The following is a 144,179-nucleotide window of genomic DNA, read 5'->3' as shown; positions in this document are numbered from 1 at the left end:
GCAGACAACCTAGTAAAGCATTGTATTGTTTATCTGATGTATAATCCAGGAAAGGGAACCCCCACTCCAGCAGGTCACTTTGCTCCTCCGACATACCCATTTGAAGTGTTGCAAATCGATTACATTCACATGGATCGATGCAACAACCTCAAATATGTTCTGGTGGTAGTATGTGCCTTTTCAAGATGGATAGAAGCATACCCTTTGAAAGACAACACAGCTTTATCCACAGCCAAAATCCTTCTGAAAGAGTTCATTCCCAGGTTTGGATTGCCGCGCATTGTCTGGAGTGACAATGGGAGAGAATTTGTTGGCCAAGTCATGCAGAAAGTTTGTGCAGGTCTTGGAATCAAGCAAAAGTTCCATGCGGCAAATCATCCCCAATCAGCGGGTTTAGTAGAATGCTACAATGGGACCTTGAAGTTAAAATTAGCGAAGATTCAAGCAAGTACGGGACTTAATTGGCCTGATGCTTTGCCGTTAGCTCTGCTATCCACCAGAACTGCAGTGCACTCTCGTTTGGGACTTAGCCCTTACGAAGTGGTGTTTGGCCGTCCGGCCAACGTATGGGGAATACCTCGTCCTAAAAAGTTCTCAGATTTGCCCTACCCAATGTTAATTGACTATTTGCATGACCTTACAACTAAATTGCATGTCCTTCATCGACAGGTTCAGAGTGCTTTGCCGGAGGCTTCCACAGATCCAGGTCACTCCATCCGACCAGGTGACTGGGTCTGCACCCGAAAATTTCAGAAGAAAAAGAATTTGGAGCCCAGATGGCGGGAGCCCCGAATGGTCCTACTAACGACGAGGACAGCAGTTAAAGTTGAAGGAAAGAAAAATTGGATTCACTGTGTGCATTGCAAGAAAGTACCTTTGCCCTTGCCTTTTGATCAGTGGGTTCGTAGAGGGGTTGGTGACTGTGAAGGCGAAACAGTTCCACGATTTGTACCCTTTAGCGATGCACACTTGAATGGGACATTGTCTGAAAAAGTGGATGACGACATTTTACAGGGAGCAATTCCATTGCATCGTCGCTTGAATACGACTGAACCAAGAACATTGTTTCAAGATCAGAGTGTTCTAGGGAAGGAGCGCTACCACCTCAGGCCCAGACCAAAGAACAATTGAACTTTCTTTTTCTCCCTTGTGTAGTATTCTGTTTAGGTTTCAGGGTCACGGTAGGAGTCTAGGTCACGACCTGAATAGAGACAATAGGTCTGCAGGATCTTCAGTGTCGTAGGACGGTTGAGCATCGTGACTTCAGTGATTGAGGAAGATTGCCATGAGCATCCACTAGTGAAAATGGAAACTACACCAAGTAATAAAGAGAGAAGAAATGAAATGAAGAAAGTATCTTGTAAAATAATGTACAGTCGTTGCAGTGTAACTCTATGTATTTTGATATCATTATGTATTGCTTTGGCGATTATTGGTTGGATAGTTTATGTTTTACAGCCAAGAAACACCTCCCCTCCATGGACTCTGCTGTGCGATATGAGAGGAACCTGCTCCCCCCCCTGGCGCGCCTGAGGCGGGATGTGGAGGGCTGGCGGAGGCTGCCGCTCTCCCTCGTTGGGCGCGCGGCCCTGTTCAAAATGATGTCTCTTCCCCGGTTCCTCTACACACTGCAGAATACTTTGGATTGGGTACCGGCCAACTACTTTCGGGAGGTCGAAGGCCTCCAACGAACGTTGCTGTGGGATGGGCGGCCGCGAATAGCTATTGCAAAGTTGACGCTTCCATGGTACGATGGGGGTATTGCGCTTCCAGACATCCGACGGTACTATTGGGCCACCCAGCTGAGTGCGATTAATCATGGGCTTTATGGCCCTGCCCTCAGCCCTGGGTATGCCATGGACAGGTGGTTGCTGCGTGGTGGTAACTATTACAGGGCATTGTACTCGCGGTCCCTGGACTCGTCCCTCACGGGGCCCACTGGAGTGGCGGTGCGTGTGAGGAAGATGGCAACTGACTCGCTGGGCTGGAAGGATAGGCTCACCCTCGCTACCCCGCTGTTTGAATCTGAGAGACTGGGTAGGCTTTGGCACACAAAAGGCTTTGACAAATGGGACTTGATCGGCATCTCCATAGTCGGAGATGTGCTGATTAAGGGGAGAGTGAAGTCCTTTGATGAGTTGCAGAAGGAGTATGAGCTGGGGCCATCCGAGTTTTTCCGCTATATTCAGGTGCGTCACGCCCTCCGATCAGTCCTCATAGAGGGTGAGAAGGTGCCTGAGTCCTCTCCTTTGGAGGACCGGGTCCTTGATGGCCATATGCCCGAGAGCACGATCTCACTCATCTATAAGAAACTGATCAACGTCCGGGCGGATATGCTTCTGGGGCTGAGGGACCAGTGGACTAGGGATGGCCTCGAGTTGGATGACGAGGATTGGCAGTCTGCTGTTTCCTCTCCTAAAGAGTTTGCGATCCCGTCGCGTCTGAGGCTGGTGCAGCTTAAAATACTGCATCGAGTGTATGTGACGGGCCAAGGCTGGTCCACATGGGATTCTCGGAGGACGGCCTATGCAGGAGGGGATGTGGTATGGTGGGTACTTTCCTGCATATCATTTGGGAATGTGGTGTCATTACGGAATTCTGGAGGAGAGTCCATGCAGTGATGGGGGAGGTGACGGGCATTGCTATGCAGCCGGAAGCGCGGTGTTGCCTCCTGAATGTCTGGGGGCCCACTGACCACGATGAGGCACAGACCCAATGGGTGACTCTGGGTAACATGGTCGCTAAGAGAGATATCGCGCGATTGTGGGGCTCCGCGGGGCCCCCCACATTGACCGCGTGGAAAGAAAATATGGACTGGAGTATGCTAAGGGAGAAGACGGTATATTGCGCTAGAGGCCGCCCTCGGAAGTGGCACGCCATCTGGGGGCGGTGGAATCAATACAGGGGGGGAATATGTCTTGCCCCTGATTTGGATCCCCCCGAGGAACAGCTTTCCTCCTAACCTTCTTTCCAGCTCAGTATGGTTAATGGACTTCTTTGGTCTCTGCTGTCCCCCTTCTTCCTCTTTTCATAGTACTGTAACTGGTAGATGATTGGGGTCCTGCCTCCCCTGGGGGGCTTTCACCATGGGCATTCAGTGTTCTTGCCTTGCTGGGGGTTGTTGTGTGTTTTGTGTTTATTTAAAAATGGAATCTTTGCACTCCTCCTTCACTGTACACTGGACACGTTTCTGTTCCTCTTTATCGAAGCTGCCGAACCTCCGGGTTGTCGGCTGAATAGCTGTGTCCAGACTTTTGAAAATAAAGGTTTTTAAAAAAAAAAAAAAAAAGAAACACCTCCCCTTCCGCCTCTTTGCCTTCTTCTACTATCTCTCCACACCTCTTTCATACCTTTCCTTCACATGAACTTGTCAGAAGAACCGAGTATTACAAAATTCTTTTGTCCAACTATTACACCAGCATCAATTAGTGGTTAACACAACTGATTGTTGGGTGTGTGGTCTTATGCCACATACCACAGAGAAAGGAATACCATATCTAGTCCTTCCTTTTTCTTATGAAGGTTCTGCTTGGGCTTACTTCGTCATTTTCTCCAATGCTTATCAAAGTAAATTCAGACGATCTGTTAGTACACAAATTAGTTATCCAGATGTTAGTCATAGTTCTTTGATTAAGGGTATGGTAGTTATGGCTAAAATCATGGAGAATAGCAAGATTTCTATCGATGAAAGAAAAGCATACACCAATTGGAACGTTACCCAATACATGTCGAGTCTTAATAATAAAATGGGAAAGGAGAAATCCTCACCAATCTGGACTGTACCGCATCAAGGTAACTTCTGTTTAAAAATAAACGATCGCTCTTCTGACACTGCACCAAAGAGTAACTGTTCCTACATATACATTTATTCCTCTCTGAACTCACCTCCTCTAGTACTGTCTCAAGGCACCTATTTCATTTGTCATGATAGAGCTTATACCTGGTTGCCAACTCGTTTCTCTGGTACCTGCTACATAGCTTTCCTTCTTCCTCCTACTTACACTGCTTCTGCCAATTATCACCAAACCCGTCTCAGTCGAGGAATTATTGACTCAAAAGACACCACGGGACAAGAAGGAGGAGATTTCCTTAAAGGTTTTCTTCCCTTCTGGGGTCCAATGGCCAATAGCAGAAATATAAGGCAACTGGTCCGTGTTGTAGAAACTACAATAGACATCACTGTAGGAGCCTTGAGTAATATCACGGCGGAACTATAGGCGGATCGTCTTATGACCTTGCAAAACCGAGTTGCCTTAGACTTTATTCTAGCCGATCGTGGTGGAGTATGTAAATTGATCGGGTCAAGCTGTTGTATTTTCATTCCTAATGACGCTCCGACAGTATACCAAGCTATTTCCAAGTTGCATATAATCTCTGAGTCTATTCATCAGGACGAAGGAGATTGGTCCTTAACGGAATGGTTTTGGGGACTACTGTCCAAATGGGGCTGGAAAGCATTGACATTTCTTGGAATAATCTTGACCATCATATTTTCCTGTTGCCTTTGTATGCACTGTGGTCCCGCTATTTGTGATCTTTGTGCTACCATGTGCATTTCAAGACCCAAACCTCAAGTAACAGAAAACATAAGGATGATGTTACAACAACAGCTTGATGATCTCATGGCTATTGATGTGGACTCAGATTTGTGAGTCTATCTTGCCTGAGTTCTGGCAAAAGGAGGGTCTGAGGAACTTCGATTTTCGATCACGATCGAATCGACCCACCATTTTGTAACCCGCCGTCCTTTTGTGTTGCCATCACTCAGGCAGCACGGCGAACAAAGTCTATTCTGCCTTTCCTGTAGCTTGGTGTCGAAATCCGTCCTCGGCCTTGTTTGTGAAGCTGATGTTTGGACTAGCCGAATACACTAATCCGTGTCTGGTTTTCCTAATCCCTGTTTCAACAATCTGTAGGCTCACACCATTCTTTCCCGTTCATATCTTATCGACTGGCCTTCACTGTCTCCTGCTAGCATTCTCTTGTGTCATGCCTGTCCTCCAATACACACAAACGTATCTCACCACCTGCAAGTCAGTTGTAATCTGTTAATAAATTAGTTCGGGGGTGGGGATGACAAACACAGTTGGAGGAGAGGTCTCTTTGAGTCATCTGATCTTTCTGCTTTCGAACCCTTCTTACTGGTTCCGCTTTGTTTTCCACTTACCCTATTGGCTCTTTTCTTCTTTGCTTGGGGCGTGTGTTTTGTTAATATTTCTGTATTGTATGATATTTAATCTGATGCGCCACAGAGTGAAGTGGCAGTCTCCTGAGAACCTACTTTATGTACTTCTAGGATAACTGTACTAGCTGCAGCTAAATAAATCTGAACTTCTACCGCCGACAGAGTGTCCCGTGTCTCTGTGTAGCGTAGCAGGTGAACTCCGAAGACAGAGGGCGTACCCTGCGCCACCAGGTCCAAAAGGTTCTGGTTCTTCACCAGGCCCCCTGTCCCAAAGCCCAGTAGGATGGAGCACCCCCCCAACCATGTGTCAGCCATTGCATTGCTCACCTTCACCTAACAGGTAGGTAGCCATCTTATGCTCTCTTGTCCCACCCCTGAGCAGGATGGAATACTCCCCCATCCAAGAGCCATGTGTAGCATATTCCCTTCCTCTGCTCAACTTTACAGGGAGGCACACATCCTAACAAGAAGGGGTGTCTGTGGTTGGGAAGCCAGCACTACAACCCCACCAGGCCCTCTTGTCCCACAGCTCAGCAGGATGGGACACTCCCCCATCCAAGAGCCATGTGTAGCATATTCTTTCCTCTCTTCCACTTCACAGGGAGGCAGCCATCTTAACATGGAGGGGTGTTTGTGGGTGGGAAGCCTGCACTACAACTCACACCAGGCCCCCTGTCCCAAAGCCCAGTAGGATGGAGCACTCCCCACACCCACAACCATGTGGCAGCAATTCACCTCAACTGTGTCCCAGAACAGTAGGCACCCTGCCATTCCTCTAAAAAAGCATGGATCCATATGACCACACCAGCCCTCACATGGCATCCAACTTGGTATAGATCCAATACCTACTTCCAGTGGGCAGAGAGCTAAGTGTATGTAACTGTCACATAAATTAAAGTTTGAACCACAATGTCCCATGTTGAAGAAATTCAGGGCACAATCATGCACAGCACTGAATGCCATGTGTAAGTGCCAAGAAGCAGAGCATCAAGGCCCATATGAACACAAATTATGCATGGTCAGTTTGTAAAAGAAAGTAAAGTACATGATATGACAAAGGTATGCATAATATTACAATGGCTAGTCCTTGCTCAGATGTAATGTCTTCCATGCAGAGTAAACAAAAAAAGACACCTCACACAAAGTTGTCATGCTGCTAGTTGTGAGATGACGACATGTCCTTGTAATCACACAATCTGTACGTGGAGCATAGTATCTAGTGACATGTCACACCATGGACAATTAATGTATGTACCTCCACATCATGACATGATGCTCAGTACCGTGCAGCCAAACAAAGTGACATCAATGTAAACTGTGTGGTGTATCACATGTAACATTCAAACATCTAACACCAAGCTTGTGGGGTGAACTTCAATGACCATTTCACCTCTGTCCAACAGGAGATCAACAATTGACTACACTGTCCCACAAACACCAGCCATCAGCACAGAGCCAACAACAGGCAGCAGTCAGAAAGCTCCACTAGGCCTTTGCACAACCATCAAAGATAGCAGACAAATGTCACTGTTGTACAATGTCACTCACACTCAAGGGAAGTAGCGGTTGATGAGCTGTTGACGCAGGTTGACACCTTCCTCCTCTCCACTATCCTCGTCACTGGACATGTGTGGGTTTGCAGGCGGGGGCATCTGCTGCTCATCATCGTCCAGGAGCAGGGGGATCTCTTTGCGCAAGGTCAGGTTGTGGAGCATGCAGCATGCAACTGCGATCTGACACACCTTCTGGGGAGAGTAGAGTGCTGCACCTCCGCGCTTGTCCAGACACCGGAATCTAGACTTCAGAAGACCGAATGAACGCACCACCACACGACTTGTCCTCCCATGGGCCTCATTGTAGCAGACTTCACCTGGGGTCCTGGGATTCCTCATTGGGCCCAAGCAACCAAGGCTGGTTGGGATATGCACCTATATGTGAGATACACAGACCAATTTTGTAATATTACTGTGGCAGAGGACAGCATGTCACACATACAGCACGCTACTTGACTCTGCGTACTCACCCACAATCCACGCTCGCTCTGGATGCAGATTTGCCATCAGCTGTAGCACGATGCTGTTACGCAGTATGTAGGAGTCATGTGCTGATCCTGGACATTTGGCACGGACCTGGGAGATTAACATATCCACTTGGCATACCACTTGCACATTGATGGAATGGAAATGCTTCCTGTTCCTGTAGATGTGCTCACATGCCTGTGGTGGAAACAGGCCAACATGTGTGCAGTCAATGGCACCAGCAACATTGGGGATGTGGGCAAGGTCATAAAATTAACCCTTCACAGCTGCCAATTCATGGCTCCTCGGAAAATGGATGTAGCTTTCCTTGTAGGTCATCATAGCTGACAGGATATCACATAGCACCATGCTGAACATTGGTTGAGACATCCAAACTGCGTTGGACACCGTGTAATAGAACGAACCAGTTGCAGAGAAATGCAGGGCTGCCATCACATTACATGTTGGTGTCAAAGCAGTTGGATATGTTCTACAAGGCCTCAGATGGGGCTCCAACTGAGCACATAGGTATTGAAGGGTAGGTCAGTCCAAACTGAATTTACGTATGATGTCCTCATCCTTCATGTCCCCAAGCAATGTGAATGGACGATGCACATTTTGGCGCATCCTAGGTAAGATGAAAGGGAAAACATGTCAATTCAATCGCCCTATGAGATGTGTTACATATCTTCCGTTTTGTCTGACACTGCGCCAACAATGACTGGCCAGAAACAATAGCTTACAGCCCAAGTCACAAGTAGAGACACCTTGATCCAAAGTAGTTGTTCACGTGTCCAGTATGTACATAGTGAGTACCCCCAAAACAGATTCAGAATATGTGAATGCCAAATGGTACATTCCAACATCCTGTGTCACTAGCCCTGAGAGTAGTTGACACAGCACATGCGTGAAACAGCAACACTGTTGGCTTCTACGTAGCTGCTGTACCTGCAACACCTTGCGTGAGTCGGACAGGGCACCCATTACCAACACAATGAGCACAGTGTGTGCATAAATATCAAGTATGGACAAGTATGGACAAGTTCAGCAATCTGCACAGTGAAATAGGCACATTATGGAGTAGGTCCATCATTACTGTGGGTTGCTTAGCCTTCTCACACATTGACATGTGTACATATTTGAAAGTCACTCACACAACAGATCTCTGTACATGCTCAACAACATCACATGTGAGGGAGTACATGGCAATGCATTTAATCCTGTGCACTGACATGGCATGGCATCAGTGAGTTAAATGTCACACTAGCAATTAATTACACGATCTGGTGTCATAATTCATAGTAAGTGTCTATTGTGCAATGCTGAGAACTGGCCATTGCCACAGCATGATGTGTCCATAGGTGCCGTAAGCGTGCACCGCCACCACAATCATGGCCATTGGCACCAATTCAAAGATGCCAAATCATGATAGCGACCGCCTGGCCCTGCGGTGTGGCGTTGCCAATGCCCATGCCCTTCCAGCCAATGGGAACCACAATCGCAGTAGTGGAATGCTCTTTTGAAACCCGCGGTAGGCGTGCACCGCCACGGCAATCACAGCCATTGGCGCCAATTCAAAGATGCCAAATTGTGGTAGCGACTGCCTGGTCCCTGTGGTGTGGCACCGCCAATGCCAATGCCCTTTCAGCCAATGGGAACCGCAATCGCGGTAGTGAAATGCACTTTTGAAAATCGCGGTAGGAGTGCTCCACTACCGCGGGGCCGGTCATTGGTCACAATTGAAAAAAGCTGATCTGGAACACCAGTTGCAGCAGCTGAGTACCACTGAAACGACCCCAGGGGCTATATATATCTGGGAGAGAGCCACACATTTCACTGCATCCAGACACTGCTGCCTGACACTCTGCACCACCAACTGCTGCTGTTTCTTTCTCCTGGACCCAGTTATGGCGAGAACTGAGAACATCAGGGCCTGTCCCTTCACCACAGAGGAGCTGGAGGTCCTGGTGGACGAGGTGCTTTCACAGTATGGGAGGCTATTTGGTGCGCCTGATGTCAAGGTAAGTGTTTCAGAATAACCGTAGTAGAGTGCAAAGAGTGCCCACATGAAGTTCATCTGCGGTAGTATGTGCCTGTGAGTGCATGTTTGTGTGATACACTGCCTAGCATGCTGACTTAAGGGAAATGGGGTTTGTGGCCTAATTTCCACAGATCCCTGGCTGCATTTCAGGATGGGAGGGACATGCAGTGTTTTTGTTTCCATACAGTAACACTGCTGGTTTGGAAAGTGGAAGTCAGAACAAACATTGCCTGTGCTGATGGATGTCAGAGTCCATGAGGTTTTCACATGCTCATTTGTGACATTACAAAAGATTTCCGTCCAGAGAGAAGTGAAGGAAGTGTGTTTAACTTTCATATTGCCACCATGGATATGTAAGCATTATGCACAAGAGTGAAATGCCTGAGGGTGACACTCTTGGTGGGAAGTCACCTATGACACAGCAGATTGTTCTACTTCTGAAACATCCAACTTCCATTCTTTTCATTATGTGTAGGCACTGTTTGCCATATCATGCATGTGACTGTTTAGATGGCCCACGTTTATCCTCAGTGTGAGACCCCTGGCCTGCCCAGTTAGTGCCCAATTTTACAGGGACCCTTCAATACATGAACAGAGTGAGACATATGTGTTGTCTGCCACCCTATTCATCAATGAGCTATCTTAGGCCTCTGGATTGCACAGGACAGACCTTGTGAGAAGAGTGTGAGAATGTAGGATCATGTCCCTGAATGTGACCTCCATGGCACAGTGAGCCATTCACATGCCAAGGACATTCAGGGGTGTGTAGTGTTGGTCACAGTGAGTCTGCCCCAACACATCATTTCAAATGTAATGTATGTCTTGCTCCCTCACATACTGCATCGCAGATGAGGGCCTTCTTCACATTGCTTTCTGTGCTGGCATTCTGCATGTTTATGAGATGGCCAAGTACTGAGTCCATCCTCATACCTGCATGCATTTCTACACGTTTATCTGATGCTAATGTACTATGTGTTATGCTGTATGGCCTCTGCTCTGCTCTGTATAGCTGTGCTAAGTTTGCGCATGCTCCTGCAATGAGACACAGTGGTACGTAACCCAGGGTCACTGAAACTTCCTCTTCTTGTCTCCCATGCCTGCAGCTGGAAGTCTGCTAGAGTAGGGCCTTATGGAGGGCCATTACAGGCAAGGTGCGGGCTCTGGGTGTCTCCAACCGATGGCACACACACTGTCACAAGAGGTGGGATGACATCTGCCGGCTGAGAAAAAACATGGCAGAGATGATGCTGGGGCTGCTCCCTCAGAATGGCAGGTTGGCGCGCAGGTGCATGACACCACTAATGGTCCGCATCTTGGCAGTGACACAGCCAGAGCTGGATGCACGTTTGAGGGCCCATCAGCAGCAAGTTGGGGGTGAGTATTCTGCAAGGAGTGACTTTGGGTGTGAGTGACAGCATGTATCCCAACCCTGAGCCAGTGCGGAGCTCTGTGGTGTTTCTTGTGTGATGCAATGGCTTATGAGTGCCCTCTGTGCTGCGTGCAACTGCCATGCATTTACGTTACATGAACTTTCTCATGTGTTTAATCTAATTGCCCTTGACATTGCAAAATGAGATGTGGCCTTATGACATCGCCTGCAATATGGGTGTCATGGACGTCACCGGGCAGTGAACAGCAGTGTGCCTCATCTTAGTGTGCTTTCATTGATGTGTGCAGTGCGTGACTTGGCAATTTTGAGAACTACACATCTGACACCAATGTGCTACGGTCGTTGTGCTTCAAAGCACAACATGGTGGACATCAGTTGCTCATGGCCATAGTATAAAGACATTCTGGAGTCAGTATCTGTGTTGTCCCCTTAAAGTGACTCCGTATGTGACTGTGACAACATGGTGAGATGTACATCTATCTCGCCTACAGGCACGTAGGTATGCTTACAGAAATCAGTATGTCAGGTTACATGGAGGCACGGGCCAGCTATTTGGCTGTGTGAACGTCACATGGGTCATTAATGCCAACTATGCATGTTTCCATGCATCTTCTGAGTTTTGCATTAAGGTTGCACATGCAGACTGCACAGGGTGGTGTGCAACATGGGGGTATCATAATCTAGTTTTGTGCTTTGCTTGCATATGATGTTTGTGAGTATGGCACTATACTGAACCTACGTCTCTGTCTATTGCAGCATCTACCGAGGGCACGGAAGCATAGGGGACGGACACCAGTGGGGAGGCATCTGGCACGACTGCTACACATGAGCTCGCTGACACTGATGTGACCAGCGCCTCGGAGGGGGACAGGAGTGTCCTTGAAGAATCACATCCAGAAACACCAACCTCAACCTCATCTGACTCCAGCGGTGACTCCTCTATGTTGGCGGGCACAGGGAGTGGGAAATGTGCCTCTTCTTCTAGCACACATCGTCCAGTGCCCACTTTCCCGGCTACCACCACTAGTGCTGACTGTGCCTGCATCAGTAAGAAGAGTTTCCTTCCCCTCAGGCACCACTTCCCCTGTCCCTGTCTCCCCTGTTGCCCTCAGTGTTGAGGCGGTGGACCTTTTGAGCCAGCTGTGTGTGCGTCAGACTACTCTCATGAATGCATTCCAGGATCATGACAAGAAGTTGGCACAGGTAGTTGCCTTCATGGAGGGCATTCATTCTGACACAGAACTGTCCAGTCTTTGTCCTCCCAAGTGACGGCAGCCATTCAGCTGGTACAGGTTCAGAGTCCAGCTCCAGTCCCTTCAGCTACCACCCTGTCAGTGGCAACATCTGACGAGAGTGACCACACACCACAGCCCTCAGGCTTCAAGTACTCAACACGCAGCACACAACAGCAACACACCAAGCGGCCCAGAGCGCAGACACCATCCTCAGAACAAAAAACAGACACACTGGATCGCAAAGGCAAAAGCCCTACAGGTGACACTCAGGGGCATGAGGCCAAGAAGCAGGCCTCAGGCTCACATGCATCCAGATCAGCCCAATCCAAGGACACTCCCGTCACCAAACCTGCGCCCAAAGACAAACAGTTGCCCTGCCTGCTGTGAAGCTAGTGTCTGCAAAGAGTCCACAGAAACAGCTCTCTAAGGCATATTCACCCACAACCTCAACTCCCACCCACACCTCTGTGAAGCTGGGACAGGAGAGCATTGTGGGGGGTTCACCTGGGCAACAGGGGATGAGGGGAAAAGGCAAGGCCAAGCCAAGCGTACCACCAGATCCAGCAAATCCCCACAGCGAGGGCAACCACCTGCACCTGATACACCTTTGGTGGAGATTGAGGCTGTTGTGCCCGCCCCACTTCCCACTCCTACTAAGACCATTCTTGGCTATCGAATTCCCAAGAAGGCAGCCCTCCACATTCACCCTCACACACTGTGCCTCACAGCAGCATGTCTCCGGCTCCCCGTGCCACCATGCCAACTGGTCCAAGCAGCCCTCCAGCTCACAAAGCCAATGATGACTCTACCTCAGCTGGTCCTCTCTCTCCCAGGTTCAGTTCACAAACTGGCCCCGACAATCATCCACCTCCCAGTTCAACTGACAGCCAAGTCTGAGGCAAAGTCCCCCTCCCAACCCCATCCCTCCCACAGCAGTGCCTGGACTGCCCATTTGTATCCCCAGATCTGTGGTGATTCCCATGGCAGTGTACGCAGTTACCCATTCCCTGTGCGGTTTCTCATGCACACATGTACATACTTTGAACTATGGACTGGCCAATGGCCTTGCTGGTTGTCACTTTGGATGCCCATTCCCAGTGCAGGTTCTCATGCACACGTCTACATACTTTGAACTATGGACTGGCCAATGGCCTTGCTGTTTGTCACTTTGGATGCCCATTCCCTGTGCAGGTTCTCATGCACACATGTACATACTTTGAACTATGGACTGGCCAATGGCCTTGCTGTTTGTCACTTTGGATGCCCATTCCCTGTGCAGGTTCTCATGCACACATGTACACACTTTGTACTATGGACTGGCCAATGGCCTTGCTGTTTGTCACTTTGGATGCCCATTCCCTGTGCAGGTTCTCATGCACACATGTACATACTTTGAACTATGGACTGGCCAATGGCCTTGCTGTTTTCTACTTTTGATGCCTATCTGGGTGATATGTCATAAATACAGTTACTCCTGTTGTCTGCTTTGTCAGTGTCCTTTCTAAATAAAATGTTTTCTGTATGGGTATTGTTGCATGTGACAAATGCTCTGTATGCCACTTTAACATTGCCAACTGCTTGTTTTACTTTTTCAGAGTTTGCCAGAGGTGACAGGCACTTCAGTTCTTGTGGACTCCGAGGCTTGAGGGTGCAATGATGGTTGTTTGTGATGATCTACTGTTATCCTGATCATTCTATGGTCATGTTTGCTAAATTGAACATGTCATGTTATGATGCAATACCACGACAGGGGTGACTTCTATCCACAGGATTACTTGCATGGTGTCCAGGGTCCATCATATCTGTGTGATCTTTCTTGATGTGCGGTCATCTTGTGTAGGCCTGTCTTCCTAGTCACATGGGTACATTAGGCTATGTGAGCTTGAGTGGTCATACAGTGTGAATGGGCTGTCATTGTCAGTAGTGTTGATGTGTGTTTACCCCTGCAATGCTAACTGCACAGATGTAATCCAGTTGATGAGTGCCTGTTTGTTTGAATTGTCTGCAACGTGCTTCAGATTATGGGCACATGTAGGAGTTGGTAGGTTGGGCACTGTGCAGTGTGTTGGTGTGTCCTTGCACTCCTGGGGGACACCTACTTGTTGTTGCTGTCAGTTGTGAGTATGCAGTGTGTGACTGCCAAGTCTGTGTTGTGTTTTGTTGGTCAGCCATGTGTCTTGTTTCTGTTCGTGCTCACTTTGCAGACCTGCTCAGCCACACTGACATTAGTTGTGAGTTTTGTCATGCATTGCTGTCACTTGACCCATTTTTGGCTTCAGTATAGTATGTGGTATGTGGAGTCATGCCATCCCCTATAGGTGCTTCTGATGCCTAAACATTGTGAGTGACTCCTGTTAGAAATGGGGGTCTCTAGTTGGCAGAGGTAGGTACCTATGACCAAGTAGGGGCCCTTGCTTCTAGTCAGGGAAAGGGGGGTACACTCCTGGATAACCCCTGCTCACCCCTTTGGTAGCTTGGCATGAGCAGACAAGCTTATCTCAGAGGAAGTGTGTAAAGCATTTGTGAACACATACAGTAATACAGTGAAAACACTACAAATGGACACAATGCCAGTTTAGAAAAATAGGTAATCTTTACTGAACTTAACACAAGACCAAATGACAAAAATCCACAATACTGTAATCAAAAATAAGACTTTAAAATGGTAGAAATAGCTTAGTTCAATGTAGATGGTAAATGCGACACATTACTCTCAAAGTACCTGCGATGCGTCAAGCAATACAAACAAAAGGGTCGCAGGGAAGTTGGTGCACCGTTCCTTACACTCAGGGGAGTGGATGTGTCGGTTCCTTACTGCAGCGCAGGGGAGGTGATGCGTCGCTTCCTTACTGTGTGGGGAATTGATGCGTCATTTCTTACTGCGGCCCGGTGACGGTGCAATAAGATGGCGCCTCAATGTGATGTGAGGATCCGGTGCGATGCGACAAAATGACATCTTTGATGCGATGCGACAACGTGGATGGGATGTGTGCACTCCCGACGGCTGTGCAGTGACTCAGTGAACTCTTGAGCTGCGACAGGCCCTGCAACATGCTTCTCCGGTGATGCGATGGTGACCTCTGCGGCGGCAACACGCTTCTCTGGTGATGCGACGCGCTTCGCCGGTGATGCAACGGCGAACAGCTGCGGTGGCGGCCCGCTTCTTCAGCGATGCAGCGGCAACTGCTGCGGAGGCGACACGCTTCTCTTCATTGCGTCGCGCTTCCAGCACCCAGCGACACACAGTCTTCTCAGAGGGCCCAAACAACAGTCGGCACCTCTCTGCAGGTAGAATTCCCAGCAAGGGAATTCAGGGGAGCTGCTGGTGAAGTCTTGTATCCCTGAGACATCAGACAGGAGGCAAGCACACTTCAAGCCCTTGGAGATTCTTCTTCAAGATTATGAAAATTTCACAAAGTCCTCTTCCCCTTTCCTTGGTAGATAAAGTAAGCACTGTAGGTCAACCCCAGAAATAGCACATCACAGGGGCAGTCTCCTCCTTCAGCTTCTTTGGTTCTTCTCCTTGGCAAAGGTTTGTCTTATATCCCAGAAGTGATCTAAAGTTCTGGGATCTGGGCCCCAATATTTATACCAGTAAATCCTTTCTCCTCTGAAGGCAGAGGGTGCCTGTGCCCAGCCAAAACCAGTTCTGTGCAGCTTCTTGGTAGGAGGTGGAGACAGCATTGTTGAAGGCAGACCTGGCCCAGGTAGCTAAAGGAAATCTCCTCCCCCTACTCTCTATTCTATAAAGGCTCAGGTCAGTGAAAGGAAATCTCCGCCCCCCACTCTCTATTCAATGCAGGCCCTATTCGACCCAGCCCTGACCCATCAGACTGCTGGAGCCAAAGCCCTCTTCAGCCCCCTGTCACTCACAAACCAGACATGGAATACACAAACCTAGCAGAGGCATGCTGGATGGTTAGGCAAGAAAATACCTACTTTCCAAAAGTGATATTTTCAAACACAGAATGTAAAAATCACCCACACTAAAAGATGTGTTTTAGCATTCTGAGTTCAGGCATACTAAACTTTATTTTCCCATCTTGTTCCTAGGGTCAGTTATGATTATAAGATGTTATAATCAAACTGCCCATTCTGGCCTATGTGAACAGATAGCCTTGCAATGCTGAAACACAAAATTGGCTGTAATTCACTATTAGGACATGCCACACACACCAGGGCATGTCCTACCTTTTACATACAATGCACCCTGCCCTTGTACCTACCTTAGGGGTGACTAACATGTAGAAAAAGGAAGGTTTAGGGACGTGTAAGTGTGTACATTTGCCAAGTTGACATGGCAGCCCCAGGCTGCACACAGCTTCTGCAATGGCAGGCCTGAGCCATACTTTACAATCTGCTTCTGTGGGTGGCACAATCAGTGCTGCAACCCCACCAGCAGTATTTGATTTTTCAGGCCCTGGGCACACTTGGTGCACTGTACTAGGGTCTGACAAGTGAGTCAGTAATACAATACATCAATTTACAATAGGGAGTACTTGCACCTTGACACTGAATAGCAGTGGCAAAGTGCCCAAAGCATCTAGACCAGCAGCAACATAGCAAGACATCGGAGGCAACAGTGGTGCAGGTCTAACAACTCCTCTATGTGTTTGTGTACTGTACACTCCTCCCCTGTCCAATACTGACAAACACACCACTTCAATCTCATTTATTTATTTCTTATAACATATTGTATTGGCATTTCAAGGTTTCGTTGACAGGATACATTTGCAAATATATGCATTGAGCAACATCACATAACACTCAGTAACAATCCGATCAGGAGCCTCACTTCATGCAAAAATTTTTTTTAAAAAAATAGCCCTCACATATAATAATCCTTGTGTACACGCATCCATGGTTACCCCATGGAGCGCAGGCGGTACTACCCACACGCACCACAAGTCCTCGCAGTGTACCACCCACCAGCTCCACCCACCTGCTTCCACATCAAAGTAACAGACGGCACCCTGACTAACAGTACAGACATGCAGAAGCTCCATCACGTAATCAGGAACAAGAACAGCAAACCTAACATCTCTACCATACTAACCCCCCTCCTCCCTCCCTCCACCCCCGCCCCCACAACTTCCCCGGCATGCACACCACTTCAATCTCATGTCTTCCACCCCATGGCTTACCAGTGTGTGAGCCTCCCCACCACTTCATAGTGTGACACTATGCTTTGTGAGGCTGATCTGTGTACCGGACCAATGTGCCACTCAGGAAATTTGCCCAATTTGTTATGTGTTATTTTCTTCTATTGTTTTGCTGTCATGGTTGCTCATGTGCAGTGCATATGTTTGGGCGGCACAGTCCTCTAGTCTGGCTGTTTGCCCCTCGGTTTCCCTTAGTTGTGCCTCTATGGGTGATGGTTCAGCTGTATGTGTGTTTGCTGAGGTACTGCTACCCTTCCTGAGTGTCATTTCTCTGTGTACTGTGATGATTTGTGTTATGGGTGTTCATGGTGTGGCACTCAGATGTGTGTGCTACTGATTTGGTTGGTGTGCACACACTGCTTGGTATGCATGCAGTGCTGTCAGTGTATGTTGCCTTGTACTTGCCTGGTGTGCATCCCCCTGATGTCCAGCTGAGTTTGTAATGTGATGGATTGGCATGTGCATCTGTTGTGTTTTTGTTGTGGAAGTATGCAGTGTTTTACCTGTGTTGGCTCTTTCTATTGACAGATGCTTTGTGTGTGCGATGTTCTATTTGCATGATATTGCGTGTGAGTAGTTGTTGCTGTGTGATACATTTAGATGTGTGTTGCAGGTGTAGTGTGCATTACTTGTGGGTCTGTCACAAGCAGCAAGGTGGATTCTTGTTACTGAGCTTGTTTTGAGTGCACATTGGTGGTTTGTTCTCCTATTTTTGACCTGTCACATGACAGGATTGTGCATGTGCATGCTTGTGGTACACTATGCCTCCTTGTTCACTTGATGAGTGGTGCGGTGTATCTGTCTGTGTTATCTGATTGTCCCATTGATCCCAGTTAGTGTTCATGAATTATTTTTGATGATGCACTTCTTGTTTGTGTTCGGGTAAAGTGTATGTGCATTGGCCCTGAGTGACAATGTTGTGTACTCCTGTTCTGTCTAGGGCCACATTGCCTTTCCACAATTGGGCTGCACATGTGTGGGCTTCTTGGACTTCTGTGTATGTTGTTTGTGAGCTTTGTATTTGGCTATGGTTTCTGTGTCAGCACTGGTTCCGGCATCCCCGAGTGTGAGTGTGATGTTTGTGGATGCACCACAGGGAGAGTGATTGGTTGTCATTGAACTCACAGGACATCATTTTGGCCATTATGTGTGTTTCTCACAGGTATTGAGTGTTGCAGGTGTGAAGTGGGTAGAGGAGGGATATGTGTGAAGGTCCTACTTGTGTTTGACAGTCAAGGAGTGTGACAATGGGCCATGTGTGTTGTACTGATGACATACACATGTCAAGTACGTTGACACAGATGTGTGGCTGGTCACTGTATGACTTCAGACACTTGCTATCATTCCTGTGCCTATGAATGACTTGCCTTGATGTCTCCCTGAGTAGTTGTACAGAGGTCACTTTGGTTTAATTTCACTCACTGTGCCACCCATGTCTGATTTGATGGACTAGGGGTGGGGTGATATGTCCCTTCTCTTGCATGTGATGTACGGATGCTATGTGGCTTGCTCCATGGTTTTCCAGCACTGTCCACTTCACTTATAGAGGGCCCTTTCATTGTCCTCCATTGCTGCTGAACCTATGATATGAGTATGTGGCATTGTGTCAATGATGGGTGTTTGTGAGTGACTTGACAAGCAGTGTGAACAGTTCAGCGGATGTTCATATGCAGTGTGAGTCATCATTTTGGTGTTCATACTCAGTTTGCTTCACATGAGTGGAAGGTAGGTGTGTGGAGGAGGGTTTCCAGCCCTGAGCTTCTGTCCAGGGTGTTCCTCTTCACCCCCACCTTCCCAGTCAATCTCCCTTGTCCTTTGATGTGTGAGGTGCAAGGTCTGGCTACACCTGGTAGATTTGTTGTGCAGGGGGGCACAGGAGGAGCAGACAGCATGTTCCCAAATGAGTGTAGGAAGCGTGGTGCAGTAAGGGTGAAGGTGGAGCCCTGTGAATCTTGGCGGACTGCCCATGCCTGGCACATGCCCTGCCTACTACATTGTGCGCAGGTTTTCCCGCGTCTTCACCGCTGCAGTGACATGACCGGGTGATTTTGCGGTTGATAGGTGACCCAGATGCAGAGGGGTGAGTTTCTGACAGGTAGGACCTTTGTGGGTCCACTGGTGGATATGTTCCTGTCCCCACTACAGTGTCTGATGTGGACAGGAACCGTGTGTCAGCACAGGAGTTGTGTGTTGTGGTTGTGTGCGAAGTTGTGTATTAGCGTACCTGCGGTGTTGTCCGTGACGGTGCATTATTTACTGGTAGTGGATGAGGTACAGTAGCGGAAAGGCTTGAAGAGCTGGATCCATTGTGGTCAGGATTGGGTGGAGGGGGCCGGGAGTCTGGTTTCGCTCTCTGCAGTCGTGGGAGGTTTCTCCGCTGCAGTGTTATGGGTTCTTTGCGACATCGTGATTTGTATGGCGGGCAGGATGTCATTCCGCACGTGGTGTGTCTCTACTGGCTCCCTCTGCCGCGGTGGCAGGCGCAAAAATCTGGGGGTTCGAGTGACTCTGCAGTGGACGGAAAATGGGCTATGCTTGCCCATCATAATATGGCGGACGCGAGGACCACTGCTGGAGTGTGGAAAAGGTCGTTTTCCTCCAGCACCGCAGTTGTGCCTCCGCCCGCCATCCTAATGAGCCCCTTAATTAGAATAAATGAATCATTATTTTTTTATTTAATAATATTTATCTAATTGATATTTAATTGTGTTAATTGTGCTTTTATTTTTTGGGGGGTAAATTGTATGTGTGGTTTGTGGGGTTTTTAGGGGTAAAGGATGTGAAGTAATATATTTTAAATTAATTTATAATTAGTTGATAATTCATTCATGCATTAATTGATAAATAATTATGTTAATGTTTTATTTACATTTTTTTAGGCGCACGGTTTGTGTTTATAGGGGGAAAGGGTGGGGAGTAACATATTTTTAATTACTATATAATCAGTTGTTAAATACTATTAGTTATTTATTTATAAATGAATGTAGATTTTTTTATTCATTTTTTTAAATTTAATTACAGGTGCGGTTTGTGGGGATTATAGGGGTAAAGAGTGGAAGATTAATTAAGTTTAATGATTAGAATTGGGTTTGTAATTAATAATAGTTGTTTAATTGATAATTATGTATGCTAATTGTGCAAATACATTTTTTATTTTAGATGTGGGTTGTGGGTTTTGTAGGGGTATAGGGTTGGAATTAATTTAATTTAAGCAATGAATATTTATTTTGTATTAATAATAATTATTAATGTAATAATTAATTATGTTAATAGTGTAAATACTTTTTTGTTAGATTTTATGTGTGCTGTCTGCTTTGTAGGGATTTATTGTGGGAAGTACATTCATTATAATTAATTAATAAAATAGTGCAAAGAATTTTTTAGGTGCAGAGTGTGAGTTTTGTGGTGTTATAAGGTCAGAAGTAACTAAACTAAATGTATATATTAATTAATGTTTTTGTTAAGAAATCATTTCTAAGTAAACATATTTATTTGTATGACAATTAATTGTGATATGTATCTGAGATTGTGATTTGTTTTAATTTTTTTAATTTTTAATATTAAATATATTTTTATTTTTTATTTTTTAACATATTTATAGACTTTTATATTAACTTTCTTTTTTTTTAAAGTATTTTATTTTGTTGAAGATATATATATATTTTTTTTAATGTTGAACAGACAGGAATGGGAATAGTAAATGTTACCACTCCACTATCCAATACTTTCCCAATTGTTGCACTTATTGGAATAAGAATAGTACATTTTACCCCTCCTCAATCCAACACTTTCTCTACTGTTGTACTGACTGGAGTGGGAATAGTAAATCTTACCCCTCCACTATCCAACACTTTCCTTACTGTTGTACTGACTGGAGGGGGAGTAGTAAATGTTACCCCTCCGCTATCCAACACTTTCCTTACTGTTACATTCATTGAGGTGTAAATAGTAAATTGTACTCCTCCGCAATCTTGCACTTTTACTACTGTTGTAGTGATTGGAGCAGGAATAGTAATTTTACCATTTCGCACTCCAACAGTTTTGCTACTGTTGTACTGGCTGAAATGGGTACAGTAAATATTAATTATCGGCAATCCAACGCTTTTACTACTGTTGCATTTATTGGAGGGAGATTTGTAAATTTTAACCAGTTTTCTTTTTTGCTTGTGTGACGTGGGAGTAGTACATTATTTATATATTAATTTTAATAGTTTGTGTAATTTGGTATAAATTGTAGTAGGATCAGTATATGTATTACATTTTATAATTTATGTTATGCTGTTATAATTTATATTATTACGTTTTTATGTATTAAAAATTATAATAGTTTTAATTAATAATATTTTTAATGAGTGAAATATTTCTTGCTGCATTTAAAGAATTTTAAGGTGTTTAATTTTGTATTTAATTATAACACTTTATTTTTTTTAAGATGTTATGTTAATGGTCTATGTTCCAGTAGAATGCTGGGAGCCAAAACGTGTAGACCATCCTCTACCAGTTTGTAAATTGCACAATGGTTGAATAAAATTGCACGTACTTGAAAACCTTCTGAATGTGGTGCTATGATCCTTCATCGACTCCAAATGGGATAGAGGAACTGAGGAATTCAGAATATAAATAAATATATATATATATATATATATATATATATATATGTTCGCTCACTCCTTTATCTCCATCCGGATTAAGGAAAGCACTCGCAGGGGTTGTTTTACGTCTTCTTTATTTGGACCGCTTTAAAACATGACGCGTTTCGGCTTGCGCCTTAATCTGATGTTTTTAGATTTCGCGCCGTGAAACGGCCAACATTTTTAACAAGGTGTCAGAGGTCACATGATACATCGATGTATAGAGAGCAAAAAAGGACCACCATATATTCATAGGCAGGCGCCATATTGGAGTGGATATACTCCCATTGAGACATCATAAGCGACAGTTCTGCTGAATAATTTAACAGCATACGGTACATATATATGTTTACCCCACACGCGTGGGCCGTATTATGTATAAAATAACACCAACTGCAACTTATTGTTAATTGACACAATCATGCCGTGTATCGGCATAAATCCTCGGTGGTATATTATTGCGCCGTGTATCGGCATTTATCCTGTTCTCTCACATATAGTTCTGGACCAACCAACGTTTAAAAAAGGGGAAGGGAAGTTTACATAAAGGAGTACACAAATCTGAATTCAACATCATCATATAGAAACACAGTAGTACTTAAACAACTTCAAGAGTGCGAAAGAATTAATCACCTAGATGCACTGCTAGTTCTTCCCCTACATTCATCCCTTGGGGTATCTTTGTTCCTAGGTCTATAATGTATCTCGATTCTAATCTACGAAGCTGTTTAATCCTGTCCCCTCCCCTGATGTTCAAGGGGATTTGATCTAGCCCATAGAAACGCAGCAGTTCCCTGTTACTTTCATGTTTTTCAGAGAAGTGTCTTGCCACAGAATAGGTGGCATCATTTTTTGCTATTGCTCTCATGTGCTCCAGGATTCTTACTTTGACTGGGTGGATAGTGCTGCCAATATAACGCAGACCACATGGGCATTCTAAGCAGTACACTACGTAGGAGCTGCTGCATGTCAAAAACTTGGTTATGGTTTTAGGCTTCTTGCAGCAGCTCCTACGTAGTGTACTGCTTAGAATGCCCATGTGGTCTGCGTTATATTGGCAGCACTATCCACCCAGTCAAAGTAAGAATCCTGGAGCACATGAGAGCAATAGCAAAAAATGATGCCACCTATTCTGTGGCAAGACACTTCTCTGAAAAACATGAAAGTAACAGGGAACTGCTGCGTTTCTATGGGCTAGATCAAATCCCCTTGAACATCAGGGGAGGGGACAGGATTAAACAGCTTCGTAGATTAGAATCGAGATACATTATAGACCTAGGAACAAAGATACCCCAAGGGATGAATGTAGGGGAAGAACTAGCAGTGCATCTAGGTGATTAATTCTTTCGCACTCTTGAAGTTGTTTAAGTACTACTGTGTTTCTATATGATGATGTTGAATTCAGATTTGTGTACTCCTTTATGTAAACTTCCCTTCCCCTTTTTTAAACGTTGGTTGGTCCAGAACTATATGTGAGAGAACAGGATAAATGCCGATACACGGCGCAATAATATACCACCGAGGATTTATGCCGATACACGGCATGATTGTGTCAATTAACAATAAGTTGCAGTTGGTGTTATTTTATACATAATACGGCCCACGCGTGTGGGGTAAACATATATATGTACCGTATGCTGTTAAATTATTCAGCAGAACTGTCGCTTATGATGTCTCAATGGGAGTATATCCACTCCAATATGGCGCCTGCCTATGAATATATGGTGGTCCTTTTTTGCTCTCTATACATCGATGTATCATGTGACCTCTGACACCTTGTTAAAAATGTTGGCCGTTTCACGGCGCGAAATCTAAAAACATCAGATTAAGGCGCAAGCCGAAACGCGTCATGTTTTAAAGCGGTCCAAATAAAGAAGACGTAAAACAACCCCTGCGAGTTCTTTCCTTAATCCGGATGGAGATAAAAGAGTGAGCGAACATTTTAGCGCGGTTGCACCTCGGCGCGATAAAGCACCCGTCCGCGAGTGCGCTGGTCTCAGGTGCAGTGGGAGCCATTATATATATATATATATATATATATATATATATATATATATATATAGGGGGAGGAGCCAAGATGGCGACCGGAGCAGACGCTTGAGCGCCCGGCTCCGTCGGCCCGTGGCCTCGGACTACTATCCTGATGCCCATCCTCGACGATTTTCGAGGTGCAACGTGTGCGAAGACGCGCTGACCGCGCTGCCGAATTCCCGGAGTCTCAGCCCGCCCGGATGCCCGAGTTCTGGGTGCTTTTGTCCTCTGCACTGAACCCCTGCGCCATTATGGCCTTTGCCGGCCCTCTGGAAGCTCCGCAGTTACCGGACTAGCTAGCGCTAACCTGAGCCCCGCGGTCCCGATCTCACCTCGCATCGCGGATCGTTGCCGGATGAGTCCGGGGAGAGACGGCCGGACACCTCCTGCACCCTGTGCCTGACGGGCTGGAGCTGTGGAGTGGGCCCCGGTACGGCGGGTCTCCTGCCCCGCTCTGGGGACCGCGCTGTGGGAGGCGGCTGACCCCCTTCACCTATTGCCTAGCCGGCGGCAATGAGAACCTGCGAGTAGAGAAGCGACTGTCGGCCCTCCTTGTTGCGGTGTAGACCTGAGGGGAATTGACTCCTTGCCACGACCCCCCCCCCCCTGGCCATTGCAACGTACAGCGGCGAAACATGGCGTTGAGTGTCTGCTCGCGGCTGGGGGGTGATACTCCGGTCTTGCCCGCTGCCCACTTCGACCTCCCTCTTCCGGACACCAGCTCCACGGTGCCGTCCCGGATTGCTGCCGATGTGGGGGCCCAGATTCCGCTGACGTGCGGCTCCGTTCTGGCTGTCCTGCGGGACTTTCAACTACAGATGTGCGCTGGCCTGCAGGCGCTGAGTGAGCGGTTCGACCCCATACTGTCGGCTGCAGGTCGTGAGCGTTCTGTTTGTCATCCACGGGACGTGGGTCTCCCGGTGCTTTTATCCTCGTGCGGGGACGCAACGGCGGTGTATGATTGTGCTACACTGGTGCCTTCATCCGGCGTTCCCGGCACCCGGGGTCCACTGCTCTCCACCTCAACTGCGGATACTTTGTCCCCCTGGTCATGGCCGCCTGCTTCATTGTTGCCTGCCTCACCGCGTCCGCAAGAGTATCCTGCTGAGCGACCCCTAACGGCTCCGAGGAACCGTCCGCGGTGGCCTACTGCTTCGTTTTTGTGGAACTCCTGTACTTTACTTGCCAGGTTTGGATTTTATGTGGCGCATAGAGGGACCTCACTAGCTGGTCGGCGGCCATTTCGTGATCCTACTTCACCATCTTCTCACAAGCGGCCATTTTGTTTTTGTCTGCTCGGGACACGGGGCCTTCATGTAGGGGCTGGTTTAATCTCAAGCCCGCGATCGGGCCAGGGCTAGCCTGACTTCTATCGCCATGGTTCATGGACGGGCTGGCCTGGGACTGGAACTGTATGTATGTTTTGTGCGCACTCGTCGCTACTTGTATTCCTTCGCTTAACTTGTGGTGACAGGGTATCTTCGCATGCAGTCTTTTTGGCGTAGTGGGCTCTGAGTGTGTGGAGGCCATAACTGGCTGATGGTTCGGGGCGCTCTGGTGTCCCGTGGGCTCCTCCTCACCTTCTTTTCTGCTTTCTTCATTTCTTTACTCTATTCCTACTTTCTCTCTTGTCTATATTTCGGGTTCATTGGGCGACAGGCACTATGCTGGGGGGGGGGCAGGCCGTAGCCTCCGCATTGGTGTTGGGTGGGGGGATTATACTCTGTTCTTAATTAGTTCTATGGGCCTTTTTTCTTTTATGTCTCTGCGCTCTACTTGCTTCTATTCGGGGTCCGGGTGTGGGGTGGATCGAGTGGGGGCGGCTCAGGAGGGGTGCGTACTTGCTCATGTGACTATCCTGTTATATCTCTACACCTCCTCACTGCTTGAGATTTACTTCCATTGTTGTTTTTATTGATGTTGCTGCTCTCCCGTGTGGTGAAGCTATCTTGCGGACTCGAATCTCCTTTGTTCTTATCCTTCACTTACCTTTTTTCCTTGATAAAATTACCTTAAAAACCTAAAATTAACCTTCACTCCTCCTTCCCCGGGTGTCAAAGCTATTTCCAGTATGTAACCATAACTTGGTGTTCATCTTGTCCGTTGACGCACGGGGGCTGTAATGTGGGGATCAGTGCTTCACTGTATCGTGGCCGGCCTGACGGTTGTAGGCCCGTATTTGTTCTTTTAAGATGCACGAATAAAGGTTTTTAAAAAAAAAAAAAAAAAAAAAAAAAAAATATATATATATATATATATATATATATATGTATATATGTATATATATATATATATATATATATATATATATATATATATATATATATATATATATATATTACCTACTGGCGGTAGCCAGTAGGTAGTTATAGTTAGGACCACGTTTCCATAGGAAAACCTCAACATTCTATTTTGAATAACTTTGGCGCCGGTCGACGAATCCTCGCGAATTTCTCAAAATAGGTGGGGCGCTACGCTCCGCTCCTACCCTGAAAGTCTCGGGGGGATCCGTCAAGCGGGGGCTGAGATAAAAGGGGGGTCCCAAAACGCGTTTTTCCCATGCATTTTTCCATAGGACCTTTAGAACGAGCTACAGCCCGAACGGCTGAACAGAATTACTCAAAATTTGGCAGAGAGGTAGTCCCTAGGTCAAGGAAGTGCCTTTTGTAGGTTTGGTGTAAATCTGTTCAGTAGATTCTGAGAAAATAGCCTTTAAATCAATATATATATCTGAGCCAGCTTACGGTACGCTTACCGTACGCTTACGGTAAGCGTACGGTGGCGTGCGCGAGCGCGATTCTGATTGGCTCTTAGATCTTAGTAAACATTCGAATCGGCCGAAACCAGGAAGCGGCGGCCGCCATTTTGTCTCTCGCACTGAGTGTTGTTTATCAAACAGGATGGCCAAAAACATGTTACGGGGCTGTTTTGACAACTCCCTCCCACATAGTCATGTTGAGGGAGTCCCCAAACATCCCCCAAGTGCAAAAACGGTTTTATTTTTTTTTCGGCAATTTCGCGGGGTACGCTTACCGTACGCTTACCGTAAGCGTACGGTAAAAAAATTAAAATAAAAAAAACACTATCCACACTTACCCCACCCCCTGTGCTTTTGGTGGCCAAAGGCCACCAAATGTACAGGGCTTATGTTAAGGGCAAAAAACACTATCCACACTTACCCCACCCCCTGTGCTTTTGGTGGCCGAATGCCACCAAATGTGCTGGGCTTATTACAATGGAAAAAAACACTATCCACACTTACCCCACCCCCTGTGCTTTTGGTGGCCGTAGGCCACCAAATGTACAGGGCTTATTATAAGGGAAAAAAACTTAGCATTTAAAAAACCGTACTAATTCACTGAAAAAACCATAGGTTTCACACACGTTATAGTTAGGAATTAGCATTTAAAAAACCTTGCAAATTCACTGAAAAAACCATAGGTTTCACACATGTTATAGTTAGCGGAAATTTTACTGATAAAAAACCAGTGAAATTCCCCCGTTATAGTTAGCGCAGGCAACTATAACTCACGCGACCGCAATCTTCTGCTGATGACATATGTGTCTTTATGAAAAAAAAATATTTGTAATATATGTATAGCTAAAAATGTATGGAAGAAGACATGGGCAAATAAGTGTCTAAATACAGTATTAGCATCAGCAGAGGATTGCGGTCGCGTGAGTTATAGTTGCCTGCGCTAACTATAACGGGGGAATTTCACTGGTTTTTTATCAGTAAAATTTCCGCTAACTATAACATGTGTGAAACCTATGGTTTTTTCAGTGAATATATATATATATACAACCAAAAGAAAAAAGAGAAACGCAAGGAGAAGAGCCAGGCGCAAAAAACAAAAACAAAAACAAACAACCAAACAAAAAGCAACATGGGTTCAAGAAACAGCGCTGAATGATCAAACCATCATTAACCTATCGGACATTACTCTGAATGAAGCGGAGAAACAACTTTTAACATTAGGACCTAATTATTGTCCTGAAAGTACATTCAATTATGCTAATACACGTATTGACATATTTTGCTTCATAAGAAAACTTAAGTTAAAAAAATTCTTTACTATTAAAGCTGGAGTACAGGCCACAACAACAACTGTAAATTCCAGCAAAGATAATGTGCAACCACTATTGGCGTCAGATGCGTCTACTCTTCTCACTCTTCAAGACCTTAGCACTGATAGAGATCCTATTCAGCGACCAAATGAGACAATTGATATAAACACTCAATCAAGATTACAGGCAATTGATATCACACAAAAAGGTGCAGGAGAAAGCCCATTCAAATTAAAGAGTACTTTTATACCTATGATGCCAAAAGACGCAATAGATATTTTCCATGAATGTGTGGTAGAGGACTTGAAGCGATTGTGTCATGCAACAAAATAGAAAAATCACTTCAAAAACAACCACAGAGCAATACAGTATGCCAGATTAATGAAAAAGTTGGGGGACAACCAAGAAATAATCATAAACAAGTCAGATAAAGGTGGAAATATCGTCTTATGGCCCAAAAAAGAGTACATCACGGAAGCAATGAGACAATTGAATGATGAAAAATGTTACATGCGGACCAACATAAAAGAATACAACAAGGCTAAAGAGGAACTCAAAAAGCAATTACTACAGTACAAACGTGAAGGTTTGGTGTCATCAACCAAATTCAATTTCCTGCATGTTGAAAGTCCGGTTATTCCCGTGATGTATCTAATCCCCAAAGTGCACAAAATGGGTTCGCCGACACCAGGTAGACCAATCATTTCTGCCATAAACAGTGTCAGTGAGCATATCTCACAATTTGTAGACTTTTATCTACAGGATTTTGTAAAGCATTTACCAAGTTATGTCAAGGACACGGGAGATTTTCTGAACAAGATCAGTGGCACAAAATGGGAAGAAGGTCTGATTTTAATAACTTTGGACATTGAGTCATTATATACAAGTATCAACCATGTGAACGGACTCAATGCTGTCAAATCTTTTCTTGATAAAAGACCCATTGAATATTATGGACATAACAAAATGATATTAGACTTGATTTCATGGTGTTTAAATAACAATTATTTCTTGTTTGGAAAAGAAACCCTAAAACAGGTCAGAGGTGTAGCGATGGGTTCCTGTTTCTCCCCCAGCTATGCCTGTCTACATGTAGGCTGGTGGGAGGAACAGGTCCTACAAAAGGTCCATAATGTGCATCATGTGCGACAGTGGTTACGGTTTATAGATGATGTTTTTATTGTTTGGGATGGTGATGAAAAAGAAGCCCAAGAGTTTATAACAGCCCTAAATGCTAACTCTAGTAACCTCATCTTCACCTCCAAAATAAGCAATACAACGATTGAGTTTTTAGATGTGCAACTCATGGTTATCAACAATAAGTTAGAGACATCACTTTTCAGGAAATCAACAGCGGGTAACAGCACATTACATGCAAGTAGTGGACACCCAAAACACCTGATTGATAGCATACCCTACGTGAGCTACTAAGACTAAAACGCATTTGTAGCACACCCTATGAGCTGGAAAAATGCACACAGGATGCACTGAATAGAATGCGTATTAGAGGCTACAGTGAAAAAGTACTAACCAATGCACTAAGAAAAGCACAAGAAAGACCAAGGGAAACATTGCTTTCATCCAAAGACACATCAAATGATGCAAACAAAGAGGATGAAAATCCCCGCCTAATAATGACATATAACAAACAAGAAAGAAAGATCAAGTCTATTATTAAGAAAAACTGGCCTATTATTTGCACCGATGGAGTAGTAGGAAACAGGCTACCTGAAGTACCCGTAATAACTTATAGAAAGTCAAAATCTATGAGAAGTGCATTAGTTAAAATGAGCCCAGAACTAGGCACATCAGGTACATGGCTTAAACCAAGGCAGGGTTTCCATAAATGCTCCTCATGTCGTGCGTGCAAATTTGGCATCAATACGACACATTATGCAGTCCCTTTTTCTGAGACCAAAGTAGCCATCAATGGCAGCTTTGGCTGTAGAACAGAATATGCGGTGTATGTTTTACGTGCACCTGTGGCTTACGTTATGTGGGAAGCACTAAGCTACAGGTGCACGTCAGGATTCTACAGCATCTCAGGGCAATTGTTAATAATGACAGCACATATCCAGTTGCCAGACATTTCAAGGCCATACATAACAATGATTTAAACTGCCTTACATACTACGTAATCAATGCCATTGCACCACTAAGAAGAGGGGGCAATAGGGAAAAATTACTAAGAAGACTAGAAACACGTGTAATTCTAGATTTAGACAGTAAGGCACCCCATGGTCTGAATACTACAGAAGATATGCATAATTTTTTATAAATAAGAATCAGTTTTTTCTTAAATTTTACAGTTATATGTCAAAGGTATTGTGTAATGCCTGTTTTGTAGTATATCATGTCAAAACAAAATGAAGTAACCACCATATATGTTTATTTATATATTTATATATTTGTATATGTTTTTATATATTTATACATATACACTTTTTTATCGGATATTTTTTATCAGATTTTATCTGATGTTTTATATCTGATATTTATTGAGAGATGACTCATTAGGAGGACTAATTCTAGTTAAAAAACTTTCATGCAATGATGTGTATCCTTTTTATACACATAAATTTATAATTAAAGCACTTTTTTTAGGGTGTTTTCAACATTAGATTATTTCTTGTTTATCGCTACTTTTAAGAGGCCAATTGTATGAGGCTTCTTCATTTCCATAGGTCACAGGATATACTTAGGATATTCTTGGTAAATACACACTAAAAAAATCTCTTTTTGTAAGCACTAATGCACTTTATAGATATTGTATACTCTACACAAGTTGGGATTAACAGAATAGAGAAAAAAACAATATTTAGATTACAACCTGGGGTATATCAGGACATTATAAAAACAATTAGGACATTTGTATTGTGGTTCAAATATAGACGGACATTTAGAGACATAGTGACAACAGCAAATTGCATTGATGCAGTTAAATTAATTTTGCTATTGCTAAAACAAAATGACATTTTTTAAGATAAAGGTGATCATCAAAAAAATATTTTCCTTTTTTTGCATATTTGCACAGGAAGTGATTGTTTTTTGCACAACTATTTTAAGGTCATGTTTATGGATTTTATATATATTTTTATCATAAATGTTTTAGCTGATCATTTTGAAAAAAATATTATATACATATTTATATGGGTATTTTTCCTTTAAATGTCTCTATTCTATGTTCTAAGCATTATGCAGCTCAAAAAACGATTTGTATTTACACATGATTCATGAGAAAAGCAATACATATTTACAATGTCTAAAACAAACGAGAACAAAATACCGGTTGTTGTTTACAATGTTTTTTCCATGTCTATGAAATTGTAACTGACCAATGGGTGGACACGCAGCATTTGAAAAAGCTGGCAGACATTTGCTTTCTTGTGTGATCAAGGGCACAGGGTGCTCGAAACGCGTCGCAGAGGGAGTCAATAAATTACATCTACTGCCTTACCTGTTTGGGTCCGTCCTTCTCTGTTCGCCGTGAAAAGGAAGTACGAGGAGTTTTGGAGCATATATATATATATATATATATCAAAAAGACTACTCCCATCAGCCTTGAAAATCCTTCAACTGCCAAAGAAGTAAGTACACGAGCCTGAGGATAGTGCAGGTTCCATTTATTGCCCAGAGCGACGGCCATAACGTTTCGGCTCCGTGGAGCCTTGATCACATGACAGCCTATATATATTCACTAAAAAAAACATAGGTTTCACACATGTTATAGTTAGCTGGACATTTCACTCGTAAAAACCATTGAAATTCCCCCGTTATAGTTAGTTCAGCTAAATATATCTCGCGCGACCGCAATCCACTGCTGATGACGTCACATATTACTTCACTAAGATACTGTTAATAAGTCAGTTATACAATTAATTTTACAAAAATAAACATCCATTTAGAGACTTATTTACCCATTTATTCTTCCATTAACCTTTAGATATACATATATAAAAAATATTTATTTTTCAGAAAGACACATATTCACTGGATGATTTCATCAGTGATGTAATCAGTGATGTCATTTGAGATGTCATCAGTGATGTCATGAGTGATGTCACTAACCATGTCATGAGTGATGTAATATGTGACGTCATCAGCAGTGGATTGTAGTCGTGCGAGTTATATTTAGCTGAACTAACTATAACGGGGGAATTTCAATGTTTTTTTTACGAGTGAAATGCCCAGCTAACTATAACATGTGTGAAACCTATGTTTTTTTTTGTGAATTTGCAAGGTTTTTTAAATGCTAATTCCTAACTATAACGTGTGTGAAACCTATGGTTTTTTAGTGAATTTGTAAGGTTTTTTAAATGCTAATTTATGTATGTATTATTATATTTTTTATAGATTTATTTTACAATAAACTACCTATGTATATAGTTATAGATTGACTGTATCCTGTAATATGGAATGGCTTGTTTAAAATGTTTTTTTTTAAGGGTTTTTCACGGTGCGCGCACGGTGCGTGCACGGTGCGCGCACCCCGCGATTTTTTTTTTTTTTTTTTAAATGTTTTTTTCACCCTTCGGGTCCTTCAGGGACCCCGTGACAAAGGCTAGGGGGTCAGGAACTCTCTACCCTGCCCCCTTTTCACGTTCTCCACCTTTCTTTTTCACTGCCACACACAAAATGGCATCCGATACTTCCTGATTTCGACCGATTCGAATGTTGACTGACATCTAACCACCAATCAGAATTACGCACGTGCACGGTGCGCGCAAATAGATATTTATGTACTTTTAACTGCAATTTTCTCAGGAACTACTGAACAGATTGACACCATATATGCAAAAGGCACATCCCTGACCTGAGGAATACCTCTTTGCCAAATTTCAAGTAATTCTGTTCAGCCGTTCGGGCTGTACCTTCGACTAAGGGTCCTATGGGAAAATGCATGGGGAAAAGGCGTTTTGGGACCCCCCTTTTTTCCGCTTGACGAATCACCCCAAGACTTTCAGGGTAGGAGCTGAGCGGAGCGCCCCATTAGTTTTGAAAATTTCGCGAGGATTTGTCAACTGGCGCCAAAGTTATTCAAAATAGAATTTTCAGATTTCCTATGGGAACTCGGTCCTAACTATAACTATCTACTGGCGACCGCCAGTAGATAATATATACACACACACACACACACACATATATTTCTTTGTTTTTATATTATTTTAAAATTATAATATATACATTGAAATTATTAGTTTAATAACTTTTTTGTAATTACTTCATATGTGTGTTTAACTTTTTTAGTTACATTTGTTATATTCGTAAAGATATATATTATTCTTTTAAATTAATTTTACTATGTAATATATTTAATATTAATTATTTTATATATATTTAAAAATCGAAATTTTTTCCTCAATTTTTTTTTTTACTTACCATTATAAGTATAGGATGTTGATTATTTTGATATGGATATTTTTGGCACAATATTTTTGTATGGGGATATTTTGTCAGTGTACCCAGGGATACGAAGTGCAAATGAGAATCAAATGCAAACTTTCATTCGACTAATTTCTCTAAAAGCACAATCCCAGTGACAAACGTCAGGACTTGCACACGAGAAATGTTATGTAAAATAATTTGAGGACAGGAGAATCTTTTTGTACAAACTGCGTGCACTGCTTAGTGAGCATTTCTGCACTCTTTCCAGAGCAAAACATGTTTATCGAAAGTTGCCTCTATCAGGTTCAAGTTTCTTTGTTTGCTGCCGTTTGTCTTAGAATTGAAATGTGAAAATGTTCTTGTCAGATGTAGACACCCACTGGACACTTTCCAGAAGGGAGTGTGCACCAGAGCTCATGGTACAGTGATTTTTGACACCTTTGTAAACAGGCACACTAAATCCCAGAGGCTGGAAGCCAAGCAGTGAACTCGTCTGCAGGGTCAGAGAGTGGTGGCGTGTTTCAAATGATGTGGGAAACCAGAGCTTCACTGGACCTAAGATAAGGGACTGTTGATTACACTTTGGAGTTCAGCATTTTGCAGAGAAAGGAGGAGTTCAGAGAATGAGTCTCTAGAAAATGTGAAGTTCAACAGAGGTTGTAGCTCACTTGATTATTGACCTGTAATGTACTTTATTTCGAGTCCTAATCTTCCTGACATGCTTAACATGAGCCAAAAGTCTGAGACAGGCAACCTTCTATTTCCCTACTTGCCCTCTTTGGTGACAAGGGGGCTTATTTACAAGAGGGTCAGATCCGCCGAAGCATCACTTTTTTTAAGGCTCTCAGTCATATCTATGAAGCGACACAAAGCCACCCTGCGGGACTTTGCATGGCTTGATAGATATGGAGTAAGGCAAGGCAGCACAAATCGCTGCGTTGCCTTACTCTACGTCGAAGAGGCATTCCATGGGCGTTGCGGTGGGTGTTTCCACGCACCACCTATGGATTTTGATGCTGTCCTGAATTTACAAAATCATGTAAATGTGGGATGGTGTCAAAACCTTATGCCTCACCAGAGCATGCATAATGAGGAGAAATGTCTTAATTTCTCCTTGTTTTTTCATCTTTCCATCATATAGGGGCCTATTAGCATGGTGGGCGGACAGCCATTTACCCCCCGCCACATTAGCATGGCGGGAGTACCGCAGCGGATGGAAAGACTGTCCACCGCTTTTCCGCCGGTAGACAATCGTCACGATTGCCTGCCGGGCAGAAAAGGTCCATAATATCGTGGTGGTGCCTTGCAGGTACCGCCATCCATATTATGATGTGTGCGGTGGAATGCCTTTCCATGGCGGAGACTCCACCATGGAAAGGCATGCAGTGTTTACTTTGGGGGCCCGTTGCAGGCTCCCGGGGGGGTGGGGGGCTGCACTTGGGGGGTACCCGTGGTACCACCCTACATTGGCATTCACAAGGTGGCAGGCACCGCGCGGTGCCTGTCACGTTGTGCATGCCAATGCACAACATGTATTTTCAGCATTGTGGCGGGTGCTGCTTACAGCAGCGCCCGCTACAATATTGAATATGTTGGATGCAACCACCAGGGTGGCGGTCGCATCCTAATTGGCAGTGCGGGACCACCGCACCACTGGCAGCCGGTCCCAGCACCGCTAGGCTGGCAGGTGGACTGAAGTCCACCCGCCATCCTAATGGGGGCCATAATGAGGAAAACACCTCCATGGATTGTTTTTGTGCAGGACGGTGCCTCCTTCCTGCACAAAAACAATCCTGCCAACAATCCAGACACCCTTGTACCATGGTGCAAGGGTGCCTGCATTTGTATTAGGCTCCAAATTGTGCGCCGCTACAGGTAGAAAGGCAAGGAATGCACTGTATCCCATAAATACGGTGCATTCCTGCCATTTTAAATTGGTGTAGGGCAGCGCAGCAAAAAGACTTGCAGCGCTGTCCAACGCCATTTTTTTGTAAATGAGGCCCTTTGTTGTTCCATCACTAAATTGTTTTACAATTTAACCCATAACCTACACAAAGCCCTTAAGTCCCCATCTGTAAGATAAGCACCACCATAACCTTGACCCAAAAGCCCTACCAGAAAAAGCAAACATAGGAGGCCCTGAAAGGAGTCCAGCAGGGTTGGAAGACTGCCTAGGAAATAGTTATGAATACTTATGAAGCCTATAGAAAGCAGTTACCCTAAAATGTCCTGGCGATGAACTGAGAACACAGCTGCAAGTCTACCAATTCAATGAAAAAATGGGAAAAAGCCCAAATAGAAGTTTTTATATTTTTTTCATGAGGTTGGGTATCATACACAGAGTTAAATAAAGGAACGACTATTACAGTGAGTGGCAGCCGGAGAGAAAAATAAATGGACTGCTGCATGGGTTCTTTTAACTATAAGATTGTGAAGTAAATGACATGTGGAAGATCATAAGGTTTGTGGAAGAGAATATTGAATCCTAATACTGACAAGATAGAGTACCTTCACAATAGCAAAGGACAACATATCGAAGGTTAAGTGCCCATCGGGAGGTAATGATTTACTATTCTTAACTCCACATCTACATGCCTTGAAGAGATATATCACCAAGGTAGTATATGTAGGGTTAGGTATAGGAATGTATAGACATTTACCGTTCAATATTCTGTCAGTCGATATTGTTGTAACATTATTCTGTCCCGTTGATATTTGGGATTCGATATTCCCAGCAAACAACGTTTGTGAAGAAACATAAATATGGAAGTATTAGTAGCTGTAAATGAGGAAAGATCTTGAAAACTGGGCGCTGCACCAGCAAAGAAACATGAACATGATCTTTTTGTGAATTGGGAGCCAGTGACATCTAGCAAGCTGACCAGCTACTCAGAGTAATAAACATTACCCATAAGTAATCAAGCCTTTTCAATGTAACCTGTTAACCTCATCACAGTGATTACATTTCTGAACTCTCTCCCCCAAACTGCAGGAACAATGATGTAATCATCCTGCCAAAGAGACCACTGAACATCTGGATACCTGAAGCAAGGAGATTAAGCCAACCACTGGAATTACATACCTCAAAAAAACATAGGGGCACATTAACAAGGAACAGGGAAAATTAACGCTAAGGGAGCTTAGCGTTAAGTTTTGTAACGCCCGCTATTGCTGGATAATATCGCCTGGTTATCGCGTTATTAACAACGCTAACTGCCTAGGCGATAAAAACTCCAGCGACAGTGGTATTTTGGGAGGTTATCGCTGGTAATGCAGCGATAAAACTACAAGGGTAGGGATATCCTTGTTGATAGCCCATGGTGGATTTAGCCATGTAATCCATCTCCCATTAGATTACATGGCTAAGTCTGAAAATTAGCAGACGTAAAAAAGCAGCGTTAACCGTGGTTAGCGCTGCTTTTTTTGTCTCTAACAGGGTTAGCGTGAAGCTTGATAATAGGAGAAATGTCGCTTAGCGACATTTCTCCTATTATTTTGCTCTAGAACGCCCACTTTGCATCTCATTAGAGATGCAAAGGGAAGGTGTAGTAAAAAGGGAGCTAACATGAGATTTTGCATGTTAGCACCCTGTTGTTGATAGGACGATATTTTTTATCTCCGCTTCTTTGCCTTTTAAAGCCAAAAAAGCGGAGATAAAGCCCTTGTTAATATGCCCCCAACATTCAAAATTGAACAATTCTCTCCCAGTATCTCCGCTACCAAATTAACCACTCAGAGAAGTGAAACACAGAGGAGATGGTGCAGAGGGAGTGGTGCAAACTTGAATGTGAATGGATTTACCAAATAAATTAGTGGAGCTATGGACAACTGGGTGCATTTTTGGAACAAGTCCAACAAAGCACGAAGGAAACAGCCCAGAGGGAGCAGTGCCATTAATACTGTTGAAAGCAAGACAGAGATTTATTTTGCTACTGTGATAGACACTCAGCAGTGCACTTTGAGTGCCACCAACCCAAATCAAAGACAAAACCGTAGAAGCAAAGATTACACATCCTGTGAGGAAGATCATGTAGGTCAGTACAAGCAGAGTGGTATGCCATGGATCCCTGGAGCTGTTACTGTGAGTTGCCACTTACAAGGGACCAACACGACCAGCCAGAGGTAAGAGGGACATTGAAAGCTGCAGCACCATCGAATGAAACTGCAAGAAAAGCTTGGGCAACCAGCCAGCAACGGTCTATAAAAAGAATTAAAATAGGAACCTGGCCACTATCTGTTAACCTGCAGTTCACAATGAACCAGGTTTTCAGGTTGACTGAGGAATGTAGAGCAGACACTAAAAACAGGATTCACAGTTTTGGAAAACCACCCCAAGAGAACTGGCCTGGAAGACCAGTGTTGGACCTGAGAACTGACCGGGAAGACAAGTGTTAGACTTGGGCCTTTTTGCTGGGTAACCCACAGTTTTTTTGGCATGTTTTGCTTTTGTTGCTGACCCCTTGTTGTTGGCATTAGGACTATGTGCACCTTTTCTTTGATACTCAGTGGTAAAGTGCTCCCTAAAACATGGTACAAATAGTTTACATCTGATTAGTACATTTGACTTGCTTATAAGTCCCTAGTATATGGTATTACCTGTACCAGGGCCTGTAAATGTAATGCTACTTGTGGGCAGCAGCACTCATTTTGCCACCCACTAAAGTAGCACTGTAAAACATGTTTCAGGCTTAAACCTTCTATTTTAAAATATATAAGTCACTCCCTAAAATAGGCCCGAAAAGCTCCTAGGGAAGGGTGCATGGTACTTAACAAGTAGGACATGTGGGTTCAAGTTTTTCGTGTCCTGGTAGTGAAAGATGGTTTTCAGTACTGTATGGTCTACCTTTCCCTTGGACTTACATAGCGTTGCCTTATTAAATTTAGCTAACCTTGGATTGGGAGCTGGTATAAAATAGTTATTTGTCTCTTTTGAATTGAATTGAAAATCCTCTTTAATGTTAAAGGCTGGAAATTTGAGTTACAATATTAAAACTGTCACTTTCAGAAAGTCGGCTTTTTTGTGCACAAATCCACTGTACCTTTCTGCCAGTAGCCTGGCTCACATGACTCTGCTGTTGAGGGTTGTGTATTGCTGCCAGACAGTGAGACAAGGGGACTTGGTGTAGCAAGGTTGCACAATCCTGCCAGGATGGCCGGGTGTGGAGCTGTGCCCAGGGCTGGACTAGGAACCAAAAATGGCCCTGGCAAAGTGCTTGGCCGCCACCCCAGGGGGGTTGGAGGCTGCGAGGTTTGCCAGGGCCGGTTTTGGCTGATTTTGTTGCAGGGGCTGATTTTGCAGCTATGCTGCAAAAACGGCCCCCCATGGGCCCAAAACTAGCCCCCACCCTTGTGGCCCACCAGGGGAATATGCCTGGTGCCCGCTATGGCCAGTCCTGCCCTGGCTGTACCCAGCCCCACTTACACTTCAAAAGGTTTTGCCCCCTGTACTTACAAAGAAACATGATACCTTGCTTTTGTTACCGCAGACAGTTTGGAGAAGGCTCAGGAATGAGGAAGGGAAGACAAAGGGGGCATTCACCACTCAAAGGCTGGTACTGGGAATAAAACATGGCGCTCTCAGACACCAAATCAAATCAATTCTGGACCTGTTGAAGATTCAGAAGGACTCCACTACTGTTCTGCAGCTGGAAGGACTGCCCTGCAGCTGGGAAGACCGTCCTGCTACCCTCTAGCCAGAAGTACGAAGAATGGTCCTGCTCCTTGAACCCAGGACTTGGTGTTGCAAGGTTGCACCATCCTGCCAGGATGGCCGGGGATGGAGCTGTGCCCAACCCACCTTACACTTCAAAGGGCTTTGCCTCCTGTACACATAAAGAGACATAACACTAGGCCTGCCCTTGCTTTTGTTAACCGAGACAATTTGGAGCCAGGCTCAGGAATGATGAAAGGGAGAAAAAAGTGGCATCCACCACTCAAAGGCTGGCAATGGGAATAAAATGTAGCACTCTCAGCCCCCAAACCAAATCAATTCTGGGCCTGTGGAAGATTCAGAAGGACTTCACTACTGATCTGCAGCTGGAAGGACTGCCCTGCTGCTGGGAAGACTGCCCTGCTACCCTGCTGCCTGAGGTCCGAAGAATGGACCTGCTTCTTGAAACCTGGACCAACAGAGTGACTTCAAGGGCCAGCTCTAAGGCCTCCAGAGTGAGCTACGGGGCAAAAAAGCTCCAGAGACTCTGCAACATGCCTTACTTATACTGCTGGTCCCTGCTGGAGTGAGTCCTAATCCCAAAGTATAGGCCTCTCAGGTCCTGGATCCTTGGAATGGTGCTTAAGTTGCCTCTACCCTACTAAAAAACAAAACCTGGGACCTGCAAACATTTTCTGCAAAAATTGCAGCGAGAACTGACAGGAGACTGGGACCTACCTGTAAGCTGTTGCAACGAAGGGACATCACCAGTGTGATTGACTTTGCCACAACTCCCGCTATGTTCTTCGCCACAGCATCAAATCCTCTTGGCAGGATGCCCGTACAGCTCATACACAGACTCCAGACAGCCCAGAATGCTGCTACAAGACTCCTACTGAACTTCCCATGCTGCACCTTCATCACACCCCTCCTCAAGAAGCTCTAATAGCTCTCCATTCACATGTGCATTCAATTTAAATGTGTCACACACATATTCAAAGCCCTGCAAAACACAGGAGCAGAATACCTCAACAGCCACATACACTTTTACCAGCCCGCCATAAACCTACACTCTGCCTCACTCTCACTTGCTGTTTTAAGGAACAATGGTCCCTAACAAGAAGGTTTTTGAGACAGAACATATGAAAATAGTAATACAGTGATATCTACTTTTTTCGTCCAAGTGGACATGATATTTTAATGTAAATGGTAAAAGAGAACATCCAGTTGGGAACAAAATTATATCAAAGGATTTAGGCAAACAAAGAAATGTGGCCGAACGATTTGAAACAATCAGGCCGCCAATGAATACATTAGTGCATGCTAGCATATATTGACAAAAATTATACAGTTATGACAGGGTGCGAGATGTTGACAATGTTTTGATCTGTTTACATGAATGATGGGATCATCTTCAGATAAATACAATGGTTCTGTTGGGAATTTATAATTTCTTTAAGAATGCTCAAAAACATAAATATATTACATGTAACAGATATCAAATGAGTGAGGAAAGAAACACACACCAATAGAAGTTTGCGATTTGATAATTTAAAGAAATAAAGTATTATGGGCTGTCGTAATACATAAGTTCAATTGAACGAGCAAAATATTAGTGACTTGTGATGAATAGGTGACATGTGATGATAAATATTATATACAGTATAGTTTCAAATGCGGCAAAAGTTAATAAGTAAAACAAAAGGTACACTTTTTCTTGTTATGCCTTTATGATTTCTCACATATACTTCGCAATCCTGTGTGAATTAATTTGTGATCATAAGCATTGCGTAGACATTTAAAGGTTTGTCGACGTTTCGACCCCGTGTAATGCACAAAGTCTAATAAGCATCACGGCGGGTCTTCCTCAGGACAGTGAGTATGGGTATACAGCCCATGAGTATATTTAGATTAATATCTGCGTGCACAATGAGTTTCTCAGTCAATTTGTGGTCCTATTTAGTCAGGAGATGGCCTTGAAGGTATCAAGGAACTATGCGGTAAAGGATTCGTATCTTCATTGCATTTAGGATTTAAGCCAGTCGCATGATTTACGCGATCTGCATTTCAGCATGTCTTGTCAGCTCTCAGTCGGAGAAGAACAAAATATGAAAACATGGGCAAACTCTGTGCGAAAACGCAATATGGCACAAAAACAGGTGTATCAAATAATACCGTGCCTACATTGCATACAGTTAGGCTAACATAGGGAAAATTACAACGGGCCATGCACGAAACACACAACACAGTAATTTAAACTTGAGCTCAACTTCTGTAGCTCTGGCAAAACCAGCCGGTCCACCAATATGGTCATGCTGGCTCCTGTATCCCTCAGAGCATCTACGATATTCCGTTGATGATTGGCCATTGCCGGAATTTCTCCATACTGTTATGTTATTTAGATTCGTTTAGCACACTAATTACCTTTGAGGGTATCCAGGCACTTGGTCAGGTGAGTAGGTGTGTGGCCCACATTGTTTTATTCAAAGAGCCAGGCCTTCAGCTTTTTTCTGAACTCAAGAAGTGAGGAGGAGGCTCTGATGTGTTGAGGGATTTCGTTCCATGTTTTGGGCGCGATGTAGGAGAATTAGTGACCTCCTGCTTTGCTTTTGCGTATGTGAGTGGTGTGTGCAAGTGAAAGTGACTGCCTTCCTCATGCAGCATCCACTTCGGTTGCCAGACACATATTGGAACTCCGGTCCCGTTCTCCTTCCCTTCAGTGGTATCCTCTCTGCATGCCCTCGTTTGATCTCATCCTCCCAATACTGGGATATTGAGGGACACAGCCCCTCGCCTCCTTTGGAAAAAATAACCCCTCTTGGACCCAATTTCTCCCGATGGCCCCCTGCAGTGCCCTCTATTGGCCACCCTTGATGGGTATTAATTCCAGGACCGTACTTCCGGGACCCTCTCCCCATATCTATCCAATCCAAGGCAATCGCCTTAGGCATCTATTCTTTTGTCCTGAAGATGATACCTTTAGCAAAAATAATGGGGTGACCCGGTGTCCCTCAGAACCTGGGTATGCGTATTAGATAAATACAATGGTTCTGTCGGGAATTTATAATTTCTTTAAGAATGTTCAAAAACATAAATACATTACATGTAGGTGTATCAGCAGCAGCGCAGAGACATTGCAGGATGCCTATGATTAAGGAGATTGAACTTCGAAACGCGTCAGCTGGATTTTTCGGGGGGCCTGTTTCTGTTTGATGGAGACTCTTGGTCAGTCGTGCGCCCATATTTGCTGAGAAAACTGTCTTTGAAATATATTTATATATATAAACACACACTCACACCTATACTCACTATTAATGTTATGAAATGACAGCACCCAGACCCTAGGGAGTGAGCCAGGATGAGCAACCCGGTAGACAGATGCTGGTTAAAGGTATACCACGAGCAGAGATCGATGGGTCAGGCCAGCCACCACAAAACTCTACAAATGTTCATCCACAAAACCAAGCACAGGGGAGTCAGAGTGCACCCTACACTCAACCTCAGAGAGGTATGGCATCTGCCACATTCCCGCAGCAGGCATCAGGTAGTTAAACAAGCACGTGGCAGCCGCAACCGCAGACAGTGAACTCAGCCCAACATGGAATGGGGCCACAACCTTGGCAGGGTGGGGTAACTGTCTGGGGAGGTAACCCCTTCACACTAACACAGAGCCAAAATGTGCAGTAAGATAAACCCTCTGCATAAGTAAGAAAAATGAGTACCCACTCACCCTTCTTCCCACAAACTGTACCAAACCAAAAGAAGGACCAATGAGACAGCATTGGGAATTCAAACTTTCCTTGCATCCGGGGAGTCAGAGCGACTGAGAACTGTGTTGGTTGACCACACTCCAGGGGAGTCTGATGATGGAGCGGGTGGCACCCAGAGAAATTATTTAAAAATCCTACACCCATGCGCACACCAGACGAGACATGTTCTTGGAAAGCTAGTGGCGCCCCTGGAGCCCTTGCTAAAACATGATGCGATCCATCGCCTATGCTCATGAGATCACCTCATAAATATTTTGCACTAATCTAAGCATTCGGTTAGGAATGGAGGAGGGGGGGCGGGCTTAACGACTCATTAGATTAGCCTGCCTGATAACGAATAACCATCCATAATTCCCCAAAAATGATATGATACCCCGACAGGAGACACCTTCCAGTGCCTCACTAAAATTGTGACTAGTGGAGCGTGGAGAACACATCCCTAAGGAGAATAGAAACAATTGATTACGGCGCACATGTAATGTTTTCAAGTTAACAAATAAACCAAGTTCTTATTCCAAACAGGTCAACCACAGAGTCTACAAGTGCACCACCCAGCTGCCATATCAAACACCCCAGCATGGACAAGAATTGTACAAGTCAAGACTTTGAACTAACACTGCACACTTTTTGTTTGATCTAATAAGGGAAGCCAAAGGAGAGCCACAGATACTTCCTTGGGGACCCATATCAAGATCTGCAATGTCAAATAAGAAGTTACATACAATTGTATTGTTATGTAACCTCTGTCTACTCTGGTTGATACCCCACTTATTCACTATCGTCGAACAGCCTAGTCAACAGGAGTCTATTAAAAAATTATCACAGAGCTTGCATATGGATCTCTCCCATGCCACCCACAATTACAATAAACCAAGCACTAGCATCCCACATGCACTACACAGCACCCTTTTACACAACACATGCTATCAGCGCATGACCACAGTAGGATCCCAAACATCAGCCAGGTAATGTTACGACTGTTCATTCATTCTGCATGCAGTAGGCGCAGTCAGACTTTAATTATCCCAAGAGGTAGCCGCCGAAAAGGAAACTGCCTTCTACACTTATATCTATGCAGAATTAGAGCCAAGATCCAACCCAACAGGGTAGTGGTCAATTTGAACCGATAAGAAATACACCCAATAGACTGATACCACTTTACTGAGCCTAATGATATCCAAACCAAGCTGGACAGGATGCGTAGAAAGGGCACCATAGGGGAGGACACTGGTTGGCCCTGAGACTTACCAGAGAAGAGATTCTTGGATGTAGCAAAACCCCCAACTCAGTGCACAAACACGTCTGCAACAGCATCCATTTGTGGACTGAGGGTGGCCCTTGGCGTATCTGGGGTAGTCTTCTTTGACAACATCTAGTCTCCTGACATGAAGTTCCTGTGTAGGGCTGTCCACCTGGAGGATAAAAACGGGAATGAGTCACATGGGGGAGGTTTGAATTGGAGCATGAGCACTCCATGTCCGGAAATCTGGGATACCGAGGTGGTTGTATACACTTAGCTAGAAGGGAAGGGGCAAACCCTAATTGTACAGAAGTTGCACTGTATTCCTTATATTTCAGAGGTCAAGGAACAATTCCGCTGGGCATGAATGATAACTGCGGCACAATTATGCACATACCAGATATGCAATGGGCTACCTCCACGCTGATGGATTACTACTGGCAGTGTGTTGAATTTGTCTATACTCAGCTTGTCCCCGGATGGCGCGGACTCTGTCCCTTATTAACGATACACACCCCAACCCTGGTCCTTCCCGAAGAAGAACTGTCAGACTTCCACCAGCACCCATTAAGGAAGAAGACAACTTTGCTGCACCAAGCTCTTGAAAAGAAAGCTGCGGAATATTTTGGCTGGGCTCAGCACAAGAAGAATTTAGACTGTTCACAGACACACAAGTATCGGCAGGAGAGTCTATATGCTTCTTTACCCTACAAACAAAAGCTAATGACCGCTGGTTGCAAATAACCAGGTGGGAGATGCATAAAATGATGAATAGCACTGAGCTCGGTCGAAACCAGTTCTGGGTTGCTTGTGTTCCTGTTCAGAGAGGATCTGGCTTGGCAGTTCAGGCTGGTCTGTTCCCATGAGGAGCAGGGTCAAGACTGATTGGCATATGGCTGGTTCCAAACTGAGGTGGCATTGTGAGCAAAAGAACAATCGGTTGGACTGCTACCCCAGCTTTTGCCAGTATTTAGACTGATTGCAAGCAGCCTCCCATCCCCTTTTGTGAGTTCGCTGACTAGGAGGAATACACAACGCCCAATTGTCAGATTCATCCTGTCATGTGATCCACAGACAGACTGCTGGCACTAAGTAGCCCGATTTACAAAGATCCTCAGCAGTTGTGACGCAGACGCTGTCCTGTGGCAGGATCTCCCCACTGCAGTTTCTCATTGTGGAGATTTCGCCCGGAGTGGGGAGACTCTGCTATGGCTGCACATCCCCTGCTATGACTGTGGAGGCTCTTTGTGAATCGGGCCCTAAATAGCTAAGGCAGGAAAATGCCAACTTTCTAAAAGTGGAATTTTCAAAATTGTAATTTAAAATCTGATTTTACGATAATTACAATTCTAAATACACCGAACATGCACAGGTAACCTGTCCCCTTTGGAGGTTACAGCTTTTTAAATGTGATAAGATGACTCTAATGTTACCCTATGGGAAAAACAATCCTTGCAGTAGAGAAAAACACAGTTTTTTACTACCAGGACATGTAAAACTTAAAAATGCAGGTCCATTTTTTTAAATGCATCGCACCCTGCCCTCTGGGCTGTCCAAGGCCTACCCTAGCGGTGGCTTATATGTATTAAAGAGGAAGGTTTGCACCTGGCTAAAGATTTAGCTTGTTTCCGGTCCAGGGAAGACATGGCTTGGCAGTTCGGGCTGGACTGTTCCCATGGGGCACAGGGTCAGACTGATTTGCATATGGCCATGTCTGAACTGGGGTGGCAGAGTGGGCTAAAGAACGGTGATAGATTAAACCCAGATCAGTTGACTGGGGGTGAGTGCTTGCAATGTTCAACACTCCGTCCATCATTTCCTTTGGTTTTGCTTTGTTCGCCATAAGTTGGCAGGGTATGCTCAGACGTGAGTCCCTTGCTCACTTTGCCACTGGATTCAAGCAAGCCTGGCTGAAGATGACTGAAATGCCAGAAACCGGTCCTAGGAAGCTTGTTTCCGGTCCAGGGAAGACATGGCTTGGCAGTTCGGGCTGGACTGTTCCCATGAGGCACAGGGTCAGACTGATTTGCATATGGCCATGTCTGAACTGGGGTGGCAGAGTGGGCTAAAGAACGGTGATGGATTAAACCCAGATCAGTTGACTGGGGGTGAGTGCTTGCAATGTTCAACACTCCGTCCATCATTTCCTTTGGTTTTGCTTTGTTCGCCATAAGTTGGCAGGGTATGCTCAGACGTGAGTCCCTTGCTCACTTTGCCACTGGATTCAAGCAAGCCTGGCTGAAGACGGCTGAAATGCCAGAAACCGGTCCTAGGAAGCTTGTTTCCGGTCCAGGGAAGACATGGCTTGGCAGTTCGGGCTGGACTGTTCCCATGAGGCACAGGGTCAGACTGATTTGCATATGGCCATGTCTGAACTGGGGTGGCAGAGTGGGCTAAAGAATGGTGATGGATTAAACCCAGATCAGTTGACTGGGGGTGAGTGCTTGCAATGTTCAACACTCGTCCATCATTTCCTTTGGTTTTGCTAAAGATTTATTTTGCCAGGTTTAAATGGCTGTATAAAAATGCACACACAGGGCCCGATTCACAGAACTAACTTAAGACAAAATCCTAAACTTACTACTTTTGGTATTCACAGAAGTTAGGATTTAGTCTTAAGTTTGTCTTAAGACAAACTTAAGACAGACTTAAGACAGACTTAAGACAGACTTAAGTTAGGATTTTGTCTTAAGTTTGTCTTAAGTCTGTCTTACGTCTGTCTTAAGTCTGTCCTAAGTTTGTCTTAAGTCTGTCTTAAGACAAACTTAAGACAAAATCATAACTTCTGTGAATACCAAAAGTAGTAAGTTTAGGATTTTGTCTTAAGTTAATTCTGTGAATCAGCCTCACAGATTACAATGGCAGACCTGAGACATGTTTAAAGGGCTACTCAAGTGGTTGGCACATTCACCTCTGCAGACCCGCAAATAGCTAATTTACAGGCACTGGGCATATGTAGTACCACTTTACTAGTGACTTACAAGTAAATAAAATATGCCACTTGGGTGTAAGTGAACTATACCATGTTTTAGGGAGAGGGCACAAGCACTTTAGCACTGGTTAGCAGTGGTAAAGTGCACAGAGTCCTAAGACCAACAAAAATTAGATCAGCACAAAAAGGAGGGATGAAGGCAAAATGTTTGAGGGGAAGACCACTCTAAGGCTGGTTTAACAGTGACAATATGTGTTGTTTCATTTCTCAGGATAGTTGTCACCTGTTTCCAGTTGTTCTCCATCACTGGGCATGTCCACATGTAAGGAAATGCCTCTTTTTGCATGATCATCCACAAAGTTTTGGACTGATGCTGCTGGTGTTTCAACACTGAGAGTGCTCTGAGGGCTGATAAGTTAATCTATGTGCCAGTTCTCCGACTCTAAAAAGTATATGTTTGATTGGGTGATACCCAAATGGCATAGGTTAACTTTTTTTAAAGTCCCTAGTATATGGTACAAGGAGTACCCAGGGCCTATAAGTTAAAGTATCCCCATGGGCTGCAGCACTTATTGTGCCACCATCAGTGTGACCATGTACAACACGCCTCCCAGCCTGCCACTGTAGAGTGGAAGATAATCTTTGCTATTTAAACTAATGACAAATTCCAGACCTCCCTTTTAAATATATTTAGGTCATCAATAAGGAAGGCCTGTTGAGCCCTAAGGCAGGGTGCTGCATTTTAGAAAACAGGATGTGTGTTTTTACATGTCCTAACAGTATAAAACCCAAATTCTTGTTTTTATTGTGGAAAGGCTTGTAACCCTATTAGCAAGTACAGGGTTACACGCTGACAACCAAGCTCTGCTAAAGTCTGAATGAGACTATTTAAGTTGGTACTTCAAGCTATCAAAGGAATCATAACATTAAACCCAACTTGATGCCAAAGCCAAATTTATTGCAATTTCTTATGTTTTATTTACTTACACTTTTTATTGTTGTTTTTTCGATACACATCATGCGATTATAGTAAACAAACATGTGCCAGCCATTCTCCTGCCCCTCCAGTGGTTTACAAACTCAATGAGCCAACAATACATTCTGGTACACACACACATGTACAATGCCCAGCTCCCCCATTAGTTCAATTCTCGAAATGTGGGTACTCCCTGTCCCACCCATTGGTTGGTTCCAGGATCCCCAAATCTTCTCATATTTCCTGTGAGCCCCTCCACAGGATCTGTATACCAGCTTCTCTATAGTCACAAATAATTTTCATCCGATTGACCCATTCCACCATCGTGAGGGGGGAGGTGAGTATCTCACCAGCATCGTACAATGACTCTATCTTCACCACCAAATATCCGATGACAACCAACACTCATGTACCCCGAATTCCCCAGGTCCTCCATAATACCCAGCAGGATTATTTTGGGTTCTAGAGTAGGTCCACTGGCTGTAACTCTATTTAGGGCTCTGTTGAGTAAAAGGCAACTTCAGAAAGTTGCCACATCATTATCCAAGTCTTCCAGTGGCATGTTGCAGTTGCTGGCCATGAGACAGCCTTCTGCCCTCCTGTGATAGTTGTGAAGAACACAGTAGTGGCCTGCTGTTGGAAAAGGTGTTACCTCTTTTTGGCAGGAAAGCCAAACATATGTGAGCCTAAACTGCAAGCTTGAAAAGGGAAGCCTCCTTCGAAATCCAAAAGGTGGAGACACATGTGAGGGTCTTCTTTTTTGTTATGGTAGGCAGGTTGGAATCAGGAACAGAGAGAAACAGTTGCCATACAAGTTTTCACTTAGGCATGTAGATCTAAGGAAGCCACTCCTCTAGGTTCTGCAACCAAGCTCCACACACCAAGAAAAGGGTTCTGCAATTTTGGGAGTGGCCAGAATATTTCACTTTAAAATAGTTGGATGCCATGCATTGCAGAAAGTCGGCATCAGGGCAGACAGGACCTGGCAGCCCATTGGCTAGTAGTCACTACTTCTCCTCAGGGCAAGTTGCGGGCATAAAGTGGCACCCCTGGCACCCAGAGCTCAGATCACATCTGCACTGGGGAGAGGACCGAAGAAAGACGACTCTGCTGTTCCTTGAACCCAACAAAGAGAGGCTACACCAAAGACTGTACTACAACTGTTGATCCTTGGGCTAGCAAAGAAAGGGCTGTGCCTGTGGTGCCCTGCTCAAGGAAATCCATTAAAGGAACCCGCAAGACATCCCCCAAGCGTCAGTAGGCTGACTTCCTGGGTCTCAACAGCTGAAGAAGCTGCCATGGTGAGTTGGTAGCCACAATTGCTTGATCGCCACTGACTGCTGAAAACAGCCAGGGAGACCAAGACCTGTAACTCAAAAGTTGTACCTGATTTTGCTAGACCCGAGAGAGTTGTTGGAGTGCAGTTAGGTCACCCACGACGGTCACTAGCTTCAGTTAAAGGAACTGTTAGTTTTGTTGTGATGGGAGAACAGTAGATCAGCAGCAATTGGTGTTTGGCTAGACTTCACCTCGACTTTGAAGGACATTGACATTGGCCAAATCACCTCATTGTGTCTGTGAACCGAGGGGTAGTACCAGGAACACACCATTGACCGGATCAGCATCCACGGCATCCTCAGCATCTTCAAGATCCCGTATGCCTTGCATCAGGATACCTTGCATCAGGACCACTCCATTGATGTCTGCTAAGCCTTATTGGCCCCTGCAAGGATGGTTGTCAAAAGTGGGCCAGAGTAACCGAACACTATACAAAAGTTTGAAAGTAACAGCTACCTGCAGTAGTTGCCATTGCTTGTTTGAAAATGTAGTGAAAAGGCAGTGATTCACAATTTGCTTAATAATTTATATATCCAGAAGCCTCCATTTGATCCCCTTAGTACTTCTACAATCTTTGCGCTTGTTCCTTTGATAAAGCCACACTGTTCGAAGCCACAGCTACCCAAGGTTTAGCTAAGGTTTTATAAACTAGCCTGGCTGGACCCATGACTGGTTTGTGAGTTTTTTACACTGTGAGGTTGCACAACCACACTATAACATAAACTGCATTGCCTCACACCACAGTATCGGGAAGGGTTCAAACTCCAAAGTGGTATTTTGAACTGGCATGCACATTTTACACAGCAATTATGGATAAGGTACTTGTGTGTAATCTTAAACTTGGTAAAATGTTATCTTGCATGACTTGCCACAGTTTTACGGTAAACTAGTTTTTCACCCCATTCATTATAAATTTAAAAACAAGGTAATATCCCACTTTTCGAATATCTTTAGGAGCAGCGTCTAGGTGTTTTGTATACAGTAGAAATCAGTTTACTGCCCTTTGTGAGTTCAAAAATTGCTGCCAGTGTAGCCGATTTACATGGTCTTCTTTCCCATGTACAGTGTGCACCCGGTGTCATGCTAGCGTAGAACAGAATTTGAAACCCTATTGCAAAATTAGTTTATTCAAATATCAGAAATCTGCCCCCATTGTACAGGTCACACAATACACAACACCCACCCTGATACCATCCTGCCATTCTAGCCCCACCTCACAGTTTGTGGAAATGGTGAAGACCCAAAGTTTGGCTGTGGCAAGAAATAGGACACTTTTCAAATGATGAAAGGATAGTGACAAAACAGCAAATGATCCAACATGGAGATGATAACCCGGTGTGTTATATAAAAGACTGACTGGCGAATATTCAGATTATCTTATTAACATGATTGTGGACACCATTTCCTAAAAAACACACAGTAATTATTCCTTATTTGTATCTGAGGAGTCAATTTAAATGTATTTGGCACTTTACAATATAAGTGAGTCATCAGGTGCTGTGGTAAAGGTCACAAGCACTGGGCAGGATCCCAAGAGATGTTTTTTTTTGGCAGTACATTTGTATGCACTTAAAGGCGGTCAAACAAGGTCAATCACAAGCAGTGATGAAAGAGCAAAAGCCCAAACTTACGGTTGATAAGCATGTGCATTACTTACACAAACAACACACTCTCAGATTGCACACACTGAGAATATACGCCTTCTCTGCGGTCCTTAAACAAAGTATAAAAGGGAAGAGAACATGAGAAAGAATGAGATCGGCAAGGTGGCCTTTGCTAAAATAGAAAGGGACAGAGGTGCACAGGCTAAGCGTATATACAAAAAGATAGACATTCAGGCTGGGCATAAAGGAGGAAAGGCAGCAAAGAGATGAGGAACTGAAAGCAAGCAAAGGAAGAGAAAGAAGGTGAAATTAAGCAAAATTAAAGGTCAGAAGAAAAGGTAAGGAAGGAGAAGAGCCATTCGTGGCAGAGAAAGACATGCAAAAGAATCAGAGTACAAAGGGAGACAAAGAGAGAGAGAGGAAGAAATAAAGAGTGAAAACTATAAAGTGGGACAGTAAACAGCTAGAGAAACAGATACAGGATGCAAAAATAACAAGGAATAAATTAGACTAAGACAATAGGGAAGAATAGCAAGTAGAATAATTTAAAAGTAAAAGTCCATTGTTTAGGAGAACAGCTCGAAGCAGAGCCAGGCATCCACCATGCTGTCAATCACTGAGCTGTTAATAGCTCTGTTTCTTACTCTCTTCATTGCAAATTACTTCAAGCTTCAGTGGTTGAGAAGAAGATACCCTCCTGGACCAGCTCCTCTCCCCATCATTGGCAACCTGTGGACCCTGAACTTTATGCTTCATCATGATACCCTCATGCAGGTACTGTAGACCTGGTTAGAATGTTGTTGTTACTTCTGTTGAGTGTGTAAATGTTTCCCAGCTGTGTTTGTAGTTTATAGTCCTCTTTACACAGACACACACATTGATAATTGGACCTAAGAAAAAAGTTGAAGGTGGGTCACTGATCATTGATTATTTGTTGCTCCATCACAGTGGCTCTTGCCAGGCCTCAGTTTGTCTTTGACCACACACACATACACAAAGACACATACACAAATATATATATATAAAAACACAAACACACACAAGCACACATACCTACCTGTTCATTGGAATGTTTCTTCTACTACTCTTCCATGCACCATGATAATGTTGCTCAATTATAATGATACTTGTAATGCTGCATGTTTTTTTATGGGTGCATTTGTAGGTCTTCAGTGTACCAAGCTGAATCCTTTTCTTAACTAGTCTGTGCCTAGTTTTACTACAAAATCACCTCAATCAAACTCCTAAAGGTGGCTTCAATTAGTGTTTCCACTGGGCTTCTCTGTGTCCACGGAGAGTAGTAAGTGAGCCCTCAGACTTGTTAGTAAGTTGATGGTTCTTCCAGCTATGTGCTCAGGTGCAAAGGTTCAGAAACAGTTCTTGTGGTGCAGGTTTTAGCACACCAAGTATAACCTTTCCTAGACTGAAGTACACTCACTTTTGCTACAAAGTTATCTTAGTCAAACTCTCAAGGATGGACTTGCACTGGCTCTGTTCAAGAAAACCGAGGGTCTTGGTTGCTAGCCAGTGCTCTCTGGCACTGAGTGTTGCTCCCCCTTGTAGCTCAAAAGTGACTCAGTACATTAGCAGAGTAAAGGACACCTCACCCAGCGTTGCACTGAGGTGCGAAGGATCAGCCGAGGTTTTCCTCTGAGATTCATTAGTATACGGTTTCTTATTGATGTTGGTTCAAAACAATCAGCCTCTATTCCAGAAACTCCATGTTGCCACTTTATATGTGCCTGCTCGCATGTCCCTGTTACTTCTGCTCTTTTAAAATAAACACTGTTAGTGCCAGAGTTGGTGGCACAAATTACAGGTTTAGAATGCTCAGGAAGGAGATTTACTCTCAAGTTACAGAGAGTGCCATAAGCTAGTTTACAAACACAGCCCAGACAGCATGCATTATCAAACCAGCTTCAACATTGCCACAGTTAAGCACACCTTGCTATGCCTGTTTCTATGTTAACTATTAAATGACCATGGAGGGGTCCATATTGGTCCAGTAAAGCACAGCGCATATTACCACGCCACACAAACAAACGCAATAACAGAAAGATATGCACAAAAAGAGAAGTGCAGTGCAAGCTTTCCTCACACTTAGGACAGGTAAAGCACAGGTTTGAGAAATGCAAGATTCCCTCACACACAAAGCAGGAGCAGCACAGACATCAGCATGGCAACCTTCCCTCATACACAGGCACTGCACAGGGATCATCAGTGTAAGTGTTATAAAAAAAAAGGTGCAGCTAATGAAGCAGCAATACAATACAAAAGTCCAGCAAACACCCAGAATAACCACAGCATAGAAGACAGCAATGCAAGATTCACTTGAACAAGACAGGAGTGGTATAGGCAACAACCGTGCATGCACAGGCAGTGCAACCCTCAAATGCAAACACACACACACACTGGCATTCAGTCACAGACATCCACTACATACAGACAGACAAAGTCACTCACACAATGTAAAGCATGGACAGCAATAATGCACACTTCTCTACTGCCTCCTGTACATGTATAATATGAACATCACACAGGTACTCTGCTTACACGTATACAGTATTAAAAAGGAAAACAGGCAAACACACTAGCTTTATGTTGGCATTAAGTCAAGGGTGGCCACCTGATTATTGAAGATTATCTATAAGTATATAGGTAAACCGGTAGTCTCCCCACACCGCAGCAGTAATCACATCGAAGTTGGAGGCTCACAGGTTTCACTGATCTACAGACAAGAACACAATTTCTGCTAGATGGCCACAACCGAATGGAATTAGTGCAACCTCAACACTTATTCACCACCTGCACTGATGAAATCTGTTAACTTTATTTCACTAACAGTAAATTAACTATAATGCCTGTGGATTTTTCACAATCCACGATATTAGCCCTGAAAAACCTTGATGGAGGGAAGTCTGCCAATTACACCTGGGGTCATCTTTCTTGGTTCCTTCCTTACTCAGTGATGTGAACTTCTCACAGAGGAACCTCAAGGCCTCAACATTCTATACTAACTTTTGCCCATCACAGCTCCACCTTCTCCCACACCCCAACCCAGAGAGTGACTGTAACTGGGATTCCTAGATATAAGCTACTCTAAATACCAAGACAACCCATTCAGAGAGTACCCAGAAGAGCCCTGAGGAAAGAGGGCTAGGTAATGGAATATTGTGATAGTCCCAGGAGTAATAAAGATTAACCGGAATATATGAGTCCATTTTCTTTCTGGGACTATTTCTTCACCATTGAACATTTGTGTAGCAGAGCTAGGATCAAAAAGGTATTGGGGCATGTTACAGATAATCGTAAAGCCAACCAATAGGAATGGGGAATGCATATGACGGAGTCCAAACTAAGGAGCCATGGTGAGCAAAAGAACGATGTGTTAGGACGCCACCCTGTTCAACTGCCAGTGCTTAGACAGATTGCAAGAATTCCTCCTGTCACCTTTTGTGTGTTTTATTGTCAGATTAAGTCATGTGATCTTTGACAACTTTGATGGCATTTTTGGTGTTGATGGTGGTATGATCTCCTGGCCATGTCTGAAACTCCAAAGTACTTTATAGACTCCTGACAACTATTTCTAGTGAGAGAGTTTTCGCTTTTCTTGTGCCACATGGATGCCCTGGTCTGTAAGATATTGCCACATTTTAACCCTTCGTCCGTTGCTTGTCTCAATTGACATTATCAAAAGCACCTAGGGAGGAAGTGGACAACCCCTGGAAAGGGTGTCTGAAGTTGGCCAACATTCAAGTTCCCTCATGATCTTGCAAAGCATTGAAATTTAATCCTCTAGATTGAAGCTTTGACATGACCAAAAAAGGTATATGTCTGATGGGAAGCTGTGGGTAATTGTACAAAATGCCATTAAGAAAATACCTCCCATTGAGGTGGGTCTCGTAGGTGAAAAGGCCATATAAATAACTTCTTTAAAGTGATATATTGTGTCTGCTGTGGTGGGCAAAATAGTGTTCTTTTTCTCCAGGTAAAATCTATAATTTTGTGTATTACTCAGGAGTGGCCATCTCCACAAAAATCATGCATGATATGTACGCTCATATCAAAAGACAGGGTTCCCCCAGGACAATAAGTTACAGTGCATGGATGTGGCATTTTCATTATTTTAGACAGTCTAGTGAGCTTGATGTGAGAGGACCATCACTTCAACATACTACTGTATGCTATTTTCAGAGCAAAGTCGTTAAGCAGGTGTATGAGAACATTCATGTAAGAGTCTGGACCAAGTGAGTGAAATTCAGGTGTGTGTCTAGCTGCCATTAAGACCTAATTTTAATCCAGACTAGAGAATTCGTGATTTACATAGCTCCTAGCATTTGGATCCTATCACGCCCTCTTGTATACATGTACTGTAATCTGTGCACCTTTTAAATTGGTCGTTTTACACTCAATCATTTATACTACTCAGTTAAGACAATTTCAAATATGATGATTGGCTAAGAGTACCTTAAATTCTCAGGATGTAAAAAATGCCTAGGAAGGGGCAAGGTTTGTGTGTGTCACTATCTTTCTGAATGGTACGCCAGTGTAACTACCCTACATTAAGGGCCAGATGTAAGACCCTTTTTTGCAGCCGCAAACAGGAGATCCCCGCGTTTCCGACCACAAAAAAAGGAGTCACTGACTCGCAAAATAGCATTTACAACTCCCGTTATTAGAAAGGGGCGTCCTTTTCTAATAGCGAGCCACCATGCAATGTACAATTGTTTTGCGACCGCATTTGCGGCTGCAAAACACTTGCAGTTTACCACCTATTTCAAGTAGGTGGTTAACCACTCGCAAACGGGAAGGGGTCCCCAGGGGACCGCTTCCCCTTTGTGAGTATGTGAGGGACCACTGCCTGCCCTTAAAAAAATGAAACTGATACGTTTCATTTTTCTTTTTTAAATGCATCTCGTTTTCCTTTAAGGAAAATGGGCTGCATTAAAAAAAAAAGACTGCTTTGTTTAAAAGCATTCCCAGACACGGTGGTCTGCTGACTGCAGCAGGTCATCATCCCTGGGAGTGGTAGCCATTCCTAATGGGGTCGCAAATTGCAACTGCCTCATTAATATTCATGAGGCATGCTGTTGGACTTTACCTTTTTTGGCTAAAGTTCCCTAAACTTTTTGTTTTTCCCCTAGACCTTTTTTCTAACATGGTGTTGCCAAATTAGATGCCTTGAACCCTTTGCCACGGTGTCAAAGTGCAAGTGCTCCCTGTATAAAGTATAATAGTAATTGGTTGTCCATGAATGGAATGTTTGCCTTACTAGTAAAGACCCTAGTAAAGAGCACTATGTGTGCCAGGGCTGGTGATGCAAATGCTACTAGTGGGCCTGCAGCACTAATTGTGCCACCCACACAAGTAGCCTTAAAAAGAGAACTCAGGCCTGCCAATGCAGGGGCTGCGCACAGTTTGTTAAACTGCCATGTTGTTCTGACAAGTGCATCCACTTGCCAGACCTTACCCTTCCCTTTCTATGCACATCAGACACCCCTATGGTAGGTCCAGTGTAACCCCAGGGCAGAGTGCAGTGCATGTGAAAGGTAGGACATGTACTAAGATGTGTACCATGTCCTGACAGTGAAATTATCTCCATTTCGTTTTTCCCCGTGGAAAGGCCATTTTGCCCATAGGACAGAATGGGGAGGCTGTGTAATATGTTTTCCAGCCTATCTTCCCAAAGACTTAAGATGGAGAGGTGAAGTTTAATGTGCTTGAACTCACAATGTAATAACACATCCTTCTATGAAGGTGGTTTTTGCAATGTGTGTTTAGAAGCCAATCTTTTAGAAGTGGCTGGGTTTTTGTGCTTTAACATTTCTGTGTGTCTCTGCCTGGTTGTTGATTGACTGTCTGGATTTGAAAATAATCGGATCTGGGGAATGTCTTGACCCAAGGGAGGAGGTGAGAAGCAACAGGCTGACCTGCATCTGGAGTGTAGGGGGAGGAGTAGCCCCTAGAGGTGAAGAGACCTGGGTTGCAGCCATAAAACAATGGTCCCATCTCCTGCTGACTGATTGAGAATCCAAACCCCAACTAATCAAAAGAAAAAGGTGTCACTGGCTGGTAGATACCCAGAACTGGTTTTAACAGGGGTTAGTGACCCCCGAATACAAAGACTTCAAAGACATTTAGGGGTATAACTATGAGAGCAGAAGCCCCTAAACTTTGGAGAATGGCTTGATCAACATTGAACAAGACTGAAGGTACTTTGTGGTCAAGAGGAACCTTTGCCAAGGAAGAAGAAGCTGAAGAGACTGACCCTTGCTGTGTGTTCTGGGGCTGGCCTGCAGTTTTCTGTTTTAACCAAGGAGAGGCTGAAGGGACTTTGCTGTGTGCTGTGTCCCCCTCCTTGAACGTACTTTGCTGTGTGTTGTGTCCGGATGTAACTTATCCCCAAGGGCCCGAGGTGAGCTGGCTCCCTGTTTCAAAAACTCAGGAACACAAAAGTTTCCAGGAGAGTCTCAGCGACTCTGTGTGCGTGTGCTTTTTGCAGCCTGAGACCCTCATAAGAATTGCCCTGTGATCGTGGGCACCTGGAGTCCAAGCGAGCCTTAGCGATGCTGTGTGCGTGTGCTTTGTGAAGCCTGAGACCTTAGTGAGGATTGGCGTGTTATCGTGCACACCCGGAGTCCAAGTGAGTCTCAGAGACGCTGTGTGAGTGTTCTTTTTGCAGCCTGAGAACTTCATGGGGATTGCCTTGTTATCATGCACACCTGGAGTCCAAGTGAATCTCAGCGACGCTGTGTGCGTGTGCCCTATTACAGGCTGAGATCTTCGTAGCATCAGCGGACTGGACCGGCAGCCCCGGAGGAGCCGAGCTGCCAGCCTGAGCCCACTGTTGCCAGAGTGGGACCTCCGACCAACCTTGTTGAGGGAGGGTCCGAGTTCGACTGCCCGGAATTCACAAAGATTGCAACGGAGGCCCAAGTCGCTGGAAGAGGAGAGGAGAGGAGAGCGAGTTCGTGCCCCGCAGGTAACGTGTGTCGACACCTGGGGTGTGGTGCGGGCTCAGAGTGTGATGCTCTTGGCCTCTCCCATTCCGGCAGCGCGGGCCTCTGCTTCGGCTCGAATCACGGCCCGTACTTGTCAAAGGAGTGGCAGTACCGGGGCCAGAGTGCGGAGCTGCACTTTTTGTTCACATCATACCCATGTGGGGACAACTGTTGACAGAGGCTGACTGAGAGTCAGTACGAGTGGCAGAGACTGCCTAGGGCACCGTGATCAGTACCTGGTTGTCGTACTACACATTGCAATATTTCTGCATAATGGACTACCTGATTGTTATTTTACGCATTGCAAAATTCCTGAATATCAAACTACTTGTGTATTCCGTATTGCATTATTTCTGCATAGCAAAGTACCTGATTGTTGCATTACGGATTGCATTAGGTTGCATAACAAACTACCTGATTGTTACGTTACGCATAGCATTAATTCTGCATTGCAAAGTACCTGATTGTTGCGTTACGCATTGCATTATTTTTACATTGCAAAGTGCCTGATTCTAGCATTACAAACTGCATAGCATTATATTAGGACTGCAGTGGAACATTTAGAATTGCTCATTAGTATCGCCAGTACTTACAAGGGCTGGCTGGCCTAACAACCGCCCAAGAGGAATATTACAAATATGCATATGTTGGATATATATTGTGTGGTCTTATCGTATATTCTTTTGTATAAATTTACACTCGTATTTTTATGAAACTCGTGTGGAGTCCATTTGTGGTGTCAACATTGGGTTGCTGTGAGCGTGGTAGCAAATACTTTACACATTTGCCTTGAAGATAAGCCTGGCTGCTCATGCGAAGCTACCAAGGGGGTGAGCGGGAGCTATCTGAGAAGGTGTCCTTCCTTTCCCTGACATGGAAGTCCCTATTTGGCCTAGGTACCTACCTCAGCCAACCAGGGATCCCGGGTCTAACACATGCAATTTGCGACCCCATTAGGAATCGCTAACAGTGTCTGAGACACTGTTATACATCCCAATTTGCGAATCGCAAATGCAACGCAATTTGCAAGTCGCAGCTTGGTGGGTCGTACATCTGGCTCAAAGTAACATAAGTGGTACATGGGTAACATGCCTTTTCTAGGTTGCCCAGAGTCTGAAATGCATAATAGTTACCTTCCCCCAATAGATCATATATTTATTTGGTAGGGTTAGTACTTGCTTTACTATATTTGCTATTCTATTAAATCGCTGCATGATTACTTTCCACCGCCAGCTTGCCAAGACCTATGGGAATGTTTTCACTGTGTGGCTGGGTCAGAAGCCAGTTGTTGTGCTGAACGGATGCCAAGCTATAAGAGATGGTCTAATCTCCCACTCCGAAGAGCTTATTGGACGCCCTACAATCCCAACTTACAACGAACTTACAAGGGGCAAGGGTAGGTAATTCTTGCTTCACAATGGCACGGTTACGCAGCAAATACCTTGTTGTTATATAGCGTTTCTAAGATCTGTAAATAATAGAGAGTTATTGTGATTGAATTTTATGGCACTCAATTTACCAACCTTGAAGAACAAGAGGATGCTAGAACAAGAAAGATGCAAGTAATTGAATGTGTGATCTGCACTGCCTTTTTCAGCATCATAGATGTAACTCCATGAGCCTTTTATCCAGCTGCTGAGAGAATTAAAAAGCAGGGGCCAGAGAGCTGGAGGTGCTTCTCATTGGTTTAAGAATGAATGGAATACAGGCTGTGTGTAGATATTTATGACTGCTGGAAAGATTCACTGAGCAGATATAAATGGATCTCTTTGTGGGATTGTGCAACTCACACTTGACCTATTCCAACTCATGGAGGAAAGCTTAGCGAATTGGGTATACATTGGGCAAGTGGATAGATGGATGAACTGTGGAGCAATATTAGCACAGATGATAAAGAACTAGGGCTTTCAGGGTGGGCAGCTGGTGAACGCTGTGCATTAGTCACACAATACAGTGGTACTGCCATAGGGACACAGTGACACAGTGTGTATAGTGAACTGGCTGTCAGTTAAGCCTTCTCAGCAGCCTTCCCTCTCCAGTGGGATACAGATTTGTGCTCTCTCTGTCTAGGCTCTGAAGTGTGTGCTACTGACAGTGGCCGCAGTGGTGTTACCCAGCAAATCTACCAATGTACACTGTTATGTTATGCAGATTTGTAGAGTGCACGATCACCCGAGAGGGTATCCTGGACCTGAGCTAGCTCTCGAAAGAGAGTGGGCCCGTCCAGTGGTGCAACAATCAGAATCTAAGAGCTGGCATTCTATGCATCAAACAAAAACAGAGTGAATCCACTGTGTGTCCTGTGCTGCAGATATAGGGCTCCTGGAAGTGCAAGGGAGGAAGACAACTGTAGATCCCACAGTGTTTTAGCAGATAGTAAAGGCAGCGAGAGCTGAATGAGTTACAGAGAGATAGAGAGAGAGAGAGAGAGAGAGAGAGAGAGAGAGAGAGAATGATATTTGTAGCTCAAAAATGAAGGTCATTGTCAAACAAGTCTTTCTTGCAGCCTCTTGCATAGACTACTTCTACCTGTACATGCTTTACATTAGCAGAGAGGACCAAACCATTCTTTAGCCAGACCTAAAAATAAAATGAGTATATCACGCTGAAGAGACAATTAACTGATAAGGTAACATACAATTGATTACTTAGGAGTTATCTTTTCCTCTGGACCCACCTGGAAGCAGCAGAGACGCTTTGGTATGGCGTCTCTGAGGAATCTCGGGGTTGGCAAGAAAATTCTGGAAGTGCGGATCCAGGAGGAAGCCCAGAGCTTGGTGGAGTTCTTCACGATGATGAAAGGTAAATGATTTCAGGCCCAGGTGCTACTTCTATGATATTAAACATCTGAGCCCCATATTAGGCTCATTCAGTTTTATCTGATATAATGTGAATTTATTTATTTATTTGCATGGTTTTCTATATTGCAAGACAAACCCAAAGGGATGTCTAAGCACTTTACATCAAAAGGTTACCACTGTATACAAGCAGCTTGCAAAAGAACAGGTGGATACATGTGAACGTTTTGTGTAGCTACATACAACATCAATTACCCACATTAATAAATTTCAACAGAAAGCTAAGGTACTTAGCTATGTTATGTTATGTGACATTTATTAAGCGCATATATCATCCTTAGGTCTCATAGCGCTGCATACGAGCATCACAGTAAGTCACAGAGAGGACGATCTGAGGGTAAGGGGAGTTTAGAATACTAGGGTTTTAAGGGACCTACAGAATTTCTTATGATCATTTTCTGTTCTGAGGCGTAAGGGTAGCGAGTTCCAGATTGTGGGGGCGATTTTGGAGAAAGACCTGCTGCCATATTTGACGATACGGGTCTTTGGTATGGTTAGGAGATGTTTGCTGGCAGAGCGGAGGCTTCTTGTGGGCTGATACGAGATTAGTTTCTGCGCTAGGTAGCGGGGTCCATTTCTGTTTAGGATGTTATGTACGAGACAGCATATTTTAAAGGTGATCCGTTTTTTAATGGGCAGCCAGTGCAGGGACTTCAGACTGGGGGCAGTGGGCACACGGGCGGATAGTTTAAGGACTAGTCTTGCCACAGTATTCTGTAGGACCCGAAGTTTATTTAGGTGGATTTCATTGATGGATGCCAACAAGGCGTTGCCATAGTCAAGGCGGCTGGTCCCTGTACTAATGACATACGTGAGGAGAGTGGTATCCATTTGAAGATTTTTCTTAGGCTACGCATTAGCCCATAGCATGTGCGCACTATCTGATTAACGTCATCAGACATTGAGAGCTTGGTGTCTATTAGCACGCCAAGATTGCGTGCTGCCTTTTTTGGTGCTGGGCATGGACCTAGAGTGGAGGGCCACCAGTCATCAGTCCATAGCAGTTGGGCCTTTCCGAAGAGTAGGATATCCGTTTTTCCAGCATTAAGTTGGAGGTGGTTAATTGTTATCCAGTCCTTGATGTCTGTCATGCATTGTTTAAATTTGAGTTTCATGGAGGTGGGGTCTGGAGCAAGGGTGATTAATAATTGGGTGTCGTCAGCATACAACACTGTATCAAAGCTGTAAGCTTTGATTATTTTAGCCATGGGGCATAGGAACAGGTTAAAGAGGGTGGGGTTGAGTATAGAACCTTGGGGGACACCTTTATCTATAGGCTTGCTACTGGAGGTGAAAGCTCATGCTTTGACTTTGGATTTGCGGCCGGTGAGGTAGCTCCTGAACCAGTTCAATGTAGTACCTTCGACACCAAGCTCCCACAGGCGGCCCAAGAGGATGCTGTGGGAGAAGGTGTCAAAAGCTGCAGACAAGTCTAGTGGTACCAGGATGGCAGGTTGTTTGGCGTCTAGGGCGAGTTTGATGTTGTCGACCATCTCCAGCAGTGCTGTTTCGGTGCTGTGGAAGGCCCGGAACCCGGACTGAGAGGGGTCAAGCAGGTTGTTATTCTCAAGGTGTTCAGACAGCTGCTTGTTTACTAATGTTTCCAGGACTTTCCCAAAGAGAGGTAGAAGGGAGATGGGCCTGTAATTATTGTGATCTTTGGAGTTGAAGTTGGGCTTTTTTAAGATGGGTCTCACTCTAGCCTCTTTCCAGATGGTGGGTACAGTGGATAGGGACAGTGAGTCATTGAGTAGCCTGGCCAGTCTGGGTATAAGCGTTACAACAAACAAATGATGGACGGAATGCTGACAATGCAGACATTCTCCCCCAGTCAAGAGATCTGGGTTAAATCCATCGTTCTTTTGCCCACTACACCACCCCAGTTTAGACATGGCCATATGCAAATCAGTCTTGACCCTGTGCCTCATGGGAACAGTCCAGCCCGAACTGCCAAGCCATGTCTTCCCTGGACCGGAATCAAGCATCCTAGGACCGGTTTCTGGCTATCAGCCGTCATCAGCCAGGATAGCTTGACTCCAGTAGCGTAGTGAGCACGGGTCCCATGTCTGGGAATACCCATCCCACTTAGGGCGAAAAGCGTTACAACAAACAAATGATGGACGGAATGCTGACAATGCAGACATTCTCCCCCAGTCATTTTTTCATTTGTCACCCCGAGTGGGAAGGGTATGCTCAGACGTGAGTCCCTTGCTCTCCATGCCACTGGAATCAAGCTACCTGGCTGACGAGGGCTGAAAGCCCGAAACCGGTCCTAGGATGCTTGTTTCCAGTCCAGGGAGGACCTGGCTTGGCAGTTCGGGCTGGACTGTTCCCATGGGGCATCAGTCTGGGTATAAGGGCTGGTCCGATTTTGGATATAATCTGGGCAGAGGCTGGGTCAATGGGGGAGCTAAATTTGATCCTAGAAAGGGTGGTTAGAACTTCTTCCTCGGTTGTGGGGTGGAATTCTCTGAGGGGGTTGAGATGCAATCTGGAGATGCCCGGATTTCTAGCTGAAGGGGGTAATCCTTCGGACTGTGGGGAGGTGCTATGTATGATATTGATTTTATTCACGAAGAAGACTGAGAGGGAGTCGGCCCATTCTTGTGAGGAGATCTGAATGGGTTGACAGGAGGGGGGATTGGTGAATTCTTTCAGGATCTTGTAAAGCTCTTTTTGTGAGTTGGAAGCTCGGTTGATTCTATCCCCTAAGTAGGTTTTTATGGCGGCGGCTATATGGTCCTTATAGCGCAGGTGTCTTGTTTTGTAGTACTGCTTATCTGAGACACTTTGTGTGTGTCTCCATTTGTGTTCAGCCTTTCTGGCTGCTAGTTTGTCATTTTTCAAGTCAGGTGTGAACCAAGGGGAGAGTTTGTGAGGGCATTTAGTTTGTTTGACCAGGGCGATTTTGTCGAGGGTGGAAGTGACTGCTAGCTCGAGTGATATGGCCACCTCATTAGGGAGCTCTGGTTTGGGTGGTGAAAGGTGGGCAAAAAGGGTGGCGAAGGAGTGTAGGTTTATTTTATTCCAGGGTCTACTAGGAAGCAATTCTATCGATGGATTTGGTTGGGTAGCTGTACCCTGTATTTGGAACTTGAGGACGTGATGGTCAGACCAAAAGCCAGGGACTGGTTGATCGACCTTTACTAGGGGAGAGTTGGAAAATAGGCGATCTAAAGTATGACCTGCTGTATGGGTGGGGCCCTTTACCAGTTGGTCAAGGCCGAGAGTGTTAAGGCTGGTGATAAGATCATCTGAGTGAGGGTCAGAAAGTTGTTCTGTGTGATAATTAAAATCCCCCAGAAGGAGGAAGTTGTCCGCAGCTAGGACGTGTGGTGCAATGGCCTCCGTTAAATGGATGGTAAAGAGGCTTTTGTTGCCAGGCGGATGATATAGTAAGGCCCCTCTCCATGTTCCTTTCCTAATGTTGTTTATTTTAAATATACAGATTTCTCTCCAAGACACTTGGACAGAGTCAATGGTTTGGATATCAGTGTTGGCCCTAGAAGCAATCCCTATGCCCCCTCCTTTCCTGTCCAACCTGGTCAGCTGATAATCAGGAGGGAGGGCTATGGAGATATCTGGTTGGGAGGCCTCATGAAGCCATGCCTCTGTGATGAAAAATAAGTTCGGTTTCTCGGAGTCTAGTAGGGACCAGATTTCAAGAGCATGTTTAGGGAGTGAGCGGGCGTTGCAATATAGGCATTTCCAGATATTTTGAGTAAAGGCTCCTAGGCGTGGGCCTGGTGGTGAGGTCATGTCAGATGCCCGAGGGGGCTGGCTGTTGATTGCGTGGAGTTCTTGGCTGGAGTATTTTATTATGGCCATAGGTGGGCGGGGGGTGTGGTGGGTGGGTGGGGAAACGGGCAGGGTGTCTGGCGTCTGGCGTTGGCCTAGCTTGGATGGGCGCAGACGGGCTTGCCTTTGGCGCGCCTAAGGTGCGCCGCCGGCACACCGCTGCAAGCGTCCACTCAGTGCACTTCCTTTAATGTGCCAGGTGGTGTGCGTGCCCTCTGCTCAAATGGCAAGCCGCGGCAGACCAGGGCAGCACAGTGAAGTTTTTAACACAAAATGCAATTTTAAAACAAAGTGCAGTTTTTAAAATTCAATTTCTAAGTTCAATTCCTGAGAGAGCAGGTCTGACCTGTCTGCTCCTTCTGCGATGCTAGTAGCTGTGGGTCCGCTCGAGCTATGAGGGTAAGTGGAGAATAAAATACTGAAGGCAAGAACAAAAGGAAAGCAATAGCAAGCAGCATCATTTACATTTCAATGTGGCCGCCATATTCAGACCAAGATAGAGTGAACAAGGAAAGCAGAACTGTTAGCAACCCATTTGAAATTCACGATGGAATAAGTCACAACGCGGCAGTCACAAAGCTTCACAGCATCTCCAAACTCAATCCCCATCGCCAGAAAGGAGGTGGTCATCTGACTGGCAGGTCACCAAGATGCGATCTCCTCTCCCATGTCCTGGCTTCGGGTCTCGCTGGACACTCACAACTTAACATTGCTTTACAGATACATTTCCAGCGTCCACGGGCCTCTTAGCACTGAATGTAGTAGCTGACGTAATGCATATCACTCGAAGAAGGTGGGTCTTGAGAAGTTCCTGAATTTGCTTTCTTCATTAAACATTCTCAAGACTGAAGGCAGCCTGTTCCAGAATTTTGATGCCAGGTAGGCAAAAGAACCCCCTCTGCTTTGGGTTTTCTCAATTCTAAGCACAGTAAAAAGCCTCTTGTCAAAGGAGTGTAATGATCTCTTGGCACTATAGGGGGGTCAGCAACCACTGTATTAGAGGAGAGCTTTTGTTATGCATGGCCCAAAGGGCAAGACAGAGGGATTTAAATGTATTTCTCCAGGATATTGGCTGCCAGTGAAAGGCTGCAAGAGACGAGGAAACCAAATGATGCTTTGGAATCTTTCAACTCAGTGCACGCTGCAGCATTCTGAACCACTTTTAGTCGCTTGATTACATACAAAAGGCTTCCCAGTTAAACTAGTCAAGACGGGACAGCATAAGACCCTGGACTGCAGTTCTTCGAGTGGCAAGAGGGAGCCAACTTAGGACCTACCTTAATGTTCTTAGAAAGCAAAAACAAGGGGCTGCTACTTTTCCTACTCAAACCTCCATAGTGAGGTGGCTGTCAATCCGGCAAGACTTTTTATTTCTTTTTTGTGAAGCAATAGGTCACTTAAGCAGTCGGGGCACAGTAACTCAGTCCAAAGAGTAGGATTGTTACTGACTACCAGGACCTCAGTTTTGTCTCCATTGAGTTTCAAGTTACTGCTAGGCATACAGTCAGTGATTGCTCTTAGACAAGCATTAAGTTGGGTAGGGAGTGCTGCAGTATCTGCTGTTAGGGAAATGATTATTTGAGTATCATCAGCAGAAGATAACATTTAAAATCAATGCCGCATTATACTATCTGTCAATTGTCGAACATAGACATTGAACAGAGTGGGGCTCAATGATGAACCTTGTGGCACTACATATTCCAGGGCCAGAGTATTTGAGCAGAATGTTTCCTCGCAAACCTGAAAGCTTCTGTTTCTTAAAAATGAAGCTAGCCACTTAAGAGCTGTACCATTGATTCCTGCTTCTTCCAGTCCTTCAATGAGCATTAGGTGAGATGCCATGTCAAACTTGGGATGGTGAGACAAAATATAGAGCTGTACATATCGACTTGCACAAATATCGAGCCAAAAATATTGTGACATGGAAATATCGTCAGCCAGAATATCCTTGTCAAGAATATCCATTTTAAGGTAAGTAATATTGATTTTTAAAATATCAAGGTCATTATTATCGATTACAATATTATAGTTGTTTATATCGATTTTTAATTGTTATGTGTTTTGGTATATATTTTAAATGTTATGTGATGTAAGTAATTTTTGTTATTTTTAGTACTGTAGCGGCTTGTGGGTTTATATGAGCACACGGTGGGAAGTAATTGAGGGGCAGATTATGATGCTGTGAGGCCGCCACGACAGCCTGTCACTAGCGGTCTCACCGCCATCGTTTGCATGTTTTTTGCCCGCCATATTATAATGACATGTGAAAGGATGCCAGTCGGAAATCCCGACCACCATGCATCCGACGGGCTCCTTGAGTCCGCCGGTGCGGTGGAGGGCCTCGCATTCCCTACAATGGTAGCGGTGCCTGCCAGGCACAACCATAGGATTACGATGTCCCTTTCCGCCCGCCTGTTCATGGCAGTTAACCCGCCATGAGCAGGCAGGCAGAATGGGACTTGGGGACCCATAGTGGGCCCCCCTTCCACCCTAACCCTAAGCTGTGGGCACTGGGGGGCACCTATGGTGCCCCTATAGAGGCCTGCACCATGTGGCAGGCACCACATGGTGCCTGCTACGTAGTGCAGGGATACGTATGGTGTCCCTTTTCTGCACTGTGGCAGGTGCTGCATCCAGCAGCACCCACAGCAATGCAAAATATAGGCATTGCGATCGCCGTGGTGGCGGTCGCATCCTAATGCCTACTGCAAGACTGCTGACAGCCTGTTGGGTGGTCCCGTCTGCGACAGGATGGCCTGCTATTGTAATCGGTCCCTTAATTATAATAAATTAATGATAATTTTTTTATTAATATTAATTATTTAATAAATAATTCTTTAGGTTTGTAGTGTAATTATTTTTTTAATTCAAATTCCATGAGTGGGTTGTGGGATTTATAGGGGTTTAGGATGGGAAGTAATTTAATTTTCATTAATTATTAATAATTCTTATCTAATACTAATTATTTAATTGATAATTATGTTAATTGTGTAATTCTTTTTATTTCCATTTCATATGTGGGTTGTCAGGTTTATAGGGGTACAGGGTGGGAAGTAATTGAATTTTAATTAATTAATAACTAATTGTTAATTAATACTAATTATTTAATTGATAATTACTTATGTTATTTGTGTAAGTCAATTTTTTTAATTTATGGGGTGGGTTGCTGTGCTTACTGGGGTATCGGGTGGGAAGTACATTTAAAAAGTTAACATTTTATATATTTTTTTAATAATGATTAGTTAATTTAAAACTAATTATGTTAATGGTGTAATTCATTCTTTAATACATTTTAAGAGTGTATTGTATATTTTATAGGGTTATGTTGTGGAAAGTAAAATATATTCATTTAAATTATAATTAATTTTTAATTATTGATAATTAGTTTGTTGTTAAATACTTATCTTAATAGTGTAAATGATTAGCTTTTTAAAGTTAAGTTTTAGGTGTTGGTTGTAAGTTTTGTATATGGTGTAAGGTAACTAAAATAGAATTTATGTAATAAAATATTTTTATATGACAATTATTTGGGGATTTAATTTTTAATAATGTTTGTAAGTATTTATGATATGCATTTAATATTATATTATGCATTTATTTAAAAAACACAATGTGAAATATATATATATTTTTTTAATATTTATATTTTAATTTGTAATTTTGTTTTTGGAAGTATTTTTTTGCTTTGTAGAGAATTTGTTTGTTTCTACATGTAGTACTATCTGCGGGGCAAATATTAAATGCTTTCCTTCCGCAATCCAACTTTCCCTACAGTTGCACTGACTGGATTGGGAATAGTCAACTTTACCCCTCCGCAATCCAACACTTTCCCTACTGTTGCACTGGCTGGAGTAGGAAAATTACATTTTATCCCTCCCCAATCAAATACTTTCCCTACTGTTGCACTGACTGGAGTGGGAATATTACATTTTACCCCTCCGTAATCTAACATTTTCCCTATTGTTCCACTGACTGGAGTGGGAATATTAAATGCTATCACTCCTCAATTCAACACTTTCCCTACTGTTACACTCAGTGGAATGAGAATAGTAAATTGTACCACTCCGCAATCCCACACTTTCTCTACTGTTGCAGTTATTGGAGTGGCAATATTAAGGGGCTCAATACGATGTGGGACGGAGTTGCCTCCAACTGACATCATTGTGGTCATGGGATGGACCGGCCTCAGGTCGGCGGTCCAGACACCGCAATTATGATGTGACCACATATGGGGGCTCATTGCAATGTCGGTCGGAAACTAACTGCTTAACTCCTTGTCAGATTCGGTTCCAACCGACTCACGGTTGGCGGTTCCACCCGACTGATTCTGATGCTTCCGAACACCATTCGGAAGGACTCCCATTGACTTTAAAGGGAGCCTGTTTTCAGACCGACAACACAGGCTCCTATGGGGAAAATAGGTGTCTGCGGAAAGCCTTGCATCCTATGGCGGTGTCAGGATCCCTAATGCGAGTTTCAAAGTGATGCGCAAGGGGTTAAACTCAAGTGTTGCTACAGGGTTGACCAGGCATCAATGGTCGAGTTGGTGGCATGTCCGCAATTCCAAGATGGCCGCTAAGGCGCTGGGGTCGGCGGTCTAGTTGTTGCAATCCAGAGAGGCTGACGTGACGCGCGCACGCCTAAAGTATTGCGCACTTCACTAAAGACTTTACCTCAGAGAAGACTGTTTTTCCGAGTGTTCCCAGTTTGAAGTGAATTATCCTAGAGTACGAAGTTTTCAGAGTCTTACCCCTTCGAGATCAATCCCTAGTCAAAGAAACAATACTTACCTGAAGAAATAAGAAGACGCTTGGAGTTCGTGTTGAGAGACTTACCAGAGTAGAGATTGGAGACGCCTCGTCTCTTCCGTTCCGAGTGAAGATTCAGCTACTCCTGACAGCGAACAAGCAGAAAGCTAAGTGAATTACTGGAAAGGTTCTCAGGCATATAAATAATGTCAAGTAATGTCAAAAGATGCAATATCGTTGAAAGTAATTAAAACTTACCGTATCTGCATTAATAAGATTACCCGGTCCTGTAAAAAGGAAAAAGAGAAGTGAGTTAGAGTGGTGCAGAACCATAGCCAAATAAAAGCTGCAAACGAGCAGGAAAAAAGGTTGACAGGAGAAAGACTTACCAGAGCAATTCCACCACAGCATTAACATGAGGAGAAAAAAGATAACAGAGATAAAAGGGTTTAAACTCAGAAAGAAATAATCTAAAAAACAAGAGTTAGAGTATTGAAAGAACAGAAAAAGAAAAGACGACGAGATAAAAGAGAAAGCCCCAGTAAAAACCAACTGCTGGTAGGTTATGTATATATAAATAAGGTTATTAGATAAACGCTCAGGAATTAAATAGGATTTAATCAAAAGGTAACTATTTTCCAGATAAATAAAGACATCCATAACAAGAAACAAAGAAAACAGAGTTGGTCAGGAAGAGAAGCACAGAGTTCAGGATTATGGGTAGGTAGCAAATCACAAGGGAAAAAGAAGAAAAGAGATAGAATAGTGTAGAGGAAGGGAAAGAATAAAATTGTTGTGTGTTTAGTTTTCCTTAGGTGTCTTCGATAGGCTGTGCGAAGGCTGAAGAAGATATCCAGATAGAAAACCAGAAGGTCCAGAACCAGTCTCTTCTTATATTTATTATTGTATCCACTTTCCCCCTTCCCCGTCACTAACCAGTTAGCCCCCTAAGTACAACTTGGGGCTGAGTGGTTGGAAGTGGGAGTTGGGAAGCTAGCGACTTCTGTTCCTGTGCAAGACAACAGAAAATCAGCGAGAAGCTGAAGGTGAGCCCTTACAGAGTGAAGTGCCCACGTCCTAATCTTGCACACGAACAGAAAAGAAATGGTTGAGGGAATTAATTTACAGACCTTAGGGTCGGTACTAGAGGCGATACAAAAGGAACTGGTAGGAGTTAAAGAAGAGAATCAAAGCCTAAGACAGGAGGTCATGAGTTCTAGGAAGGAGACGGCAGAATTAGCACAGAGAATAAGACAACAGTATGCTGCTGGAAGGGAGGGTCCCACCACATCTATGGGAGACACAACACAATTAACAACACAAGTAATACATTCCTTATCTCCAGTGATACCGTTGGCAGCGCCCGAGAGATTTAGTGGGGACCCACAAAAGGCGCAGGTGTTTATTACTCAATGCTCACTTCATTTCATGTGCCGCCCTTCTATTTTTCCTGATGCGCAATCTAAGGTGGCCTTCATTTTGTCATATTTAAGTGGAGATGCTGCGGCATGGTCGATGCCGATAGTTTCACGAGATGATCCATTATTGCAGAATTTTGACGAGTTCAAGAAAGAATTTTTGAGAATTTTTGACCGAAGACGGATCTCTCAAGCTGTAGATAACGAATTATTGGAGCTGAAGCAGGGAAATGGAGACTTGGTGGCTTACCTAGCCCAGTTCAACAAGTTAGTAATGGAAACTGATTGGCCGGAGAACAAGAGGACAGCAATATTCTATCAAGGCCTGCGAGATGAACTAAAAGATGGTTTGGCTCAAATACCGAACCAACAACTTCGTCATCCCTGCATTAACTAAGGACGTTTGTCTACCTTCCCTGCCCCCCCCAAACCTAGGTATTAACCTTCAAGAAGTTCTTGAAATTAACACTAGAACTTCCATCTGTCATTGAATATTATACAATCTTCACTTCACTTTCACCTGAGGTCCTGAAGAAAGCCCCCCGACCCCTCTGGGCATATTAGGGGCTGAAACATGTCAACCAACCACTCAGACCACAACTGCAGCGGATTCATAATATGTCCTTTCTGCAACTAGCTATTTTTATCCTTCTCTTCCCTGCACCTAACGGAATAAAATTATATATAGGTAGCTAGAGGAATTCTTTAATCTAATCACAACACCTGAGCACTTCTCACCCCCTTTTTCGTATTTTTTTCCCTGATCACTACTGGATCGTCCAGTGGTTCCCTCCGGGTTGGAGGAAGCATGGGAAAAACCCTATGATGATGCTGTCACGTATCTAAATATCAAGGCGGAGAACCAAGATATACCGCCCACAAATTATCTTACGTGAATGAGGGTTTTTTACCGAATATCGGAAACAACGATCTGAACCCTGGTGCCAGCTACAAGTGATCCATTCCCTTTGATTATTACTCAAATACCGAACCGTCCAACTGAAATCTCCGCCCTAATAGATCTGGTTCTAGAATTGGATTTCCGTCAGGGAGAGCGAAGAGGAGAGAGAAGACGAGAATTCAGAAGTACGGTCCCACGTTTCGACAGAGCTAAGACAGAGCTAAGACAGAAACAGGAAAGGGCACAGAAAGTGTCTCAGGATCTGAACCTATGCAAATAGGAATAATCCGGGGACCGCTCACTAAAGAAGAAAAGGAAAAGAGGCGAGTCAGCAACTTATGTATGTATTGTGGGTCTAGTGGGCATTTTGTGCGAAATTGTCCAAAAAAGACAAAGGGTTCATTTAAACTGAAGGAAAACTCGCAGCACCACCTGTAGAAGGAGTTGTGTAGGTGGATGCGAATCCAAAATCAACTCCCCAGGAACATCGATTGGCAAATACATTACAGTCGTCTTCACCCCATTTGAATTTTATCTGTGACAATCCGATTTCGTCAAGAAACAAGGAGTAGCGGTGATGGTGGACTCAGGAGCCACAGGTAATTTCTGCAATCTGAAATTCGCGGCAAAAATTGGGCTGCAAGCAATCGCCAAGGCAAGAGAAGAACCAGTTCGAGCGATTGATGGTACCAACCTATCCTCTGGGCCTATCACGAGTCACACAGAATTGGTAGAGCTGATTCGAGAAGATGGGCATAGAGAAGCTATACACTTTAATTTAATTGATGCCCCGCAATTTCAATTTATATTGGGACTTCCATGGCTCAACAACATAATCCCTCGATTAATTGGAGTGACAGAACAATCGAAATGAACTCAGTGTATTGTAGAGAGAACTGTTTTGGAGCTCACAAGGAAACAAGTAAACAAAACCCAGCTCACGCCTTATGTTTGGCCGAAGTCTCTGTGTGCGTAATCAATACGCAATCAATACCACCAGAGTATCAGGACTTTGAGGACGTTTTCAACTAACAGGAAGCTGAACAACTGCCGCCTCATCGCGTTTACGACTGCAAGATAGACCTAGAGTCAGGGGCGAATTTACCTTGCAGTCGGGTGTATGCCTTGACAGAACAAGAGAACCATCATCTGAGAGAATATATTGACAAATACCTGGCCAATGGATTTATACGTCCTTCCCAATCTCCAGTGTCTTCGCCACTATTTGTTGTGCCTAAGAAGGAGCAGGGCGAGTTAAGAATGTGCATTGATTATAGAGCCATAAATCGAATAACAAAGAAGAACAGGTATCCTCTTCCCCTTATCTCCGTCTTATTGGACCAGATCAAAGGAGCACAGATATTCACGAAGTTGGACTTGAGATGGGCTTACCACCTTATTCGAGTTAGAGAAGGTGACGAGTGGAAAACGGCTTTCCGGACACCCTTTGGGCTATTTGAGTACCAGGTTATGCCCTATGGATTGAGTAATGCGCCTGCAGCGTTTCAACATTTTATAAATGATGTACTCAGCGAATTCATCGATCAATGCGCAATTGTGTATATTGATGACATACTGATCTACTCTGAAGATACGCAGAAGCATCAGACACAAGTTAGAGGAGTTTTACAAAAACTACGAGAGAATAAATTATTTGTCAAATTGGAGAAATGCGCTTTTGGAGTTTCGCAGGTAGAATTCTTGGGCTTTGTGATCTCGCCAACAGGAATTCATATGGACAGACGGAAAATTCAAGCTGTACTAGAATGGAAGTCACCCACCAGTGTCAAAGAAGTCCAAGCGTTTATTGGGTTTGCAAATTTCTATCGAAGGTTTATTGGAGAATTTTCTCGACGAATACTACCCTTGACGCGGTTACTGAAGAAGGGAACACGATTCGAATGGTCAGAAGAAGCAGAGCTAGCCTTTAAGGATTTGAAGGTCGAGTTCACCACTGCACCCATCCTCCTTCATGCCGATCCGATGGAGCCCTTTTATGTTGAGACAGATGCCTCTGACTTTGCAGTAGGAGGAGTTCTTTCTCAGAGGAATAAGAAAACTGCCCAATTACACCCGGTTGCTTATCGATCTAGGAAGTTGACACCGGCTGAAATTAACTATACAATTACCGAAAAAGAGTTGCTGGCTATTAAAGACGCTTTCAAGGAGTGGAGATATTATTTAATGGGCGCCCACCATGTGGTAACAGTTTACACGGACCATCGTAACTTAAAATTTTTGAAGTCAGCCAGAACTTTGACACCTCGCCAACTTCGTTGGTCATTGTATTTTGCTGATTATGATTTCGTGATCACCTATCGACCGGGTACTCAGAATGGGAAGGCGGATGCCTTGTCGAGGATGGGAACTAGAGAAGAAAGGAACCCGCTAAGTGCTCAAGTGATTATTCCAGATGCCAAGATCATTTGCGCCACAGATATACTGAACTTCAAGGAAAAAGTAATCCAAGAATTGACCCCAGAAGAAATGCAGAAGTGGGCGCAACTAGAGCCGGGAAGAGAAGTTCGAGATGATCTACCATTTAAAGAAGGTGCATTGTATTTGCCGACTACCGCGTTACAGAAGCAAGCCTTGCGGGAATGTCACGACCATGTGTTGGCTGGACACAAAGGAGAGTTAAAGACCGTTTCTCTCTTGAAGAAGGCAGATCCCAATTTGAGAAAAGAATCGATTCCAAGCCCTATTCAGCTAGACACAGGAGTGGAGTTTGAGGTAAAAGAAATTCTGGACTCAAAATTTGTTAGAGGAAGACTGTATTTTCTGGTTGATTGGAAAGGTTATGGTCCTGAGGAACGGTCCTGGGAATTAGATTCAGATGTTCATGCTCCTCGGCTAATAAAACTTTTTTATCAGCGCAATCCAACCAAACCTAGAGTGGGAGGACCATCTTTGGTGGGGGGTACTGTCAGGATCCCTAATGCGAGTTTCAAAGTGATGCGCAAGGGGTTAAACTCAAGTGTTGCTACAGGGTTGACCAGGCATCAATGGTCGAGTTGGTGGCATGTGCGCAATTCCAAGATGGCCGCTAAGGAGCTGAGGTCGGCGGTCTAGTTGTTGCAATCCAGAGAGGCTGACGTGACGCGCGCACGCCTAAAGTATTGCGCACTTCACTAAAGACTTTCCCTCAGAGAAGACTGTTTTTTCCCCAGTGTTCCCAGTTTGAAGTGAATTATCCTAGAGTACGAAGTTTTCAGAGTCTTACCCCTTCGAGATCAATCCCTAGTCAAAGAAACAATACTTACCTGAAGAAATAAGAAGACGCTTGGAGTTCGTGTTGAGAGACTTACCAGAGTAGAGATTGTAGACGCCTCGTCTCTTCCGTTCCGAGTGAAGATTCAGCTACACCTGACAGCGAACAAGCAGAAAGCTAAGTGAATTACTGGAAAGGTTCTCAGGCATATAAATAATGTCAAGTAATGTCAAAAGATGCAATATCGTTGAAAGTAATTAAAACTTACCGTATCTGCATTAATAAGATTACCCCGTCCTGTAAAAGGAAAAAGAGAAGTGAGTTAGAGTGGTGTAGAACCATAGCCAAATAAAAGCTGTAAACGAGCAGGAAAAAAGGTTGACAGGAGAAAGACTTACCAGAGCAATTCCACCACAACATTAACCTGAGGAGAAAAAAGAGAACAGAGATAAAAGGGTTTAAACTCAGGAAGAAATAATCTAAAAGACAAGAGTTAGAGTATTGAAAGAACAGAAAAAGAAAAGACGACGAGATAAAAGAGAAAGCCCCAGTAAAAACCAACTGCTGGTAGGTTATGTATATATAAATAAGGTTATTAGATAAACGCTCAGGAATTAAATAGGATTTAATCAAAAGGTAACTATTTTCCAGATAAATAAAGACGTCCATAACAAGAAACGAAGAAAACAGAGTTGGTCAGGAAGAGAAGCACAGAGGTCAGTATTATGGGTAGGTAGCAAATCACAAGGGAAAAAGAAGAAAAGAGATAGAATAGTGTAGAGGAAGGGAAAGAATAAAATTGTTGTGTGTTTAGTTTTCCTTAGGAGTCTTTGATAGGGTGTGTGAAGGCTGAAGAAGATATCCAGATAGAAAACCAGAAGGTCCAGAACCAGTCTCTTCTTATATTTATTATTTTATCCACTTTCCCCCTTCCCCCTCACTAACCAGTTAGCCCCTTAAGTACAACTTGGGGCTGAGTGGTTGGAAGTGGGAGTTGGGAAGCTAGCGACTTCTGTTCCTGTGCAAGACAACAGAAAATCAGCGAGAAGCTGAAGGTGAGCCCTGACAGGCGGGCATCCCATGGTGCCTGCCACACTGTGCATGGTTTTACAGGGGGGTCCCTCGGGTACCCTCTCTACCCCAAACCGGAGGCCTCAGGGTGAAGGGGGGGCTGCTAGGTGCCCCCAAAGTCAGTTCCAGACAGCCTTTTTGTGTCAGACAGACCCAGTTCTGAAAGGCTGTTGAAATCCGACATCGTAATCAGTCGGTCGGAAATGCTGTCCATTGAGCTGTATAAATCCAACCAACTCAGATTCTCCAAATGTTGGTAGGAACTAATTTTGAGTGACCGAATTGTTCCCCTTCCAACCCAAGGAATTGTTTCCGGCCGAGGGCCCAATTCCGATTTCATTCGGAAGGCCTCCGAATCGGATTTGGCTTTACCAGATTACCTTATTTATGATCGAATCAAACACAGGTCCGAACGACCAAGTACGATGCGCAGATCTCGTACGCGTCAACCGAATTGTTTACTGACGGAACCATGTCCATACAACTCATTTGTAAAGGAATTGTTCCACGAAATGGAGCCGGATTCTGACCGAGTGAGTACCATGCACGATTCGGACAGCCGCTTCGGCTTGGTCTCAGCTGGACAATACGGCAGTCAGAAGCGTACTTCGTGGAGCTGTAGCATGCCCCCCTTCCCCTGGGGCCCTCTAAATTCGTCACGGGGGTACCGATGTGTCCCCGCGATCCAAGCATGCACAGTGTGGCAGTCACCATGGGGTGTCTGCCACAGGGTGTACTCTTTTCCCCACCCACCCCTTTTTTCTATGGGATCCTGTGTACGTGTCTGTACACAGGCTCCATAGAGTTGGATGGAAGTCTGAGCGAACCGAGTCCGTATACTTAGGGATGCATCATACTCACTCGTTCAGACTCCCGGAGAACGTTTCGTCCGGAAAGCCCTCCGGATCCGACCCGTACGGAGGGCTTTCAGGACGAGATTGGAATCGGGCCCAGAGTCGGGAGGATGAGTTCCAACACAGTTTAAGGGAATCCAACTGTCGGTTTTAGGCTTTCCGACCCACATCATAATGAGCCCCATGATGCGGTCACAAGCTCCCATTTCTCTATGGTAGCTTGTGCCGCAGTCGGAAACAGGCCACAGTACAAGCTCCCATAGAGACATGTGAGTTTCTATTACCTACCACACGGTGCAGGGATTAACAGGGCTCATCGACCAATATCGTAATAGGGTCCTATATTTTATTTCCTTGCAATCTAACATTTTTACTAGTGTTTTATTAATTGTAGTGGGAATAATACATTTTTGTATTTTGCAATAAAATATTTTATCAGTTTATTTATTTATTGTAGTGAGAGTAGTACATTTTACTTTTGTGTGATGTAACAATGTTATTACTGTTGTGTTGTGTGAGGTGGGAGCAGTACATTTTATATATAATTTGCATAAAAATTAGTTTTTTTTGTTTTGTTTGTAGTGAGAAATGTATATGTATTCATTTTAATTTTTAATAATTTATTTTTCAGTGTTTTAATTTATGTAATTATGTTTTTGTTTATTTAGAAGAACAATATGTATAATGTTTGATGTTTTTTGTTTGTAAAGTATTTTTCTAAAATTGTAAAAAATGTATGATGTTTACTTTCTAATTTTAATTAAAGCAGTTTGGTTTTAAATATTTTATGTTTGTGGTGTATATATATTTATTCACTGAAAAAAACATAGGTTTCAGACATGTTATAGTTAGGAATTAGCATTTAAAAAAACCTTAGAAATTCACTGAAAAAAACCATAGGTTTCAGGGGTGTTATAGTTAGCTGGACATTTCACTCATACAAAACCATTGAAATTCCTTCGTTATAGCTAGTTCTAATAACTATAACTCGCGCACCCGCAATCCACTGCTGATGATGTCACATATTAAATCATTCATTACATGGCCAGTGACATCACTGATGACATCACTCATGACATCATCGAGTGAATGTGGTTTGGTTCGATATTTAAATATGTATTATACATATAGCAATCTGCATTGAAGAATGAGTGGAAGTATACGTGTCTGGATGGAGGATTTACTAGCAGTGTGATTGACTGTTTAAGTGACTAATTTAAAGTGTCTCACTAAATATATGGGATAGTGATTAAACTGTGTGAATATCTGTATCACTCTGTCTCTTGTTGTGTAAACTACTGCATAAGTTGGTTACTAGCTATGTGAAAGTCTATATTAGTTATTGATTAGTTAAGTGAGTATTTTTATGGGAGAGTGAATGTGTGTGTGGTTGAGTGGGAGGTGTGTGACTGTTCAAAGATGTGTAAATAGTTGATTTAGTAGGTATCTGAGGTGAAGACTGCAAGTGGAAACAGTTGTTTGGGTGAGTGAATGGCTTTATGGGTGTAGTGATGAGTAAATATATTTCTCAATGATACATGTCCAACATAGTTGTAGTATATAAATAAGTATACATAAGACTCAGTGATTCTATAAGTGACTGTATGGATAACTGTATACTTGTAATAGTGATTTTATAACACACTAAGGGGCCGATTCCGATCCGGGTCGGAAAGCACTCCGACCGAGCCAGATCCGGAGTTTTTTCCGACCGAGCCGGAGTCCTGCAGTCCAACCGAGCGAGTACGATGTGGCCATATGCTTCCGGACTCCCATAGACGTCAATGTGAGCCGGTCGTATGACGCGTACATGGGCTCCCATTGACTGAATGGGTACGTCGCGGACAAGTACGCCCCCTACAGTGGTTACGCGTTGGTGCCATCCGCACCCTACATGCCTGTGTTGGGGAGACCCATGGGTCTCCCCCTGTGTCCGAGTCGTAGGGCTGCGGGTGACAGGGGGTCCGACGCGGACCCCCAAAGGCAACCACCCGGACAATTTGCGAGCCGGACCCTCCGGCTCGCACAGGCTGTCCGACGCATGCATCATACTGGCTCGGTCGTGAATCGCATCCATTGCACACCGCGGTTAGCTTACGAACGAGACATACGGAGCGGTTTGGACCCGGAAATGACTTGTCGGTGAATTTCATGTAGCTCGCATCGTACTTGCTCGCTCGTGCAGCTGTACGAGTTGGCCGGAAAACACCTGTACGGCTCGTAGTTTTTCCAGCCGGATCGCGTTCGGTGCCCTTCCGACCCGGATCGGAATCGGCCCCTTAGTATGAGTTACTATCTATATGAATAAATGAAGTGGTGTTTGTATAAGTGTGTAGCTGAGTAAATGTAAGTACGATCAATTGTTTGCATAAGTGAGTAGGATGACTGCATACGTGAATAGGATGTATGTAAGTGTGTAATGTTGATGTAGGTGTATAAGTATATTTGATAGTGTTCTATTTATCTTTGTCAGCATGTATGAGTGAAGCTATAGGTAAGTGTTTAGATGTGTGTGTGTAGATCTAGGAATCACTGAGTGGGTTTTTAGAAACTTATATTGGTGTGTCAATGGTTTCAAATATGGTACTCCGTATTATATAATGAGTGATGAAAGGTTATACTAGGGTATGATGAGGTGTATCTGATTGTCACGTGGATGATGTAATCAGTGATGTCATCAGTGATGTCATCAGTGATGTCATCAGTGATGTCACTGACCATGTCATGAATGATGTAATATGTGACATCATCACCACGAGTTATAGTTAGTAGAATTAACTATAACGAAGGAATTTCAATGGTTTTGCATGAGTGAAATGCCCAGCTAACTATAACACCCCTGAAACCAATGGTTTTTTCAGTGAATTTCTAAGGTTTTTTAAATGCTAATTCCTAACTATAACATGTCTGAAACCTATGGTTTTTTCAGTGCATTTCAAAGGTTTTTTAAATGCTAATTCCTAACTATAACATGTCTGAAACCTATGGTTTTTTCAGTGAATTTCAAAGGTTTTTTAAATGCTAATTGCTAACTATAACATGTCTGAAACTTATGGTTTTGTCAGTGAATTTCAAAGATTTCTTCAATGACAATTTTTAAATGTAATAATAGTTACATTTATTTTTTTGATACTGATTTTCTACATTTTTTTAACTATTTATTTTTACATATTTTATTTTTTAAATTACATTATATATTTTTAATATAAATGGATTCTTTTCTTAAAAAATATTGATTAATATTTTTTTGTTTTATATTTTTTAAATATATTTATATTATTTTCTTTATTTTTTTTCATATTTTTTTGGGGAGTCGTGCACCCAAAGCATACCTTTTTCGATCACTGCGCGGAACCTAGCCGCCATTTTAGGATTGTTGTGCAGGATCCGCGTAGGATGTGCGATGGGTGCGTATTTTCTTGTGCCGCATTTGCATAACTTTCCTTGACTGAAATGTCTGCTAGTGGTGTTCCTTGTTTATGTTCATGCCTTAATGCTTTATCAGTCATGTTTGTGTGCACATTTTTTCACGTGAACAAGGCTTCGCAGTAAGCCGAAACGCGTAGTGAAATAAACACCCTTGGAACCTTGGATTGTCATGGATTCTGGTACACTGAGAGCGCACAATAGTGGAACTTTGTTGGATTAACTTACTGGCGCGCTCCGCCGGTGTGTGCACCACTTCCCTAGGGTACCCTGCAGCCAGAAGGAGCATTCTGTGTGAAAAAATATGTTAATTCATAAGTATATATTTATTGTGTGTTTAACTTTTTGACAGTAAGTTTATTTGTTCTATTTGTTAAAATATATATTAAATATAGTTTTTTTTATATTAAATTAATGTTATATTTAATATATTTTATTTTTAATGTGTATATTTTAAAAACTATATTTAATATGATATTATTGTAAACTATATTTTTCCCGACATTTTTGTACTTGTCTTTTTAAGTAAAGGTAGTTGATATTTTTGTAGTCAATATTTTTGTAGATTGATGTTTTACTAGTTGATATTTTGACAGTGAACCAAACGTGGTACTTAGGTCCAGGAATATCACTGCAGCTGAGCCATTTGAATCTAAGATTCCTTTAAGCTCATCGGTCATGGCTAACAAGGCTGTTCCCATGCTATTTCCTGCTCTGAAGCCTATTTGACTAAGGTGGAGGATTCCCTGATCCTCCATAAAAGAGGAGAGATTTTTTATTAACAAATTTCTCTCAATTTTAATGAGCAGGGAGATGGGTCAATAACTTTCAGGTAGTGCCAGATCTAGAGTAGGCTTTTTCAAAAGTGATTTCAATATGGCATGTTTCAATGATGGGGGCATAATGCTACTCTCTAGTGAGTGGTTGAGTATGTTGGCCAAGACTGGAAAGAAGATTTTTCCATCTTTAAGGAGAATGCTGTGGGGGTGCAGAGTCCAGCGGATATCCTTATTTAAATACATGAGTACGCTTTTTAAGTCTTCTGTTTTGATCTTCCTGAAGGATGAAAGGTTCTTCTTTGCCTTCTCTACCTGGGGTGTTAATTTGACCGTGGTAATTTGGGGCACAGCCCTGGGCAGAATGGCACAGATATTTTTGACTTTTTCCACAAAGTACATAGCTCACATGTTGTAATCTGGCTTTGGAAGCTAACAGGGCCTCCTTGTGGTGTGGGAGGCTCTATAAATGAATTGTCAACTTTAAAACGTTATTTTGCTGAGTTGCCAGCATGTTCTATCTCTGTACAAAGGAAGGAGACTCTAGCCTTCCTTATGCATAATGATATTTATTTACGATGTCCTTATAAACTTTTTTGACTGGCTGTATCTTGGTGATGTCTCCACATTCTTTCTATTCTAGCTGAATCTTTGGTAGTAAAACCTGCGCTGCCAGGACTATTAACTCAAAGTATGGCAGCTTTCTCACCATCAGAGTGGAACAGAAATTCCATCAGCAACATTCTAAATTAGCATCACGTTGATAAGTTAGGTGGGCCCTACTTCAGCCTTCATCATGCTGGGCTTCACAACATTCGAACAATTGAGTTGGATGCCCTTATCTTTGGTATGAATATTCTGTAGAATTTAACTCAAGAAAATATTTAGTTATTTTCACTAACAACATATTGTACTACTTTTGATGGCTCTTACTTTAACGGATGCTTTCTGTGTAACATTTTGTGCACAAACAGGACAATTCATTTATTAGCGCTGAAGATGGAACTGCTGTTGCGAAACATATGTTGGTTTCTTCTTTGTCACAAAAGTTGTGAAAACCAAGAGCCAGATTTATGAACATTCATGATTAAAAATAACTTTTTAGAAAAGCTTTTTTTTTTAAATCACGATTGTGTTGTTTCCAGCTTTTGTAAAAAGATGGATGAACTGATAGTCCAAGGTATGCCCTTCTGAGAGGTTTTAGTTAGGGGTGCCATTTGCTTATGGGAATTCAATGAAATTCTGCAAAAGGTATATAAAATTATGCAAAATCAACTTTTTGCGCTATATTTTAGCACCAAATTAGTTCACACCTTCTGGGCAGAGATCACCACATTTGCATAAGCTGAAAGCTTCATGTGTAGAGATCGCTACATGTGTATTTCCCTTTGTGAATCAGGTACCAAGTGTCCTGTAATTTCAGTGGAAACGTATCCCATATGCCTTGATCAGCCTATGATCAGCCAGCAACCTAAACTGTCTCATCAATGCTATTGTCTGCCTGCCTCATGTGGAACTTTCTCTTACCAGGATGGTATTTTGGGGTTGTGAGTGGTTTCATCTGAACCAACTATACTTTCCCTTAGGACCCTCATGTCAGAGACCTTACTTAGCCACCTCTAACACCCTACAAAAATAATGCCCAGAAAAGATGCCTCACCGATGCCCACTTTGTGTCCGGTAGCACAAACATTTCTGCTTTGCATCCCCATGTCTTCCAGATTAAGTCCATTGACATATTGTGATAGTCGCCTGAACCCTGTGGAAGTTGTCATGAGATGTTGGCTGTTCATCACTGGCACCGACTATGAACAGAGTTATTGTATTTGGCAAATTAACATGGTTCTCTTTTGTTTACAAATGGTTTAGCCACAAATAATTAGGAACTGAGAACAACATATAGGGGCCCATTAGGATGGCAGGTGGATCGCCCCCGCCGGGCCGGCGGCAGCCACTGACGGCCTGGTGGGGGCGATCCGCCTGCCATCCTTCCAAGAATGACCCCCCACCACATTATGATGCCTGGGGGTCCGCGGTGGACGGGAAGACAGTCCGCCGCTTTTCCGCCTGTAGACTCGTCAACCGGGCGGAAAAGGGCCTGAATATGGTGGCAGAGTCTGCAAGGCACCGCCATCCATATCACGATGCAGGTGGAGAGCAGCCTTTGGCATGCGGTTTTCACTGTTGGGGGCCTGTAGTGGGCTCCCAGGATGTTGGGGGGTGGGGGGTGCACATGGGGGTACCTATGGTACCCCCTGTCAGTTGCATGCACAAGGTGGCAGGCACCGCATGGTGCCTGTCACGTTGTGCATGCAAATGCACTTCATGCATTTTTTACATTGCGGCGGGTGCTGCTTACACCACTGCCCACCGCAATGTAAAAAATGCAGGATGCGCACACCAGTGTGGCGTGTGCATTCTAATTTGAATGGCGGGACCGCCACACCAATGGCGGGCTGGCCCCTTTGCCGTTGCGGTGGCAGGCGGGCAATTCGTAATAGACCCCATAGGGTTTGTAACTTCTGTGCTCAGTGTTGAAGCTGTATTTCTGCATGTTATTTTATTGAATGCATTGTCTTTCATTTTTAGTTACTATTTTTATTGCACAGAAACCTATGCATAAGGTGATATCAAAGCTTTGTTCTTTGATACAAAAAACGGAACTCTGACAATCTTCTTTATTTTAACTGCATCTGTTTTGTATTGTTTCTCACACCGATCCTCATACTATATCCTTTGAGCCAGACCTTGACTGATCAAAGCAAGCTACTTCCAAAGTCAAGGAGGCTTGGGAAGCCATCTTTCCATCTCAAAGAGAGTTATCAACCTCTTGGTTAGTACCGGACACTTTGAAACTCATATCTCATTTGTAGGGTGTCCTTGAACCTGAGAGCATTTGGGGATACCCTGAAAGCAAAATATTAAGAAAAAAGGGATCAAATTCTTCCAATAACTTCTCAAATTAGTCTGCAAAGTATTCCAGTCTACTGTTGTTTTCCTGTGTTTGCTAGGTATGGTCAACTGTGGGCCCCACAGCTCACAGGAATATATTAGTGACTCCGAGATTAGCACCCAACCCCATACCTAGTGTGTGTAGTTAGGTGGTCCGCATCATAGGTGTAAACTCGGTTTACACAAGGCTGCAACCTGTCCCTCTGCTGGAATTCGTCCAAAGGGTCAAGCCACAATTTATTGTATAGAAACTGTTGTGTTAAAAAACCTGCAGCTATGCTACCGTGTTATGTCTACAATGTTAGGAGAAGTTACTGACTGGGTAGAAGAAACAGTACATTAGGGGGCTTATTACGGTGTCGGGCAAAAAGCCTCCGCCTGACACCGTCTTGGATTCCGGACCGACTGACAAGCAGTCTGCAGTTTCGACGGCAGATTATGATGCATCCGAACATGGTTCGGTCAGATTCCTATTGTTTACTACGGGAGCTCCTGGTAGGCCTGAGAACTGGCCATAACACAGGCTCTTAAGGGGAAATGGGGTGTGTTTGTGTAAAACCCTGCACCCTGTCGCAGGCACCCATCCATGGTGCTTGCCACACAGTGCAGGGTTTTACAGGGGGGTATCTTAGGTACCCCCTTGGCCACCAACCGTAGGCCTTGGGGGCTAAGGGGCTCTGCCAAAGGGCCCAAAAGTCACTTTCCAAAAGTGTTTCTGTGTCGGAAAGGACTGTGCGGAAAGGTTGTTGGAAACCAACATAGTAATCCCGACGACTGAAATGCCATATATAGGGGGTTATGGTTAAACCCATGCAAAGCTGGCATAGTGCCACTACACAGAGTTCCACGGAGTTGGAAAAAAACTCTGTGGAACTCGGCTCCCCGCCCCCTAAACTCCACGTTCTCAGCGGGGAGCGGAGTAGGCAAAACTCCACACACTCCGCTGCCGGAGCAGAGTTCTCTGCCCGCCCTTAGTTACGGTGCGGTTCCAACCTACAGGAATACTCCACGATTGGGACCGAGTGGAAATGACTGGCCAGTTCACATTCCGACTGCAAACATTGTAATCTGGCGGTCGGATGGGCTCCGACGCGCTGGGGAAGATTCCAACTGTCGGGCAGAGGCTTTCTGCCCGACGTAGTAATGAGCCCTAATGTTGTTCACCCTTGTATATAATGTTCAGACTAAATCCCAGGAAAAGTCACTGAATAAAATATATTATGCATAGCGTGCTAAAATAATATCATGTCACAAAAACAAATGCATTATGTGTGTCTGTGCAAAGCAAAGGCAGCCTAAAGCTGCTAATACGTGTAACAAGGGAGAACCAAATTGGGCCCAGGAGGGGAAATACTAAAAGTGTACTATAACGTGAGTTATGTTTTTGCATTTGTGGTTGTAGGGAAATGCATGGATCCCTCTCCAGCGATCGTCCATGCTGTCACTAATGTGATCTCTGCTGTGATTTTTGGGCACCGCTTCTCCAGAGACGATAAAGAATTCCCTCAGCTCATCAAAGCAAATGAAGTCATTGCCAGCAAAATAGTCAGCACATGGGGCAGGGTGAGTCTTAAGATGACTTCATATTCTAAGTGAGTGGTTAATCAAAGGAAGCAACCTGAGCACAGAAACCTGAATGTGTGACCTGGGACAGATTACAAGTTAGCCTGTGAAAGAAAGGCTGATAAATAAGAAAATGTACGCTTTCTGTGACAGACAGAGAGAGGAAACTAGGCTGAAGATGAATGCCCAAGAAGAGAGAAACTGAGTGAGTGAGAGTCTGTAGAATGAGAAAGAAGCTAAGGGAGAAAGAGAACGGAAGAGGAAAGTAAAGAATAAATGAAAAATAGACGGAGCGAGTAAGAGAAAAAGAAAACAAAGTATGCTAAAATACAAAAGAAAAGTCATGTACAACAAAAACTGCAGCAGTAGAAGTGAGAACATATGCAAGGTAAAACTAAAGGCAGATAAAAAAAAAGGGAGGGAGCACACAACCAAGACAGCTTAGGAGTGCTCAATGACTATTTTGGTTTATACTCACAGCTGGTGGCAATTTCCACTTATCAGGGAACCTGCCGCTTCCAGAGGTAGAAAAAATCCGTTTTGAAAAGCGGTTGTTTATTGCCCAACAAGGTAACAGTCTCTCTGAGTTTTTTCGGCTTCTTTCACCGTCTATACAACTTTATTCAAACATTCTTGGTGATGGTCATTTTGGGTCATTATACGGTCACTCAACTTATTCACTTAGTTGTTTCAGCATGGAATGTTGTTATGAATTTCTGAGTTTGATCATGTATTTGCAAACTGATGTTTTTGCCATCATTGTAACGGTCAATGTGTAAATATGCATTGTTTATTTATTTCTTTAGATACATAGCCCCTGATGAAGAGCCAGTTGGCTCGAAATGCATTGGGCATTCACAAAAAGTGAACTTCTTGTAAGAGCGTAATTTGGATTTATATGAAGAATTGAATGAAGATTCAACTAACAAATATTTTTGCAATGAATAAATTGCTTTAATCACTGAGACATTGATTTAATTCACTCACTACAAATGTTGGATTAAGTATGAACTATAGTTTTGAGAATTATTTCAAGGCATTGTCCTGAACGCAACTGTGCGTGGAGACTAGGGCCCCACTGGTCCTAGCATTGAAGGTTTGAAGTGTCAGGAATCCATGACTGTTGGAATCCACTCCACAGCACGCTATTGAGAAGAAGTGTTAAACGAGTAAAACTTTGTTTCTGAAACAAATTCGGAGTGCCTCTACCACCCATTTTGTTGTTTCAGTATCACAGTCATCTGGTACGAGAGCACCCAATCATGTCATTTGACTCCATTTCAAGTTTGACAGATAACAGAGCTAGTACCCTAGCGTATTCAACAGAACAAGCATCAGAAATATATGCATTGATACAGGATGTAAAAGCGTCAGATTTGCAAGGCAACACGGTCATCCAGCAATTAAAACAGCTAGAGTACTCTTTGAAGAGAGAAATGAACCAACGACTTCATGCATCTACCCTGATACAATATCATAGAGCCAAAAGAATTCCAAGAGGGTTGAGGATGTCCATTAAACCCATGCTATACAGGTTTCATCTAAACAAAGATTTCATGGAACGGTGGTATTCAATATTGAACAAATGTTCACTTGATTTAATTTTATTGTTAGTAGAAGAATTATCTAAAGTTATCAATGAACTTGCCAAGGAGATTTCAGAAATAAAACATAATTTATCAACCAGAATGAATGATGATGAGCTCAAAAAAGCTTTAGATGATATCAACATGAGACTGGACAAATACACGAAAGAAATACAGGAAGGTAAATTACGAAAATATAAACGTGACACGTTGGATTATAAACTCAACGAAGTTTATACATGGGCGGAAGTCTATGCACAAAGAAGACCACAATCCAGAAAACCAACCACGAATACTTCCTCGGAAGAAAGTATAGCCACAGACACCGACACCACAACCACTAGACCCACAGCGAAAAGTCAACTACCCAGTCCAGAATCAACCACAGATATCACCAAAGATATCATCGAAGAATCAGGAGCATCTGGATCCACACATTTTTTGTCCAGGGACCTGGATACAAGTCAACCACCGGGTCAATCAAAAAGCGTAAAACCAGGAGAAGCAACCACAAAACAAGGGCGCACAAGGAGCCAGAAGTAAATCTAGTAGTCAACATTTCTTCAAAGGAAATCACCAATGCACAAATTCAAACATTGAACAAAGGCCTTGGATACGTTCCAACTTATGACACCAATCTACTGGAATGTGAACTAGCCCTATACAAATTCACCAGAATTCTACGATTACGACATTTTTTTACAAATGTATTACCAGCCAAGGAAGACATACAAACCAAAGAGTTCCTTGAATTCAAACCCAAATCCACATACCAGGCACCAGTTTCGCATAAAATCATAGATTCATTCGATAATCTAGTGAGGAAAGATCTACAAAAATTACAATTCAGGAAAGCGAAGAATTCTAATCTAACTTTACAAGAAAAAAATATACTGAAATCAATTCAGAAGGACACAGAAATACAGATTCAAAAAGCAGATAAAGGAGGCGCAATTGTTCTTATGGATCGCTCATTTTACATCAATGCAGTACAAGAACACGTATCAGACACTCAAACTTATCTGAAATTGGATCAAGATCCTATATTTGAGCTTAAGGAAACGCTTGGAAGCATTCTTGATCATGCTTTGGAAATGGGATGGATCAGTGAAACCACCAAAAAATTTCTGACAGTAGAGTATCCAAGGAAACCCACCCTGTACATGTTGCCAAAGATCCATAAGAACTTGTTTAACCCACCGATGCGGCCCATAGTAACGGGTTGTGGAACCATCTTCGAGCCCTTGGGACACTATATTGATTATTTCCTACAACCGTTGGTTCAAGAATGGCCCTCGTATATCAAAGACACGACAGACTTCTTACTTAAGCTACAGAAAATTAAGTTCATGGAAGACATCATTTTTTGTACTATAGATGTCAAGTCTTTATATACTTCGATCCCTCACTCAGCTGGCATGGAGGCGGTAGAATGGGCTCTACTGCGCCAATCTTCGCTCAGAGCAGATAAAGTGTTCATTTTGGAACTTTTACATTTTTGTTTGCATCATAGTTATTTTTACTGGAACAATGATTTTTATTTGCAGCAGCAAGGCACATCCATGGGCTTTGCCGGGGCGCCGGCATATGCCAACACTTTCATGGCCAAATTTGAATCAGACTACATCTACAAAGATACCGGATGGACTGGAAATTTATTGCTATATTGCAGATTTATTGATGATATTCTTATTCTCTGGATTAACACTCAGGAAATGTTGGAAAGTAAAATTGAACAACTAAATCAAATTGATGAACACATTCAGTTCACCCATGCAATTGACCAGACTAAAATATCTTTCCTTGATGTCATCCTTACCAAAGAAGCGGGTTACATAAAAACGGAGGTTTTCAAAAAGCAAACAGATGTGAATAGCGCGCTCCATTTCCAAAGTTTCCATCCTAACAGCTTAAAACACAATTTACCATTGTCCCAATTTTTGCGGATAAAACGGATATGCTCTACTGCAGAGGATACGGAGAAGAACTTATCACTCCAACAGCAGATGTATCTTGCCAGGGGATACCCTACAGAAGTGATTGAATCAGCTAAACAACGCGCATCCAAATTCAATAGAGAGAGTCTCTTAACAAGTTGACCACGAAAACAGACAAACAGACAAGTCTTTGTATCAAAATTCTCCACAGCATCCGGTAAAGTGAAGAACATCATCATCAAAAGATGGGAATTGTTACAGAATGAGCCTGACTTTCACAAAATTTTTAAAGATCCTCCAATGTTTGCTTATAAACGCGCAAAAAACATCAAAGAAATCATCAACACTCCCATTAAGCAAGGGAACATTGCCCACAAAGGAATGAGTAAATGTCATAACTGCATTCATTGCAATAACGTTATAATCGGCAATACATTAAACCATCCATGTACTGGAGAAATCATCAGACTTCACCATAATTCTGATTGCAATTCAAACAAACTCATCTACTACATCAAATGTCCATGTGGCAAGTTGTATGTGGGCAAAACCGAAAGAAAAATTAAAACCCGGATTTCTGAGCACAAAAGTACAATCAGAACACTCAACAAACACAGCAGCTTGGCCATGCATTGGAATGAAGAGAAGCACAGTATCGCCCAACTCAGATTCTCTGTCCTAGAAAGAGTAGAGCAACGTCAAGACACAGATCTGACTAGAAGTCTCCTACAGAGGGAAACCTATTGGATTAAGCGTTTGGACACCTTAATGGAGAAAGGCATTAATGACAAAATAGACTATGCTTGTTATTTATGATGTATTTGTGTCAAAGGTTTCTTGTATCAGGATAGTACTGCATATTCATATATACCTATGTGATCAACCTTTCTTCTTGGGTTAGATTACCCTGACCAGTGACCCTCACCAACACACGTTTTAATTTTTTCCGGTCATACGTTTTTAAATTTTTCACCATTTTTCTCATGTCCAGGTTCATTTTTCGCTCTCTTTCAAGATGGCGGTACCATTCATCCAGTCACCTTGTTTAAAAAAAAATTTCAGTAGCACAGTATGCACGCGAGTATTACCTCCACCTTGATTCAGGCTTTTGCACTTGGTCTTGTCGTTTATTTTTTATAGTGGAACCAGTTTTACCTTTGATGATAGTCCGTGTATCATTAGTCACCTTTTTTTGAGATAGTTCCACCCATTTTGAGTAGGGTATCGTTGTTCAGTCACCTTTTTTATGTCTAAACATGCTCTGATTTAAGCGCATGCTCCCAACATACCGCCATGAGTTTCACCTGGTGATTTTTTGAGCCAGCAGTCGAACAGGTTCCTTTCATTGAATCGACCACGTTGTACTGTGTCGGTAAGATTTCTCATTTTGAATTTTCATTTCATAGTTCTTGCCAGTTTTTTTTCTCTACGTTCAGAGACGACATTCTAGTGTGTTCTGTTTTCAGGTTGATTCATCCGTTTTGAAAAGCGGTTGTTTATTGCCCAACAAGGTAACAGTCTCTCTGAGTTTTTTCGGCTTCTTTCACCGTCTATACAACTTTATTCAAACATTCTTGGTGATGGTCATTTTGGGTCATTATACGGTCACTCAACTTATTCACTTAGTTGTTTCAGCATGGAATGTTGTTATGAATTTCTGAGTTTGATCATGTATTTGCAAACTGATGTTTTTGCCATCATTGTAACGGTCAATGTGTAAATATGCATTGTTTATTTATTTCTTTAGATACATAGCCCCTGATGAAGAGCCGGTTGGCTCGAAATGCATTGGGCATTCACAAAAAGTGAACTTCTTGTAAGAGCGTAATTTGGATTTATATGAAGAATTGAATGAAGATTCAACTAACAAATATTTTTGCAATGAATAAATTGCTTTAATCACTGAGACATTGATTTAATTCACTCACTACAAATGTTGGATTAAGTATGAACTATAGTTTTGAGAATTATTTCAAGGCATTGTCCTGAACGCAACTGTGCGTGGAGACTAGGGCCCCACTGGTCCTAGCATTGAAGGTAGAAAAAATCTACCACAGCTGACATCATTTCAATGTTCCCATGATCAGGGAATATTTTAACACCATTCTCTGTTACAGATTTATGTAGGGGATTTACATAGGTTTTGTATGTTTTGCATTAATTGAATTTTAATTCACTTCGAGCATATTGAAATATACACAAAATAGAAGCAGAGTGATAATTCAAAACAGAGGAGGAGGCAACAGAGCTTACATTAAGAAAGGACACATTAAAGTTAGCAAACAGTATAGTAGGATGTGTTCCTCACATCCAAAGGACATCACCATTAAAATCAAATTCACATTGATTCTGTATAATTCCCCTTCTGATGTGTGCTTCAGTGTTTCTCCAAATGTCCCCAACTCTTCCTGTTGTCACATTTTTATTAAGATTTTATTTTTCCTGCCCCGTACCTTTGCACATTACATATTTTCTCATTTAGCACGTCGATCTCAGAGCACGTTTTAAATTGCAAAGTACATGGGCCTTTTGTCACTTGCTTTTGGCGCCCTACCTTTCTCACTGGAGAGTTGGAAGCTGCATCAGAGACAAATCTACTTCCACAGCAGCAAGATGTAGGAGATGGTTAGGGACACAAGTAGCAGAGATCTGTGGTTGTTGTGGATACCGGCTGTGGGTGGTGGGCACAAAAGGACTTAAGCGATTGGGTGAGCAAGGACTAGTTGAACAAGAGGTAGATTAAGAGGGGTCATGGACATAGGAAATTGAACTTTAAAGCTGTGGGAGTGAAGCCTTAAAAGTGATGTGAGCTGTCGCTGAGTTTTAACCCAGTTACAACAATATGGCACCTAGAATTAAACACTAGTCCCTGTAGGGAATCTGAGCATAACCATAGCAGCTTGACACAAACAGCAAGGCTTTCCTTCGAGAATACACAGGAAAACCAGGACTTGTATTGATTGAGTTTAATCTGTGTTCTGTTGCCCAATTCTTACATACTATCACTGTAGTTGTACAGGGCATACCACAACTTAGGGGCCGATTACGATGCGGTTGGAAAAAGCTCCAACTGTTGGTTAGAGCCTTTCTGACCACATCATAATATGCTGGCGATGAAGGCGGTCGGAAAGGAATCTGAACAGTCATTCCAACAGGGTGGGAGAGCCCGTTTGCCAGTCGAAATGCAGGCAGTTATCCAAAGGGCGGCTCTTTCCGCCCTAGGGATTACGATGTTGTGTTTTGGCAGCCTTTCTGTGCTGGCCTTTCCGACACAGAAAGGCTGTAGGAACTCGACTTTGAGGGCCCCCAGCAGGACCCCCTTGGGTGCATGGCCTCTGGTTGGAGGCCCCGTTGAGCCCTGCATGGGATGAACTGAACCTTCTATTTAACAATGGGAGCATGCATTACAGCTGGAATAAATGCTCCCATTGTAAAGTATAGGACTGTTCGGTCGCATCCTAATTAGTAGGTTGGGACAGTCGACCGGGTGTCGGTTGGTCCCATGACCGAGACCATGAGACAATGTCGGCTGGAGGAAACTCCGCCGACATCGCAATAGGGCCCATCATTTTTCTTTTATTCTAAGTTTTCTGACAATTCAGTTCATAATTTAATTTTGTCTTAGACACACAGCCAATCAAACACTTGTCCCACACACCTACTCACATAAATAAGAGAGTGATGCTTCATGACTGTCTACTGATAACCCAGAATACATCTGTATTAGAGGGAGATTGTGTCAAACAATAGCATTCAGAGAGCATTCTGCTAAGTTCCTACAATATTTTTGTTGATTGTATGATCAGAAAAGGACACTCTGCTTAATCAATACAATTCTTTCACTCCAGCTCTTTGATGTGTTCCCCTGGCTGATGCGGCATCTTCCAGGACCTCATCAGGATGTCTTCAAGAGCAATTCCTTCTTGGAAGAATTTATTAAGAAGGAAATCCAGAGTCACAAAGAGAATGGAGTGCATGAGGAGCCCCAGGACTTGTTGGATTTCTATCAAACTAAAATATCAAGAGTAAGTGTTTCCTTCTGGCATGTTGACTGGTCTACTTATGCTCCCAGGGGGTGCTTTGTACATAGAAAAAACAAATGCCATGATAAGAAAGAAAAGGTCAAACAGGAATCTTTCTACCTGATTGATTTCTCATGCAAAGGGGTATTCATCCTACAATAACTGAAGAATAAAGTGTGTGAATAAATAATAAAAAGCTCTGTGTGCACAATTCTTGAATAACCTCAGCTCTTAACTAACAAACAAACTGAGCTTTCAAAAGCCATGCCTTTTTAAGGTCATAAATCAGTACCTGGTTGATTCTTGGAATAACCCTTCTTCATCTTTAAAAAGGAGGGGGCCCCATCCTCAGCAAGCTTAGTACCTCACCACATTTCTTACAGGAACAAACAGAAAACACAGCCCCAGCAAGTCAACCAAATCCTATTGACAGAGATTTTTTCACAGCTTTCCAAAGGAAGTGAAAGCCAATAAATGTGGCAATTCACAGAACACAAAATGAATACATACATCACCCTTCCCTAATTCTATTGTCCTTTCTCCCTTCACCTCTTTCATATATGCTTCTAAGTAATTCCATTCCTCTATTCAGAGGGAGATACTGCTCTTCCCAATCACTCCTCAATGTGAGATTATTGAAACTACCCATCCCTCCAATTTCTTAAGTCTTTCTTCGCTTCCATTCCTCTATCCATTCCACTGGATAGAGGAATCAATTATTCTCACCCATAAATACTGCAGGCACGAGCCCTCATCCACATTAGTTATGTCCCCATAACAGAGTTATAATATAACCTTACCTTAGGAGAAAATTAAATCTGCAATTCGTATAAATTCATTCTGCAATTCACCATATTAATTTACATCAATTACATTTTATGACCAGGACTTTACATCATCACTCAGTTCCCCAAGTTATGATGTCTTCACAATAAGCTCTTTCAGTATTTCAGATTTGCTAAGTTTTTATATTCATATCCCATTCAGGACTCCCAGGATGTCGCCTCTACATTTGATGAGCATAACATGGTACGCCTTGCAGCTGATTTGTTTCTAGCTGGGACAGAGACCACCACCACCACCCTACGCTGGGCACTACTTTACCTGGTGAATCAACCAGAAATTCAAGGTGAGCACTAAGATGGGTACTACTGAAAGTATGTTTTGCCCTACGTAGTATGAATTCAGTAGTCTAAGGAATGGGTGTTTTCAGTAGATTAGAAAATGTAATTAAAGAATTATATTTGAGGTTGCATGATATTCCACTAAGAGATGGATGTTTATTTACAGATTTGACACAATATATGTGGCCTGTCAAATCTACTAAAAAACAAGCACCATTTGCAGAATGTACTTTATGGGATGTATAGGTGAACAGTCAATTGCATCAATCCACCAAAATGCCATGGGTAGCAGAAGTGAGATCACACAACCCTAATACATCCTCTATTTTTATTACAATTTGTGACATTGCATTACATTTGACCGTGTTAACACAACAGGAAGAGATGTGAAGGAAGTGATCTTCGACACTGGTAAAACTAGCAGTAAACAAAGTTAAAAGAAGTGTAAAATTAATACAACTCAGAAAAGTTCATGATAATAATAATTGTTAAAAAGTTGAAAAATTATATTGTAATTCATATCAACATATAGTCCAGGGTGCAGCCATGATATATGTCAGATCATCCCACATCAGCCTAACAAACCAAAAGCTGATGCTTCATAAATTACTACAGAGACTTTCTCTTCTTTCCTGGATGGTTGATACACAAGAAAATGTCACTAGGGCCTGACGGACCAACCAATTTAGGAATACTGTTGTTGTGTTGTGCTAGTTGGGTTGACTCTTTTATGTATTGAAAAAACATTGACCACTGTGTGATTTAGTATTGAAAGAACTTAGGGCCTGATTACGATGATGGTGAGACCGCCACCGCCAGCCTGACAGTGGTGGTCTCACTGCCATCGTAAGCAGGGTTCGAGGAACTGTCACAGGGGAAGCATATCCCCACAACGGTGACAGTGCCTGCCAGGCCCACCAAAGGGAATATGATGTCCCTTTCCGCCTGCATTTTTCATGTAGGCAAAAAGGGAGTTTGGGGGCCCATGGTGGGCCCCCCTTCTCCCCTGCCCTCCGATATGGGCACTGGTGGAAACCTATGGTGCCCCACTACATATCCCTGAACCGTGTGCCTGCCACGTAGTTCAGGTATATGTCAGGTGTCCCTATTTTACATTGCGGCTGGTGCTGCAACCAGCAACACCCACCGCAATGCAAAACATAGGCATTGCGTCCGCCGTGGTGGCGGTCACTTTGTAATGCCTCTTACGGGACCGCCAACACCATCTCAGGCGGTCCTGTTTCCGATACTACAAAGTACTATTTACAAACTGCACTTTTGTAGTATCATGGGGTGTAACTTTCTCTTTTGTAATAACGCATATGTGTAACTTACACTTTTGTAGTAAATTACACTTGTAACTTAGTAACTTGCAATTGTGTGATATGTCCAGTGGTAAACAGCCATTTCAACACAGCTTTTACACCGCATACCATTACATTGCATGTGTTTCAACGCATGCAATGTAACAAGGCGTAGCCTTTACTACGCATGTTATTTAATCGCATGCGCTTTTGCAATGCATGCAATGTAATGGTGATCCACCTCATTGTGAGGAAACTGAGGCTCTTCCGTTTCCTCACAACGACGTGCATCGTGCACCGCACCTCAGCCGACGTGAAGCGAAGCAGAAACCAGGGAGAGGAATCACGAGGAGAGCGAGGTAAGGGGGATTGGGCCGGGGGGAGTGTTTTAAGGTTTGGGGCAGTGTTGTAGTGTTTGTGTAGTGCAGGGTAGTGTTTTAGGGTTTAGGGTAGTGTCGGGGGGTCATGCAGGGTAGTGTTTGAGTGTAGGAACTGGACTGGGGGTTGGAAGAAGGTCGTGCTGGAGGTAGTGTTTTAGGGTTTAGGGTAGTGCTGTGGTATGTGTGTAGTGCAGGGTAGTGTTTTAGGGTAGTGTCGGGGGTTGTGCAGGGTAGTGTTTAAATGTAGGGAGCGGACTGGGGGTTGGTGAGGGTCGTGCTGGAGTTAGCATTTTAGGGTTTAGGGTAGTGTTGTGGTGTGTGTGTAGTGCAGGGTAGTGTTTTATAGTTTAGGGTAGTGTTGGGCGGTTGTACAGGGTAGTGTTTAACTGTATGGAGCAGACTGGTTGTCAGGGGAGGGTCGTGCTGGGGGTAGTGTTTTAGGGTTTGGGGTACTGTTGTAATGTTGTGTAGTGTAGGGTAGTGTTTTAGGGTTTAGGGTAGTGCTGGGGTGTCGTGCAGGGCAGTGTTTAAGGGTAGTGCTGTGGTGTGTGTGTAGTGCAGGGTAGTGTTTTAGGGTTTAGGGTAGTGTCAGGGGGGTTGTGCAGGGTAGTGTTTAAGAGTAGGGAGCGGAATGGGGGTCGGGGAAGGGTCGTGCTGGAGGTAGTGTTTTTGGGTTTAGAGTAGTGCTGTGGTGTGTGTGTAGTGCAGGGTAGTGTTTTAGGGTTTAGGGTAGTATCGGGGGTCATGCAGGGTAGTGTTTAAGTGTAGGGAGCAGACTGGGGGTCGGGGGAGGGTCATGCTGGAGGTAGTTTTTTAGGGTTTAGAGTAGTGTCGTGGTGTGTGTGTGTAGTGCAGGGTAGTGTTGTTGAGTTTAGGGTACTGTCAGGGGGTCGTGCTGGGTAGTCTTCATGTAGGGAGAGTACTAGGGGTCAGGGAAGGTTGTGCAGTGGTACTAAATTAGGGTTTAGGGCAGGGCAGGGTAGTGTCACTTACATTGCATACTTTTAACATGAGTATAGCTTTACCACGCATGCCTTTGCGTTGTAATGGTATGCGTGGTAAAAGCATATGCTTGGTAAAAGTATGCGATGTAATGGCATGTTTTTGTACTTGCATCACATAGTAATACCTGCGTTGTAATGGCACGCGTGGTATTAGTATGCGTTGTAATGAGTCATGCTCATGTCCAGCACTAGAAAGCACCAAAGACTGGTGCAACAACTCTCTCCCATTCAAAGTAAAGGAGTTAATGACTTAAAATAAAACCCTGTAGGAAATAATGTTAAATTAAATTATATAAAAACATAAATTAATGTTAAACATAATTTATACACAATCCATATTTATGTATTATTGTTTAAAAAGATGCAAAACTAGTATATTTTTATTATTTAAATATACCATTTTTAACAACCTGCTTCTAGTTAAATATAATATGACATTACATTTTATTCAAACTAACTAACTTACATTTACTTAATTCTAATAATTATTAATGGACATTAACATTTTTCTCTAGGTAGGAACTCTTTTTTTAATTTAAATGTCAGAAAAATATTTAAATAAAATAAAATATATTGCCATCAATTAAAGTTTTAATTCAAAATGAATTTATTAATGCTGTACTACTTCGTTATTTTCTTCTACATGAAAGCACACATATAGCGTGAATTTACATTACAATTTAACATAAAATTATTTGTAATATCTGTTTTTGTTTAAAATAGACTTTTTTATTGTTTCCCTATACTTTTCTATGCAGAGATCTCCACCCTGAATGTGGTGGTCAAGGCTGTGATTTTTTTTAATGTACATTAATATTTATTAAAAGTGATGTGCAGATTTAATTTAAATTATTTCAATGATTTTTAATTAAAAAGTATTGTTACGTTGTCTTTCAAATTCAAAACAGGTATTTAAAATATTTTATAATTAAACAAATACATGAATACTATTTTTTAAAATGATGTGTATTATTGGTTTATATGTTTACTTACTTTAATTATTTAAAATAATTGGTTTTCATTTAATATTATTGCTTATGGGGGTTAATACAAAAGCACAGTTTTTGAATACCTAAAAGTAGTAAACTTACTCAAATGTGTAAGTTACCTTTATGAATCAGGTCCAATATATTTAATGTCACAACCCAATACTAGGAAAAGTATGCACTTTATTCAGTGCCCTGTATGGTCTGAATAGCAGCAATGAAATATCCCCCTTATTTCATCACTTGATTGGTAGATCTACTTGGCAAGGCAAAAATATATCCTCTTCCACAAGCCCCCAATCAAATGTATTTGGGTGTAATTCAATAAGTAGATGATGAAGATGTTTCTTTTGAACATGATTAAGTTTATGAAGAAAGAGAAGCATAGACTTTTATGTTCTGATTATGGAAACAATGCTTTTCCCAATAATGGACAAGAGAAACCATTAAGACATATTGAAACTTCTGCCTCAAATCACACCACTGGCTGGCTGGTGTGAACAGGCAGAGCACAGTTACTACCTCCATGTTTGCAGGAGATTGCTTTGTCTACTCTTCCCGTGGCCCTGATGGCAGATGGGAAATCAAATGTGAAGTTCACTCACGTGGCTGAATAGTGAATAGTTACATGTTGATTGTTCTTGATTGCTCTTGAATTTTCAATGGTACATCTCTCCAAGCTACTTTGGTCTGCATCAGAATATAATCTCATAGTGCCTGCATACAGGAAAGCCAGCTAGGGTGGCAGAGGTGTTGTTGTGGACACAACCAGGCTATGAAATTCTCTTCCCAGGGAACTGAAAATTAAAACTGATCTGTTAGCTTTCAAGAAAGCACTGAAACGTAACTGTTTAATCAATATTCTCACCGTCTTCATCTTTATACATCTCATCTCTCTGAGACTAGTGCCTAGACACCCAAGGGTATCACTTTTATTTCATTTCATGGTTTAGAAAAGCCTGAGGGGGTGTGGCCAGGGAGAAGGCCAGGCAAGACGTGTCTCCTCTGAGCTCCGTGTGAGAGCCCCTATTCCCCCCAATGCATTAAATCTTTACAGGAGTGAACCTTGGCGCAACCCCATTATGAGAGACGAGAGTCATGGGGGACGCCAGACAAGATGCTAGGCCTAGATGGAGGGGAGGCCAAAAAAAGACACGGCTGCCGGCGCGGAGGTGGCTATCTTCCTAGAGAGCACCAGGCCAAAGACATACTATCCCCGTGATCCGCAGGAATGAGTCCTCAGTGAAGAGAGCCATGAGGAGATAGAGCGATGGCATCAGTGGGAGAGGGCTCCCTTAGGAGTCCAGGAGTGAGCACTGGGGCTCTGACTGGGCCCTAGGCCTGCCACGGCACGTGGCCGCACTCATAAGCAGGCCCAGAGTCCCCATGGAGGTGCCAGAGATGGTGTCCAGAGCTGAGGCAAAACAGATGAGCCCTGTTCTGGCAGCAGGCCCGCACTGAGGGGTACAAGTAGCCTATGCAATAACCCCTAGAGCAGAGACAGAGCAGGCGGACCCCAGTCTGGCAGTGGTCAGAGGTACCCACACAAGGCAAAAGAGAGCCGGTACAGGGTCCTCGAGGTGGCGATGATCCAGAGGGGCTCTATCTCAGCAGCGGGCCTGCCTTAGGGATCGGGCCCATGCCACGATGCAATGTCGATCTGAGGACAATCCCCAGAGGGTGATGGAGTGGGCAGGCCCAGAACTGGCAGTGGGCCCATCCATGCAGTCAATGGTGTCTGCATGAGGATACTGGGGCCGCAAGAGTGCATGTTAGCCCCAGCTTGATGGTGGGGCTGTGTAGCGACTGCCGGCCGGGAGGCTCATGAAGGAGCACAACCAACAAGACACAGAGGCCTCACCGATGCAGCTACAGCATGGCACTGGACTCAGGCACTGAGGAGACTTTCCTGGGTGGGGAGGGTGTGCCGAGCAGGCAGCTGATACTGGTTGGCCCCACTTAGGAACCCTAGAAGGGACAGTGAGTAGAAAAGGGTTGGAGGTCTTGTAGATCTAATCAGCAGCCCTGCTGTAAAATAGAACCTGAGGAGAGGCATAGGATCCAGGGGCCCTGAGGGGGGCTTATCGAATCTTTCGCCAGTGTGGAGTTCCCTGGAAGTTGGTCCCGTGGGGCCCTTGGACTCATCTGTCCCTTGCGCCGATGGTGTTCAACAGAGCAAAGGTTCCTTGCTCTTCCTCCAACAGAGACATACTACAGAAACCTGAGGGGAACCATTGGGAGAGCTCCCAGCCGCCACCCAGTGATTCGTGGTGGGGGGGAATCCTGATCCCCAAGGCCCCAGAAACCAAGGAAGCCATCCAGCTATTACTCTCTGAATTCCACAAAGACACGACTTCACTATGGCTAGATTTCACTGGGGTCTTAACCGATCTCGACCAATCCCTACATCAAACAGACATACAGTCTTTATACACTAACATACCCCATGAAGAGGTATTGAGAGAGATCATTGAGCTCATGGATTCAAGGCCACAACCCCTACAGGTACCCAGATGGTTCATCACAGAACTCACTAAGATAGCGATGACAAGAAATTACTACAAATTTGACAGCAACTATTACTTTCAGGTCAAGAGCGTAGCTACGGTGGTGGGGTTTGCCCCAGACCTAGCAAACCTTTATATGGCTGACTACATAGACAGACACATCTTTACAACCCCAAACCCCCATCTACAGAAAATAAAAAGTGGGTGAGACGTATAGATAATGTGTTCTTTCTATGGAGGGGGTCAGAACATGAACTACACAACTTCCACATATGGCTTAATACACTGTCCACTGACATACGGTTCACCTGTGAATTCAGCAACACAGCTATTCCATTTCTAGATTTGTGGGTCAAAGTCAAGAAAGTCTATAGCTATTTTTCACTGTACAGGAAACTTACTGAGAGGAATGTGTTGCTCTACTCTAGTGGTCACTCACAGAACCTGGGGGACACTTTGCTCTTTGGGCACTTCCTCCAGAACTACACTAAGTTCTTAGACAAGATCTTAGACAAGGAGAGTGGTGGCGAGGTATATAGGTGCAGAGTGACTAAGAATCTGCATCTTAAATGTTCATTAACTGTATGGTGCTCTGGAGGATGAAGAGCCACCCAATCATTCTCTTTCGGAAAATACATTTCCAATTTGAATTCAAACGGGATCTCCGAACACTCAAGAAAATCGATCATTTGTCGAGGGTTGTGTTATCGACTGTTCTTTTATTGCAGTATCCAATTCTAGTCCTTACACTCTGGCTTTTCACTCGCCCAATACCCAACACATTTTTAGAATTAAGCTGTAATTGTGACAGCAGACTTCCTCAGGGCTATATTATAAATACAGGAGTATTAAAAACAGAGGAAACTCTGGGAAAATTAAAGAGTCCAATCACCGGGGGTCACTGACCTAAAGGGCACCCAACTTGTGCCGTGTTTAATCCTAAAAGTCAAACCATGGAGTAATTCAATATTGTTTACAAGTAGTGTCAGTGAAGCGAGGAAAGAGGTGTTGTTATGGGTGCACTCAATGCAGTGTACTTCTCATGCAATTTAGTGAAGAGTTCCAAACATACATGTTACATACCATATAATTTAGCTAGTCATGAGTATGGTTAGATTAGTGGGCAAAAGTGTGGATGTATTTGTGGCAAATTGTGAGTAGTTTAAAGCAATTGTCACCACGGATATAAGGGAACTATAAGTAACCTCTATTTCAAAGTATTCAAGATTGGTCATCATATTCAGGATATCAAGGAAATCCTAGTGTAGGCCGGATATGTGTAACGAAGTAAGGTTGAGGTTAAGGTTGAGGTCTGTAATGGGAAAAGACCAGTATATATCTCTCTGACTGGTGGAACAAGTAAGTGATAGGTCAAATATTCCCATTCAGCATGCTAATGACCATAGCCAATATGTGTCTAGACAATACACACATCGTAGTACTGGGTATCACCTACAAACAATGCGTGGTAAGTCACGCTAACTTATGATGTGTGACGAGTACCCACATAGCCTAAAACCGTCATGTCTAGATAGTAACCAGAGAATAAAAGTGACATATACATTCAGTTGCACTAAGAGATCTGATTATTTTCATGAATCATGAATCTAATATGCTTATCCAAAAATGTATCGAACTTGGTTATCCCAGGCGCCTTGTAAGGCAAGCACAAAAAGGGGTTCGGTGCAAGGGGATGTACTCCTACAACCACAGCAAATAGACAACAAGTGCAAACATATTATTTGCGTCTGCACTTATAACTTAGCAAGCAATTACATTAAAAAAAAGTTAAGAATGTTAGGGAAACTGGAAATTGGAACAACCTTGAGCTTCAGGATGACCTTAATTAAAGATTGTTGTGGTGAGTTTTTCCTCCTGGTACAAACCACCACAAGACACTTTCATGCGTTCCCTCATTATTACCACAGATGAGTCACCCAATCCAGGGTTTCCATCACAACCACTCGACTGTAGGTTAGTTTGGCCCACCCAACAGTACAATTAATACATTTAAATTGTATTCAATTAAATTAGGCCCACTAGGCATTTTCTCCCCCACAGGTGCTTCCCAACCTGCACCCAGATGAAGACCATGTCTAAATTGTATGCATTGGATTGAAAGGTTGACACAATAATAGAATACTGTTTTATATTTTGATACCTGAGTATTTCACTCTGTCAGAGTGTGTACAAACCACCTTTTGCATCCTGAGTCAGTCACTATTCATGTACATAGACCCCATAGCACCACTGTTTTGCTTTATCACTAGTGTAAGCACGGCATCACCGCCACCCCCATGAACAGGACAATACATTTTACTCCAAATTACACAAAACCTTTTAATACAGAAATTACCTCCTGCTTCCCATTCCTGGCTACCCAGGCCCATAGACTCCAAAATTAATGTCAAGGTCCTCTCCGATCGCACGGCAGTGGGGCTGGTGGTGGGGCTGGCAGAGCCACATAGACTGTTTCTGAGACCATGGGTGACGAACAAGGGGATGCTCCAAGACCCAACCTTATCAGGCTCTATAAAAGATACAATAGAACACTACTTCACCGACAACGATAACACAGAGGTGCAACTGCAAACCTTTAGGATGCAGTTAAGGCGGTCTCCCGAGGGAAACTCATCTCCCACGTGACTGCATTTTAGCGCATGGCCAAACTCCTCAAGAAAGGATGCTCAAATAGATCCCTAACAGATCTCCGCAAGCTTAGATGAGAGCTCAAACAGATACTGACGAAGGAGGCAGCTAAGACGTTACTCTATGTCAATCAAGCTTATTACAAATGGGGGTATAAGGCGGATAGACTCCTAGCCCAAAAGCTGTGCTAGTGAGTGACGCATAACTACTTCAAGGAGGTCAGAGACGAGGATGGCCAGCTGCGCCAAGCACAGTTTTACGGTCCTTTTATAGTACTTTCTGCCACGCCCAGACCTTATATTGGCAACATCAAGAGGGATATCTTTGCAGGTATACACACCCGAACAGAGAGGATGAGTTGCATCAGTTAGATAAGGACATCACAATGGACCAGGTCTGGACTGCGATTAATAACCTCCCATCACGTAAAAACCCAGGCCCAGATGGGTTTCCTGCCTCCTTTTACAAAATCTATGCGACCCCATTGAATGGCCCCTAACAAGGGTTTTCAACTTTTTTCTAAAAATGATGCTACGGGCCTACCTCACACTCTTCCTGAAACCTGACAAGCCCATGATGCTATGCTCCTCATAGATCTCCGAACCCACAGAGATCAACTGTGGAGTACCCCGAGGATCCTCGCTCAGCCCCACGATCTTCAACATCTACATGGCCCCAGTCGCCGCCATCGTTAGACAGCATGGGCTCAGCATAGTATCCTACGCCGACGACACCCAGCTCTTGTCAGTGAAATTGCTCTCCCACCCTAGCAGCTCCACCATTGAGTGAGGCCTTCCCCAGCCCCTGCACTCTCTAGTGTGAGTGTTCGAGGCCCTCCTCCACCTGCAGGTTCACCTGTGCCTCATCCCTGGTGGTCCAGTGGACCTCTGTCTCCCACTTTCTGCTCCGTCTTTCTACTCGTTTTCACTAGTTTTTTCACTCGTTTTTCACCCTCTTTCCTAAATCTATAGTTCAGCTTTTTTCTGTTTCCTGCACCTTCCCACCCATTTTTCTACCGCCGCTGCTGCCCCCGTGGCCCCTCCCTCCAGCACATCCAGCGCAACTAATCCAGCTCCCCTTCCAGCCTTCCCGCTGTCCAGCCCTCCTTGACCCCTACATAATGGCGGCTGCTGCACGACAGTGCCGCTGGCACGCCAAAGGCAAGCCCGTCTGCGCCTGTCTGCCACCCAACCGAGACCAATGCCAGAAACCCTGGACCTGCGCCAAACCAACGCTACGACCCAGCAGCACTCCACGCACTCAACCCAGGCTGCAACAAGAACTGCAAGCTAGCATCACCAGCCGACACCCACGGACCCTTCAGCTGTCATCACTGCAGGCACACCTGTAGCACCTCCAAGAACACAGATCCAGCACAACCCGCCCACAAGAACACAACCGAACTGAAGACCCTGCAATGCATCCTCCTCAACGTCCGATCCCTCCACAAACATGCCACTGAAATCTGGGACCTCCTCGACAGCACCACACCGAATGTAGCATTCCTCACCAAAACCTGGATCAACACCACCTCGGGACCGGACATCGCCATTGTCATCCACCAAGGATACAAGATCTCCAGGAAGGACCGCCCCACCCACCCAGGAGGAGGAATCGCCATCATCCACAAATCACTCCTCCACCTGAGCACACTCTGACAAGCACAGAGACCTGTTGGAACACCTTCACTTCAAGATACTGGCCAGCACCACTGCCACCCTCCGAGGAACCCTCCTCTACCAACGCCCTAGACCCCGCGGACCCTTTCGCCAACTCCATCATGGACATCATCTCCCTACAGGCCATCGCATCCACCAACTAGACCCTGCTGGGAGACCTCAACTTCTACCTCAACAACCAACTGGACCCCAACACCGCATCCCTCCTGGACAACCTCCACAACATTGGACTTACCCAGATCATGAGCAAGCACCACACTCACAGTCTCAGGACACACCCTCGACCCCCTCTTTACTACAGGAAACTCTATCACCTTCAGCCACACCACCAAACTCGCAAGGACCGACCATCGTTACGTCCACTTCAACTTCAGTACACCCACCATCCACAGACACCAGCATCTGCTCCCACGAAGAAACTGGACCAAAATCACCGACGACCAGCGCACCTCCTCACTCAACAACTCCACCCCAACTTTCGTGGAAAACAACAACCCCAACACCGCAGCCTGAACCCTGCATAGATGGGTCTCGGACAGCGCCAACTCCATACCCCCCCTCAAGAAAAACAACAATATCTGCGCCAAGAAAGCCAGATGGTTTTGCCACCAAACTTCGAGAGTCCAGACGCACTTGCCGCCGCCTCGAAAAGGCCTGGTGGAACACCAAATCCACAGAAGCCCACAACAACTTCAGGGCCACCACCAACGCCCACCACCAACTCATCAGAGAAATTAGGAAAACGGTGATCGAAGACAATCTTCACCCACGCGCACAACAGGAAGGAACTCTTCAACATCATCAAGGAGTTCGTCCAACCCACCAGCGAGTCTACAGACATCCCTCCCTCACAAGACCTCTGCGACAAACTCAGCACCTTTTTCCACCACAAAATCAAGAGCATCTACGACAACTTCAATGAAGACAACCAACACACTGAACACTCCCCAACCACCCCTGACACCCGAAAACCAGCGATTGACAACTGGACAGCCCTCACCACCGAAGACAAACTGAAGACAATGAAGTCAATCCACTCAAGGGCCCCCACGGACCCCTGCCCCCACCACATCTTCAACAGGGCCGCCGACACCATCGCACCCATGCTCCGCCACACCATCAACCTCTCCCTGGCTACCGCCTCATTCCCTGACGACTGGAAACACGCCGTGGTCAACACCCTCCTGAAGAAACCCTCAGCGGACCCCACTGACCTCAAAAACTACAGACCCACCTCCCTGCTCCCGTTCCCAGCGAAAGTCATTGAGAAAGCCATCAACAGCCTACTCGCCACATTCATCGAAGAGCACAACATCCTCGACTCCTCCCAATCCGGCTTTAGAAAACAACACAGTACGGAAACCGCCCTCCTCGCTGCAACAGACGACATCCGCACCCTACTGGACAAAGGAGAAACAGTAGCCCTCATCCTCCTCGACCTCTCAGTGGCGTTCGACACAGTCTCTCACCGCACCCTAATACACAGACTCCATGACGCAGGAATCCAGGACATGGCTTTCGACTGGATCCGGTCCTTCCTCTCTGGCAGAACGCGGTGGGTCAGACTCCCCCCTTTTATCTTGTGCCCTACACCTACCACCTGAGGAGTCCCCCAAGTCTCCTCCCTCAGCCCGACGCTCTTCATCGTCTACATGGCTCCACTGGCCAACATCGTCGGAACCTACAGAGTCAACATTGTGTCGTACGCAGACAACACCCAACTCATCCTCTCCCTATCCAACGAACCCAACACCGCCAGACACAACTTTCCAGAAGGCATGGAAGCCGTCGCTAAATGGATAAAAATCAGCTGCCTACAACTAAACACCAACAAAACAGAAGTGTTCCTCATGGGCCCAAACCCCGATGCCTGGAGCGACACCTGGTGGCCCCCGCCCTCGGAAACCCGCCAACCCCCACGGACCACGCACGCAACCTGGGAATCATCCTGGACTCCGAGCTCAAAATGGACCACCAGATCAACTTTGTCTCGTCTTCCTGATTCCACACCCTCAGCCTCCTTCGTAAGACCTTCAAATGGATCCCCATTGAACACAGAAAGACGGTCACTCACGCCCTTGTCACCAGCAGACTCGACTACGGCAACGCACTCTATGACAGAATAAACAAAAACCTCACCCGCAAGCTACAGAACATCCAGAACCCCGCCGCAAGACTGGTCCACAACCTGCCAAAACACTGCCACATCTCCCAGCACCTGCGCACACTCCACTGGCTCCCCGTCGAGGCAAGAATCACCTTCAAGATACTCACCCATGCACACAAGGCCCTTTACGGCACCGGACCAGCATACCTGAACGGCCGACTCAAATTCCACGCACCCCAAAGGACCCTACGATCTACCCAGCTCTCCTATGCCATGGTCCCCGGCACCAGAAAGACCAGATCGGGAGGCCGCTGCTTCACCTTCCTCGCAGCCAAAGCCTGGAACGCCCTTCCACTCCACATCAGACAGACAACATCACTCCCCATCTTCGCAAGAAACCTCAAAACCTGGCTCTTAGACATCCTTAATGGAATGGATCCTGCATCCCCCCTACCCCTAGCACCTTGAGACCCTTACGGGTGAGTAGTCACGCTTAACAAACATCTGATTGGTTGATTGATTGATCCTCTCCCTCACAAAGAACCCCAAAGACACCAGACTCAGCTTCCATGAAGGAATGAACGACGTCGCAGCCAGGATGAATTGTAGCTGCCTTAAACTCAACACCTTGTGGACTTCCACCCTCGGAAACCCTCCCACTTCCTCAGACCACACCCCAAACCTCAGCATCATTTTAGACTCCTCCCTCACCATGACCAGCCAGATCAATGCCGTCGCCTCCACCTGCTTCAACTACCTCCGCAAGACCTCCAAGTGGATCACCCCCGAATGCAGAAAGACCATAACCCACACACTCATAACCAGCAGACTGGATTACGGTAATGCCCTCTACGCCAGAATCAACAAGACCCTGCTACACAAGCTCCAAACTATCCAGAACACTGCAGCCAGACTATTCCTTGGAACCCCACAACATGAGCACATGACCCAGCACCTACAAGACCTCCACTGGCTTCCCATCGAGAAGAGAGTAACCTTCAAGCTACTCTCCCACACCTACAAATCCCTCCACAACATCGGACCCAAATACCTCTACGAAATAGTCTCCTTCCACGTACCCAAAAGGAACCTCTGCTCCGTCGACCTCGCCCTGGCAGAGACCCCAAGCATCCACAGAACCAGAGCTGGTGGAAGAGCCTTCTCCTACATCGCAGCAAAGACATGGAACGAGCTCCCAGTCAACATCAGATGCTCTGCACACCTTCAGGAAGAGCCTCAAGACCTGGCTCTTCGACTGATCCAGAACTGCACCCCCAGCAACTTGAGACCCTCACGGGTAAGTAGCGTGCTTTAAAAAACCCTGATTGATTGATTGATATAGGCCAATAATTTACCGAATAGCGATGTAAAACTTTTTGCATCAATACTCATGGATCTCCTCCAACCTATCTGGCCGACCCCTAATGGCCAGAGCAATCAGGCTTCATTCACAATAAGTAGGTGAAACAAACCAGCATCCACAAAACTTGGGTAAGAGAAAAAGGTATTTATTTATCAACAGGACTGGACAGAGCAGGCAGCCACCAGCAACTGACGGTACCATCTCCTCCCATTCTAAATTACTCCCTGGTGATGGTTGTCACGATGGAGTGAGGGATGGATTCTGAGAGCTGAACCCAACACATCTTTTCCCCATAACAGAGCTAAATGAAAAAATATATATTTACAAATGGAAACCCATTATTCCTTCACAATGCATAAAAAAGTTAACCGTAAGAATACATTGAAAATATACAATGGAACAACAATGCAAGGATTATTTGAAATGGACCAACATAAAAGTATAACACAGGGTGAAAGATTGGTCTCAGTTCAAGAACTCAAATAGTCTTTAAGCCATGCAGGTAGTCTTCTCTCAAGTTTTTTAACCACTCAGACCAGGATCTTTCTGCATAGGTGAAAATGTGCTCTATTTAATTATGGCCTTTTCTGCCCCATTCTATTAGGCCAATCTCTCTTTATTCCACCACTTCCCAGCACCTAATTGGACGTCTCTGTCCTCGGCAGAAACAATTTGCATGGGACTGGAAAATTCAGCATGCCCCTTAGCTATTATACCAGGTAGCCTGACCTGAACCCAAGTTCCTGTTTTGAATGTGGCTTGGTGTCTTTCTTTGATTGCCTCTTTGGCAACATACTTACGTTGAGCCTACTCACAACTATCCCTCATCTGCTCACATGTAACATCAGACACTTTCAAATCACAAGTTCAAGGTCCAACCAGTTGAGTGGCAGCCACTCTACCTTTCAATAAGGCAAAAGGTGATTCATTTGTAATGGCGCTCTGTCTAGTCTAAAGCCCACAACAAATCCCTGAGTTCCTTTTTCCAATTCAATCCATTGGCTACCTACAATTGTATACTGTCCTTTACGACTCTATAAGCACAGTACCACCAAACCATTACTGCGGGGATGATAGAAAGAGGTAGTAATGTACTTTATACCCCAATTAAATATGAATCTTTGGAACTCATTAGCAACAAATTGCAATCTATTGTCAGTAAAAAGTTAAACTGGAGCTCCCTCTCAGAATAAAAACTGCAGAAATTCTATCACCTCCTCAGTGTTAGCTGACTCCACAAAATGCACCTCGGGCCATTGTGTGTCTTAATCCACCAACATCAACCCATCCCCGCTCCGTTCATCCAATACATACTTGGTCCAATGATAACCAGCCCCAATTTGAAACATAGTTTATCCAGTACAGGTACTGCTTCAATCGGACTCGAAAAAGTGACTTCAATCAATCAATCAATCATACCACTTGTATAGCGCGCTACTCACCCGGAAGGGTCTCAAGGCGCTTGGGGGAAGGGGTCCGCTACTGCTCGAACAGCCAGGTCTTGAGTTGTCTCCTGAAGGCGAGAAGGTACTGGGTCAGCCGAAGGTGGATGGGGAGGGAGTTCCATGTCTTGGCTGCCAGGTAGGAGAAGGATCTGCCTCCGGCGGTGGCTCTTCGGATGCGTGGTACGGCGGCGAGGCCGAGGCTAGTAGACCGTAGCTGGCGGGTGGGCGTGTAGAAGGTCAGGCGGTCGTTGAGGTACTTGGGGCCCAGGTCGTGGAGAGACTTGTGTGCGTGGTGATGAGCCTGAACGTGATCCTCTTGTTGACGAGGAGCCAGTTGAGTTTGAGACTTGAGTTTTATCACTCACAGCACTTGCCACACAATCTCTCAAATAATGTTACACCCCACGATGCATTCCTGGCCACTAAAAAATCTCCCTGATCCATCTTTTCATGGCTGTCATGCCCACACACCCTCAAGGACCAACGCCAATGCATTACTTGACATTTTCCGTGGCACAATCAACAAATCCATTCTTCTCATTAGTCCCATCTCCATGTTAAGTTTCGGAAATACATGTTTGAAAAAGCTCACCTTCGCGTCTTTAAATATCCAACCTTTGCCCAACATTCTAGCCACCTCCTGAATCGTTTCATTCTCCTGCATGGCCGTTTTCCATTCCTCCTCCGATATACACCCAAAACCAGACTCTTCCTACGAAGCTACAAAGCAACAATCTTCCTTCCACTCTGCATCAGTCTGCTCATTCCCAAGCAGTAATCTGGACAAACAGTCAGCAAAAACATTCTTTGCACAGGCATCCTTTGTGGTAAACATATTCACCAAAGTCTTATGATCCATGCAGATGACAAATTCAGTACCCCAAAGATACTTTCTAAAATGGTCTATGCCCCACCAGCAAGCAAGAGCCTCACATCCAATTGCAAAGTAAGTAGATTCTGCACCCCAGAAGGTTTGCAACGCAAAAGCCACCACTTCTCTGCCATCTCTTTTTTGTAGTAGGAGAGCACCCAACCCATGCTGACTGGCATCTGTCACCACAATAGATGAGCATCAAAAGGCTGAAGGGGAATGACACTTCCTAGCTTGAGCTAAATTTCCTGGAACTCCCGCTCCTGCTCTGACGACCCCACAAACTGCTGATTCTTTTTTAAAAGAGCCCCCACGTTATGGGTATTCCCACTGCAGTTGGGAATGAAATGAGAATAGAACTCCAGCATTCCAAAAAATGATTGAAGCTGATCTTTATGTTGTGAAACAAGGAATTCCTTTATGGCCTCTGGTCCTTTATGGCTTTTGGTTCAATCCCCCCCCCAACTTGTAGCCCAAATTATGCACCACATCCACAGCAAACTTACACTTGTCTGCCTTCAAGGTAACCCTCCTATAAGTCAAAATAGATAACAATCTGGCTAACATCTTGTCATGACATTCCATATCTTTACCATACACCAGAATGTCATCCTGGAAGCACTTTACTTTAGGAACCCCTGAAAACATAGCCTCCACCACCCTCTGGAAAACTGTTAAGGCTGACGCAAAACCCAAAGGGTATTCTGCGAAATTTATAAGTGCCAGCTGAGGTTACAAATTATGTCAAATGGCAACTTTCCTTCAGTAAGGTGATTTGATGGTAGGCAGCAGACATGTCTAATGTGGTGAAAACTTTCACCCGCTTCCATGAACCTAACATTTCCGTAATGGTGGGTAATGGGTGTCTATTGACCCATATCCTCTCGTTCAGATCCCTGGAATCAATACCCAGCTGGAAGCACCATTCCCATTCCTGGCTTAAACTACGGGCAACAACTACTCTGAGCTCTCCTTCGGCTCGATGATCCCATGCTGACATAAGCATTGCAACTCTTGACTCAATTCCTTCCTAATCGCAAAATTTACCCGTCTGGGTTTGTGAACAACAGGTTGAGCACCGCCCTTCAGAATTATGCGGTGTGGAAAACATTTAATTTTCACAAGCTTTTTGCTAAAGACTTCTGAAAACTACGCTCTTCAATCTACCACACCCACAGCCCACACTGGCTGGCACTCATCTTTGAGCAAAACCTAGTCTGAACTGTTAGGGTACAAGATGATTCCAAGATTCTTTTGGTCCAACCACCCCAGAAGACAAGATCCATCTTTTGCCACATAAATCGTGGCAGAGGTAAATGCTTCTTAAAACTTAATACACTATCAAATTCCCCCAACACTTACAAAGGCTTAATACCATATGCTAGACAGAATTCCTGATGCTTATGGTATTGAGCTTTAACACATTAGGTTCATCCAGATCTATATCGGGACCACATGCTTTAAGTGAATCTGACACCATAATGAAAACATTTCAATCCTCACAGTCTGAATCAGAATTCCCTTTTGATATGCATTCCAAGGAAAGGACCTTTTTAGGTTTAACATTTGTTGACTTTGATTTACACACCCTAGCAAAATATTCTTTCTTTTTTGCACTTTGCGCAATACTTGTCGAGTTTGGCACAAGAGGAGGCATTACCCAAATGACTCCTACTGCCACATCTATAACACTCTAAAGGTTTCTATCTATCCACCTTCTTTTCCCTTTTCTTTAGCACATTACCCACAACAACATCATTAACTCGGTTTTCCAACACCATCTCATCCATGTACATAGCAGTTGTTTCCACACTCTTGGCTATCTATTATGCTTTATCCAAAGTTAAGTTCTCCATCATCAAGAGCTTCTCCTGGATCTGTTCGCTATTGGTTTTTTCCACTAGTTGATCCCTAACATTTCATCCTCAAAGGTTTTATAGTCACAAGTTGCAGCTAAAACCCTGAGATCACTCATAAAAGCCTCCACTGGTGACCCCCTGAAGTTGCTTCCTCATATAAAATTTGTGAATTTCCATAACAAGATTGCACTTTTTTTTAATCTTGCATCCATCATTTTAAGTGTTTTAAAACTTTCCTTCCCCCCATGCCCAAAGAATGGCATAACACAGCCGGTATGTTCTTTCGGGTGAAAACCTCTGCTCCAATGGCCTCTAAATAAACTTCAAATCACTCTAACTACAACTCCCACTCCATAGGGGGGTTTCCCGGTGTTGTTTAAAAGGTGGAAGGTAGTAACAATGATAGTTGCATCGGTATTAGGATGATGTGCAATAAAATTGAAAAACTGTGAAATAAAATTTGTGCCAGAAAATCTTTAGCTGAAGAAATGTACAATACTGTGTAGAAAATGCACTGAAATACAAAAATGAAGATGAGCTAGGCAGACTGTTAAATTGTTAAATTGTGGATGCACATAGTCATCACAATTACACAAGAATGAGGAGTAATATATGTAGGTGTGCACATCACCGACAGGAGTGCACAAAAAGGCCTTGATAGCTAAAACTAAGGGTGCGTGTACCCCTGACATACAAATATGCAAATTAAATAGTAAAAGATGCGTGTATCACCAAAAAGTGCACACACTTGAAGCAAATCTACTGTACCTTTGGTGAAAGCTTTTCCAATGTGCTGCCTGGAAAATATGCACCCTGAAGCAAGGAATCCTTCCACACTGAAGACTGCAGATGAGTAGGCGTTACCAGGAAACTGGGAAGCGCAGGCGCTGTGGAAATGGATGTCTCACAGTGCGAAACGGGCTGCCAGGAAACCGTTGCCAGTACACTGGAAAGACGTCAGGATTGACATTGCTGGAACCGCCAATAGGACACTGACATCACTGCCCCTACTGAGACATGTAAAATGCCTCAAAGCGGATGAAAAGCATTTCAAGACCAATTTACGGGAAACAGCCACAGACGACAACGCAGGAAACAAGAAGTAGAAGAATGGCATAACGCTCCTGCCACTAAATCTAAAATAAATAAGAAATACAAAAACGCCTGCTCCTCCGGTCCACAGGGTCCAACTTCGCATGTCTCCACTGAAAGGAACCAGTATCCCCAAAACGCAGGTAGCAGCAGCATCCATCCGCGCCAGGCCTTGTGGTGGTAATGCCATGACGAGGATCTGCAGGGCATGGAGATTCACAACTACATCTCGCTGGTGTGCAGCCGTGGCAAACATTCTTTCCACCTGCATCGGCTCTGAGCTCTCCATCATTCTCCTTATGTGTCCCATCTCACGGATGACATCGCTGGGGCCACTCTGACTAGACAGTTGTTCTTGGCTCAGAGTCAAGACTCCAGCAATGCCAGCCATGGCTTGTTGTAGAGCAAGGAGCGGACAGTGGGTGTCCGTTAGGGGCTGTGAGTGGTCCCTGATGGGACTTAGATACCCACGTATGGCATCTAGTTTGGCTGCCATGAGGTCGAACTCCACCCGCAGCTGGTCAGACATCTCCTCCTGGCACCCTAACACACGGCGTTGGAATGCCATGTGTTGGTCATGGGGGTTCTGGGAGACAGCCGTGGTAGTGGGTGCTTCCTGCTGTGTGGTCTGTGCAGGGGGTGAGGTCTCATGGATGAAGCTGGGCTGCTCTGCTTCGGGAGGTTGGGTGCCGGAGCTGTTCCTGAGCTGTTGCAGTGTGTCGGTGTAGACGTTGAGGGGGTCATCTTCATCATCAGTGCTGAGTTGTAGGATCTACTCTGCAGGAGGTGTTGATTCTCCCTCTGCAATGTGAAGGGGAAATGCAGATTGACATTGTGTTCACATGTATGTTCACGCATTGTACAAGTTTACTGTCAGACTGCATGGCAATGTACATTGTGACTGTTAATGAGGAGACGCCTGTCGGAAGTGGGACACTTGGCATTTCTGCACCATCAGGGATGTGAGGTCATACTTGTACATTGTCATCTCACAGTTTCCTGCTATGCCAAATGCGAATGGACATGTTCTATGTACAGGGGGCAGCAGTTGTGTCCTCTGTTCTGTTGTGAAAGTGTTGCAGTTTGTACCATGTTGTGAATGTTGGGGTGATCTGCATCTTATGTGTGTGTGCTGCATTGTGGGTGAGCTGCCCCTTCGGCTCTGATTTGGCTGGCGGTGTGCCTTTCACATATGTGCTTATGCAGTGCTGAGATGTTGCAGACTTGGGTAAACTGGGCATTTTTCGGAGTTGTGACTCTTGGGCATGGTTTGTCCACAGATGTGCTATGCTTATTTGTGCATGTGTGCCATTGTGCCCATCTCCCCCGTCTCCCCAGTCCCTGGTCATTACTCACCCTGTTGCTGTTGGCTCAGGTCATGTTGTGCAGTGTCCAGTCCCCCGACTCCTGCCACCGTCTCCCCAATGATGGTCCCAGGCTGGTCCTCGATGGGGCTTGCGGGGTTCATGTTGTCCTCTGTACTTGCTCCGGCCACCTCCAGGGTGCTTCGCAGTTGTTTTTCGTTTTGTTCGTGTTTTTGGTTGCCGCTTTTATAGTGATTGTGGCTGCATGACTTGTGGGACTTGCAAGCTGTCGCTGCTTCTTTCTGGATTTTTTTTCGCAGTTGTGCCCATCACAAGTTTTTTCGCGCTGGGCTTTAGATTTTTATCTCTGTCCAGGGACTTTTATCGCTGGTATTTGATGCGTTGTTGGGAGACTATCGCATGTTACCGCCGTGTTGTGAATATGACGTTGACACCGAGTTATTTCCCCGCGATAGACGGCGATATGTGGGATTGTGTTAACTGATTTTGGAGATGATTACCACATGTTCTTCTGAATATCCCCCTGAGAAGTTATTCAATAGATTGGATTGGGCATATTTGTTGAGGGTACTGGATAGAGTTTACTTAGGCCCCAAGATGAAAACTTTTATTCAGCTAAAACTTCTAAAAGCTGTCAGCAAAGCTCAAAATTAATGCTGCCTTCACACCTGACATCCCACTGACTAAGGGTACGAGGCAGGGATGTCCCTTGTCCCCCCTTTTAACCGATGATATTGTATACTTTGTCACCGATCTGGAAACAAGCATCCAGGTACTATTGGTTTAATTAGATTGCATTTCACAGGTGACGGGCTCCAAAATGGACTACTCCAGATCAAATGGAATGGAGTAGCAGACCCATAAAGCAGTTTTCGAGACCCCGTCGAAAGGGGCGGGTTCATATGGGCCGCGCCGCCCATAGCATACCTAGGGGTTCAGCTTCCGACCCGTACGAGCACCCTTTATGACAGCAACATTTCCCCCTTGCTCACTGCCCTCTTTAAGGACCTCATAGATGGGGCAAGTTAGAGATATCCTGGTTAGGACGCATCAATAGCTTAAAAATGAATTTAGTGCCCAGCTTCTATATGCCCTCCAGACCTTCCCCATAGCTCTCCCTAAATCAACCCAAGCACTGATCCGGACCAAAATGCTAAATTTTGCATAGGAGGGTAAATCCCTGATGGTAGCAAAATCATCTTTATTCTGCTCTACTGCCGTTGGCGTCTTGGGCTTCCCAGGCATTTCTCTGCGTACATGCTTTCGACTCAGCGCTACCGTTCTTGTCAACTGCAGCCATGACCCGAGGATAAGACCTGGGTACAGGTCTTTTCCCCGATCCCTCTTTGTGGACGTTTGTGGCTGACTGTCGCTGCTTGGGCAGGATTTCCCTCTACTGCCATTGACAGCCAACCTCCTGGCCACTGGCAAACAATAAAGAGAAAACAAGCATTCCTGGTCTACCCCTTACCACCCTTGCTAATAAAACAAATTTTCCACCCAGGTTTGTGTCGGGCCCAGATTCCTTTTCTTGGACAGCTATACAAAATTTGGAAGGAAATAATACATTCAATGGTTCCTTCACTCAACAATAAATCAAACACTTTCTCATAACAATATTCAAAAAATTATATAGAAAACAGTGTGAGAGTCGACGTTTCGGTCTTTAAGTTTCACTCCATAAGACCATCTTCAGGACTAGTAGATTAAAAGTTGACCCCAGGACCCCGACTCTCACACTGTTTTCTATATAATTTTTTGAATATTGTTATGAGAAAGTGTTTGATTTATTGTTGAGTGAAGGAACCATTGAATGTATTATTTCCTTCCACATTTTGTATAGCTGTCTTCATTTTAGGTACCCTGAATACCATTCACTGATATAAATTCATTTCTTTTTACACACCCTTTGCTTCTTTTGATTATTTGACTATTTACTTATTTGATGATTTTATTATTCATGTATTCGTTCTTTTCAATTATGTTGGAATGATATATATACATATGACTAATGCATAGTGTATAACCTATAATATATGTACTTTGAGAGAAACCTGACTTATAGGTATATTTTTATCCTATATAAAAATCATACAACTTAGTTTCTTAAAAAATCCCTTGAAGGCACACTTCTACCAGTACGTCCATTGGAATTCAGCAGTCAATATGGGCACTTGAGGGGTCACCGCTCTACAGATGTCACTGGTAGATGGTGTGGGTCCCCCATAGGAGATCTTTGAAATCCCTGAGATCTCAGAGAGAGCAGGGACCAGCCAACTGGTCCTTGGAGAGCCCACTTCAGGATGCCACACTTCAGCAGGTAGTCAGCCCAGGCCAGCCACTGTTCAGGAAGGATACGCGCTCCCTTCCAATGGCATTAATCCTCCTTTTGCACAAAAGATTCCTCTGTCAGTGTGCACCACGCAGTCCTGGTTCTCAGGTCCCGCATATCCACAAGCAAATTTCTCTTTTGTAGGAGGGTGGCACCCATAGTTATACTGTGGTGGGCCTTCAAAGTTGGGGGGTTCAAAGGGTATCTCTTTGACTCACAGATGTGTCCTCTAAATTTCCATCCTGTCTGCCATGAGACCATGGAATGCAAATCCCCATCTTTATGGGGCCCATAATCTGGCTCCAGAGGCCAAGTGTCACAACTTCTGCCTTCCATCTATTCCACCAGGCCAGCAAATGGCAGAGGTGGGCCATTTCAACTGCATGCACAATGGTTCATGGCTGTCACTGGAGAATGCCTAGATGTGCTCCCTAGGCCTCCTCGTTGACCAGCACCAGGCACCACGGCAGATACAGAGTTTCAGAGCATAGAAATGTCCTCAATTCTATAAGTGGCGTTTCTAAGCCAGTATGCCAAGCTCATCCTTATCACTCGAAAGGGGTTGGCATTGCAAAGACATTGATAGGAAACATCATAAGGCTGCACCACTGCAATCCACTATTGCAGTTTGAAGTACTGTCAACCACTTCCCGATGCTAACCTATGGGAAGAGCAAGCCTCATAGTTAGAGAATCCCGCTTGGGTATTCCCTGCTACCTGGGGAGGGAACACATCTGTGTACCTGCCTGGTCCTTCACCTTCCACTTTGCTTAGAAGTGAAAGATCCCCTTACGATGGCCCGTGCTTTTGACAGACCAGCCTGAGTACAAACGCAATGGCACCATCACAGACCTGCCATGGTAGGTTTGTAAACATGTTTAAAAGCATGATCCGTTTGAGTGCACACGCCGACCTGCATTGGCAGGACAGACACACGTTTGAAAATACCATGTAAGCACCACTTCCTACCATAAATAGGAAGGATGTGCCCACTTTCACACTGCATTTACAGGGGGGAAGTGCCCAAAGCCCTAAGCCCACTGCAAGAGAATTAACAAAACTCAGAAGGAAACAGCAAAAGGGTTAGGAAAACACTATTTGAAGTGTATCAGGTCTAACAATAAGGTGGTTAAATACTGTTGAGCATTGCGGGTCAATATGTTTAAAAGTGAACCTACTGAGGCTTGATGATGTAATACAGGTGAATACTGATAGTGATTTATTAGTGAGTTTGAAAGAAGATTAAATTAGAGTTTATGCTTATTTTTGGAAATTGAGAGGGTAAATGTATTAGGAATTATCTGGGTGCACAAATACATTCTTAATATCAAATAAGAATATTTGAAAATATGGTTGGTTTTCAGAGTTTGTACCACAGTCTTTTTTTCTCTTTTTATTACTCTGTATAAAAAGAACCTTCAAAAATGGGGGTGCACATTGTGACCAAGGCTTGTGTAAAGCCAAACTCATTGATGTGGTTAATCCTCACAGCATTGTAATAAATGAATTTGTGAAATTGCTGCTGGAATTCCGGTCTCTTCCTTAATTCAAATGAAAGAGCATATTATCTGCACTTGTCGAAAGATTTTTTTTGTATGTCATTAGGTTTGGTGGTTTGAATTGAACTGAACAGAGTTGAGTTGCAGTGAGTTGAGCTCAACTTAGCTGGTCTGAATTAGGATGAGTTGAGGAACTGGATAGGCCTGCATTGTCAACTATCTCATTTGTAGACATTGCTGGGTTAGAATGTCACCAGTTCCCTGATTTGTGTAAATATCTCTCTCCAGAGAATGTCCAGAAGGAGCTGGATGATGTCCTTGGAGAGTCCCAGATCATTCACTATGAGGACCGAAAGAGGCTTCCCTACACCAATGCCGTGATTCACGAGATACAGCGCATGAGCAACATTGTACCTATTGGTCTTTTTAGGAAGACTGTGATGGAAACCTCATTGCAGGGATTCAACATTGAGAAGGTACTTATGCACCAGCATTGTGAGACCTATTGACTAGCATTGAGAGATGAAATGTGAAGCAGACAGTGCATGGTTATCATCAGGCAGTGTATAGGTAGTGAGTTACTGGGAGTTAAAATACATAACATTGAGTATAAAGATTACCATCAGGCAAGGTGCAAGCACACTAACATTGTTACTGACACTTGTGGTATCTATCGACGAGGAAAGTAAATTTACAAGCATTGTAAGGTAGGATATGAAGAAAAAAAGTGCAGGGTTTATACAATGAAAAGAAACATATTCATCAGCATTACTAGGTGGTGTGGTGGCATAGATTACAAGTTTCACCATCAGTTACTTAGAAGAAACACACCTCACACATGAAGTAGGGTATGAAATGTACATTGAAAAGATTTTGCTTGAAGTTGCTTATCTGAATTAAGCCCAGAGAGGCAGGCAACTATAGACCTGTGTGTTGAAGAAATCAGCAATGTGTGTCAAAAAATTAAACTTGAGTGGACTGTGGTAAATAAAATATTCATTACCATACTGAATTTCACACGGGATACTTTAAACAAATAGCTCAGAATATTAAGAGGCAGAATCCGTGGTATAAGAGGTTTCTGAATGGGCTTTATTCCAAAATGGCCGACTCGAGTGGCGGCCTTCAGGTTCCGTCACCGCAAAGGTTCAGGAAGTGAAGTACGATACTTTATTGACAGACATACATTTTTATAGTAAGTATTTTACAATGAAATGAATGTAGAAGGCGTAACAATTGATATGAAAAGTGACATAGTAACTACGTAAACGAAACTAGGCGTAATAAGGAGTAAAAAGAAACATAATTGGTTAAAGTTATCACATATAGGTGGATCTATAAGATAATACTTGGCATAGATGCGCGCGCTGCAGCATGACGTGCAATTGACGTGTAACTAGGGGGTGAAGGGGGCTTGACATTAACTCTACATGTGGAGACGAAAAGTCTAGGGGGTCAAGTCAACCTAATCCCAAATCATATCTAACATCCTATGTTTAGAGAACTATGTTATCCACAAGGAAGGACTCTCGGACAGAATCTAGTCTATACTGACTGTGTGCGTGCACAAACGTCTAAGTGTCTATGTGAGATGCAAGAGACAGAAAACTTTCCATGGCAACTGGGCTATGAATTACTTGCAGGAGGACAAAGAGGCCAAGCCTCTGGCTCAGAAGCTAAAGGAAATGTTTACCTAAATCACTAGACAGGAATGCATCGGCTGAAGAGCAAAGTAGATAATTCGAAGGTGAAATACAGCTTCTTGGCAGACAGGCTAAACTGGCCGAGGCAGGCACCGTTAGCTGCACAAGAAATAGGACAAAGTTCATGGATACAGATGCAAGCTCAAGCTGACGTTTGTCAGAGACAGAGAGGCAGGGAAAGGCTTTGAGGACAGAATCGGGCCTACTTCGCCTGAACTGTAAAAATGGAGTAACTGAGCCATATAAAGTCGGTGGCCTTTCCTATTTAGGAATCGAATATCCAGCCCATTGATGGCGGATCTGACAGAGAACATGTTGACGGTGGACGCACATGTGTTTGCGTCTTCGAAACTGGAACTGGAGAGAACATACATGTGTTTGTAACATGCATATAGAACCGTTGGGGTCCAAGATAGGGGACATAACTGATCAGGGAAATCCACTTTTCCACATTCCCTCCTTGTCCCCTTACTTGCCCATCAAGAAACATCAATCTTCATTAATCCATCGATTTGCTCATGGAGCATCATTTCTTCTTCTTTCTTCTTCCGGGATTTTGAACGAAAACCTTGATGTGGAATACACGATGTGGCACACAGACCACAAATCGCTGGTCCACATTGCAGACATAAGCAGCAACTGAATAGTATAAGAAGGCCAATACCTAGGAAGGATAGAACTCTCCATCCCCAGGCTGATATCAGACTCCAAAACCACCCGGACCAAGTCCAAGTGCCTGGATCCTCGTGTATCTGGCTCACAATCTTATGAAGGCGTGTTATAGCTTTATATACAGATGGCGAATTTTCTGGTATGAATACGCAGCAGCTGGATCCGATGACCCTACAAGCTCCGCCCCTATCGGCCAGGATGACGTCAAGGACAAGCCGATTTTGAAGGACAACGATCCTCATCACTGATTGTTCCTCTGTCAGATTGCCTAGGGCAGCTATAGTCTCATTCACTACGGCTTCAAGAGTCTTGGTTAGTCTACGTATCAACTTACTATTTGAAATTGTACCTATATATGGAAAAATACCTTTATTGAAATCTACATACTTGTCCCATGCCGTCTCAGTATAATCGACAACTGGGAGATCTCTTCGCTCTCTATTGTGTGCTAAACGAGTATTTCGATAATAATCAGGAGGAGCTAAGAAAACAGGTGGCAGAAGGAATGCAATGTAACAGGTACCATCCCAATCTAGAGGTAGACGCATGTATGCCGTCTGACCACATATAAAGTAGGAATGGCGGGAAGCTCTAAATGTAGATTTGCCTTCATCACTATATTCTACTGTAGTAACACATTTGCTATGGCCCATAGGTATGGAACCAACTTTTCTTACACATAATTCACCTTTAACTGGAAATACTGACATGGTGGGCAAGATTAGCTCAACTTCGGATTTGACATTCAGAATCATGAGATTAGGTGTAAAATTACCTAAGCTATATACTTCATTTTCTAGATCAGTTCCTGTTCTACTAGGGTGACCCTCCTTGTCAGGGAGACAGACCTTGTATAACACTATATTCAGATTTCCCCATATCCAATGGTGTTGATAAACTGCTGTGTTTGAATCTATGGAATTCAATAAACTAAACCATGCTCCACAGGTGCCATTATATGTGAACGGATGTGGAAAGAAAGGCAGAACTCCTTTGTTATTCTGATAGGGAGGGAGTCGACCACACACCCAACAATTAGTGGCATTACTAGTCTGGTGAGAATGATGTAACATACTAATGAAAGTGTTATTACGCAGCGCAAGTCTGTAGGACAACTCATGTGGGGGTAGGTCACTAAAAGAATGTTCATCAGTTATATTAATAGCACGTCTAGAAACAGGATAATACATATGCAATAATATACTTGCAGTAACTATTATAAAACTCAAGAAAAACAAAATTAATAAAGTCACAATACAGTGGCTACGCAGTAATTTACAGTATGCATGTCTTTTCATTATGATTCTGGACTCTACATGATTCAGACCTAAGGGAGACATGTCAGGACAGATTCAACCGCTTCACCTTGGAGAGGACTTAAACAATCAAATCGTCCGACAGTTTAGGCCTGGACCTAAGTTTTTGCTTATAGAGTTCGGTGCTACTGGCCTCAGCCAAAGGTAGCTTTGAGTCAATGGGAGAAGATGCACGGGGAGTATTGTTCATATCAGGAGGAAGTCCATGAAATTTTTTTATATGGCTGGAGTGCACCCAGCCCTTCCTCCCTTCGATCTTCACGGCTGTTCTTGTTGTCAGCAGGACTTGTTTAGGAAGTTTCCACCTGGGGTCCAATTGGCTTTTCCTATCGAAATTCCTGACGAGTGCAAAATCACCGGGAACCACGTCATGGGGTTTCACCTCAGTGTTGTCAGGAAAGGCTGCGACCACCTGTGAACGACAAGATTGTAGTGCAGACATCAAGGAAGCCAGGTAATCTGTCAGCATATTACAGTCAACATCAGTTATTTTACGTGGTATAGGCGTCCCCCACATATTCGGTGGTCTGCCAAAGACCACCTCATACGGGGATAGCCCTGTTCGAGAGTGTGCTACCATTCTCATGTAAAACAGTGCAACTGGTAAGGCTACTATCCAGTCAACACCTTTTTCCTGACATATTTTTGACAATCTGATTTTCAAAAGTTGATTATGTCGTTCCACGAGACCTGCTGCCTCGGGGTGTCGGACACAGTGGAACTTCCACTGATATCCTAGCAGAAGCGAAACATGTTTCATTAATTCGGATGAGAAAGGTTGGCCGTTATCTGAATATACAACACGTGGTAAACCGTACCGTGGGAAGAATTCTCGAACTAGCTGCTTGGCAGTAGTCGGGGCAGTGTAATCTGATACGGGGTACGCCTCTGTCCAACGGGAGAGAGCGCAGACAACTACGAGAACATATTTGAATCCTCGACAACGTTCCATCTGAATATAATCCATCTGGAGGACTTCAAAAGGATGATCAGGAGGCTGAAATCCACCCTGCTCTACGGGGACACTCTTTCCTGGATTAAACTGACAACATATCATACAGGTACGGACTTTCTGTTTAGCTGCTGCTCGTAAATGTTTGTTAAACCAAATGTGCTGTATGCTGTCTAACATGGCCTTTTCTCCTAAATGTGCTGGACTGTGAACTGTAGCTATAATGGCTTGAACCATGGAATCAGGGAGAAACCACACGGATTTCTCTTTCGTCATCCATCCTTGATCTGTCTGGATCCCTCCTAGTTCAGTCCACTTCTTTATTTCTTCCTCTGTAGCATGTGTCTGTATGTCAATTACGTCCAGTGCGGGATCCTTAATCGTCATACACTGTGTTGGTGTCTGAACTATTGGCTTTGTCATGTCGGATGTACGAGTCTGAGCAGTCTGTTTAGCTGTTCTGTCAGCTAAATCATTGCCTTGTGAAATGATATTAGTAACCTTCGTGTGTGCTTTACATTTCATAATCGATATTGCAGTCGGTAAATGAATTGCGTCTAACAAAGCATGAATGAGGGACCCGTGTTGAATATGGGTTCCATGAGAAGTTAAATAACCCCTCTCCCGCCAAAGCACTCCGAAGTCATGTACGACTCCAAATGCATAACGTGAATCAGTATATATGTTGACTTTCTTGTCTGTGGCTTGAATACAGGCTTGTGTTAGAGCAACAAGTTCTGCTGCTTGGGCTGACAAAGTATCTATGCAGTTTGTTTCAATAACTTCAGTATCTGTAGTGACTGCGTATGCGGCAACTAAATTTCCTGTATTTGTTCTCATGCACGAACCATCTACATACAACGTCAAGTCTGGCTCTAACAATGGAACGTCTGTTAAGTCTTGTCTGGGTTTCGTCTTTATTTCAATAACTTCAACACAATCATGAGCTAGTGGGTCTGTTCCACTTACGGGTAAAAGTGTAGCAGGATTCAATGTATTACAACGTCTGATTTCTATATGTGGCTGAAACAATGTCAGTTCGTAACCAGTAAGTCTTGCTATGGTCAAGTGTTGTGTTTGCGTTCGATTCACAAGAACCTCTACTGCATGTGGTACTTGTACTGTCAATGGGTGTCCTAACACTATGGCATCGCTTTGTCTGATTGCTAAAGCTGTTGCTGCCACTGATTTCAGACACGCAGGCAAAGCCTGAGCTACGGGATCTAATGTACTGGAGAAATAAGCACAAGGCTTACATGATTCTGCTTGTTCTTGAGTGAGTACTGACAAGGCAGTACCTGCACGCTCTGTAACAAAGAGTGTAAAATGTTTGCTGTAACATGGTGTCGCTAGAACAGGTGCTTGACATAGAGCTTTCTTTAAGCTCTCAAAAGCTAGTGTGTGTTCCTGAGTCCAAGGGAGGACAGTCGACGTGGCTGCCTCCTGTGTTGTCAACTGAATGAGTGGCTTCGCTAGAAATGCATATTGGGGAATCCACTGCCTACAGTATGAAGTGAGGCCTATGAAAGCCCGTACTTCCTTCTGTGTCTGTGGTATTGGCATGTTGGCAATTAACTGGATGCGGTCAGGTGTAAGCTGCCTTCCCTCCTTGGACAGCGAGTGACCAAGATAAATAACTCGCTGGACACAGAATTGCAGCTTAGAAGGAGACACCTTGTGTCCTTTGTCGGCTAGAAAATGTAAAACTGTCAGTGATGCTTTTTCACATTCGGGTTCGCTTCGTGCGGTGATCAGCAGATCATCAACGTATTGAAGCAATGCGGTGTTAACGGGCATGTGTATACTGTCAAGTTCTCGTTTCAGTGCTTGGCTATAGATGCTGGGGCTTTCTGTAAATCCTTGAGGAGCGCGTGTGAATTTAAAGCTTCGTCCATTCAAACTAAATCCGAATAAATATTGGCTTTCCGGATCTATTGGGACGCTGAAAAAGGCATTCTTGAGATCAATTACGGTAAAGAATGTAGCTTGAGAATCAATAGCTGTCAGTAATGATGAGATATCGGGGACCACAGGGAATTGTGGCACAATGCACTTGTTTAATTCACGCAAATCAATAACTAATCGATATACTGGCGGGGCCATAGGATCAGTTCGTTTAAGAATCAGAATTATCGGTGAATTACACACATTGGAGTTGGTTTCTACGACCACTCCTTGCGCAACTAGCTCATCAATGATTTTCAGTAAAGCCGCTACAGCATCCGGTGGTAACTTGTATTGTCGCATTCGTGGTAATACCACTCCTGCCTTCAGTGTGACTCGATATGGTGTAATGTTCATGCAACCAACATCAGTAGGGCCTTGTGCCCATAGATGCGCTGGTAAGTTCTGTAGTCAGGAATCCATGTCTCTGGATACATAGTGACCTTTAAAATCACGTAAAAACAATCTTACTCCTTCTGGAGAACAACAAATAATAGCCCCTAGGGCTTTCAATGTCTTTATACCTAACAAGTTTTCTGGACATGATTTGGTAAGCAATAAATCAGTAGTTCGTGTCAAGGGACCAATCGTAAGTGGAAGTGGCTGTGTTACTTCATTAACAATAGGCTTTCCTGAAAAACCAAGGGAAACATTTTGAGAGCCTGAGAGGGGTGCCCCTGGAACTTCACTACGTTTGATAGTTGTTCGACTTGCCCCTGTATCGAGTAAAAATTTCCTGTCTTGACCTAATAGTTCACTATGGACATAAGGTCCTTCTTGATCCACTGGGATCTCGATAAGGGGTAAGTCAACTTCCCTCTCTAGGCTGGTTCATGCATAACGTTGATACTCAGGATATTCGTACTGTGCGGTCTGATACATTTGTCGTGAAGTTACTTGTGTGGCAGCAGCAGGCAACGGTGGTGCAGCTGGCACAAACTGTATGGGCTGTTGTGCGGCTGGCATAGACTGTTGCTGAACTGGCATGGACTGTCCATGCTGCATAGTTCCTTGTTCATTCTGATCCTGTCTAACTAATCGTGGTCTCTCTTTTGCAATACCTGAGGCTATATTACGTTTCAGGACTTGACAATCGTGTACATAATGGCCTGGTTGCTTACAGTAATTGCAGGTTCCTTTTACGGGAACTGCAGATTCTCCTGAATGTGTCGCACCCTTTTTGTGACCATCCGCTGGTACTGTCTGAGAAACTAGCATTTTCATTTTAGTATCCTTCATGCGTCTATGCTCGTGTTCTTGTTCATCCCTAATTCTATTGTGATGATACTGTAACATTTGTAGCATTTGTGACGGAGTGTTACTTTGCCAGGTACTCTCGAATTTCAATATTCTATTTTTCACTGGAGGTAATGCATTTTCCACCAATTTTGTCACAAATAAATGTGGATATGAGTCACTGCTTGCCTTTATACCACTATTTATACCAAAACATTTTTCAAATCGGGCATAATAATCACTTGTGTCTTCCTCTTGTTTTTGTTTACAGGCTGAGATTGCACCCCAATCTTCCTTTTTCGTCGCTAATAAACGTGGCAGTACCTGTACTAGTAAGCCTGGTAACAGTTTAACTTTATCCCCGAGCCCTGAACCTGCAGTTCGGGCCCTTTCTTCTGCTTCTAATGCTGTCCAATCTATCTTTTGGTCTCCCACTTCCCACTCTTTTTCTTTCAGTTTTTCATAAATGCCAGGAGGCAAAAGCACCTTTAATATTGTCATAATATCAGGAAAGGTATACTCTCCCATCAGTAACATGTCTTTAATTTCTCGGTGGAAACCCGCTGGGTCTTTATCATGACTTGGTACTACTTTCTTCATTCCTAATAATTCCATTTTTGATATGGGTGTGTAAACAAATACACGACGAAACTGATCGTCATCACCCTTTATTGGGTGAACTTCTCGTAGGGGATTTTGTCTATCCATGTAGTACGATGTTCCTTCTTTGTTGGGGATCACGAAAGGATCTGCGTTTACAAAAAGATCATACTGTTTACGCGACATTAGTATTTCTTTAATTAACTTGTTACTGGAACCTCTCCATCTATTCGTGAGTAGTTCGGTTAACATATCGGGTAAGGGACCAGGATCAGCATGTCGGCTCTTATATTGTATAAGAAGTTGCTGGATCATATAAATCCCAGCCAAACATTGTTCGTCTGGACTGAGGTTCAAAAACGCGTGTGCGACTGTTACATCACCATATTTACCGGGACTGTCCATCCAGTGAACAGCTGCCCTCGCTAATTCTTGTTCGTCCATGGAATCGAGGAGGTGGTAACCCCTTCGTTCCCGGAGTATTTTATCTGCGGCTTGAAACAAACGCTCGGGAGATTTCATATTTATTATAGTCGGACGTATAGAGTGTATCGGATCAGAAAAACCTCCGATATTATTACAGGACCTTCCTCTGCCCACATAGGCTATGGTGTCTGGCTGTCTTCCTGAATCTCCCGAGTCGGACTCTTCATCTTGCTCGAACTCGTCTGTTTCTAATCTCTCTGCATGTATGTCTTCTACTTCTTTCCTGATTTTTCGGCACATGGCTACTATACTTCCTTGTCTATCATGTTTTCCATCGGATATATTCTGACTCCATTTAGTAAGAGTTTGCATTATTTCCGGGTCTACCCCCGGTCGGTCTTGATTTCTGATCACACAATTTATAAAAAAACGTAACAATTCTCCCTGTATCTCGACTTTCTGATATTCCATAGCTCTGTTAATGCATTCAGGATCTTTCCCTGTTTGGACAAAATGATATATGTTATCCAAATGCGCGGCCATTCCTGGCAACCTTCCTAAAAATGACGCAGCTCGTCTAATACGTAATGATGTTATAATCATTTCATCCTCTTTACCAGGTACCGGGTCATATCTGCAATCTACCATAAGATCCTTAAGCGTACGGTTATTTATAAGTTTGGGCGTACGTGCATGTACTGATTCTTGGAAAGTAAATTTACTCCCTCTGGGTGGCGTGAAATGAAGGCTAGTAGCACCTCCAGTAGCCCCCTCTGAGGTGTCAGACGTGAAAGGATTCGTTGAACGTGCTACAGCCACTACAGGTGTAGACACGGCTGTAGAATCAGTTGCGGGGACAGACGCGGAAGCAGATGTGCTTGCCGAAGCTTGTGTCGTGACTTGTGTCGGAGCTTGCTGTGGTACTGTGACAGATACTTGATCTTGACGTTGAACCCCCCCAGCAGCCGGTCTGTGCGGTGCGGGGTTAGCATATTCGGGAACTGTATCATCTAAATATGAGGAAAGAAAAATATCTTCTGCGGTTCTAGGATGTCCTTTAGGATGTACCTTTATTGGAAACAATGGGGGTGGCAAGTCTTTTGGTATGGCCGTAGTGGCTTGAGGCAATCCTTCGGCCAGAAGGGGATACATCCCTTTCATAAGGGCATTTCTTTGTCTCTCTGTTTGTTCTGCTTGTACTCTTGTACCTTCTTCAATCAACTGCTTCTCTCGAACCTTATCTGCACTTTCTTTACTTCTCTCTTCCTGTCTTAGCGCCTTTTCGGTGCGCCTATGCGATTCTTTACGCCATAATTCAATAGCGCCTTTCTGTGACTGTCTAGCTTTCCTCTTCCACAACTCTTCTTCTACTTTCATGATACAAGCTGCATCCCAGGTCCCAGCTACGGGCCATCTCTGATTCTCTGGTAACTCTTTGGTGTAGTCCACCCATAGATCTAGAAATAATATGGCATCTAAGCCATGCTTATGGTACATAAAGTGCCCTGGAGTGTCCCTAGGAGGGATAGGGACTGCCTCTTCAAGCACCCCTTTTCTAGTAGTGATTTGTCTTAATTTCGAAAAGAGCGGCATATTGACAACCAATCTGGTACTTACTCTTGAACGCAACTGATCTGATACTTAATCTTGAACACACTTAGTACGAAAAACACAATAATGAACAAAGCACAATAAAACAATCATTCATACCACAATATGCAGGACATTTTAACACGTTAGAAATAAAACATTAAACATTTTAAAAATGACCAACAATGATGACAGTCTGCATAACTAATCACCAAGCAGAATTCTTGACAATAACTAGATACTTCGGAATACTTGATATACGGCTAAACCGTACATATACACTGCTAAACAGTGCAGACCGGATTTGTGTACCCAAATCCGTCTTGACCGGCACAACCTATGTGCACGTCAACACGCCTCCCCGGCGATGGTACTCACCGAGTAGCTCACAACGAAAGGCCTCGGAAACTGGACTCGATTTCGGACATCGGACCCTCTGGACATCGGGACTTCGGAAACCTGGTGGGCCTCTATATACCTCGGATCTTGCTCTCTCTCAGCTAGGCTCTGGTCGGGATACTTCGCACTTCTCACCGCCTCGTCTGGGTTGATCGCAGCCTCAGTCGCCCCCGCTTGACCGGAGGGAGCTACAGGAAATCCTGCTGGTACGCGTTATGGTCCGTCCAGCTGTGGCAGGAGACCGGGCCTGCAACGCACCGCCGGCGCGTGAGATGAGAAAGTGTCCCTATTCGGGCGCCATTATGTGGTAAATAAAATATTCATTACCATACTGAATTTCATACGGGATACTTTAAACAAATAGCTCAGAATAATAAGAGGCAGAATCCGTGGTATAAGAGGTTTCTGAATGGGCTTTATTCCAAAATGGCCGACTCGAGTGGCGGCCTTCAGGTTCCGTCACCGCAAAGGTTCAGGAAGTGAAGTACGATACTTTATTGACAGACATACATTTTTATAGTAAGTATTTTACAATGAAATGAATGTAGAAGGCGTAACAATTGATATGAAAAGTGACATAGTAACTACGTAAACGAAACTAGGCGTAATAAGGAGTAAAAAGAAACATAATTGGTTAAAGTTATCACATATAGGTGGATCTATAAGATAATACTTGGCATAGATGCGCGCGCTGCAGCATGACGTGCAATTGACGTGTAACTAGGGGGTGAAGGGGGCTTGACATTAACTCTACATGTGGAGACGAAAAGTCTAGGGGGTCAAGTCAACCTAATCCCAAATCATATCTAACATCCTATGTTTAGAGAACTATGTTATCCACAAGGAAGGACTCTCGGACAGAATCTAGTCTATACTGACTGTGTGCGTGCACAAACGTCTAAGTGTCTATGTGAGATGCGAGAGGCAGAAAACTTTCCATGGCAACTGGGCTATGAATTACTTGCAGGAGGACAAAGAGGCCAAGCCTCTGGCTCAGAAGCTAAAGGAAATGTTTACCTAAATCACTAGACAGGAATGCATCGGCTGAAGAGCAAAGTAGATAATTCGAAGGTGAAATACAGCTTCTTGGCAGACAGGCTAAACTGGCCGAGGCAGGCACCGTTAGCTGCACAAGAAATAGGACAAAGTTCATGGATACAGATGCAAGCTCAAGCTGACGTTTGTCAGAGACAGAGAGGCAGGGAAAGGCTTTGAGGACAGAATCGGGCCTACTTCGCCTGAACTGTAAAAATGGAGTAACTGAGCCATATAAAGTCGGTGGCCTTTCCTATTTAGGAATCGAATATCCAGCCCATTGATGGCGGATCTGACAGAGAACATGTTGACGGTGGACGCACATGTGTTTGCGTCTTCGAAACTGGAACTGGAGAGAACATACATGTGTTTGTAACATGCATATAGAACCGTTGGGGTCCAAGATAGGGGACATAACTGATCAGGGAAATCCACTTTTCCACAGGACAACCAATAGATACTGTTATTTGGCATCTCAACAGGTGGGAATACCTTAGATTCCAGAGACTGCTGTGTGAACATCTAAGCCAGATCTGAACTATTCTCCAAAGTAGTTGCTTAACAATCTACATTTCTTTCTGGTATTCTCTGTTTATGCTTCTTCATGAATGTCATACCGTGTCATTCCTGTTCCGCCACCTCTTTTTCAGTTAGCATTCTGGTGGGATCTTGAAGGCACCTTATGTCACTAAGAAATGCCTTCAAATCAAATGCATTTTCTACTGTTGAGTTCAACTTTCCCACATTTTGATGAACTGAACACCATATAACCCAAAGAATCCTGCCAGAGATTATCTTGCCATAATTTTTGTAAATCAACTCTTACCCATCTCTACACTCTTTCTTACTGTGTGAGAGGGATCTTGATAATGGTATTCTTTAAAAAATATTGTCCAACAAGCCAGCTGGAGCTGCCAAAGGTCTAAACACACCAAACAGATGACCTTTACAAAGGAGGTCATGGTGGACATATTGATCTATATTTCCTGAGGTGCTCTACCTGGCGTTTCAAAGATATTGAAGTCCCCTTGAAACAGTATCCTTTTAGGATTAGGAGTGGGTAGTGAATTTCGCTCCGCCTGCAGAGGTCACAGAGGTTTGCTACTCCGTGCTCCGCTTGAAGCACGGAGTTTAGAAAAAAGACTTCGCCATCTGCCGATTAGTGTAGTTTTCCGGCACTACTACCCCTACCTTCAATAACTACACATTGAGAGATGCTATGTGTGGAGTTCTTGTCTCTCTTTCATTTTTATGCCTAAGTTATGTGATTACCATCTCTCGCAGCTGGGCTGCAGTCCGTCATGCTTCTCTTTTTCTGGTCGCACTCGTACGCTGTGCATGTGCCTCGTACCCTTTTACTTGTTATGTGTGACCTGTGGCCTCTTGGGGGAGCTAGGTGTAAGATCCTTCAGCGCAGCCCTTCTGGCTGTGCAGCCCTCTCTTTGGCTGAAGGCGCATCACAGCAACTGCACCATGGCTGTAGACAGCCTGAGTAGACCTGGAGGTGAGTACAAGGAACAAATATCGTGTTCCCTTTTAAAATATTACGTCGTGTTGCTGAATATGTCACACCCTTTTAGAACACCAAGTAGTGTTGCTTAATATGTCATGCCATTTTAGAACATCTTACGCAAAAGTAACCATTGATGGACGGAATGCTGGACAATGCAAACATTCACCTCCAGTCACAAGGATCTGGATTTAATCCCTCAGCAAGACACATGGCAGAATGCCAAAACAACAACTGGAAGCAAATAGAATTTTTTGGATTAGGTACTATCCCACAGAGTGAAAGAGGAGGAAACAGAAAACTCAAATTAAGACAACTCGAGTCACATTATATCATCAGGCTACGTACAAAGACCCAGAGAAGGCTTAATAATGATGAAGAACTGTACATCCACCTGTAAATAGAACAATCACTGGATTAAAAAATCAGAATGCCAAGGGGACAAATAACAGGATTAATATTCGGGTACTAAACCAAAGATTATAAGTTTTCAAGTAAGATACAGGTGTATTGAACAGAGAGGGATTCAATATATAGCTAACGATTTTAGTAGTGTACTAGACACATACAAATAGCCCTCTGGTAACAGTGAACCTTCAAACTGTAAGTATTTTTACACATAAAAACTTTCTGCTATAGTGACAACAGTGGAACTTTTTAATGTGATGGCACTATACCATGCAAAGGTTGAGATAATATACAACTTTATGCCTGCTTTCTAATTATACTAAGTATAAGGCACTAATAGTTCCAGTGGAAATTGCTGTCCTGATAAAAGTAAATCGAGTTAATCAGTTGACATATGAGCATACATATGGTTTGTAATGTATTAATATGGCCATCAGCCACATTTTGTGCTGACATAACTGTATTTTATTATGTAACGCTACAACTCCCAGAAGGCCACATAATGGGTCTGTAAGGGGAGAAGTATAAAAACACTACGTAGCCAATTGTCACTCAACCGTGAGCAAGGCCGTAAGGCTGAAGCACGTTGGTGGAGCCAGGCTGGCTCTGCGTATGAAATAAATTAACTGTTCCCAGATCTCTGAGCGCGAAACAAATTGTTGTTACTGAATCAATGGAGGCTGATGGCTCGGCCTGACTTACGCACCTGCGATGGAGAGCACAGTTTTTTGAGCCACATTGTTGAAAAATTTAAAGTAAAAAAAAATAATAAATATATATATATATATATATATATATATATATATATAAATATATCAAAAGAATACTCTTGCAGGCATAGAGTGATGCATGCAAAAAAGAAGAAGAGAATCCTGGGTAGTTCTCTAGTTTAGGTGGAAGGCAGCCTCTGTATAGAGCACCCTCAACACCAGCGAGATTTGCTCACCTCAAATGTCTGCTTTTCTATCTTAGTAAGTAGTTTCACAGGGTTGCTAAATAGTGTGTTTGTTTAACCTTTCTCCTTGTGCAGGAACGACACACCAAATCCCAATAGAAGAGATAAGAGCTGACAGAAAAGAACTACAGACAATCTTGTTTTCAAGGCAGTCTCTCTTTTATCCACTTCCCCTTCCCCCCCATTGTTGCCCTGAGACTACAGAGAATATATGGTGGACTCGGGTACTGGTGGAGGGGCATTGGGTACATCTTCAGTTCCTGTGGAATTTGATGTAGGCATCTTCTGACAGATCTGACACCTTTCCTGCCCTGGCTCCAGACTAACAGCAGGGTGTATGCAACCCTTTGTGTATGTGCAGGGCACAGCCTCTTTAGGGTAGGCGTTTGTGTGAGGCTGTCTGCAGCTCTTCCTTCCTAATCTCCCAGGAAGACCCAGCAGCCCCACCTACAAGTCCTTTGTGTGTGGCTGTCAAGAGGAAATACACACATCCCAGCTGTCATCCCACCCAGACTGAACAGAGACAGACAGCAGGCACCAAATGCCAACTTTCTAAAATTGGCATTTGCTAAGCTGTGATTTAAAATCCAACTTCACCATAAGTTGTAATTTTTAATTGTGTGTCCAATGACACTAACGTGAAAAAGTCTATCTCTTCACAATTGGGAATTACTCTTAAAATATGTAATAAGGTAATCCCAATATTATCCTATGGGAGAAAAAAGCCTTGCAGTAGTAAAAAACAATATTGGGTGTTTTTCACTACCACGGCATGTAAAACTGAAAAAAACATGTACTGCCTTTTAACCACATTGAACCCTGCTCTCTGTGCTATACAGGATCTACCTTAGGGGTGACTTATATTTATAAAAAGGGAAGGTTTATGCCTGGCAAGAGGGTCTCCTTGAGAGGTAGATATGGCAATTTAGAAATGCATACACAGGCTCTACAGTGGCAGGCCTGAGACACAGGCTCTACAGTGGCAGGCCTGAGACACAGGCTCTACAGTGGTAGGCCTAAGACAAGGTTAAGTGACAACTTATGTTGGTGGCACGATCAGTGAAGCAGGCCAACTAGCAATAACAAGCCCAGTGGATATATAGTGCAATTTACTAGGGACCTCTAAGTGAAATAAATGTTCCATTTGGAGTCAAACCAATATTACCATGTTTAGGGGAAAGAGTACAAGCACTTTAGAACTGGTTAGCAGTGATAAAGTTCACAAAATTAGGGTCAGAAAAATAGAGGGTGGCACTCAAAATGTTCGGGGAAGACCACCCTAAGGCTGTCAAGTCTAACAACCACTTTTCACCTAACATTCTAATCCAATAACCTGTTTTTTCCTTGTAGGGTTCCCTCATCATACCAAATCTTTTCTCTTCTCTGTTTGATCCTGACCATTGGGAGACACCTCAACAGTTCAATCCAGGACATTTCCTTGACAAAGAAGGAAAGTTCATGAACAACGAGGCCTTCATGCCCTTTTCTGCAGGTATGACAGTCATAGTTTAAGAGATTCAGGGCCTGATTAAGAATTTGGCAGACAGAGTAGTGTCCGTAAGCATTTTGGAGGACATTATCTCCTTCATCTTACCGGCATTTCATCCACCAAATTTCCAGATGACCGCCAGCCAAGTGGTCATCTCTGTACCTTGAAGGCAATCGCCATCACGGAGGTTCCTTTCAATGTATTAAAACTTTTGTGGATGGTTCCTGTCAATTTTGACAGATGTCCACCAATCTTTTGAATTTGTTTTGTTTTTCAGAAACAAAATACCAAGCAGAAGTTTGTTTCTGAAAAACAAAAATATCTCCACCACACTGTAGGAGTTTTCTTCCAGGGCGTGGGTGTCATTATTGTATTTTTTTACTGTCCTCATGGCAGACAGGAGAAAAGGCATTATTACACCATCCTACCTGAATAGGGAAAATTGTGTAATGTTCTTCCTCTAACGACCCATACTCTTTTGGGCCTTTAGAGGACGTTTTCCATTGATGGAGCCAACAGGCCTTATAGATGGAGTGGGAGATTTACAAGCCCCTTGTGTGACTTTTGCGCTGCAGTTGAGTCACTTTTTTGACGCAACAGTGGTGCAAACAATGCGGCCTATTTACAACGTGACACATCTAGGGAGATGCGTCACGTTGTAAATCCCTGCGTCTCATTATACCTGCGTCAGGTATAATGTATGCAGGGTGGGCGTTCTCACGCAGGAAGGCCTCGTAAAAGTGACTCAGTGAAATCTACAAGATTTCACTGCGCCACTTTTAGGGCGCCACTGCATCAAAACCTTACGCCTGCTTCAAGCAGGCGTAAGTAGTGACTCAGTGTAGTGGGAATAGGCCTCAACACGCATTGCTGGAGATACGTCATGCTTGCGACATGACTCCAGCAATGCATGACTTTTCCGCCAACAGATGATGCGTCAGAATTTCTGACGCATCTGTCAATCCTTGCGCCATAGTGCGCCATATTATAAATACTGCGCATCTATGGTGGCACAAGGATTTCTAAGGGTGGTGGAGATGCGTCACTTTCTTGTAAATCTGCCCCGGAATACTTAAGTTACTACAGGCTCTAAATAAGCTGGGCTGGGCTAACTGAGGGTTTGGCGGGCAGAGTACGTCATGTCATTTGCGATGGAGTTCTCTATTGGCAAACTCTAAATAAGACCCCTAATATATTATGATCAAGTAATGCCAATCCTCTCCTCCTTGCACCCACCTGAGGACTCTCTGCCTTTGTTCAAGTTGATATGGTATTGGCAATTGTGATTTTAAACAAATACTTATCTGAGACTAGTTTGAGGTTATAGTTTTTCTTCTATACTAAATATGGTCAGAGGTGAGTGATACATGTGGAATTATAGGAAAGACATCCACATCTTGTGCTAGCAAAATACAGAAATTTTTGGGGGATAAATAAAACATAACAGAGAGTGACTATTCCACTTTTGGTGTTGAACTGAGGAGCTATGCATGCGTTGGGGCGAACGTGTGCAGGAGCAGATCTGAGTCCTGGTCCTAGGTGCAAAGATTGTGTATTCCTTTTAAAAGGGTCCATTAAATGCTATATGCTATTGCTCCTCTGTGGTTAAGATTGACATCACACTTCTTAAGAAATTCCATTCTTGCAACTTTGTCCCTTTTGTTTATACATTTGTCTGTAAAGTCCTTTCTTCCCCAGCTAGACTGCTGCATTATAAGTTCTACATGCGTACAAACATGCAGCTTTCTCCTTGGCCTGTTTTACCTATGGGGGAGATTACACTAAAAAATAACTTCGGGAAGTTTGGTATGTAGTTCTTTTCCTGTCCTCCAAGCTTTCCTTCTCAACTCTGAAGTATTGTTTGCAACACTTCTCAAGAACAAGTCTATCCCAAAACTCAAAACAATCACTTATAATTCATGGGCACTGCTTTGCTTTCAAAATGCTTCCTATTTTACCTCACTATTCCCTTAAGATTTAGTCTGAATCATTTGCAAAGATCTGAACGAGTAACCTAAAGTTGTTTGCAAAGTTTTCAAAAAGTGGCTGGCTAAAATATATAGCTGTAAGAAGGCTTTTGCTGGTGAAAGGCACAGCAAGGCCTATTCTTAAAAGGACCATTTCCCACTAAAATGTTTTTGAGAAAAACTCAGAGATGGCCAAGCAAGGAGACCATGTCCTAAGGCTGTATATTTATTAAAAGTTCACCCAATGCAGGATGGCAAGCAAAGTTGCTGTGATGGATTGCAAGAAGGGGAGGGGGCTGAACAGTGACATATCCACTAGGAAATGGAGTGATCCAGCTCTCTCTCTGTCCTAGTGCACTTGAGGCTGCCTAGAGCCAAAGCAAACATACTTGCACCATGGTGCAAGAATGCCAGCATTATGAGCAGTATTATTTTTTTGCCGGGAGGAATACCTTCTTACACAAAAACAATTCTTAGAGGCATCTTCCTCTTACAATGTGTGCTGTAGAAAGCAGCACACATGGAAAGAGAAAGTAACAATAAGAAATAAAGATACTTCTCCTTGTTATGCCTCTCTCGGTTAGGCGCACCATTATGATGCAAACCCATGTTGACAAGTCTTTGTAAATCTGGGCTTGCATCAAAATACATGGGTGGGTGCATGGAAAAGCTTCTGTTCCACCCTTGTAATGCCTACCCAACGCAAAGTAGCACAAGGCAGCACTATGCACTGCCTTGCTGTACCTTTTTATTTATTAAACCACGCAACGCCACTAAAATCCACTTTTCGTTGCTTAGTAAATACCAAAATGGATTTTGCATCTGGGCTGCGCCAAAAAAGTGACACAACCCCTATATAAAATTATATTAAACCTGGCCAAAATCTGGATGTAGAGGGATGCCTCCCTGCTTTCAAAGCTGTTATTTTAAGTTATTGCCCTCTGTAGAGAGATGCCTCTCTGAATTCAAAGCTGTTTGAAGCACTGCAACCTTCCCCATGTGCGCTCCTATGCCCCTTGCCCAACCTCACATCAGGGGTAGTCCAACTCCCGTGTTATTGCAGATTATGTATGTTAAACAGTGCATGTGACTGTTGTAGGAGAAATGACTGTAATGTTTTTGTTCTCCCTCTTGCAGGACACCGTGTGTGTTTGGGGGAGACGCTGGCCAGGATCGAGCTCTTCATCTTCTTCACAAGCCTCCTCCGGGCCTTCACCTTCCGGCTTCCGGATGGGGTGAAGAATGTTAACATGGACCCTATGTTCGGTGGAACACTGCAGCCGCAGCCATTTCAGATCTGTGTTGTATCCCGCTAGGCAAAGAGGGCCCCTGGACAGAAGAAAGGGCCCATAATCCAGAATTGTTCTATGTACAGTATCAATATCCTCCTGGTGCCATCTCATGACTATCTACTATGGCTGTATATCAATTGAAGAACTTTTACTCTAACATGAGCCATTTTAGTTTGCTAAAGTACACAATACTGTTATGAAAAATATGCTTTCAGAAACTTTTTACATTTTCGGATGACTTTACATGTGTCTCTCATTCTTCAAGCGTGTGCACCTGTGGTTGCTTTTCTTCTGACTTTGTGATTGAATTTGAGCTATAATCTAAAATTGGTACCTGGAAGGGATGTGGAATATAGTACTGAGTTATAATGTTTCTGCTGGGGGTATAGCAGGTCCACTACCCCAATTAATGTTCCCTAAATCTCAGTGCAAGTGAGCTCATATCCTTGCTAGATCTCTAACAGGTATTCAGGTTTGTTGGATTATGATGAGTAGGGAACATGCCTTGGGCAATCACCCAAACACAAACCCACAAATATGCTACCTGATGGGCTTCAGAGGGATCACTGGGGTAGGCAATGGGCAACCACACAAGAGGATAGGTACCTATCTATTGCTGTTCTAATAGAAATACAGTACTTGGTTAGATGCCGGTAAATGTCCACAGCACCTGACTTTGAAAGGAAGATGACTGAAATCCCCAAAGAATCGCTAATTAGAAGAGCTTCTTGAAGAGACAACATGATCAGTGAGAAGTCTTCATCACAATATGAGGTTCAATAATTAGCACTGATGATTTATCTTGGGTAAGGGGATGGAAGAAAGGCAAGGGGTTAACACAGTGGCTCTCTCCTGCAGATTATAAAAGGTATGAGAGATGGACTCTGTGGTCAGAATGAGGACATTAAGACTTTGCCCACACCTAGGCCACTGCTCAGTGGTGTCCTGATTTATAAATTAGGGCTGACAAAAGTCAGTGCTGAGTGTTTTCTTGTAGGTGTATGTAATTCATCTTGTGAATTCATTAAAAGAAAACTGTAATATATCATTACACTTTTCGGTCATTGATTGGATGACTGGTGCTGTTTAGCATCACTAATATTGTAGCTAGAAACTATAGAAATGCACTCAGCGTATGTAAACTTGAAGCAGGGTGAAGAGGGTGCGGCTGATGTGTCTTCGGCCACTGGGCAGAGGAGGGCATAGCAGTGTGGCACGTATTCTCAACATTGTTTTATTTATTTACATGTGTTTATAGGTTAGTCACAGATAGTTATGAAGAGTACTTTCCAAAAGGAATACATTGGTGGGTAGATTGGAACAAGGCTAGGCCTCAGCATATAAAGAGAAAGAGTGTGGAGTTATGCCATGACACAATATAAAGAGTGGAGGGGTAGGGCATGTCACAAGAGGGCAGAGTAAATAGAAGGAGTGAGTGGAGAGGTAGGGAAGGTAGGGTGAGGAATCTGGAAATAAAATTGAGTATTCAGTGTTAATGTTTCTACTAGGGGCATAGCAGGCCCACTACCCCAATTAGTGTTGTTTTTTTAAATCTCAGCTAGGGCAAGTGGGCACATATGCTTGCTAGGTCTCTACCAGGTATTCAGGTTTGTGAGATGATGATGAGAAAAGAACATACCTTGGACAATCACCCACCAAAAATATGGTACCTGATGGATTTCAAAGGGATCTCTGTCATGGCAACCACACAAGACTATAGATACCCATTCATTGCTGTGGTATTAGAAATACACTTCTTGTTTAGATGCTGGTAATGAACACAGGACCTGACTTTGAAAGGAAGATGACTGAAATCTCTAAAACATCACCGGTCCTAGGATGCTTGTTTCCGGTGCAGGGAGAACTTGTTTGGCAGTTTAGGTTGGACTGTTCCCATTGGGAGCATGGTCAAGACTGATTTGACTATGTCTCGGTCCAAAATGGGGTGGCTTGGTGAGTAAAATAACAACCCTGTAGTGAGGTGAGTGTTTGTAATTGTTCAGCATTCCGTTCATTTGTTCTTTTTGCATTTTACTAATTATGTCCACATCTATTTTAAACAAAATGTATACTTCAAACGGATAAATTAAAGATAATAGATTAATTTTTTATATAATTGTTTTAATAAAACATGTTCTATTGATTTGTATTAATTTTAATCTATGGTTTAATATTTTCGCCTTTGTTTCAGCTATGATTTATGTTTACCACTTGCTCTGGGAAAAAGGCAACTCATATTAGCAGTTTTAATTTCACCTCATGAGATTAAACTGAGTATTAGAACATTGGACTGCTGTAGGCTCCACTGAAGACAATGGAGTAGCTCCAGGCTTTTAATGGCTGGTATAAACCTGAGCTCCAAAATTCAAATATTTGTCTTCTTAATTTTGCCTTTTTAATTTAGAGCATTCTACTCTTAGTAGATAGAATGTTTTCATAGCCTTATAGCCCTTCTGTCTCGGGCTGTACCACTCTGAAAGGCTATCTCCCTCGTTATAGGCGCTCGCTTGTGGCTCAGCCTATTACTCAGGTTCAGGGCCTTTAACAACCAGTATAGCCTTTAACAGCGGGCTATAGTAAATTTGAATGTATTTCTGCATGCGATTTTATTGAGTGATAGTTTCACATGCTGAAGGCATCCCTCAAAGGTGGCCCAATGCGCACAGGCGAGTAGTCGGCCTCCAAGAGGGGTGTGCCTGAGGCTATGAAGTGCCATGGTGATTGGCTGGGGCATGCTCTGCGTGATGTAACCTTGCCTAATGGGCCTAACGGCTGAAACAGGACGCAAGCATTAGGCACGGGATGCCAGTGACCCATTCAGCACTGCACTGTGCCTCTGCCTCCATTGCACGACCCCAGGTAGTCTTCAGCAACAAATCCACCATCTAGGTGAGAGCAGTGCACCAGCTTCAACCAAGGCTACAACCTGAGGTCTTTGCCGGACAAGGGCGACTAGTGGAGGCACATAGGGTCCTGCTTCTCAAGACTGCCCCACTGCTATACCCACTGGCAGGGGAGTAAGGAAAGGGCATACACTTGACTGCACCCCTCTGTAGAATACTGGTGTACTACTACAGCACTACCCCACGGCAGCCTACCCTACTCACAACGCCAGCAACGGTCTCTTCGCAAGTGCAGCAAGTTCCAGCAGTTCGCCGAACACATTGTTGTTGGAACTGGCCCTTTATGCAGGTTTTCTCAGAACTTTTTGCCTTCCTCCTGAATTTTTGCTGGTCCTGTTTTTGTAGATTTTCTGACACTTGGCACTTTACCACTGCTAATCAGTGCTAAAGTGCATGTGCTCTCTCAAATAAACTTAGTAAGATTGGCCTACACCTGTTTGGCATATTTAATTTACATGTAAGTCCCTTGTACAGTGGTGTCCCATATACCCGTGACCTGCATATTAAATGCTACTAGTGGACCTGCAGTGCTGCTTGCGCCTCCCACAGATGTAGCCTTTCAAACCTGCCTCAGGAATCTGCTGCAGCAGGGCCTGCCTGCGCAGTTTACTGCTGCAGAGACGTGGCATTTAAAGTGGTTGCCAAGTCTGAACCTCGTCTTTTACTACAAATAAGTCACCCCTTAGGTCGGCCTTAGCTAACCCTATTGCCAGGGTGCTGTCTTGGTAAAAAGTAAGACATGTTCCTTAGCTGTGTGGCATGTCCTGGTAGTGATGATCCAGCGGCGTACCAACAACAATTACTCTACTACCATATACTCACCTGGGCCCATCAACACACACTCACAAATTGTAGTAAACCGCTGGAGTCGAGTTTATAGATTTCATAACATTCGGGATACGTTCTTTGGTACCACTGTTCATCTCTAACTAACCCTTCACTGATCAAAAAGTTCTTTCCTCTGGTCGATGGACCATTAGTTGAACTAGTTGATGGTGAAAAGGACAACATTCTGACTATTCATAAAAATTTGAAGTAAATAACCACAGACTCAGGGAAGTTTAAATCTTTATCTAAATTTCAAGTGCATGTGAACCATCTCAAATACACAGGGCAATCACCATCATTCAGTGGAGAGGCAAAATCAATTATTATCAATCAAACATAACATGGAGCTACTCAATGAACAAATGTCTAAGGAAAGAGATGATAGAGAGAAAAGGGCATATAGCTAAATCACAGAAATGTATATTTACCAAGAATGGTGGGAAGACCAACCCCCTGGCCAAACGGCTGGTGAGGGTCCCCTGGGATAGATCAGGAGACAAAGGCTCAGGACAGGAATCAGAACAGGATAGATGACCTCTCTAGAATACCGGCGAATGCGCCGCACCCCTCTCTGACGCTCTCTTCCTTCTTGAGATTCTTCCGCGATCTTCTTATCTAACCCAATTAAATTAGGATAGAAAGTTCTGCTTCAGCTTCTGCATTCGGATCTTCATCAGCATTTCACAGCATCTCTCTCTCAGCAACAGCATCTCCCGCTACACAGACAGCATCCCCACGCTCTGCTAGCTAACTAACTAAAACTATCTTAATTATACCTTTCGTTCTTAATGTTCCACCCACTAAGTTTCAATATCGCAAAAATACGAAATATGATTTGTCAGGCAAAGGGGAAAGATCATCACACCATGCTTACATGCCATCAAAAGCAATACCACTATTGTTCGTAAATCCACCCCTTAATTTTTATTCAAAGTTTTTGGTTCACACACGCATTAATTTTTTTATTTGTTACATTATATTAATAGTCTGTATGTGAGTCCACTTCGTCAAACTCTTCACCCTCCGTTCCCAGGATCTAACACTCTGCGACCTTGGATTTTATCCAACGTTTGTGTCATTCAGTCCGGGTTAACTTCCAGTGGACATGCGCAGTCTCTTTTACTCAGCTTACTTCCGTCATACATGAGAGGCCCAAATGCGCACTAATAATAAAGTCAGAAAGACAAATATTAATTTTAAAGATAAATGGTTTCACTGTATACCACCCACCTCTACTCTATTCCCATTTACTTAATAATACTTTCCCCGCATTAGCGTTAGTAAAATTGCTTATTTTTATTTCAGCTAAGCATATGCCATGCATGCGAGCCTGCAAGACTCCATTTTTAAAGCTTCTGCTCATGCGCAAGAATTTCTCTTCAAGCGATAGCTCGTCATACTGCCTCGATGCAGTTGATGCATGCTCAGTAAAGATTTCCCAGTTAAAGCGGTTTTAGTCCTTCGTTCAAGTTAGTAAACACATAAGCAAGCTTCACTAACCCTCGTATTCGTGTGGTGCGCATTCGTTTTACACAAAACAAATTTAATAACTTGTTAGTAAGTTAAAGGAGCTTATTACGTCTGAGCAAGTCTATTTTCTATGAGTCATTGCTCCTTCAGTGACAAACAGCCTACTTTGTTTCTCACTGTTGTGAGGCTTGCTCCTATCATAGGCTTGCATTGGGAATTCCCTGATATGTGTTTCAGTGGTAATTTCTGATCTGAAAGGCATAGAGCTGTCATGTTTGTTATGTTTGGAATAGTAGTGAAAAATTATGCTAACTGGTGTTGGTGGATTTTTTATTACTATTCTAGAAATGCCAATTTTAGAAAGTGGGCATTTCTCTGTGCTAATTACTGTACGTGCTATGCAGCTTGAATCCAATCCACATCTAGGGAAAATTGACAGCTCAGCTTGCGTCAATACTTTCCAGACATCCATTACACAGGGAGGGCTGGTTGTAACAGAGTTGCATCTGTATTTCTCTGCATGGTGAATGTTCTTCCTATGCTGGGAGAGTGAGAGGCATGACACTTTACATTTGTATAGGTTGTGTCCTGCACTCACACAAAGGGCTTGTTTACCCCCTGCTGATGTTTGGAGCCAGTGCAAGGGTGGAGGGAAACTCCTGGGGCTGAACAGACCTAGCTGGAACCTTCTCCCACCTTCTAGAAGTGAGGCATCAGAGTTAAGATACCGGGGCTCTTACCCCACATTTTTGAGTACACTAGTGGACCTGGAAGAAGCTCTGCTTGAGTAAAGGCTGCTGCGCTGAAAGGATTGCCGCATTGCTATGACTGACTGTTCCTAGGAACTGCTGCCCTGCTTTGTTGTGCTTCCCATATGTCTGCTGACCTTTGCCATGCCAAGGAGGGCTGCAGATTGCACCCAGAATGACTCAGCCGCTGCGTGGGACTTGTAACCAGATGCTTCTGGCTGTACATGCTGCACCAGAGGATTGCTGTGTTACCAGGGAACCACAACTTTGACTTGGCCTTGCTGTGCTTCTTTGCTCCAAGGACCCTGTGTGCTGGTCTGCTGCCTGCTTTCATGAACCTGCGTGCCCCCCATTGTTCTTCCAGGAGCCCAGGATGTTGGGAGCCCTGTGGGCAGCTCATGTTTGTTTGTCCTGCGCTGGTAAACACGTTG

At 43.9% G+C, this 144,179-nt stretch overlaps 1 protein-coding gene across 1 annotated transcript; it reads left to right on the top strand.

Annotated features, from left to right (window-relative positions):
- Positions 1–50,819: 50,819 nt before the first annotated feature.
- On the top strand, positions 50,820–138,765 carry LOC146786139 (cytochrome P450 2J4-like). Its single transcript, XM_085635641.1, has 9 exons — positions 50,820–51,430; positions 58,891–59,053; positions 60,310–60,459; positions 85,073–85,233; positions 92,605–92,781; positions 93,766–93,907; positions 118,593–118,780; positions 134,401–134,542; positions 137,644–138,765. The coding sequence occupies exons 1-9, from the start codon at positions 51,260–51,262 to the stop codon at positions 137,820–137,822; spliced, it is 1,473 nt and encodes a 490-aa protein (XP_085491767.1). The 5' UTR covers positions 50,820–51,259; the 3' UTR covers positions 137,823–138,765.
- Positions 138,766–144,179: the final 5,414 nt, after the last annotated feature.

Source organism: Triturus cristatus, chromosome 11, assembly GCF_964204655.1.
Source record: "Triturus cristatus chromosome 11, aTriCri1.1, whole genome shotgun sequence".
NCBI classification, from domain to species: Eukaryota; Metazoa; Chordata; class Amphibia; order Caudata; family Salamandridae; genus Triturus; species Triturus cristatus.
The sequence above is the reverse complement of the archived record's forward strand: the minus strand, read 5'-3'. Positions and strand labels throughout refer to the sequence as shown.

Coding starts and splice junctions, on each gene's coding strand:
- LOC146786139 (XM_085635641.1), top strand. CDS start 51,260: ATGCTGTCAATCACTGAGCTGTTAATAGCTCTGTTTCTTACTCTCTTC. Junction 60,460..85,072: donor GTTCTTCACGATGATGAAAG/GTAAATGATTTC, acceptor TTGTGGTTGTAG/GGAAATGCATGGATCCCTCT. Junction 92,782..93,765: donor ATCAAACTAAAATATCAAGA/GTAAGTGTTTCC, acceptor TATCCCATTCAG/GACTCCCAGGATGTCGCCTC.